The following is a 144179-nucleotide window of genomic DNA, read 5'->3' on the forward strand; positions in this document are numbered from 1 at the left end:
TTGATTTCCCTGTTTGGGGAGAAAGCCGGCCATTAAGAGAAGTGCACTTTTGGAGAGAAAGACTGATCAGCAAGATCCTTTTTTTTTTTACGAGCTGGCCGACTGGCTTCCCCTCCTAGGAAGGAAATGTTTTAAAGTTTTTTTTTTTTGGGTGGGAGGGGGTTGGTGACCACTGGAGGAGTATGGGGAGGTCATCCCCGATTCCTTCCGGTAGTCATCTGGTCAGTTTGGGCATCTTTTTGAGACTTGGTCGTGAAAATAAATAGACCAAGTAAAACTGGCCAAATGCTCATCATCGCCGGTTTTCTTTTTTCCATTATCAGCTGAAGCCGGCCATCTCGTAAGCACGCCCACATCCCGCCTTCACTACCCTGCCGACACACCCCCTTGAAGTTTAGCCGCCTCCGCGACGGAATTTCGGCGAGTGTGTCCAAAAATCGGCTTTCGATTATACCGATTTGGCCGGTTTTAGGAGATGGCCGGCCATCTCCCGATTTGTGTCGGAAGATCACCGGCGATCTCTTTCGAAAATAAGCCTGATACTGCACATTTTTGAATGAACTCCACTATTGGCATTATTTAAGTTGGACTGCGTATTGAGATATTTAATGCATTATCATATTTAGCCAATTCAAAATAATTTTGCAACTCAACTCAGCATTGATAAGGCCTTTATTAAAAATAGTTTGTCCAAGTTTAAGTATGGATAACTGAAATTAAAAGAAGACAGAGGAGATTTGATAGGTCTTCAGAAATACATAAGAGGGTTATGATATTTACGGTAATCAATTATTCTATCTATCCCCACTTGGAATAGAACAAGCACTAGTAAGCTTTTCATGATTTAGGACTAATAACAGACTGCCAAATAAAGGGATCCTTTTACTAAGGTGTGTTAACAGATTTAGTGCGTGCTAACGATTAATACGCTAAATGATAAGATGCCAATTCCTATCGGCGTCTTGTCATTTAGTGCGCACTAATTGTTAACACGCACTAAATCTGTTAGTGTGCCAGTGAAAAGGACCTAAAAGTTCTTAAAGAAGTAGTAAAATCTCTATCGCTGGATGTTTCTACAAGCAGGTTAGGCATGCATTCATCTGGGATACCTTCAGCTATTCCAGTCTTATCTTTCTATTTTAAATGTGTAATACTGTTAAATACAAGCAACAAAAGAGAGGGAATCTGAAGCACAGAAAACCAAGCCAGGCTAAAAAAAAAAAAAAAAGAGCACAGTGGGCCTCCTAGAGTGGCTAATTTATCACATATTTCCCAAAGTTTTTCAAGATGTCACTTTATTTTGTATACAATTCATGTGTTTTTAATTTTAATGTTATTTGATTACTATTTTTTAGGGCTGCATGTGAATTGTGACTAATGTCACAATTAACGCATTAATTATTCACCGCAATTAAAATTTTGTATCGCAATTAATAATTAACTGCTGTCCCTCCCCTGCCCGCCCACACACATGGTCGGTCCAATATCTCTCCCTCTCCTCCCAAACTGCCGGCAGCTCTCTCGCCCTCTTTACCTTTTCTTTTTCAGTAAATTTTTGTCTTCCAGCGGTAGCCATATTGAAACGCTGCCTCAGCCTGCACTGGGCCTTTCCTTCTGACCTGTCAACAGGAAGCTGCGTCAGAAGGGGGCGGGACAAGTCAGAGGGAAAGGCCCGATGCAGGCCGAGGCAGCGTTTTAATATGGCTGCCACTGCAGGGAGAAGATTTACTGAAAAAGAAAAGGTAAACCAGGAGGGGAGTGGAGAGAGAGCCTCTGGCAGTCCTTAGGGGAGGGAGAGATGCCGGACTAACTGTGCGGGCAGGCGGGAGAGGACATTGAGAGAGAACCATGGGAGGGGAGAAGAGGCAGGGCATGGCACATTTAAGAAAGGGAGAGAGAATGGTTGAATGCACAGAGGAGCACATATGAGAGAGGGAGAGAATGGGTGAAGGCACAGGGGAGCACACATATGAGAGAGGGACAGAATGGGTGGGGGCACATATGTGAGAGAGAGAGAGAGAGAGAATATAGGTGACGGCAGGGTATACATATAAGAGAGAGAATGGGCTCAAGCCTCCTCCAAAGCTGCAGTACCTGTTCAATGGCTGGTGGTGTAGCTCAAGCCCTGCCAGTCAAAGAAATCAGCTGCCTGAGTCACCCTGTTCCTCCTTTTACTGCCTGAGAAGCGAGGAAGTCAGTAGGGTGCCTCCAGCCTGGCACTTCCCAAGCATACTTAGTTTGTGCATGAACTAAGCATGTTCGGCTAGGGTGGCTCAATCCGTCCTCCTTTTTCTGGAGCCATATGGTAACCCTATGTTCGGCAAGTGCCAGCATCGGTGGTTGGAGGTACCCTGCTGACTTCCTCGCTCCTGAGGCAATACAAGGAGGAAGTAGGCCACTTTAGCAGTGGATTTCTTCGATTGGTGAGGCTTCGGCATTCCCTCCAGCAAACATATGATATCTAATGTGGAGGGGGAGGGAGAGGAAATACATCCCCCTCAATGGGCTGCTGGTTATGCTCCACCTTTAAGTATGCGATTAAAAAATGTAATCAAAATGCAGCCCTACTATTTTATTATCTTTATTTTAACTCTCAATATACTTTTTAAAGTTATATAAGCTTGTATATACATACATCTCTATATTTGTTTTGAATAGACCCCTGACGCAAGTGTTCTGCCCGTGTCAGATTTCTCAATAAAGTATTGGATGCCAATCCATTCTTGGAGGGTACTATGCTCTTATTTTTGCATAATACTGTTAAATATATATTATATAGGGCGTATCTGACGCAGTGAAATCTAAGTTTATTATTGCTATCTTCATCAGTCGTGTCTATGAAGATTTTTTTGATTGAGACATACATTTAATTAATGACTGTTATACACTGGATTCCAGCATAGCAGCTTGCTATATAGGGCTGTTTAGTCCTTTTGAATTTGAAATTGGACATATCACAGTGATGTTTGAGTGGATTGATGAGTGGGGGTTTGTGGGAGCTCTTTTGCTAATTTTACATTGTATGCTTTAGGGTTTGATGAATAATGATTTTTGCAATAAATACCTAAGACATTTTGCTTATATTGGATAATACTGTTAAACGCAAACTTAAGAAGTTATATTACCATTTAAAGAATAATTTTAAAGCAGGTCATTTAGGTTGGAAAGCCAAGTAGGTGCCTATTTGGGGGCGATATTGTATAGATACATAGGCATCTATGAACTTTATAAAATAGCATCACAAATGGAGCCAAAATTACAGCTAAGATGCAACCATGTAGATTTACAGCTGCCAGGGAGTGAATAGGTGAATAGCTTAGATCAATGGTTCCCAAACCTTGTCCTGGAGACATCCCTGCCAGTCGGGTTTTCAGGATATCCACAATGAATATTCATGAAAAGAATTGTGGATATCCTGAAAATCTGATTGGCTAGGGTGCCTTCAGTACCAGGTTTGGGAACCACTAGTTTAGAACCTACATATGCATTTCATAACTCTCCCATATTCCAAACTCTGCCCCTTAAAACACTCTCAACTCAAGTAAAAGCAGATTTCTTGTCACCACATGCACTTTTATGTGTGGGATAATTTTATAAGAAACCTTTTTTGCATTGTCCTACAGGGTCTGCACACAAAAAAATAAATGTGCAGCAATATGGAGCACACCCAAACATCAATATATAATGTGTCACATTGGAAGTAATAACAATTTCCAAAATCAATGAGACAGTTGACATTTTTCCCCCAGCGACACCATAAAATTTGACATTTATGCAAACTGTAGCCTTTCCATCTTTTCTACGAGATTTTATAGGCAGATGATCTTGGGGGTCTGACAGATAAAATACCAGAAGGAGGGCTGGCAGATCTCTGAGGCAGCACAGCAATGTTTCTCACAAACAAAGTCCCCACTCTCCATGCATCTGCATTTCTCTATGCATGCAGCATCCTTCCAAAAACGGTACCAAAGGTCACAAAATCAACTGCAGAAGAAAAGCAACAATGGTAATTTGATTCACCTAGTACTGTCTCTTGTGTTCATTAGCTGTAGGCATGTCTTTATTATATCTGTTTTATTATCTCTGCCTTATGCCTACCCTCCACTACCATCTCTAGCTTTTAGTTCTCAGGCAATATCTGTATAGCATTATAGAATGTTCATTTGCTGTGCTGAAAATCTAATCTTAAAGCTGATTTTAATTACTATTTTAAAGTTAGACGTACTTTGCCTTATTGAAACCAGGCTGAGTGATGCCGATTTATGCTATTTGCATCACGCCTGCCCTCTTCGATAGTATTATCTATTTTCCTGTAAATGGCTGTAATTTATTTGAGTACCTTTCTAGTATGTCTTACCATAACATAATTAACCTCAACCCTTGAGGGCTTGGTCTTTCAAACATCCTCAATCCTTATCAACCATCCCCAGTTACACTGACCAACCTACAAGATCTTTATGACTTTTTTGTCACCATTTTCAACCTTCTTAGATGATTTTGACTTAACTCAATTCATATCCAGTCCTACTCATGTGGCAGGGCATACGCTTTATCAAGCTAATACCCCTGTACACGAGAGAGAGATGATGGTGCAACATTCTGTGAAAGGGAGAGCCTATTTCAAAAGCATAGACTCCACCTTAACTGGGATAGCAGCTTTTAAACTAGAACAGGAGGTATCAAAGGCCCTTGAGAGAGAGTTTGGGTCACATCTAATGACAGGTTGTTAACCCAGACAAAGCCAACATGGAAAGGGAAATCTTGCCTCACCAATCTATTACATTTCTTTGAAGGCATGAACAAATATGTGGATAAAGGTGAGCCGGTTGATGTGGAGGGGCATAATTGAACGAAAACGTCTATCTCCATGGGCGTTTATCTCCGAGAACGGGTCCGTGAAGAGGCGGACCGAACCGTATTTTCGAAAAAAATAGACGTCCATGTTTTATTCGACAATTTGTGAGCTGGGCGTTTTTGTTTTTCAGTGATAATGGAAAATGAAAGCGCCCAGCTCAAAAACGAATAAATCCAAGGCATTTGTTCGTGGGAGGGGCCAGGATTCGTAGTGCACTGGTCCCCCTCACATGCCAGGACACCAACCGGGCACCCTAGGGGGCACTTTTACAAAAAAAAAAAAAAAAGGTAAAAGAGCTCCCAGGTGCATAGCACCCTTCCCTTGTGTGTTGAGCCCCCCAAATCCCCCTCAAAACCCACTGCCCACAAGTCTACACCATTACTATAGCCCTAAGGGGTGAAGGGGGGCACCTACATGTGGGTACAGTGGGTTTGGGGGGTTGGATGACTAAGCATTAAGCAGCACAATTGTAACAGGTGGGGGGGGGGGATGGGCCTGGGTCCACCTGCCTGAAGTCCACTGCACCCCCTAACAACTGCTCCAGGGACCTGCATACTGCTGCCAGGGAGGTGGGTATGACATTTGAGGGTGAAAATAAAAAGTTGTGAAACATCATTTTTTGTGGTGGGAGGGGGTTAGTGACCACTGGGGGAGTCAGGGGAGGTCATCCCCGATTCCCTCTGGGGGTAATCTGGTCATTTAGGGCACTTTTTGGGGCCTTATTCGTGAAAAAACAGGGTCCGGGAAAAGTGCCCTAAATTCTAGCTACAAACGCATACTTTTTTTCCATTATCGGCGAAAGGCGCCCATCTCTCCTCGGCCGATAACCACGCCCCAGTTCCACCTTCGCCACGCCTCCGACACGCCACCGTCAACTTTGTACGCTTCCGCAATGGAGTGCAGTTGAAAACGTCCAAAATCGGCTTTCCATTATACCGATTTATTCGTTTTTGAGAGATAAACGTCTATCTCCCGATTTGGGTCGAAATCTAGGCGTTTTTCTCTTTCAATTATAAGGTGGATTGTGTATCTGGATTTTCAAAAGGCATTTGACAAAGTACCTCATGAAAGAGTCCAGAAGAAATTGGAGAGTCAAGGGATAGGAGGTAGTGGATTAAAAACTGGTAGATAGATAGAAGATAGATAGATAAAACTGGTAGATAGATAGAAAACAGAGTAGGGTAAAATGGTCAGTATTCTCAATGGAGAAGGGTAGATAGTGAGATTGCACAGGGGTCTGTGCTGGGACCGCTGCTTCTTAACATATTTATAAATGATCTAGAGATGGGAGTAACTAGTGAGGTAATTAAATTTGATGACGACACAAAGTTATTCAAACTTGTTAAATCACAAGAGGAATGTGAAAAATTACCTTACGAGACTGGGTGTCTAAATGGCAGATGACGTTTAATGTGAGCAAGTGCAAAGTGATGCATGTTGGAAAGAGGAACCCGAACTATAGCTACGTAATGCAAGGTTCCACGTTAGGAGTCACCGACCAGGAAAGGGATCTCAGCATCGTCGATGATATGTTAAAACCCTCTGCTCAGTATGCGGCAGCTAAGAAAGCAAATAGAATGTTAGGTATTATTAGGAAAGGAATGGAAAACAAAAGTGAGGACATTATTATGTCTTTGTATCGGTCCATGGTGCGACCGCACCTCGAATATTGTGTTCAATTCTGGTCACTGCATCTCAAAGATATACAGTGGTGGAAATAAGTATTTGATCCCTTGCTGATTTTGTAAGTTTGCCCACTGACAAAGACATGAGCAGCCCATAATTGAAGGGTAGGTTATTGGTAACAGTGAGAGATAGCACATCACAAATTAAATCCGGAAAATCACATTGTGGAAAGTATATGAATTTATTTGCATTCTGCAGAGGGAAATAAGTATTTGATCCCCCACCAACCAGTAAGAGATCTGGCCCCTACAGACCAGGTAGATGCTCCAAATCAACTCGTTACCTGCATGACAGACAGCTGTCGGCAATGGTCACCTGTATGAAAGACACCTGTCCACAGACTCAGTGAATCAGTCAGACTCTAACCTCTACAAAATGGCCAAGAGCAAGGAGCTGTCTAAGGATGTCAGGGACAAGATCATACACCTGCACAAGGCTGGAATGGGCTACAAAACCATCAGTAAGACGCTGGGCGAGAAGGAGACAACTGTTGGTGCCATAGTAAGAAAATGGAAGAAGTACAAAATGACTGTCAATCGACAAAGATCTGGGGCTCCACGCAACATCTCACCTCGTGGGGTATCCTTGATCATGAGGAAGGTTAGAAATCAGCCTACAACTACAAGGGGGGAACTTGTCAATGATCTCAAGGCAGCTGGGACCACTGTCACCACGAAAACCATTGGTAACACATTACGACATAACGGATTGCAATCCTGCAGTGCCCGCAAGGTCCCCCTGCTCCGGAAGGCACATGTGACGGCCCGTCTGAAGTTTGCCAGTGAACACCTGGATGATGCCGAGAGTGATTGGGAGAAGGTGCTGTGGTCAGATGAGACAAAAATTGAGCTCTTTGGCATGAACTCAACTCGCCGTGTTTGGAGGAAGAGAAATGCTGCCTATGACCCAAAGAACACCGTCCCCACTGTCAAGCATGGAGGTGGAAATGTTATGTTTTGGGGGTGTTTCTGTGCTAAGGGCACAGGACTACTTCACCGCATCAATGGGAGAATGGATGGGGCCATGTACCGTACAATTCTGAGTGACAACCTCCTTCCCTCCGCCAGGGCCTTAAAAATGGGTCGTGGCTGGGTCTTCCAGCACGACAATGACCCAAAACATACAGCCAAGGCAACAAAGGAGTGGCTCAGGAAGAAGCACATTAGGGTCATGGAGTGGCCTAGCCAGTCACCAGACCTTAATCCCATTGAAAACTTATGGAGGGAGCTGAAGGTGCGAGTTGCCAAGCGACAGCCCAGAACTCTTAATGATTTAGAGATGATCTGCAAAGAGGAGTGGACCAAAATTCCTCCTGACATGTGTGCAAACCTCATCATCAACTACAGAAGACGTCTGACCGCTGTGCTTGCCAACAAGGGTTTTGCCACCAAGTATTAGGTCTTGTTTGCCAGAGGGATTAAATACTTATTTCCCTCTGCAGAATGCAAATAAATTCATATACTTTCCACAATGTGATTTTCCGGATTTAATTTGTGATGTGCTATCTCTCACTGTTACCAATAACCTACCCTTCAATTATGGGCTGCTCATGTCTTTGTCAGTGGGCAAACTTACAAAATCAGCAAGGGATCAAATACTTATTTCCACCACTGTAGTGGAATTAGAAAAGGTACAGAGAAGGGCGACGAAAATGATAAAGGGGGTGGGATGACTTCCCTATGAGGAAAGGCTAAAGCAGCTAGGGCTCTTCAGCTTGGAGAAAAGACGGCTGAGGGGAGATATGATAGAGGTCTATAAAATGAGTGGAGTGGAACAGGTAGACGTGAATCGTTTGTTTACTCTTTCCAAAAATACTAGGACTAGGGGGCATGTGATGAAGCTACAAAATAATAAATTTAATACGAATCTGAGAAAACGTTTCTTCACTCAACGTGTAATTAAACTCTGGAATTCATTGCCAGAGAATGTGGTAAAGGCGGTTAGCTTAGCGGAGTTTTAGAAAGGTCTGGACGGCTTCCTAAAGGAAAAGTCCATAGACCATTATTAAATTGACGGGGAAAATCCACTGCTTTTTTCTAGGATAAGCAGCAGAAAATGTATTGAACTTTTTCGGGATCTTGCCACGTATTTGTAACCAAGATTAGCTGCTGTTGGAAACAGGATGCTGGGCTTGATGGACCTTTGGGCTGTCCCAGTGTGGCAATACTTATTTACTTATGCAGCCTCTGTACCACCCTCAGATGTTATACTTAGGTCCATTAGAATAGCATGCAGGTCCCTGGAGTAGTCTAGTGGTGGGTGCAGTGCACTGCAGACAGGTGGACCCAGGCTCCTACCTCCCCCTACCTGTTACACTTGTGGAGGAAACTGTGAACCCTCCAAAACTCACTAGAAACCCACTGTACCCACATATAGGTGCCCCCTTCACCCATAAGGGCTATGGTAGTGGTGTACAGTTGGGGGTAGTGGGTTTTGGGAGGGCTTAGCAGACAAGGTAAGGGAGCAATGGTGAGAAATGTACCTGGGAGCATTTTACAAAGTCAACTCAGTGCCCCCTAGGGTGCCCTATTGCTTTCCTGGGATGTCACTTTTCCATTATTCTACCTGATGCCAAGCTTTCTATTTTTTATAACATCTGAACCTTGTGTCTATTGTTGATCAGTAGATTTGGGCTTTGAATTCAGATCTATAGGTAAAAAGGAGGTCTCATTACATATATCTAAATACCAGAGTGCTATTTTTCCACACTTCATAGCAAGATTGTACACTCCCCAATTACCTGTCCCAATGCAACCGAACCTTTTACCTCCTCAGTGCATGTAAATGGTTTCATCCTTGTGTGGATTCTCTGATGCCGTGTGAGGCTGTCTTTACAACCAAAGCTTTTACCACACTCAGAACATGTAAATGGTTTCACTCCTGTGTGCATTTTCTGGTGCGGAAGCTTCTACCACACTCAGCACATATATATGGTTTCATTCCTGTTTGGATTCTCTGGTGCACTGCAAGCAATGCCTTCTTTCTGAAGCTTTTATCACACTCAGAACATGTAAATGGTTTTACACCTGTGTGGATTCTCTGTGAACTATGAGGGATGTCTTGCCTGTGAATCTTTTACCACACTGAGGACACGTAAATAATTTTACTCCTGTGTGGCTAGCACCACAGTCAGAACAAGCACTAGTCTCTCATTTTTCTGAATGTTTTGATGTTTTGAAATTAGTCTTCCTACAAAATAATTTTTCAAATGTAATAGAACTGACTGATTCTACAGTAGTTTGAACGTTGTTATCCTCTATAAATGCTTTCTTGTGACTGAAACTTTTCTTATGGTCTGTATCCTAATGGATTGATTTTGTGCATTTTGCATTTGGACGTTTTTTTTTTTTAATGGACTGAAAAACAAAACATACAAATCACAAAACGTTTTTCAAAACAGTATTTTCAAAAGAAAAAGATGTACAGTTTTTTTTGTTGAAAATGACCTGTTCGGAATTTGGACATTTTGTGTAAAACGTCCAAATTCAGATTTAGACATCATATCGAAAATGCCCTCTATGTGACTCACACTGCAACTAAAATTATAAAAGCACTCTTCCATGACTATTTGTGGTGCCAATCAAATCTATCCAAACTTCTTTTGAATCACGCTTTCTTAGTCACCTTGCCACATCTTCTTGCAACAGATTCCAGAACTTAAAAATGCACTGTGAAATAACATTTCAAAAGATTTTATTTCAACTGCTGAATGTCTTATTCAGCTCCACATCTTCCTCTCACTCCATCTCTACACTCTTGAAATCATCACAAGCGAACCCATTTGAAATCATTCTCCTTTTCCACAAATGGCTTACCTTTGTAAGTGCAGCCACCAGGAGCCTTGAATATGTCCACCTGAAAGACCCAGCAGCCTGGCTCATTCACATTACTTGTAGACTTGAGGTTCAGAATCTCAGATGTGCGGGAACCAGGAATATTGAAATAATGTGTCTGATCTCCACTGTTAAAGCCAGCCTAGGGCAGAAGAGAAGAAACATGAATAATCCCAAGGGTTCACTCTTTGTTTATTTGGGGTGGTTTTCCCTCCAAGAACCATCTTAACTAGACAAAGGTGGATAGGGAGGTCTCTGCCCATTCATTGCTCATTCATTCTCTACTCATCCACTCTGCCCATCCACAATACCACAGACTCTCCTTGGGCTCTGAGTTTTTCCATTTCTACACTGCAAAGGTTCTTCTCTGCTTCTACTTTGCTTCCTTGAACTTCAATTCTGTTTTGTCCTTCTTAACTTGTAAGCAGTGGCGTACCAAGGGCGGGGGAATGGGGGTGGTCCGTCCAGGGTGTCAGAAGGTGGGGGGTGCTCCGCTGGCGCCGCAGTCTCCACCTGCCTACCACCAGCTCCATTGACAGATGACCTTCTTCTCCTGCCACCCGGCCAGCATCCAGCCTTAAAAAAAAATCTGTGAAGCGCCTCGTCACGTCTGCTCTGCTGTAAAAGAAGCAAATCGCCTCGTCGCATCGGCCCTTCCCTCACTGTGAGGGTGCTCTGATGTAACTTCCTATTTCCGCGAGGGCGGGACATAGTGAGGGAAGGGCCAACACGACAAGGCAATTTGCTTCTTTTACAGCAGAGCAGACGCGAGGTGCTTCACAGATTTGTTTTAAAGGCTGGGTGCTGGCGGGTGGCATGAGAAGAGGGTCGTCTGTCAACCGAGCTGGTAGGCAGGTGGGAACTGGGTTGGGGAGGGGGGAGGCTCAGAAGGAAGAAGGGGACTGGGTCTGGGGGGGCTCAGATGGGAGAAGGGGACTGGAGCTGGAACTAGGATCTGAGAAGGGGGCAGGAGGGAGAATAGGGCCATGCCTGGGGCAAGTGGGAGAATGGATCTGGGGCTGAAAAGGGGGGCCCTAATGCAAGGCATGTGGCTGAAGGGGACAGGAACTGGGGGCTGAAAAGGAGGGTAGGTGGGATAAGGGGGCTAGTACTGGAACTGGGGGCTGAAAAGGGGCAGGGGCTGAAACTGTAGGGACTGGGGGCTGAAAAGGGGACAGGGAGAAGTGGCTGGGGCTGAAGCTTAGGACTGATGGGAGAAAAGGGCTGGGGTTGAAACTGGGGGCTGAAAAGGGGACTGTAGGGGTATTTCCCTGTGATCTAGCCTGAGCTGGTCTTGGCCTATACAAGCCTATGACATCTTGGTACAATAAGATGGCTGCTGCAACCCTCTGACCTGCACATCTCTGTGTCAGCAAGATCCAGCTTCAGCTTGTGGAAAATCACTGACAGGCTTGCTGAAGCCAAGGACATTCTATGTTCCAACCATCCCCCTTCTATCTCTGAGACGCTGGGAAGGGAGTCATACTCATGGCACCAGATGTTACCATCTCCAACGTCACAAAACAAAGAACTCTTCTTGCCCATGCACTGGACTGTACAAGAGGCTAATTGGTCTGGGCTATCACCTGACCAGGAGGTCTGGAAGAAGCGGGAAGAGTGGGAGAAGTTAGTTAGTCGGAGACCCTCGGAGGAGGAGTACCTGGGAAGGACCTGAGAAATCCAGCAAGGCTCGGGGTGAGCTAGAGACTGTATGATACCAACCTTGTGACCTGCATAACTGGTGCAAATACCTGTGGCTGAGATTTTGGCTCTGATAACCAACGGAGAGACGGGAACCTGCTTGTTTGCTGAGAAAGACCTGCACTACATAAGACACAGACAGCTGAGATAGTGTCTGGGGAGATTCTGCTCCAGTCTCATCTGAAGCCGTCATCAGGACAGCGTGGTGAGTGAGATCACAGTGATATATTTCCTAGTCTGGGGTTAGGCAGTGGTTTTATCTAAATACGACTGGTTTATGTCAGCTCTTGGTCAGGGAAAGCTGCTAATGTGTATTTTGCATAAGATGTGATAAGTTTTCATAAGGATCATTAGGATATCATTTGTACTGTTCTAATCATTACAGTACATAGTCTCAGGATAATCAGAGTGTAGTTAGACAATATATCTATTTTATCTCCTTCGCTGTGACTGTTTGTTTAAGCCTTTCTTAAACATCTCAACAATGCATCTCAAAAAAGATATAGTGGAATTAGAAAAGGTACAGCAATGAAAATGATAAAGGGGATGGGACGACTTCCCTATGAGGAAAGGCTGAAATGGCTAGGGCTCTTCAGCTTGGAGAAAAGACAGCTGAGGGGAGATATGATAGAGATCTATAAAATAATGAGTGGAATGGAATGGGTAGACATGAATTGCTTGTTTACTCTTTCCAAAAATACTAGGACTAGGGGGCATGCAATGAAGCTACAAAGTAGCAAATTTAAAATGAATCAGAGAAAATATTTCTTCACTCAATGTATAATTAAACTTTGGAATTCATTGCCAGAGAATGTAGTAAAAGCAGTTAGCTTAGCGGGGTTTAAAAAAGGTTTGGATCGCTTCCTAAAACATAAGCCATTATTAAAATGAGCTTGGGGAAAATCCACTGCTTATTTCTAGGATAAGCAGCATAAAATGTATTGTACTTTTTGGGAATCTTGCCAGGTACTTGTGACCTGGATTAGCCATTGTTGGAAACAGGATACTGGGCTTGATGGGCCTTCGGTCTGTCCAGTTATCAAGCTGCACAAGGGATTTAAGTTGCTTTTTTGCCCTTTAACACAACTTAAAGGGCTTAACATAGTTTGACCAAATTTACCACAGAGGATTACAGAGTAATTTTTTGGTTACATTTGTACCCCGCACTTTCCCACTCATGGCAGGCTCAATGCGGCTTACATGGGGCAATGGAGGGTTAAGTGACTTGCCCAGAGTCACAAGGAGCTGCCTGTGCCTGAAGTGGGAATCGAATTCAGTTCCCCAGGACCAAAGTCCACCACCCTAACCACTAGGCCACTCCTCCACTCCTAGTAATGAGATGCAAACTAAGAAAATGTATGTTTTGCATCTGATTACTATGTAAATAGCCTAATGCAACTTACGGTAATACACTGCAAGTCACATTAGTGCCCATAAATCATGGTAAAATAACCCCAGCTTTTAGTGCTGCCTCCTAACCAAAAACTCCATTAAGGTGCAATTTATTGTGCGCTAATGGAGTTTTTATCACAAAAACAGGTTAACATGAACTTGAATTAGCTGCTACAGTGTGCTAAACTGCACATTAACAACTAACACAGTTTAGTAAAAGAGCACCATAGTCTTGCTGCTCCTATGTTTTTTCTGACGTCTCTAATTTTAGAAGTTTCTCTGTAGTTTCTACTGATTGTTTTTAATTCTTTTAAGCAGTTTTCATCATTTCTTCCACTTTTTCTTTATTTATGGCATTTGCCTGTTTGAGGTGCACATCTGTTGTGCTTTGATAGTGTTGCTTGAGTAATTTGAGAACTATTTTAAGCACTTTTCATGCACTCTTTTTTTTTTTTGGTTTCTGTATGAACAGGGGTACTATTTGCCAGAATTGTTTTGCCTTTTAGGCTTTATGATTAAGTTGCACTTTTGTTGTCTTTTAGTTTATAGTGTAACGGTAATTGGCAAGAACTGTTTTAAGCACTTATGATTTTATTTTAGTTACATTTGTACCCCACGCTTTCCCACTCATGGCAGGCTCAATGCAGCTTCCATGGGGCAATGGAGGGTTAAGTGACTTGCCCAGAGTCACAAGGAGCTGCTTGGGCCGGGAATTGAACTCAGTTCCTCAGTTCCCCAGGACCAAAGTCCACCACCCTGACCACTAGGTCACTCCTCCGCACCTTCTTCTGTCATTCTGTGTGCATGTGCTGTTTTGGGGTGTTTTTGTTTGTTTCTGTATGAACAGGGGTAACTTTTGCCAGAATTTGTTTTAATACATTTGTGGTTTTCCTGTGATTTTCCTTTTTAAATTCATAAGCTGATTATAATTCATTTTCATGTATCCTTTTCTAGAGATGTTCTGATCTAGTTCTATATTGCTCTTTGGACAGCTGCATGTGAAATGTTGTTAACATTGGTGGTAATGTACTTAAGTTTTGAAAGTTTCTTTTTTTTTTCCCTTCAATTTGGTTTTGTTTTAAATTTTTTATTCTGTATTTTTGTTTTGTTTCATCCATATTATCCCTAAAATTTCTCTGGCTTGCTTGTTGTATGGCTTCTGATTAAGGACTTCACTATCCCAGGAGCAGGCATCTTGCCAAAACATGTCAGGCTCTATCTACATGGCTCTATGATAAAACGTGATTTTCAACAAGCATTTGCCATACATATTGGCAACTACCTATAGACTCATAATGATCCATCGATTTAGATACATATTTGAAATTGTATTTTTAAATTGTTTATCTTATTAAAAGTATATGTTTTATGTTTTAAAATATATTTTTGTGGCTGTCTTAGTTTTGTTAGCAATTGCTCTGTTTACATAAAGTATTTTGCAAGAGGTCAGCCAAATGCTGACATTTTTTAAGGAATGCCCAAGTCAGAATTGGTGCATCCTGCTTATAATGTCCAAAACAAATGTCCATCTCATAGCAATTTTCAAACAGGAAAGACGTCCAGATTTCCTGTTTGAAAATATGTGAGAAGGATATACATCCTGAACCACCATTTTACAAGTTGAAAAGTTTAAATTATAATCAGGGGAAAACAAGGGATGTCTATGTGACAGCATTTTTATTAAAATGGCTACACAGATGACCTCGCAAAACAGAGTAGTAGCTTGGTGGTTAGTGCAATGGACTTTTTTTTTCCTGTAAATGTGATCCCTCCAGGAACAGAAAAATACCTACTATACCTGAATGTACATCACTTCAATAGCCTTCAGGCTTGCTGGTATCTCATATCTTTAAATACAGTATTTTTTTGTTCCTGGAGGGAGCCCCAGAAAAATGAACATACTTACCTGTAGAAGGTACTCTCCAAGGACAGCAGCTCTTATATTCTCACATGTGGGTAATGCGATCCATGTCACCCAGTACGGAGCTTGTGACAAGTTTTTACAAATCTCATGGAGCATGAGTCATGCTCCACCGTGCATGTGCAAGTGCCTTCCCGCCTGCCACGAGAGTGCAGGACCATCAGTACAATACTACAGCATAAAAGAAAAGAGGAGACAACTCCAAAGGAAGGTGGGAGGGTATGTGAGAATATAAAACCTGCTTTCCTCAGAAAATGCCTGCTACAAATAAAGTATCTTCGCTTTCTCCAGGAAGAAGCTAGCTACCAGGCTCCCTGAAAACAATAACCATCGGTCAATTGGATCACGCAATGGCAAGGTCACACACAGATTAACCTGAAATACAGCACAACAAAAAAACAATTTGTGTGCTACTGGGCAAAAACCATTAGTCCTATACTAAATTCAGTGTGCGTATTCCAAATCCGAAGTCAGAATTGTTGTAGCACCTCAGGTAATTTTGTTATGCATAAGTTTCCACAAATGAATTAAGCACTTGGAAAGCATTGAATAATTTTTTACAGAACGAGTTTTACTCCAACAATTACCTGATGTACATCAAAGTTTTTGTAGTAAACAGTATATGAAAATGTAATGGAATAACAAAATTTCAAAAACGTTTTGTATTCCAGTTTAAAAGTCTTACTTCAGCAAGGCCCAGTACTGTTAAAAGTGCTTCAGGCATCTGCTTTTGCATTTGTGACTGGTCATATTTTCCCGTTGCAAAAACCAGCAGTAGTCCCCCATCATGTTGGGATTCCAGCGGCCTTGATATCGGTTCTCCATTGTAGAAATGTCTTTATGGAACCTCTCTCCATGTTCATCACTTACGTGTCCCAAATTGGGTGGAAAAAAGTCAAGATGGGAATGTAAGAAATGCATTTTCAATGACATTCGGCAGCCAAGTGTAATATATGGTAACATATATTAAATGTTTTTTCCTGGGGCTCTGGGGGGGGGGGGGGGGGTCCAGGATTTTGGTGGATGCTGCTGGCTGGAAAAGGTTTAAAGTTAGTTTGGGACTTATTAATAGAGTTATGTGAAGAAAGTGTGAGATGTTTCTTAAATATGGTTTTATTTTTCAAGAAATAAACCATGATTAAGTGGAGATTGTACTATAAAATGTTCTTTGCTGTTTTGGGTACAGGTTCAGGTTGAAACTGACTTTGAAATTCTCTATGTAGTAAGTTTTACATTTACTTCTGTGGGGGTTGGCACAGCCCAGATTCTAAACAGTTCAGAGATAAGAAAAAAAAAACAGTTTTTAGCTGACAAGCTGATTGGTTGAGTGATGTCAGATCCTCTAGGGGGGGTGAGTTGCTAGGGAGACTAGTGAGCAGAGAGAGAAGAGCAAGGGAAGACTGGGAAAAGTAAAAACGTATAGAGTGTGTCTGTGTAAAAGTAAGAATAAAAGTATGGATTTTGTGAGTTTAAAGTGAAATGTGATATTGAAAAAGGGTACTTTAATATTGAAAGTGAGTGAAGGTGAGCTTTGGTGCTGAGAATGAGATGATTTGAGCTTAAAAGTGAGTACTTCAATAAATAGACTGCCTTTTTCATGATTGTGTTGCTGAATTCATGTGTGGAAAACTGATGTGTTTTGGGTGAGAGAGCTGTGCTAATAGAAAGTTGTGAGAAAGTTTAAACCAAATTTAGTTTGGTTTGGAGTGAAACAGAGTTGTGTTTCTGCATGCAGTGAATGGAATGGTTAAGTTCTAAGGGAATTTAAGGTCAAGGAAGGTGGAATGAGAGTCTGTATGCTCAGGTATTAAGTGGCCACATGGCTGCCTACTCTTTTTAGAATAGGGGAAAACAGTTGAGACTCAGGTTCTGAGAGGCTGTGATTTCTGCTGGTAGTTATACTAAGTGAAAGAAACTATAAGGGTGTCAGGAAAAAGTGTGTAAGGACTCTGACACAGGGGAAGGACTGAGAGGTGAATCTGTGATTTGAAGAAAGAAGCCATTAAGCTGTGTCTGTGGGAAAGGTGTGTTGTTGGTGAGAGTTCTGAGTTCAGTACAGGGTTTGGAATCAGACTGCAGATTAAAGAAAATCCAGCACTGTTTTTGTATGAGTATGCTATATTCTCCAGATTGATCTGATAGCTGTGCAGGGAAATGTTATGTTTATATGTGAAGACTAGGAAATGGAATTTGAATATGGAATGTGTTACTGTGTAAGATCCCTGAATGGAGTGTAAAAGCTTCCGGCCGCCTTATAGAATAGGGAATTACAGTGAGAAATAGGCTGTGAAGTGAGTCCTCCTTTATGTTTAAACGTTTTTTATTGATGACAACTTAAAACAAAACATTCCATTCCAGCCTGAACAAGTTAAGGCCAACAACAAAATCCACTGTCAAACTAAATGGTGAGATCTGTCATCAAACCTTTTACCACTTTCATCCCAAACCCTATCCCTTCTCTTCCCCCCTCCCTCTCCCCATCTCGTTCATAACTCGACAGTATTTGCATGTATGTACTCCGGAGTTACACACTCTTTAACTCCTATATATTACTTCGTCTTTTTATCATACCCTGATACAATCTTACAACCGCTAACATCAACCAAGTAAATCCTGTTTCCTTCCCTCCCCCCCCCCCATCCCCTTTCTTCTTTCCCATTCCCCCCTGCCCTTCCCTCCCTACTATCTCCCCCTCCCCCCCGCCACAGCAAGAACAGGCTCACTTAGAAAGCCGATCATCTGAAGACAAGTCACAGTTGGTTAAGCAATAAACTTTTTCCTCGTGGGCTCAGCCCTTGTATATATTGACCCCATATTTGCAAGAAAATTTTTTTCCTTTTTTGGGTTACTCCTCGCCTCTCTGGCCTCCCAAGTTGCCATTTCATGTATCTGGTTCCGCCAATGCCAATATGCTGGCGGGTCCATGGACACCCATTTTTGTAGTATGGTCTTTCTGGCCAACAGGCATACCTTCCGACACCACAGCCTAGGTCCTTTCGCCTGCGAGCCAAAGGCAGACTGTGTATCCAGCACATAATGGTCCCATGTCCCCCTTGTTTTTAACTGTACAGTTTTAAACAAGAAGTTCTGAATTTGTTTCCAGAATTTCTGAATTCTCGGGCAAGCCCAAAAGGCATGGAATAGCGTGGGAGCTACATTATCACATTTAATACATTTTACTTCTCTAATAGGGTTCATATGTCCCCACTGTTGTCCTGAGATGTAAGCACGCATTGTCACTCTGTATCCCTTCTCTCTAAGCCTCTCATCTATGGTGAGTTTCGGAATGCGTCTCAGCGTGGCCTCTACTTCCCAGTCCCCAAACACTCCCCTGAGTCCTGTTCCCACTTATTTTTGATATATCCAAAATCTTTGGTGGGAACCTTCTTCGCCAGAGCTCGAGTTATAGTTGATACTGACAGTCCTACCACCTCCAGGGCCTGAAAAAAACTTGTGATCTGTTCGCCCATTTTCAGTCTAAGTGCGTTTTGATTAAGACTCATAATGTAATGTTTAACTTGTACATACGCAAAATGATCCCCCCAAGCACTTCCTATTTTGTTTTGCAATTCCTCAAATTTGACTATGCCTCCTCCGTTGCTGAGCAGGTGTTCCACTCTTGTGATCCCCTGTACCTCCCATCTATGGAAGGCCGGGTTTGTTTGGCCAGGGTCAAAGCTCGGGTTCCCTCTAATCGTTAAAAGTTCTGAGGTCTCTGGCGTGCCCCCCATGGTCTTAATAAGTATCCTCCAGGCCTTACGCATCGGTTGCAGCAGGTGACAATGTTTGAACTGTGTCGGTGTTTGTCTCTGATCTAAATGCAACAGTGTAATGACATTGTATGGGGCAAAATATTCCCGCTCCAGCTCCAGTGGGGTAAATGTAGTTGATTGGCCTATCCAATCTCCTATGTGTCTAAGTAGACATGCTTGTTGTACATAGCTAGGTCTGGCATCCCCAGGCCCCCACTAGTCCATCCTCCCTTCATTATTTTAGCTTGTATTTGGGGTTTTTTTATTTGCCCAACAAAACCTGCTAAGAATTCTGTTTATATGTGTGAGGTCTTTATGTTTCAATCGCAGGGGCAAAGTCTGCATGAGATACAACCATTTTGGAAATATTACCATACGTATAAGTTTATCCTACCATTCAGGGGACAGTGGCAGGCCTTCCCAACTACCCAGCCGACATTTTGTACCCTCTAAAAGGACCTTGATATTTAAATCGTGTAGTTTTTCTAGATCCATAGTCAAATGAATTCCCAGATACTTAAATGATCCTTTTGCCCAACTTAAAGGGAAGTCCTGGTCCATAAATTTCTCACTTCCTCAGAAGAGGCTAGTGCTTCTGATTTATTCAGGTTCAGGCTCCAGCCCTGCATAGTCTCCATATTCTTTTAAAGTCTCTATTAACACCGAAAATGATTTTTGGGGTCTGTGAGCAAAACTAAAAGGTCATCTGCGAATGCTGCTACTTGAATTCGATCTGGCCCATGCGCATTCCTTGTATCGTGGACTTGTTACAATGTCCCGAATCAGTGGGTCTAAGGACAGGACAAACAACATTGGCGACAAAGGGCAGCCCTGTCGAGTTCCCCTGTATATGGAGAATTCCTCAGATTCCATCTCATTGACTCGTATTCGTGCTTTGGGTTCGTGATATAGGGCCTTCACTGCTGAGACAAATCTGCCATCAAATCCGTATTTTTCCAGTGTGGAGAACAGAAATGTCCAGTGGACTTTATCGAATGCTTTTTCAGCATCGAAGCTAATCAGCAGGGCTGGCCTGTCCTCATATTTCCTCCGCTCTAAGGCCCCTATGATTTTCCTTAGGTTTTTAGCTATTACTCTGCCTTCTACAAATCCGGTTTGGGATTCATGTATTAGCTTTGGCAAGACCTTTTTCATACGATTGGCCATTATTTTTGCAAGTATTTTAAGTTCCACATTCAAAAGGGAGATTGGACGGTATGACTCCACATTTTGTGGGTCTCTGCCTGGTTTTGGTAACACCACTATTCTTGCAAGAGACAAGCCTTCCGGGGGTTTTCCATGTCTATTATTTTGTTGTAAAATTTAGTTAGGGCCGGGGCAATATGGTTACCTAGTATCTTGTAAAATTCTATACGAAAACCGTCTGGGCCGGGTGCTTTTAACAGCTTCCCTGTTTTATGCCCAATGTCACCTCCTCCACCGTTATTGGTAAATTTAGTTGGTCTTTGTCTAGTTGGTTGAGGTTTGGTATTGCTAGATTATTCAAGTATAAATGTTCCGATAGTCCCTGGTCCCTTGGTTTCGCATAAAGGGTGCGATAATATTTAACAAAGGCCTCGCATATCTTTTCCGTTTTCTGTTCCATTCTCCCATATTCTCCCTTACTTGTAAGACCCGTCTCTTGCTCCCTTTCGGGGTGGCCAATCTTGCTAACAGGCGGCCCGCCTTATTCCCAAATTTGTGTAATTGGAATTTATAGTAGGTTTGGGATTTCGTGGCCCGCTGATGTAATAACATGTTTAGTGTGGCCTGTAATTCTAGAAGATTAGCCCGATGAATCTCAGCATGTGTTCTACCATATATCTGTCGAGCCTTACATATTAATTTGCTTAACCTTATTATCTCTTTATTGCGGGCTAACCTAAAGTGGTGGTGGTAACTGATTATTTCCCCACGTAACACTGCCTTCGCTGCTTCCCAGTACAAGACAGGATTCTCCAGATGGGTTTTGATTTAATACCGCGTAGTCCTCCCATTTTTCTTGTAGCTTAGCTTTAAATTCTCATCCCCCGCTAGATCTAAAGGAAATTGCCAAAAGTTACCTTGTGGTTTCCTGTCACCCCAATCCCATTCAAGAAGCACCCAGGCATGATCCGAAATCGTATAGGGCCCTATGCGTGCATCTGTAACCTTGTCGAGCATGTTTCCTGGTATAAGTATATAATCTATTCTTGCTTGAGAGGCATGTGCTCGTGCATGGTGAGTATAGTCTCTGTCACTGGGGTGTAATACCCTCCACACATCTATAAGCTCTAACACTGTCCTAATCTTTGCAGGCCTTTATGAGATGCCACTGAATCACTTCTCTTACCCTGCGTGCTATCCATCGAGGCATCCCAAACCGTATTGAAATCTCCCCCCACCAGTATTTGCTCCCCCTGGTATGTGAGCAGGCTTTGTATCAGGTGGTTGTAAAATTGCTTATCATATTGATTGGGGGCATACACATTACATAATAGTGTTTTCCGACCTTTTATCTCCAATTCCACCAATACGTAGCGGCCTTTGGCGTCCGCCTCAATGAGGCGCGGCACCGCTGGCAGACCCTTGCGGACTAACACCGCCACCCCTCCCTTCTTCCCTTGTGCTCCTGCCGAGATACACTCCTCCACCCACCATGTCTTAAGTTTTGCATGTTCCTCCTGGCTAAGATGTGTTTCTTGCAGTAAGGCAATATCTATTTTATTTCTGTGTAGTTGTTGTAGTATTTTTGTTCTCTTTATGGGCGAGTTAATCCCACCCACATTCCACGTGACAAGTCTAACCATAATCTACAGGTGTGTTTGTTAGCTGTTGCGGTTCTCTGGTGTTATCTATTTTTCTTAGGGTGGCGCCCCAGCCTGCACCCCCCTCCAAACCTCTATGAACATCCCTCCTGACTTTGTCCCGTGTGGCGGCTCCCTCCCTCCCATTCAAAATAATCTGGATCCCCTTTATCTCTCCCTCCCCCTTATCCCCTCCCGCCCTACCTATGTTCTGGCCCTTCCCTCCCACCCCATCCCTCCATTTGATGTTCCCCCACATGGGAACAGATCACTTTTCCCGCCTCCCGACCTCCCTCCCATACATGAAGTGCTTTGCGTCCTATGGTCCTCGCCCCCAACCCCTCCTTCCATTCACCCCTCCTGCCCGTCAGACAAACTCCAACAAACATTGTACCCATCAGATACATTCACTTAACCCGTATATCTTACTCCCTCCTTAAATATATTGCAACTTTAAACTTATATACATTTAACTTGTCTTCAGGTCTGGCGTGGTTTCGTGACCCTATATTCTGTATTGTCCGGTTTCTTCAGGTGTCCTGTCTGGGGTCCAGGTTTATTTAACCCTGCCGGGACCAAACCAAGTGGCTTGAGATCTGCCGTTATTCAGTCCTCCCTGGCTCCACAGTCCAAACAGGCTCTTTTTTAGTTGACAGCCTCCTGAGCCTCTTCTATGCTTACGGTGGGTTTCAACATTTCAGTCCATGAGTCCCCAACCTGGCCATTCCAATTTGTCACAATCTATGTCATTGTATCCATGAGGGCTCCTTCTGATCATGAGTCTATCATTGATTGGTCTCCTCAATTCGAGTTATCATTTTCGCCATTTCCCTGTCGTCTGTTGCAATCTTGGGCCACAAACTGCTGTGCCTCCTCTACCGCCTCAAACATGTGCGTTGTTCCTTTATGGGTGATTTTCAGTTGGGCTGGGTACAACAAATTGAATCTGATCTTCCGATTAAATAATTCAGTACATATCGGGGAGAAGGCTCTTCTCCTCCCCGCTACCCCGGCCGAGTAGTCCTGGAAACACAGGATTCTTTTTTGCTCGTACAACAGTACCTTATCTTTCCTTGAAGCTTGTAGGATATATTGCTTGTGGTTAAAATTTAAGATTTTCATGATAAGCACTCGAGGTCTGCTGTTGTTGTCTTTGCGGGGGCCGAGCCGGTGTGCTCTCTCCACTCTCAGTGGGCCTAAGTGTGCCGGGAAATCCACTCTTGCTGTGAGCCAGCGCTCTAGTTCTTCGATTAAATCCCTGCCCCCCCATAGCCTCTGGAAGCCCTACCAGACGCAGATTATTGCGTCTAGATCGATTTTCCAGCTCTTCCAGCTTTTGTTCTAGGGCTTCCAATTGTTTGCTTGCTCTTTTTTGCTCTGTGTCCATTTCCTGTAATTTATCTTCTACTATCCCGGTCCGGTTCTGGCAGGCCACACACTCTGTCATCAATCGTCCATACGTGCGTGCAACTTCTCCAAATTCGCATCGATGGGAGCTAATCGCCTTTCTAGCAGCTCCTCCATAACCGCGGACATTTCCGCCGTTATTTCTGCCACCCACGACGGATTAGCAGCGTTATCTGGAACGCCGGGCGGAGCCGCCATCTTAGCTTCTGTTTGTTTTTGTCGCAGCTTATCCTTCTGGGCAGATTTCGTGGCCATACCCCGTTTCTGTCTTCCGAGTGCCGCTTATTAAGATTCCGCCTGTGTTCCGGCGCTTTTTTAATGTGTTTATTGGGTCCGTTTTCGGCTCGTTATTCCTGGGAGGGAGGATCGAGGTCGGAGAGCTCTTTAGTTGCGTCTGCTCTCCGCCATGGCGTCACGTGATCACAAGTGAGTCCTCCTTTAACTTTTATTTCAATTAGAGAGTATGGCCACAGTATTGAGAACTGATTAATTGTCACCAGAGAGGAGTCAGCGCCTGAAAAAGCCAGGGAGTTGTAAGGTTTTTCTTCCCTGATTATTTTCTTTATAAGTGAGGTTTAGGAAGAAGAAATCTGGAGAAATTATCCTCTGAAGGGTTCCGGCTGAGCTCCAACGCAAGAAAGACCTCACCTAAATAAATTCAACCACAGCTAAGTGACATTTGCAAAGGGTGTTGAAGGAGATATGTTTTTTTTGGTTTACAACATTTTAAGGGAAAACTAAAGAACAGAACAACATCAAATATAAAAAATCCATGTTTTCCTGACTTGCTAAGTGTTCTGGGTTCAAGTGAGATCCTTGCACAAACATCCATAATACCCATAAAGACTTAAATTCTGACATCAATAGCAAGGAAAGAGTATTAAAACAAATATCTGATTTTGACAAAAAGACAATTTAAATATTTATCTGAAGTAGAGGAGTGTGGTAGCCGTGTTAGTCCACTCTTAAGGTTATCAATAGGAATCAAACAAAATAAAACATGGAAAAGAAAATAAGATGATACCTTTTTTATTGGACATAACTTAATACATTTCTTGATTAGCTTTGAAGGTTGCCCTTCTTCCTCAGATCGGAATAAGCAAATGTGCTAGCTGACAGTGTTTATAAGTGAAAACATTCAAGCATTACTGTGACAGTCTGACAGGGTGGAGGAGGGGGGTGGGTAGGCAGTATGCATGGGGACATCAAAGCATATCATTGATATTCTAACAGGTGGGTGTGGATAGGTGAGGGGAGGGTGATCAACAGAGACATACAGCTTTATGGTTTATAATGGGCTAGGAACCCCAGATCCTTGATAAGTCCTTTCTGTTGGGTGTTAAAATATTCAATCATTCGACTTCAAAGGTCTTACGTTCTTGTATGGTTTTAAAGTTACCTTTGAGGATTCTCACTGTGAAATCACTGTACAGTGTCCTGGCCACAGCATGTTGAAGGCATCTGTCACGCTTCACACATGGCAGCGGCAGGAGGAACACCCACCAGGACAAAGGCGGAACCCAGACAGACCAGTACCCTCCAGACTGGAGCGGCAGGACCGGAACAGAAGCACAGCAGAGAGCAGGAAGATAGTCCACAAAGCCAGCAGAACCATGAACAGGCAATAAAAGCAAGGTCCAGCTCCAGGCCAAGGTTCAAAGGCAGGCGGCAAGCAAAGTCAAAGTCCAGGTCCAGGCAAAGGTTCAAAGGCAGGCGGCAAGCAAGTCCAGGTCCAGGCAAAGGTTCAAAAGGCAGCAGCAAGCAAAGTCAAAGTACAGGTCCAGGCAAAGGTTCAAGGGCAGAGATAGGCAAAACTGAAAGTAGCAAGGAACACAGCAACAAACGATCGCAGAAGACACACCTCTGAAGAGCTCTGTTGCAGGCAAACCAGGGAAGCTTCCAGGTGGTTAATAAAGGCCACAGCCAGGAAGGTCACCAGTACGAAACAGCTTAATTCCAAAAAGTCTCAATAACCACTGGCAGGCTAGAAAATCTGGACCGGACCGCATGACTTCTGGAACGGGGAAAACCACAAACAGACAGTCCATTGGCAATCACCAGGTCTGACCACCAGGGACCGAGATGAATGACAGCATGACACCGGGGCAGAGTCATAACAGCATCAGAAACAGTTGCAGTGGAAAGGTTGAGGTTATGACAGATAAAACGGGTGATAGTAGGAGAGATGGTGTTAAGAAGGTGGGTAGAATGGGATCAGAGGACAAGTAGTTCGTTTTGAGGAGGAGAGAAGATGTGATGTTTCTTCATCAGTGACCTCAGAAAGGAGGAAAAGGACTGAGGGGTTGTGAGGTGAGGATAGTCCTGGGTATATTTATATGTCTGTGCCCTGAAAAAGACTACAAATCAAGGTAAGGTATACACAAAAAATGGCATATGTGAGTTTATTTTGTTGGGCAGACGGGATGGACCGTGCAGGTCTTTTCTGCCGTCATCTACTATGTTACTATGTTTTTTGAGGAAATAGGGGAACGGACAAGGGGAGGGAGAGGCGGGGGTGGATTGGTAGAGAATTCGAGGTTTATCGTCTGAACCTTGTCATGGAAGAACTCGGCTAGGGTCTGGGGAGATAGTGAGGGGGAGTTGGGGGTGGAGGCACTTTGAGGTAGAGAGTTAGCATGGCGAAGAGAAGTCGAGGGGTTGAGCCGAGAGAATTAGTCAGCTGGATGTAGTAGTCCTGTTTGGCAAGCAGAGAGAGGCAGATTGGAAGGAGGTCAACATGAATTGAAATGAGAGAAGTCAGCAAGGGCATGAGATTTCAGCCAGAGGTGTTCGGCAGAACAGGTACAGGAACATAGGTAGCGGATTTTAGGGTTTTGCCAGGGCTTGGGGTTTGGTACGTCTTATAGGACGGGGCATGAGAGGTGCAAGAGTGTCTAAGGCAGAAGATAGAATAGTATTGTAGGAGGAGACGGCATCATTGACAGATTTGGATGGTGTAATGGTAGAGAAGAGGTTCGAGACATTGGAGGATAGGGTAGTAGGGTTAATGGCTTGGAGATTCCTAGATAAATTGGTTAAGATTGGACGGGATTGAGCGGATGAGGAAGTTGAGTGTGAAGGTTATTAGATGATGGTCAGAAAGGGGAAGATTAGAGAGAGAGGAATTGGAGGGGGAGCAGTTATAGGAGAGATAAGATCAAGACAGTGACCATTTTGGTGGGTAGGGGAAGTGGAGCATAGTTGAAGATTGAAGGAGGATGTTAAGGTGAGGAACTGAGAGACGTAAGAGTTGGAGGGATCATTAACATGAAGTTAAAGTCGCCAAGGATGAGGGAGGGGGAGGAAGGATCATGAAAGAAGGAAAGCCAAGCATCAAGAAGTCGCTGAGAAAGGATGAAAGGGATTTATCAGTAGATCCAAGATGGCGACGGTATAGGAAAGCGTCAACAGACACGCTTCTAAGGCAGACCGACTATCGCTGGAACGACCACCTTACCCCTCTGTGTGATGGAGAAAAGGCGAGGAAAGGTTTGGGAGGCTCCCCTTGCCCCGAGCGGAACTCCTCAGCTCAAACAGACGACATTGGATAGCTTTGGTGCAGTGCTTGTTTCCATGTTGGCTTCTACTCCCCTGCTCGGTCAGTGCTTTCGTTGCTGAACATCAGTGGAGACAGGGCTTCCCTGAGCCCCGCTGAACGTGTGGCGCCCCCTCAACCCGGAAGGGAAAACCTCCTGCTGATCCCTGATACCTCGGACCGAAATGGTGAACAGAGTGACCAGGGAGGGAGCCTGCGGGAGAGAAGAGCTGGAGCAGACAGCCAAGAGACTCAGAAATAACATCAATTCAAGCAGTTTTGCCTAAAACTGTGAGTATTGGGAACAGGCTGTGAAGCCCCCCAACCGGTTGGTTTTATTGGGAGAGAGAGCAAAACCTGCCCGTAGTGACCTTAGAGTCACTTTGGGACTTGACTTTACCACTTGGAATGCTTTACAAACATAGGCGCCCGGTATAAGAGGCTTGGAAAGGCTAAGCCTCCCCTGCTGTGCTCTGAGGGTTTAAATTGTTGATGTACCTCCATCCTCACAGCAGGAGCTGCAGTGAAAGACCTCTAGCCTTGTGTAACCAGTTGTAGAAATTGGTTATGGTTTGTTTACCGTACTGCTGGGAGAGCAAGGGGGTTGGCTGGAGGTGTCCTGGGTTGCCAGGGAGATATTTAACGAGGATGACTTTCCTGACCTGCACTGAGGACAGATAGCAGCAGAATCCAATACTGGGCCAGCATGATCAGAAAAAGTCACAGAGAACAAGGTAGAAAAGATCATTTTATTTTCATTATTGTGTTTGGAATATGTCCACTTTGAGAATCAGGTGCTCAACATTAAAAGTTTATATTTATTTACTTATTTATGGTATTTTATCCCACATTAACATGAATTAGGGGTGTTTGTGGCTCTACATGAGAATTGTGATGATATGGTCCCTTGTTTTCATATTGTTGACGGTCTGCATTTTTCCATATGGGGTGGTATATTGGTGTATTAGGTTCTGCCCAGTGTAATATTTATGGTACAGTAAGGTTCTGAGCGTGTTTTTGCACAAAGTTGTGCATAGTGTTTTGCAGTGAGCGATTGTGCTTAGAATATGCTTTGAGCAACCACTTTATTCTTTGACATATGATTCATATCTATATCTAAATTTAATAACAGGTATTAATTGTGACTTTTATTTTTATTTATTTATTTTTTCTGTGTGTTAGTCAGACAATTATGGATTTAAGCTCCACCCCTGGCCCCACCCCTAACCCCACCCCCTTCAGCCTCCCCAACAGTTGGGCCACCGACCCGCCTATGTTTACAAACTTTAATTTCTCAAAATACAGAGACAATTAAAGCACTATCAGAGACTGCATTGAACCAACTACAAATTAATCTTTCTCAAACCTCCGAAGTAAAAAAAACTGACTGAAAAAATTGAAAAAATTGGAACTTTTCGAACAGGCTTCAAATAAGGAGAGAAATTTTTTCTTTAGGCGTTTGGAATATCTGGAAAATCAAGCCAAAAGACTGTCTCTTCGTTTTTTAAACTTTCCTAGATCACCTTTAATTTCACCAGTCCAAATGCTTAAAAAATATTTAGTAGAGATACTAGGAATGCAGGAGACATCTTTGCCGCCCATAACTAGAGCATTTTACCTTCAATTAGATGTTAAATCATCTGAAAATTTACCTTTACAGGGGGCAATGAATTTAACTGCATTCCTGGAAACATCTCTTGAAGTAATTACACAGAGAACTACATTGTTTGCAACGTTTGCGTTAGAAATGGATAGAGATGCAGTACTCAAACTATCTCTAAGGCATTTAGATTCTGAGTTTATGGGTTCAAAGATAAGGGTCTTTCCAGATCTTTCCAGGGAAACGCAGAGGAGGCGTAAGAGGTTCCTACTGCTGTGGGCTAGAACAGTAGCAGTGGGGGCGGATTTCCTTCTGTGGTTTCCCCGTGTTGTAGAGTTAAATTTCAGTTAAAATAATATCAATTCTTTGACCCAAAGCAGTTAGAAGAATTTCTAATTAGCAAAGAAGAGGTTAGTGTACAAGTCTAATCCCATATGTACCACTGTCTAGCAGGCTAGAGTTAACCACTTGGAACAACGCTTCTTTAGCTATTTTGTGATGTAACCGCTTAAAATAAACAGGATAATTTTATTTCCTTATCTTGGATCACTATTCAGTGTAATATTGTGGATGATAGTAAGAAGGAAATTTCAATATTAGATGTAATTTTACATGTGAATTACTTTTTCTTTTTGTGTATTGACACTCATAAAAATCAATTATGTTTGTTAAAAGCTATAAATAAAGAGTTAAAAAAAAAGAATTTATCAGGAGGACGATAAATAACTGCTATTCGAAGAGGCAAAGGAGTAAATAGGCGGACGGAGTGGACTTCAAAGGAAGAAAAACAGAGACTGAGGTGGTAGAAGAGATTGAAATTTGGAAGAGGGCAAGAGTAATAGACCACCACCACCACCACGGCCAATAGGGCGAGGAGTATGGGAGAAGAGATAACCACCATGGCAGAGGGCTGCGACTGAGGCAGAGTCATCAGGGCAGAGCCATGTTTCAGTTATTGCAAGCAGATGGAGGCTAAGAGTGATAAAAAGGTCATGGATATAGGGAAGTTTGTTGCAGATGGAGCGGGCATTCCATAGGGCGCATGAGAAGGGCAAAGAAGAGGAGAAGAATAGAGATGAAATTGGAGAGGTCACAGTGTGACCTGAACAAATAGGATGAGGGTTGGTGGGGGGGGGGGGGGGGGGGGGACCAGGATTAGGATTGATGTCTCCGGCAGAGAGAAGAAGGAGTAAGAGAGTACGGAGGAGAGTAGGAGAAGAGTGGCGATGAAGGCGAGATGAGTTCAGATAGAATGGGGAAGGTAAAATGGAAGGGATGAAGTGTTGAAGGTAGAAAGCAAGGAGGGAGGAAGAGGACAAGAGAGATGGAGAGGTAGTATAATGAATGAAGGGGCAGTGCACAGTGGTCTCAGGTGGCGGAGCAGACTGGGAAGGGACAGCACCAGGAGGAGAACGTGAAATGGAGCCATATGTATAGACTCAGGCAGCCCTAGGCGTTAGCTAACAGTCACAAACAAGGTGAGGCAGCTAGAGCTGAGGCTGAAGGCTGGAACAAAGGAGACGAGGTTGCAGGACTGCAGTTTAGGCAGGAGCAGGCTGGAGCAGATGATACAGGTAGGAGCAGAGGATGCAGGCAGGAACAGATGATGTAGGTTGGGGCAGAGGATGCAGGCAGGAACAGATGATGTAGACTGGACAGCAGTTAGGCTGGAGCAGACGATGCAGGTTAGGGCAGGGGACGCAGGCAGGAACAGACAATGCAGGCAGGGACAGATAATGCAGGCAGGGACAGATGATGCAGGCTGGATCAGAGGGTGCAGGTTGGAGCTCCAGAAGATCTGTTTCCTGGGCTGACCAAGCACCTTGAGTGTGAAGCCTGTCTACATGAGTTCCTCACTCCAGATGGGAGGAATCCGTCATCAGCACCTTCATGGGCTGTGGAATTTGGAATGGGAATCCCAGAGCCTAATTGGATCGAATCATCAACCAAAGCCTCTGAAACAGCTCTGGTGACACTTGGATAACATTCTTTAAGTTCCCTGTGTCCTGACACCATTAAGAAGCTAGGGTCCACTGGGCAGTTCTCATGTGAAGACGTGCCATGGGTATTACATGAACAATGGAGGCCATGTGCCCCAACAATCTCCACATCTGCTGAACTGTGACCTGAGCTGCTCAGACTCAAGCGTCAAGAGCGACAAGAGCGTCCACCCATGCCACATGGGGGAAAGCCTGAGCCCACTGAGTGTCTATCTGGGCTCCAATGAACTCCAATCACTGGAGAGGGAGCAGATGAGACTTGGGGTAGTTTAAAACGAATCCTAATAGCTCCTGAGCACCATACTTCAATGTGCTCTTCATTGAGATGGGGTAAACATGGACTCCCAGTCTGTGTAGCGACGCTGCAACTACAACTTGGTGAAAACCGGGGAACCGACATGAGGCTAAAAGGCAACATGCGGTACTGGAAGTGACATGACTCCAGCTGGAATCGAAGATACCTCCTCTGAGTTGAATGTATCTGGATATGAGGGTAAGCATCATCTAAGTCCAGAGAGCATAGGCAATCATTTTCCTGAATCATTGGAAGAAGGGTGCCCAGAGAAACCATCCTGAACTTTTCTTTGACCAGGGCCCTTAGATCTAGGATGGAACACATCCCCCCCTGTCATCTTTTGCACAAGGAAGTACCTGGAATAGAATCCCTTCCCTTCTTCCTCTAGTGGAAACGGGCTCAACCGCATGGGCCTTTAGAAGGGTGGAGAGTTCCTCTGCAAGTACGTGCTGAAGTGATTTGTTCTTGGTGAGCGATCTGGCTGTCTCTTTCACCAATACAAGGCTTAACCGAGATGGTAGGACCCATCGGTGAGAGGTTACAAGGAGCCAACTTTCTCAAAAAAAACTTCACCCACCCCTCATTCGGCAAGTCTTCCAGGATGGTCAATTTAACTGTGGCTATGCTCTGCTGGAGCCAGTCAGAAGCTTGCCCCCTGCTTTGACTGGGGAGCACACTGTTGAAGTGAATAAGCACACTGGGGTTGAGCCTGCTGAGGCTGGCGAGAAGAAGTGGTGCACCTATGTCTCTATGAGTAGTAAGTACTTCTCTTCAACTTGCAGAAAAAACTCCTAGATGAGATGGTAGTTGCAGAAGGCAAATAGTGGGAGAGAGTATCGATGGTATCAGTGTGCTTCTTGATGAGGTCAGTGACCTCCTCCACCTTCTCTCCAAAAAGATTACCTTCCAGCACGTAGCATCCACCATTCTCTGTTGGACCACCAGGTCCAAGTCAGAGATACACAGCCATGAGATTCTATGCCTCTGAGCAGAGATGCTGGATGCTACATCAAAAGTATCATAGGCACCCCTAGCCAAGAACTTACAACATGCCTTCTGCTGCTTGACCAGTTGGTGAACAGATTTAGCCTGCTCCAATGGGAGAGAGTCTGCCAGATCAGACATACTACGCACCAAGGACTGCAAGTACAGGTTTGTGTAGAGCTGGTACAATTGGATATGGGAGATGAGCATAGACGCCTGTTACATCTTCAGCCCAAAAGAATCAAGAGATCTAGCTTCTCTGCCAGGGGGTGCCAAAGCATAGTCCGTGGAACAACCCCCTATACATGCATAGAAGTAGCCTTTTAACATTGCTGCTCTGGCTCTCTATGTGCCACAGACCTATTACTGCATGTCTCCCTCATCAATGCCCCATTCCTCTCACAAGGCATTCACTTCCCTCTAACCTCATGCAACCCCCCAATCCCCATCCCTGGCTTTACTAAAGGTCCCTGGTGTCTAATGAGAGCAAAAATGACTAAATATTTCCTGATCTTACAATCTTGCATTCAAAAATGTCCACTATGACCCCTATTGGTAAGCAGCCTGTAGGGGGTAAGCTGGACCTCAGCAATGACACCTGCCCTTAAGGCAGGGACTTACATGTGCCTAGGGATAACTCCTCCAAAGCGGAAGAACACTGTAGTCCCACGGAGAGTGCAAACAAGTCAGAAAATGTGGGAATGAAGTTTATGAATGAAAATGTATTAATAAATGCAGACGGTAATGAATACAGTATGTCTATATAAATGGAACATGATGTTCTTGTGTGTATGTTTGTTCTATACCTAAACTATGAATATCATTACTATGAGTAAATAATCTTCTTTAAAAAAATTAAAAACTATAATCATATTGGAAAATAAATAGAATAAAATAGACAAAGGCACAGTATTCAAAGAGTAACACATAATCAAAAGGACAGCTTTATAAAAAGTATTAAATCAACTTTTGTTCTTCTTTCAATATCAAATTCTGCAAGTTACCTCTCCTCCAATTAGATTTAAAAACTCTAAATACCAGGAACTTGAGATCAGAAATAGTGTGACTAGCTGTCTTCCAGTGGGTAACAATAGGTGTGCTCTCTACATTCTTGTAGTTTTGCTGATATATAACAGAGGGCAAGAACATTGAATAATGTAGAGAACACAAGCCAGCTTATTTTCGAAAGGAGAAGGGCGCCCATCTTCGGGAGATGGGCGCCCATCTCCTGAGAGCGCCCAAATTGGTATAATCGAAAGCCGATTTTGGGCGCTTTCAACTGCACTCCGTCGCGGAGACGAACAAAGTTCACGGGGGCGTGTCGGCACAGTAGTGAAGGCGGGACAGGGGCGGGCATGGAAGTGGTTAACAGATGGGCAGCTTCAGGCCATAATGGAAAAAAGAAGGGTGCCCGTAGCAAGAATTTAGGTCGCTTTTTTTGGACCCTTTTTTTTTAAGGTACAAGTCCTAAAAAGGTGCCCGAACTGCCCAGATGACCACCAGAGGAAATCAGGGATGACCTCCCCTGACTCCCCCAGTGGTCACTAACCCCCTCCCACCAAAAAAAAAGTACTTTAAAAACTTTTTTTTCTAGCCTTTAAGCCAGCCTCAAATGTCATACCCAGCTCCATGACAGCAGTATGCAGGTCCCTGGAGCAGTTTTTAGTGGGTGCAGTGCACTTCAGGCAGGTGGACCCAGGCCCATCCCCCCCACCTGTTACACTTGTGGTGATAAATGTGAGCCCTCCAAACCCCCCCCCCCAAAACGCATTGTACCCATATGTAGGTGCGCCCCTTCACCCATAAGGGCTAAGGTAATGGTGTAGAGTTGTGGGTAGTGGGATTTGGGGGGCTCAGCACCCAAGGTAAGGGAGCTATGCACCTGAGAGGTATTTTAATGTTTTTTTTTATTTTTAAAAGTGCCCCCTAGGGTACCCGGTTGGTGTCCTGGCATGTCAGTGCACTACGAATCCTGGCCCCTCCCATGACCAAATGCCTTGGAGTTGTTCATTTTTGAGATGACCGCCTTCGATTTCCATTATCGCTGAACACTGATGCCGACCATCTCAAACCCGCCCATCTCTGACATTTGGCTGGGCCCAACCGTATTATTGAAAGAAAAGATGGCCACCCATCTTTTTTGATAATACGGTTAGGACCGCCCCTTCTCGTATCCGTCCCCAGAAATGGGCGCCCTTAGAGATGGGCGGCTCCTTTCGATTATGCCCCTCAAGGTTTACTGCAATCTGAAGTATGTCAGATTCAAACCTTTCCTGTGTTACTGGGTGCATAAAGACGGTGGTGTCCAAGGAGTGACAACATATGCTATATTTTCCACATTGATGGTGTCAATTATACATTTACTTATGTGACAGTAAACCTTATGTGACAGTAAACCTATAACTTTTGAATATTGACCCAATGATCTTTATTGTTTGAACATAAGGAGGAGGGGTTAGCAGTGGCGTACCTAGGGTAGTTGACACCCAGGGCTGGTCATTTTTTAACACCCCCTCCAAAATCCTGTACTAGGCATACCGAGAATACAAAACACTCAGGACCTATAGAGCAATTCTACCATACCATAAGCATCTTAAACACTACAGTGAGCACTAGAACATCAATTCACCTATTGTAAAACAAAACCAGACAGAATAGTACAGATCATTGATCCTGCACAGTCAATGCCAACTGAAAGCCATGTCTTTTTCACAAACACAAATAAACCCTAATCCACTATAGAAAGTAATCACAAACGTTCTATGTAGACAAAAATTAAACTGAACCCCCAAGATGTCAGACTCTGCATACAATGCAACACCACAGAAACAGAAAATGTCTCCTAGTACTGTGCAACATATAAAGACAGCAGATGTAAATTTGAAAAAACTAACAAGTACCAATCACCACTTTACAAATAGAAATAAAACAAATATAGAAAATAAAATGTTACCATTTTATTGGACTAATACATTTAGCTTTCAAAGGCCAAAACCTCCTTCCTCAGGTCAATACAGTATAGTGCTGTTACAGTATCCTATCCTGACCTGAGGAAGGGGATTTTGTTCTCAGAAAATTAGTCACACTAGCTGCACGGAGGAGTAGCCTAGTGGTTAGTGCAGTGGACTCTGATCCTGGGGAACTGAGCTTGATTCCCACTGTAGCTCCTTGTGACTCTGGGCAAGTCACTTAACCTTTCATTACCCCTGGTACAAAAACAAGTACCTGAATATATGTAAACCACTTTGAATGTAGTTGCAAAAAAACACCTCAGAAAGGCAGTATATCAAGTCCCATTTCCCTTAAAATTAGTCCAATAAAAATATCCATGTTCTATTATAAACATTTATTAACACAGCTACAATACTACTTTATCCTAAAGCAAAAAAAATAAAATATATATTTTATTTACAGTTTGTTGTCTCTGGTTTCTGCTTTCCTCATCTTCTTTTCACTGTCTTCCTTCCATCCAGCATCTGTCTTCGCTCTCTCTCTGCCATCCAGTATCTGCCCTCCCCTCCATCCAATGTCTGCCCTCTATCCCTGCCCCTTCCATCCACTGTCTGCCCTCTATCTCTGCCCCTTCCATCCACCATCTGCCCGTTTGCCCTCTCTCTCTCCCCCTCCCATCCACTGTCTGCCCTTTCTATCCCTTCAATCCACTGTCTGCCCTTTCTCTCTGCCCCATCTATTCACCATTTGCCCTCCCTCTCCCATCCATCAAGGGTCTGCCCTCCCTCTCGCTCCCCCTTCCATCCAGGATCTGACCCCTCTGTCTTACTCCCCATTCCTCTGTCCTCTCTTTCTATCTCTCTCTCACTGCTCCCTCTTTTCAGCCCCAGTTCCAGCCTCAGCCCTTTTCTCCCACCAGTCCCGAGCTTCAGCCCCCAGCCACTTCTCTCTGTCCCCTCTTCAGCCCCCAGTTCCAGTACTAGCCCCCTTATCCCACCTACCCTCCTTTTCAGCCCCTAGTTCCAGTCCCCTTCATCCACATGCCTTGCATTAGGGCCCTCCTTTTCAGCCCCAGGCATGGTCCCATTCTCCCTCCTGCCCCAGGCATGGCCCCATTCTCCCTCCTGCCCCAGTTCCAGCTCAAGGGCCCTTCTCCCATCTGAGCCCCCCCCAGACCCAGTCCCTTTCTCCCATCTGAGCCTCCCCCCTCCCCGACCCAGTTCCCACCTGCCTACCAGCTCCGTCTGCAGACGACCCTCTTCTCCTGCCACCCGGCCGGCACCTAGCCTTTAAAAGGAATCTGTGAAGCGCCTCACATCTGCTCTGCTGTAAAAGAAGCAAATCACCTCATCATGTTGGCCCTTCCCTCACTATGTCCCGCCCTCGCGGAAATAGGAAGTTACATCAGAGTGCGGGACACAGTGAGGGAAGGGCTGATGCGACGAGGCATTTGCTTCTTTTACAGCAGAGCAGACACGAGGCGCTTCACAGATTTCTTTTAAAGGCTGGGTGCCGGCCGGGTGGCAGGAGAAGAGGGTTATCCAAAGACAAGCAGGCCAATATTCTCACTGATGGGTGACGTCACGTCGGCCCGGAGGACTTTCCAGCAAAGTCCATGACAAAACTAAAAATGTCCCCCGTCGCGCGGGCGGATGCAGTGCGCATGCGCGCGTCCACTTTCCCGCCCGCCGCGCGGGCACATTCCTCAGTTTTTTCTTCTCCGCGTCTGAGGTGACACAGAGCTCGACCTTTGTCTTCGTGTTCCTCCTGTGCCCGGAGGTGAAGATTCAAAAAAGCGAAGTATCCTTTATAGTTATTTTAGAGTTTTTTCGTTTATTAAGTTTCCTTTCTTTTAGACTGCGATTTTATTTAAATCGCTCGGTCGGGTATTTTTCCCGTTTTTTTCTTTTTTGTTTTTTTGTGTCATTTTTTATAGACACAATCGCGTCTTTTGATTTGGCAGGGACTATTTTTCCCGAGATGTCAACGAAGACGCCCAGCGGCTTCAAGCCTTGTGCCCGCTGTCATCGGGCCATCTCTGGCACTGATACACACTCGTGGTGTATTCAGTGCCTTGGGCCGGATCATCGCTCGGAGAGTTGTAAATTGTGTCTCACCATGAAGAAGCGGACACTGCTCTCTCGAGACGCCCAGAGAGAAAAGATTTTTGGGCCCGGTGCTTCGGCGTCGGCGCCGTCGACGTCGTCGTCGTCTAAGTCGGCGCCCTCCAAATCGGCGCCGGGGAAGTCGGTGCCGGTGAAGTCAGTGCCGTCGAGGATGATGTCTTCGAGGCCGGCGTCGTTGAGGTCGACGTCGAAGGAGGCGTCAGCACCGGGAGACAGGGGACAGGCTGCCATTAGACCGATGCACGCTGGGAGCAGTGATGCATCGAGTGGGTCTCCACCCGCCTCGGCGCCTCCTGCTGTGCAGGCCCCCCGGGACCGTCCTGCGTCGGACCCGGCCCCGAGGAGACGTGTGGATTCCACGTCCTCCTCTCCGGTGCCAAGGAGTCTCGACGACATGCGTCGGGCGAAGGCCAAGAAGCATCGTCGTCGATCTCCTTCGAGACACGGCACCGGGAGCTCCGGGTCATCGATACACTCGATACCCGAGAAGCGTCGGTGCCGAGAGGATCGCTCTCCCTCTATCACTGAGGTTCCGACGCGTGGGGTCGCTGGCAGCCGAGTCCCCACTCCCCAACCTCAGCAGACTTTGCCTCCGACACCTCAACCGACCCCGCAGCCTCTTCCGACACCAGCTCTGGATGAGCGTATGCAGGCCATGTTCCCATTTTTCATGAACATGATGCAGCAGTGGCAGTCGGCATCGATGTTGTCAGTACCGACGGCGTCGACGGGGCCGGTGTCGATGCTTTCAGAGGCACCGGTGCCGACGGCGTCGGGGGTGTCAACATTACCGATGCCGGATGTTTCTGCATCAGGCCTTCAGCCTGTGGTGAGGTCTGTCTCACCGGTGCCGCCTCCGGTGCCGGTGTCTTTGGCTTCCCGAGTTGACTCTCCCGACACATCGGAGCAGGAAGCTTCTCCGGAGTCTCAGGGACCATCAACTTCTCGGCACCATCATAGAGGCCGTAAAGCCTCTTCGTCGAGACGGGCTCAGATCCGGGCGGCTCTGTCTGAGCTTTTAGCCCCATCTGAACATACCTCATCTGAGGATGATGAAGGAGTGTATGGGGAGTTCTCTGGCGAGGATTCTCAAGGCATTCCATCTGACTCCACTCCCTCGCCACAAAGGCAGCTGTCTCCTCCCGAGAGCTTGTCTTTTTCATCTTTTGTTCGGGAGATGTCTGAGGCCATCCCCTTCCCCGTGGAAATTGTGGACGAGCCCAGGGCCAAAATGCTTGAGGTTCTGGACTATCCATCTCCACCTTCATCTTCTGCCACAGTTCCTTTTCATGAGACTCTTAAGGAACTTATGCTGAGGAACTGGGAGAAGCCTTTTTCTAGTCCAACCGTCCCTAAAAAAGTTGAGTCCCAATATCGGATCCACGGGGAACCCAGTCTCATGCAGACCCAATTGCCTCATGATTCAGCGGTGGTGGATTCCGCCCTCAGAAGAGCCAAGAGTTCCAGGAATTTCTCCTCGGCGCCCCCGGGGCGGGAGTTTGCAACTCTGGACTCTTTTGGGAGGAAGGCGTATCAGGCTGGTCTGCTCGCTACCAAAATCCAGTCATACCAACTCTTCACGAGTGTGCATTTACGGAACTCTGTGAGGCAACTTGAGAGTTTAGTAGATACACTCCCTGAGGAGAAAGCTGAACCCTTTCGCCAAGTGATCAGGCAGCAGAAGGCGTGTCGCAAGTTCCTGTCCAGGGGCATTTTTGACACTTGTGATGTGACATCTCGCTTTTCCGCTCAAGGTATAGCGATGCGCAGGCTCTCATGGCTGCGTGCCTCTAACCTGGAGGAAAGAACTCAGCGGAAGATAGCAGATATCCCATGCCGGGGGGATCACCTTTTTGGAGAGAAGGTTGAAGAGATGATTGATCATCTCTACCAGCGTGATAACGCTATGGACTCTCTCTCCCGCCGGGCGCCTTCTGCAACCACTTCCACTGCTAGGAAGTTTTTTAAGGGAAAAAGAAGTGCTCCCTACGCTTCTAGAAATCGTAGGTACACTCCTTATTCCCGTCAGCCGGTTCAGGCTCGACCCCAGCCCGCTCGCTCTCGTCAGCAGCGGGCACCGAAGCAGCCCCCTGCAGCTCCCCAGCAAAAACCAGGGACGGGTTTTTGACTGGCTCCAGCAGAGCATAGCCGAAGTCAAAGTGCTTGTACCGGACGATCTGCCGGTCGGAGGGAGGTTAAAATTTTTTCACCAAAGGTGGCCTCTCTTAACCTCCGATCGGTGGGTTCTTCAAATAGTCCGGTGCGGGTACACCCTCAATTTGATTTCCAAACCTCCAAATTGCCCACCAAGAGCTCAGTCTTTCAGCTCCTACCAAAGGCAGGTACTTGCAGAGGAACTCTCCGCCCTTCTCAGCGCCAATGTGGTCGAGCCCGTACCACCAGGGCAAGAAGGGCTGGGATTCTATTCCAAGTACTTCCTTGTGGAAAAGAAAACAGGGGGGATGCGTCCCATCCTAGACCTAAGGGCCCTGAACAAATATCTGGTCAAAGAAAAGTTCAGGATGCTTTCCCTGGGCACTCTTCTTCCCATGATTCAGAAAAACGATTGGCTATGCTCTCTGGACTTGAAGGATGCTTACACTCACATATCGATACTTCCAGCCCACAGGAAGTATCTTCGATTTCAGCTGGGATCACAGCACTTTCAGTACTGTGTTTTGCCTTTTGGCTTGGCGTCTGCACCCAGGGTTTTTACAAAGTGCCTGGCAGTTGTGGCAGCGTCGCTACGCAGACTGGGAGTGCATGTGTTCCCTTATCTGGACGATTGGCTGGTGAAGAACACCTCCCCGCAAGAAACTTTGCAGTCCATGCGGATGACTATTCAGGTGCTAGAGATGCTGGGCTTTGTCATCAATTACCCCAAGTCCCATCTCGTCCCAGTTCAACAATTGGAATTTATAGGAGCTCTGTTGTGCACACAGACAGCTTGTGCTTATCTCCCAGGACCCAGAGCAGACAGACTTCTGTCTCTGGTTTCCAAAGTACAAGCATCTCAGCAGATCACAGCTCGGCAGATGTTGAGATTGCTTGGCCACATGGCCTCCACAGTTCATGTGACACCCATGGTACGTCTACACATGAGATCGGCTCAATGGACCCTAGCTTCTCAGTGGTTTCAGGCCACAGGGAATCTAGAGGATGTTGTCCGGCTGTCCACCAATTTTCGCAATTCCCTCACTTGGTGGACCATTCGATCCAATCTGGTCTTGGGGCGCCCATTCCAAATTCCTCAGCCTCAAAAAGTGCTGACGACGGATGCATCCCTCCTCGGGTGGGGAGCGCATGTAGATGGGCTTCACACTCAAGGAGCTTGGTCTCTTCAGGAGAAGCATCTCCAGATCAATCTCCTGGAATTGCGAGCGATCTGGAACGCTCTGAGGGCCTTCAGAGATCGGCTAGCCAACAAAATTGTTCTCATTCAGACAGACAATCAAGTGGCAATGTATTATACCAACAAGCAAGGTGGGACCGGATCTCGTCCTCTGTGCCAGGAGGCCGTGCAGATGTGGCTATGGGCCTATCAAAACGGAATGTTTCTCCAAGCCACTTATCTAGCCAGTGTAAACAACGGTCTGGCCGACAGGCTGAGCAGAGTTATGCGGCCTCACGAGTGGTCCTTGAACATGACTATTGCCAAAAAGATCTTTCGAGTTTGGGGAACTCCATCGATGGATCTTTTTGCTTCCCAGGACACTCACAAGGTTCCTCAATTCTGTTCCAGACTCCAGGCCCACGGCAGACTAGCGTCGGATGCCTTCCTCCTTTTTTGGGGGACAGGACTCCTGTATGCTTATCCTCCCATCCCTTTAGTGGGGAAGACTCTCCTGAAACTCAAGCAGGACCACGGAACCATGATTCTGATAGCGCCTTTTTGGCCCCGCCAGATATGGTTTCCCCTTCTTCTGGAACTTTCGTCAGAAGAGCCATGGAGATTGGACTGTTTTCCGACCCTCATTACTCAGAACGAGGGGGCGCTTCTACATCCCAACCTCCGGTCTCTAGCTCTCACGGCCTGGATGTTGCGAGCATAGAGGTTGCCTCCTTTGGTCTCTCTGAGGGTGTCTCCAGAGTTCTGTTTGCTTCCAGGAAAGATTCCACCCATAAGTGTTACTCTTTTAAATGGAGGAGGTTTGCCGTCTGGTGTGACAGCAACGGTCTAGATCCTTTCTCTTGTCCTGCACAGACCTTGCTTGAGTACCTTCTGCACTTATCCGAGTCTGGTCTTAAGACTAACTCGGTCAAGGTTCATCTTAGCGCAATCAGTGCTTATCATTCACATGTTGATGGCTTGCCGATTTCTGGACAGCCTTTAGTCATGCGTTTCATGAGAGGTTTGTTTTTGTCAAAGCCCCCTATCAAACCTCCTCCAGTGCCATGGGATCTCAATGTCGTTCTCACCCAGCTGATGACAACTCCTTTTGAGCCACTGGATTCCTGTCATCTGAAGTACTTGACCTTGAAGGTCATTTTCTTGGTGGCTGTTACTTCAGCTCGTAGGGTCAGTGAGCTTCAAGCCCTGGTAGTTCATGCACCATTCCTTGTCTTTCATCATGACAGAGTAGTCCTCCGCACGCACCCAAAGTTTCTACCAAAGGTGGTGTCGGAGTTCCATCTGAACCAGTCAATTGTCTTGCCAACATTTTTTCCCCCTCCTCACATGAGCCCGGGCGAAAGCAAGTTGCACACTTTGGACTGTAAAAGAGCACTGGCCTGTTACGTGGAGCGGACGCGCCCCTTCAGAAAGTCCGCCCATCTGTTTGTTTCTTTTAATCCCAACAAGAGGGGAGTTGCTGTCGGAAAACGCACCATCTCTAATTGGCTAGCAGATTGCATTTCCTTCTCTTACGCCCAAGCCGGGCTGACTTTGGACGGTCATGTCACGGCTCATAATGTTAGAGCCATGGCGGCATCACTGGCTCATCTAAAGTCAGCCACCATAGAAGAGATTTGCAAAGCTGCGACGTGGGCTTCGATCCACACATTCACATCACATTACTGCCTTCAGCAGCATAGCCGACGCGACAGTCGGTTTGGGCAGTTGGTGCTGCAGAGTCTGTTTGGGGTTTAGAATCCAACTCCACCCCCCTAGGCCCATTTTATTCTGTTCCAGGCTGCACTCTCAGTTAGTTGAATTTGGTTTCAGGTCAATTTTGTTTTTGTCCTCGCCGTTGCGGGACCCAATTGACCATTCTTTGTTGTGTTGAGTGAGCCTGGGGGCTAGGGATACCCCATCAGTGAGAATATTGGCCTGCTTGTCTTTGGAGAAAGAGTAGTTACTCACCTGTAACAGGTGTTCTCCGAAGACAGCAGGCAATATATTCTCACAACCCTCCCACCTCCCCTTTGGAGTTGTATTCCTCTAATTCTTGTAATTAACTGAGGAATGTGCCCGCGCGGCGGGCGGGAAAGTGGACGCGCGCATGCTCACTGCATCCGCCCGCGCGACGGGGGACATTTTTAGTTTTGTCATGGACTTTGCTGGAAAGTCCTCCGGGCCGACGTGACATCACCCATCAGTGAGAATATATTGCCTGCTGTCTTCGGAGAACACCTGTTACAGGTGAGTAACTACTCTTCATCTGTTGATGGAGCTGGTGGTAGGCAGGTGGGGACTGCGGCGCCAGCAAAGCCCCGCTCTTGTTACACCACTGGGGGTCAGGTTCTGTGATAAGTACATAAGTAATGCCACACTGGGAAAAGACCAAGGGTCCATCGAGCCCAGCATCCTGTCCATGACAGCGGCCAATCCAGGCCAAGGGCACCTGGCAAGCTTCCCAAACGTACAAACATTCTATACATGTTATTCCTGGAATTGTGGATTTTTCCCAAGTCCATTTAGTAGTGGAAACCGTCTAACCCCTTTTTAAACTCTGCCAAGCTTACCACCTTTACTACGTTCTCTGGCAACAAATTCCAGAGTTTAATTATGCATTGGGTGAAGAAAGATTTTCTCCGATTTGTTTTAAATTTACTACACTGTAGTTTCATCGCATGCCCCCTAGTCCTAGTATTTTTGGAAAGCGTGAACAGACACTTCACATCCACCTGTTCCACTCCACTCATTATTTTATATACCTCTATCATGTCTCCCCTCAGCCGTCTCTTCTCCAAGCTGAAAAGCCCTAGCCTCCTTAGTCTTTCTTCATAGGGAAGTCGTCCCATCCCCACTATCATTTTAGTCGCCCTTCGCTGTACCTTTTCCAATTCTACTATATCTTTCTTGAGATGCGGCGCCCAGAATTGAACAGAATACTTAAAGTGCAGTCGCACCATGGAGCGATACAACGGCATTATAACATCCTCACACCTGTTTTCCATACCTTTCCTAATAATACCCAACATTCTATTCGCTTTCCTAGCCGCAGCAGCACACTGAGCAGAAGGTTTCAGCGTATTATCGACAACGACACCCAGATCCCTTTCTTGGTCTGTAACTCCTAACATGGAACCTTGCATGATGTAGCTATAATTCGGGTTCTTTTTTCCCACGTGCATCACCTTGCACTTGCTCACATTAAATGTCATCTGCCATTTAGCCGCCCAGTCTCCCAGTCTGGTTATGACCTGAGACAGCTTGACAGGGACAGAATAGTACCTATGCTGGAGTGCCCCCAAGGCCTGTCTCTGCATCTCCTCCACTCGCTTTCCCTGTGGTCCACTGGATGGTACCATAGTTCAGGATAATGAATGCCCTCCTTTCATCAGTAGTCAATACAGCTTGGAATGTATTCAGCTGGAATAAACCAATAAAATAACAATAATCAGCTTATTAGTAAAAGTAATCAATTGTCCTCATAAATATATTCCTATACAAAAGTGGTTCAAAAACCAAAATCTGGAAGGGATCTTAAGAGACCATCTCAACCTGAGCTCAGGAAGTCTAGAACTGGTCAGTGATTCGACTAATCACTATATAAGTCCTTACATCTGAACGGACCTGTGTGGTCATCAAAAACTCATGTACTATAACATAGTTCTTAATTTCAGCTTGAAATGACTTAGCCAAATTCCTCTTCATTATTACATCACGACAAGGACAATTTTTAAACAAACTGTAGTGTTGTTCAAAGTACATGGTCAAAGTATTTAAGTAAAAGTAAAAATAAATGTATTTGTTAATACTTAAATACAGTGAAGAACACATTAAGAAATTTACTTAAGTGAAAGTAAAAAAGTTATTGCCTAATAGTTTTTGAGTAAAAAGTAAAAGTACTGTAGCTATTAATGTTTTTAAGCCAGCAACTTTATTGCTCGAGAATTCAATCTACTTTGCTTTTAGTAAAACTGAATTTTGAAAAAGACTATCATTCATGCAAATGTGCTTGTGAGTCATTATTAAACCAGCACAGCTAAAAAGATATTGAACAACTGCACTGATAAAAAGTTCCTTCAAATCTGACCAGGCTGCAGAGCTACTGATGTCTTCTGACTGGGTCTGCAGGTATTGATCAAGGGAATCTCTGACTGAAACACCTGACTTCCATATAGCTAAGAATACTTTATCATCATCATTGTCATTATCATCTGCATTAGAAGTAGTGCTGTCTAATTCATCACTTGCCTCTTCATCTTCATTATCACCATGCTGTCCAATTACAGAGAAGGTTTTCACAAAGTTGGAATCATTGTCTGTTATTCTAACAATGTATCATCTAATGCCAAACTTTATTTGAATACCTTTGAGAACTGATGTAAGAACATCAAATGTGTGGGAACCCTTCAGTCAAGGCCAGACATCAGACTCTAAAGACTATCAATCCAGTGGACAGTCACTTAAATAGACCAGCAGTCTGTTGTGGTAGAGACATAGCCATTCACCAAGAATTACAATCAGATTCAGCTTCATCTCCACTTCAAAGTTACCCAACTCATCACTTAGCATTTAAAGTCTCTATTACAGTTTCATAGGCTAGCAGTTAAGGGACTATTCTAGAGGTTACCATAGCATCAGTACAGCAGAGCTGATAGTCACCGGAAACCCCAGTATAGAATTTTAACTTTAGTTTTGCAGCACAGCTTAGCCAGTTCAGATAAGGAATACGGAGCTGATAGTCAAAGGAAACCCCAGTTTAGAGTTTTAACTTTTGTTTGCAACACAGCTTGGCCATTTAAAACAAAAAACAACAACAACAAAAGATACCTATCAGGAAACAAGGTAGAGTCATATTTGTGTGTCTCTATTTTAAAATTATTTGTTAAAAGAAAGTTCTCCGAGGACAAGCAGGCTGCTTGTTCTCACTGATGGGTGACGTCCACGGCAGCCCCTCCAATCGGAAACTTCACTAGCAAAGGCCTTTGCTAGTCCTCGCGCGCTCATGCGCACCGCGCATGCGCGGCCGTCTTCCCGCTCGAACCGGCTCGTGTTAGTCAGTCTTCTTTTGTCCGCGCTTGGTATGGTTGTGTTTGCGCCGTTCGCACCCCTTAAGTTGACCCTCGCGCGTCTTTTTGACTTTTCGCTAGTAAAAAAAAAAGGGAATTTCGGAGAAAGGCCTTTTCGGTCTTTTTCCCCTTCCCGTATTTCCAGTTTTTGCCCCGTTAAGTTTCCTTTCGTTTTCGGGGTAGGCCCTTTTGAGGCCTCGGGTCGAGTTTTTTCTCTCCCTCTTTTTGGTGCCTTACCGCAATTACGAGTTTTGATTTCGCTGGCGTGATTTTTCCGCCCATGTCATCGAAGTCTCCCAGTGGCTTCAAGAAGTGCACCCACCAGTGCGCCCGGGTAATCTCGCTCACTGATAGGCACGCGTCGTGTCTTCAGTGTCTGGGGGCTGGGCACCACCCACAGGCCTGTAGTCTTTGCGCCCTTTTACAAAAAAGGACTCAGGTAGCGAGATTGGCCCAGTGGAACGTGTTGTTCTCGGGCTCTTCGTCGACAACAGAACCGGGAGTATCGAGTGCATCGACGTCAGCGTCAAGACCTCCGACCTCGGCATCGACTGTATCGACTGCATCGATACATCGACCCTCTGCATCGTCGGTACCGAGACATCGGAAGGCTGCGTCGGCGTCGGTGGTACCGGGACCTCCACTAGTGCTGATGTCGTCGGACGGTGGTGCTTCGACTGGAGTGCAGGTGAGGGCTGTCCATTCCCCTGCTGGTGGCGGTGAGCCTTCGGGTGGGTCTCCCCCTACCCTGAGGGCTCCTGTGGTACAGCCCCCCCGAGACCGACCTTCTTCGGCCTCGGCCCCGAGGAAGCGACGGTTGGATTCTACGTCCTCCTCGTCGGTACCAGGAAGTTCCGGTGACATGCTTCGTTTGAAAAAGTCAAAGAAGCATCGACACCGGTCTCTTTCCCGCATCGGTACAGAGAGCTCTGGGTCGCCGAGGGAGTCGGCACCCAGTAGGCATCGGCACCGGGAGGACCGCTCACCCTCTGTTCAGGAGGTGTCGATGCGCTCCACCTTGGACAGCTCGGAACAGCCTCCACGCCCGGAACAGACTCTGACTTCGACGCCTGCATCGGCTTCCATGTCTTTCTCCACAGCCGCCCTGCACGAGAGTCTCCGGGCCGTTCTTCCAGAGATCCTGGGAGAGCTGTTGCGCCCTTCCCCTCCGGTACCGGGGGTGCTTGCGCCACCGGTACCGTCGAGTGAGGCGCCGGCTGGCCCCTTGCCCGGGGTGAGGTCTCCGACATCGGTGCCGCTTGCGGTACCGACTGCGGTCGCCTCCCAGGAAGGCTCCCCGACGACGTCGGCGGAGGGAGCTTCGCCGGTGCGGGCGAGGGAGTCTACCTCTCGACGCTCACTCTGTGTCCGTGTTTCCACGGAGTCGAGCCGGGCACGGCTTCAGACACAGGTTCATGAACTTGTGTCTGATACCGATGGTGAGGCCTCGTGGGAGGAGGAGGAGGACATCAGGTATTTCTCTGATGAGGAGTCTGATGGCCTTCCTTCTGATCCCACTCCCTCCCCTGAAAGGCAGCTTTCTCCTCCCGAGAGTCTGTCTTTTGCGGCCTTTGTCCAGGAGATGTCTACGGCCATCCCCTTCCCGGTGGTTGTGGAGGACGAGCCCAGGGCTGAAATGTTTGAGCTCCTGGACTATCCTTCTCCTCCTAAGGAAGCATCCACAGTACCCATGCATCATGTCCTAAAAAAGACATTGCTGGCGAACTGGACCAAGCCTCTAAGTAATCCCCACATTCCCAAGAAGATCGAGTCCCAGTACCGGATCCATGGGGACCCAGAGCTGATGTGCACTCAGTTGCCTCACGAATCTGGAGTTGTGGATCTGGCCCTAAAGAAGGCTAAGAGTTCTAGGGAGCATGCTTCGGCACCCCCGGGCAAAGACTCTAGAACCTTAGACTCCTTTGGGAGGAAGGCCTACCATTCCTCTATGCTCGTGGCCAAAATTCAGTCTTACCAGCTCTACACGAGCATACACATGCGGAACAATGTGCGGCAGTTGGCGGGCTTGGTGGACAAGCTCCCTCCTGAGCAAGCCAAGCCATTTCAGGAGGTGGTCAGGCAGCTGAAGGCGTGCAGAAAATTCCTGGCCAGAGGGGTATATGATACCTTTGATGTTGCGTCCAGGGCCGCTGCTCAAGGTGTGGTGATGCGCAGACTCTCATGGCTGCATGCCTCCGACCTGGAAAATAGGATCCAGCAGCGGATTGCGGACTCGCCTTGCCGTGCGGACAATATTTTTGGAGAGAAGGTCGAACAGGTGGTAGAGCAGCTCCACCAGCGGGATACCGCTTTCGAGAAGTTCTCCCGCCGGCAGCCTTCAGCTTCTACCTCCACAGGCAGACGTTTTTATGGGGGAAGGAAGACTGTTCCCTACTCTTCTGGTAAGCGTAGGTACAATCCTCCTTCTCGACAGCCTGCGGTCCAGGCTAAGCCCCAGCGCGCTCGCTCTCGTCAGCAGCGTGCGCCTCAGCAAGGCCCCTCGGCTCCCCAGCAAAAGCAAGGGGCGAGCTTTTGACTGGCTCCAGCAGAGCATAGCCGACATCAACGTGTCAGTGCCGGGGCGACCTGCCGGTCGGGGGGAGGTTGAAAGTTTTTCACCAAAGGTGGCCTCTCATAACCTCTGACCAGTGGGTTCTCCAAATAGTCCGGCAAGGATACACCCTCAATTTGACCTCCAAACCTCCAAATTGCCCACCGGGAGCTCAGTCTTACAGCTTCCAGCACAAGCAGGTACTTGCAGAGGAACTCTCCGCCCTTCTCAGCGCCAATGCGGTCGAGCCCGTGCCACCCGGGCAAGAAGGGCTGGGATTCTATTCCAGGTACTTCCTTGTGGAAAAGAAAACAGGGGAGATGCGTCCCATCCTAGACCTAAGGGCCCTGAACAAATATCTGGTCAAGGAAAAGTTCAGGATGCTTTCCCTGGGCACCCTTCTCCCCATGATTCAGGAAAACGATTGGCTATGCTCTCTGGACTTGAAGGACGCCTACACGCACATCCCGATACTGCCAGCTCACAGACAGTATCTGCGATTTCAGCTGGGCACACGTCACTTCCAGTACTGTGTGCTACCCTTTGGGCTCGCCTCTGCGCCCAGAGTGGTCACGAAGTGCTTGGCTGTAGTAGCAGCGGCGCTTCGCAGGCTGGGAGTACACGTGTTCCCCTATCTCGACGATTGGCTGGTGAAGAACACATCCGAGGCAGGAGCTCTACAGTCCATGCAGATGACTATTCGCCTCCTGGAACTACTGGGGTTTGTGATAAATTATCCAAAGTCCCATCTTCTCCCAGTTCAGAGACTCGAATTCATAGGAGCTCTGCTGGATTCTCGGATGGCTCGTGCCTATCTCCCAGAGGCGAGAGCCAACAACTTGTTGTCCCTCATCTCGCGGGTGCGAGCGTCCCAGCAGATCACAGCTCGGCAGATGTTGAGATTGTTGGGCCACATGGCCTCCACAGTTCATGTGACTCCCATGGCCCGCCTTCACATGCGATCTACTCAATGGACCCTAGCTTCCCAGTGGTTTCAGGCTGCTGGGGATCTAGAAGACGTGATCCACCTGTCCACGAGTTTTCTCAAATCCCTGTATTGGTGGACGATTTGGTCCAATTTGACTCTGGGACGTCCTTTCCAAATTCCTCAGCCACAAAAATTGCTGACTACGGATGCGTCTCTCCTGGGGTGGGGAGCTCATGTCGATGGGCTTCACACCCAGGGAAGCTGGTCCCTCCAGGAACGCGATCTGCAGATCAATCTTCTGGAGTTACGAGCGGTCTGGAATGCTCTCAAGGCTTTCAGAGATCGGCTGTCCCACCAAATTATCCAAATTCAGACAGACAACCAGGTTGCCATGTATTACATCAACAAGCAGGGGGGCACCGGATCTCGCCCCCTGTGTTAGGAAGCCGTCAGCATGTGGCTGTGGGCTCGCCGTCACGGCATGGTGCTCCAAGCCACATATCTGGCAGGCGTAAACAACAGTCTGGCCGACAGGTTGAGCAGGATTATGCAACCTCACGAGTGGTCGCTCAATTCCCGAGTAGTGCGCCAGATCTTCCAGGTGTGGGGCACCCCCTTGGTAGATCTCTTTGCATCTCGAGCCAACCACAAAGTCCCTCAGTTCTGTTCCAGGCTTCAGGCCCACGGCAGACTGGCATCGGATGCCTTCCTCCTGGACTGGGGGGAAGGTCTCCTGTATGCTTATCCTCCCATACCTCTGGTGGGGAGGACTTTGTTGAAACTCAAGCAAGACCGAGGCACCATGATCCTGATTGCTCCTTTTTGGCCGCGTCAGATCTGGTTCCCTCTTCTTCTGGAGTTGTCCTCTGAAGAACCGTGGAGATTGGAGTGTTTTCCGACCCTCATCACACAGGACGAAGGGGCGCTTCTGCATCCCAACCTCCAGTCTCTGGCTCTCACGGCCTGGATGTTGAGAGCGTAGACTTTGCCTCTTTGGGTCTGTCAGAGGGTGTCTCCCGCATCTTGCTTGCTTCCAGGAAAGATTCCACTAAGAGGAGTTACTTCTTTCTATGGAGGAGGTTTGCCATCTGGTGTGACAGCAAGGCCCTAGATCCTCACTCTTGTCCTACACAGACCCTGCTTGAACACCTTCTGCACTTGTCTGAGTCTGGTCTCAAGACCAACTCTGTAAGGGTTCAGGGTATGCGCAATCAGTGCATACCATTACCGTGTGGAAGGTAAGCCGATCTCAGGACAGCCTTTAGTTGTTCGCTTCATGAGAGGTTTGCTTTTGTCAAAGCCCCCCGTCAAACTTCCTACAGTGTCATGGGATCTCAATGTCGTTCTCACCCAGCTGATGAAACCTCCTTTTGAGCCACTGAACTCCTGCCATCTGAAGTACTTGACCTGGAAGGTCATTTTCTTGATGGCAGTTACTTCAGCTCAGGCCCCTTACACCAAATTTCATCATAACAGAGTAGTCCTCCGTATTCACCCTAAGTTCTTGCCAAAGGTTGTGTCGGAGTTCCATCTGAACCAGTCAATTGTCTTACCAACATTCTTTCCCCGTCCTCATTCCTGCCCTGCTGAACGTCAGATGCACACATTGGACTGCAAAAGAGCATTGGCCTTCTATCTGGAGCGGACACAGCCCAACAGACAGTCCGCCCAATTGTTTGTTTCTTTTGATCCCAACAGGAGGGAAGTGGCTGTGGGGAAACGCACCATATCCAATTGGCTAGCAGATTGCATTTCCTTCACTTACGCCCAGGCTGGGCTGGCTCTTGAGGGTCATGTCACGGCTCATAATGTTAGAGCCATGGCAGCGTCGGTAGCCCACTTGAAGTCAACCACTATTGAAGAGATTTGCAAAGCTGCGACGTGGTCATCTGTCCACACATTCACATCTCATTACTGCCTGCAGCAGGATACCCGACGCGACAGTCGGTTCGGGCAGTCAGTGCTTCAGAATCTGTTCGGGTTTAGAATCCAACTCCACCCCCCCTAGGCCCATGTTTATTCTGTTCCAGGCTACACTCTCAGTTAGTTGGATAAGTTGTTAGGTCAATCTCAGTTATGTCCTCGCGAGGCCCAATTGACCATGGTTGTTGTTTTGAGTGAGCCTGGGGGCTAGGGATACCCCATCAGTGAGAACAAGCAGCCTGCTTGTCCTCGGAGAAAGCGAATGCTACATACCTGTAGAAGGTATTCTCCGAGGACAGCAGGCTGATTGTTCTCACAAACCCGCCCGCCTCCCCTTTGGAGTTGTGTCTTCCCTTGTTTTGTCTTGCTACATATGGGACTGACGAACACGAGCCGGTTCGGGCGGGAAGACGGCCACGCATGGGCGCGCGAGGACTAGCAAAGGCCTTTGCTAGTGAAGTTTCCAATTGGAGGGGCTGCCGTGGACGTCACCCATCAGTGAGAACAATCAGCCTGCTGTCCTCGGAGAATACCTTCTACAGGTATGTAGCATTTGCTTTACCTTCACAGAGAATCTTTTACAAAGGGTCTTCCTGTTAGGAACTAAGAAACACTGTGACAGTATTCAAGTATCTGTCAATCACTGTTCTGTTTGGCTAGAGATCAGTAACCAGTTCAACAAACACTGGCAGCTCCACCGTTCTAAAAGGCTATATTCACTGAACAGCACATTTAAAATGAGATGATCCACTGTTTGCGTGGGGTTTTGCTGTTTCTTTTGGTTTACTGAGGAATTCTCATTTATGTCTCACTTCTGCTTTTACTTTTAACTGAAAGCATCAGATGTTACTGAGTTAGGGCCCTGTTTACTAAGCCGTGCTGTAAGCATGCTAATGTTTTTAGTGTATGCTAAAAATTAGCGCATGCTAACATTAGAGACGCCCACAGGAATATATGGGTATCTCTAGCATTAACGCACGCTAATTTTTAGCACATGCTAAAAACAATAGTGTGCCTTAGTAAACAGGGCCATAAAAGTAGTAAAAATTGGTGAAACCATTACTTTGGTAAAAGTAACAAATGTTTCCTGTACTTTACAAAGGGGGTAAGGGGTAAAAGGGCCATGGATTTGATATACTGCTTTTCTGTGGGTACAACCAAAGTGGTTTACATATGTACTATTTGCAGGTACTTCTTCTGTTCCTAGTTACATTTACTTAGTCACTATACAACACTGACAACCCGCCTAGGTGTTTTTAACCTAATTTCAAAAAGAAACTATGCCTCTAGTTATGAAGGAGTTGTGCACTTATCTACATTTTCTGTAAAAAAAAAATTGCATATAGATTTGAAAATACAATTTATGCATATTGCTTTCCAATCTTGCCCTAAACATGCAACCAGAAATACCTCACCTCACTATAGGTTCCTTTTACTAAGCTGCAGTAAGCACTAACGTGCTTACTGCAGCTTAAAAGGGCTTACTATGGGATGCACTGAGGTGTCCCACAGTAATTTTGTAATGTGTGTACAAAACCATGCACTAAAAAATATTTTTTTTCCCGCAGAGTGGCCATGTCTGGGGGGCAGAGAGTGGTTACTTTGCACAAACTGGTTAATGCAGGATTAGTGTATGAACCTTACCGCCTACCAAATAGGTGTCATTAAGTGCTCACATGCTAATTTTTGTTAATGGCCACATGCTAATAGCAAAAGTAGACCTCCTTTTACTACGGCGCACTTACATTTTTAGCGCACGCCCAATTTTAGCATGCGCTAAACGTTAGAGACGCCAATGCATTCCTATGGGTGTCTCTAATGTTTAGCACACGCCCAATTTTGAGCTTGCCTTAGTAAAAGACCCCCTTAGTGCATGGCCATTAATTTAGAAAATGGCCTTAGCACACTTTTTCCTGCAGGTTAGTAAAAGGAGCCCTATGAGTAAGTAAGCTGATCGATTTAGTCAGGTACATGTATTGATATATTTTAAAACCATTTATAAGCTGCCTATCCAGATAATGCCACTGAAAAACTCTGGACTCCATGGGGCAGGAAAAGATGGCTCAAACTACCATTTGAAGTCTCTGTAGCACCAGAGGTATCAGCAGAAGCAGCATGAACTTTTGGCTGGGCTTGGTGGTATTAGGTCAATAGTTAATGACATCCTCATTGTTTCACTGTGGAGACTCAGACAAGGAAACAGAACATGACCTAGATCATATTGCTCCTAGTCCATATGGGTGAAATTTGGAAGTTACAGTTGAGACATGCGGACTGAATTTGGAGGAAATCTAGGAATTCTGATTCATATAGAGTATGGCTCATAGAGTATTTATCAGCTTGGGAGCAAACAAGGAATCACTGTTTTAGAGCTAAAATCTCTGCTGCCATTAAAGGACCCAAAGAGATATTTAATACCGTGGCTTTTTTTTTAATTTATCAAGATTTCAAATTTAATCAAGCACAAAGAAAATACTTGTACAGAAAAGTATATCCCGACACAACATTATGCAATTATGCTAAAAAGAAAGAAGAATTTTTTAAAAAAGGAAACCTTTTCTGTCAGTCATTACTCAAGTCCACTATTGGGCTTATTTTCGAAAGAGAAGGACGTCCATCTTTCGACATAAATCGGAAGATGGATGTCCTTCTCCCAGGGACGTCCAAATCGGTATAATCAAAACCCAATTTTGGACGTCCCCAACTGCACTCCGTCGCAAGGACGGCCAAAGTTCAAAGGGGCATGTTGGAGGCGTAGTGAAGGCGGGACTTGGGCGTGCCTAACACTTGGATGTCCTTGACCCATAATGGAAAAAAAGGACGTCCCTGACGAATACTTGGATGTTTTCAACTGGACCTGTTTTTATTACGACCAAGCCTCAAAAAGGTGCCCAAACTGACCAGATGACCACCGGAGGGAATCGGGGATGACCTCCCCTTACTCCCCCAGTGGTCTCTAACCCCCTCCCACCCTCAAAAAACATCTTTAAAAATATGTCGTGCCAGCCTCTATGCCAGCCTCAGATGTCATACTCAGGTCCGTGACAGCAGTATGCAGGTCTCTGGCGCAGTTTTAGTAGGTGAGTGCACTTCAAACAGGCGGACCCAGCACCACCACCCCCCACACACACCTGTTACATTTGTGGAGGAAACAGCGAGCCCTCCAAAACCCACCAGAAACCAACCGTACCCACATCTAGGTGCCCCCTTCACCCGTAAGGGCTATGGTAGTGGTGTACAGTTGTGGGGAGTGGGTTTTCGGGGGGGGGGGGGGTTGGGGGGCTCAGCACACAAGGTAAGGGAGGTATGTACCTGGGAGCAATTTATGAAGTCCACTGCAGGGTCCCCTAGAGTGCCCGTTTGGTGTCTTGGCATGTCAGGGGGACCAGTGCACTAGAAATGCTGGCTCCTCCCACGACCAAATGGCTTGCATTTGGTCGTTTCTGACATGGACATCTTTGGTTTCAAAAATCGCTGAAAATCAGAAACGTCCATGTCTAGGGACGTCCATCTCTAAGGATGACCAAATTTAAGGATTTGGACGTCCCTGACGGTATTTTCGAAACGAAAGATGGATGTCCATCTTGTTTCAAAAATACCCCGCACCTGGATCGGGATGTTTTGCAAGGACGTCCAAATCGAAACGTGGACGTCCCTTTCGAAAATGCCCTTCTACTTTGGATCCAAGATGTTAAACAATGGAAATTCAATTATAGGAAAAATTGAAGGAATTTTCTTCATCTGACAAACCTAAAGATTCAAGTTTAATTAAATATAAAGAGAGCTATTATTGGGATACCCCAATAATTCTTTTAGTTGACAAAAAAAACTGTAAGTTGGGAGGGGTCAAAAAAGACATATTTTACCGATTGGTATTTAATGACACATTTGCAAGGATATCTCAAAAAGAAAGTGGCCCCCAACTGAAGAACCTCTGGCTTCATCAACAAAAATTGTTGACATCTCTTCTGGGTATCCCTGGAGACGTCTGGGAAAATTTGAATTCTCAATTCCAGGAAAGTTTTGTCTCTATTCTTAAAAAACATTTTCAACAACCAGTTTTTATCAGGTGCCAACACTACAGTGGCAATCAAAGTTGACACCACAATCAGTTCAGTATCTGAGGACTCCAATAATGCAGAAACATCCAACTCTTATCTTGATCTTGCTGATTCGCCATTAACTTAGTAGATAAATAATATACTTCACAATGGCGGAATACTTTCTTCAACCACTCCTAATATTTCTTTAATATACTTTCTCAACATATCTCGAGGGGAAACTGTAAATTGTTTAGGAAGGTTAAGAAATCAGAGATTGTTACTCCTTGAAGAGTTCTCAAGAAATTCAGTTTTCCTCAAGTATGTCAAATCTTTAACAATAATGTTTTGGTGAGACCGTATCTGCTGCAGTTTTTCTTCATAGGCCTTATTTTGTTGAGTTAAAGTTTCTAATCTAGATTCAGTTCCTTTAAATTTCTTTTCCAAATTAGACAAATCTTGTGTCAGTTTTTGAACTTGAGGGCATAATGCTTTGCCCAAGTCCACAATTAAAGTCCATAAACTGTCAAGGGTTACTTCAGTGAGTTTAGCAACAGATAAAGGAAATAGTCATTGTTAACTTGGATTCCTTATTGTTAGAAAAGTCCTTCTCCAGTCTTCCAGTTTCTGCCTCCCGCACTACATCAGATGAAGCAGATGTTACCTTTCTCGACGAGGCAAAAAGCTCCCTGTCACTCTGGGTTCCCTTGGGCAGATGAACTGCCTTCCGTCTCTCCTCTCCCACCCCATCTTTGGGAAGTGGAATTTGAGACGCCGCTAACGGGGAACTGCTGCCTCATGGTTGTGGGGGAGGAAATCTCACGTCGGGGCTGAGCGAAAGCTCTAGTCCAAGGAGCGCCCCAGGGTCTCCATCCACCGCAGCTCGCTCCAGCAGGCTGCTCTCCGATGCCACTGGAATCCCAGCTCTCTGGAAATATGAATCTAGAACGCCGACACTGGAAGGTAGGCTTTGCCACTGAGAGGCTGCGGAGGCAGGTCAGCCCCTTCTCTTCGGCATCACGGTCTAACCGAAAGGATCTCGGAGAGCTGGTGGAAGTGTCAGATGCCGACAGTGGCCATCTTGGATCCTCTCATTAAAAAATCAATACCGTGGCTTTTTTAACAGCAAGCAAATTGTCTTCTGTAGGTTCTGATACTTTGACAGAAAAGGATTTGTGGAATTATCTCGGGTTTTTTTTTTCCTTTTACTGTGAGCCCTACAGAAACAGAAAAATACCTACTGTACCTAAATTTATAGTCTTCCCTCTCCTCCATCCAGCATTTCTCCTCTCCCCCTCCATATGTGTGCATCTCCTTCCTCTGTCTTTCCTTCCCTCCAACATTTCTCTTCCCTGCCCTCCACTCCATCCATGTCCAGCATTTCTCCTCTCTCCCCTCCAACCATGTGCATCTCCTTCCTGTCTTCCCTCTCCTCCATCCAACATTTCTCCTGCCCTCCCCTCCATCCATCCATGTCCAGCAACTCTCCTCTCTCCCCTGCCCTCCCATCCCATCCATGTCCAGGATTCTCCTCTGCCATCCCCTCCCATCCATGTCCAGCGATTCTCCTTTGCCCCTATCCTTCCCTCCCATCCATGTTTACCGATTCTCTGCCCTCCCCTCCATTTCCAGCGATTCTCCCTTCACTCCATCCTCCCCCTCCCTTCCATGTCCTGTGACTCGCCCCAGCCTCCACCTGACCCCGAGATCGTTCCAACCCCATCCACACCTTCCAGCCCTCAGCTCACCAACTTTCCGTTCTGCCCCCTGCAAATCTAATATTTACTGAAGTCGCAGCGTGAACCAGCGGTAGTGAAGACAGCAAGGAGGCAGGCTCATCTCATCACTTCCCTGCCCTCTCAGCACAGCTCAGGCTCAGCGTCCCACCTTTGTCGCTTTCCTGCCCGCACAGCTCAGGCTCAGCGTCCCGCCTTCGTCGTTTCCCTGCCTTCTCTGCGTCCTGCCCTCGCGGTAAGGAAATTACATCAGAGGACGGCTTTGCTTCTGTTGTTCCTGTTGGACCCAGCTCTGTTTTTAATGTTGTTTTCTAAGCCTCAGTTCCAGCCTTGGTTCTAAGATCCAGTCCAGTTTTCCACCCAAGTCCTGCTTTGTTCCTAGTTCCTGCTCCAGCCAAGTCTGCTCTGTTCCTGGTTCTTCTCGATCCTTCTCGATCTATCTGCTGCTTTTGACACTGTTGATCACAGCCTACTCCTTGATATGCTGTCCTCACTGTCAGGTGTTCCTCAGGGATTTTTCTTGTACCCCACATTATTTAATATCTTCCTTGCTCCATTGCTCACCTTGGCACAATCTTTAGATCTTACTCTGTACATCTATACAGATGATATACAGCTTCTTTGTCCTATCGACCATAAAAATCATCAAGAAATATCAAACTTAAACAATAAATTGTCTCTAAGTCTAAGCTAGAGACAAAGCAGGAACAAGCTGAGGCAAGGCAAGAGACAAAACAGGAACACCATGCAGGAACAGGCTAGAAGTGCAATACATGCACACTGGCAAGAAAACACAAGGTACAGGCTAGAAATGCTACACATGCATACCAGCTAGGCTGCATAGAGAGGGGTATAACCAGCAGAAAGGAAGTATTGCTGCCCCTCTACAAGTCGTTGGTGTTCAGTTTTGGAGGCCATATCTTGCTAAAGATGTAAAAAGTCTGAAAGCGGTGCAAAGAAAAGCTACAAAAATAGTTTGGGATTTGCGTTGCAAACTGTATGAGAGACTTGCCAACCTGAACATGTATACCTTGGAGGAAAGAAGAAACAGGGGTGACGTGATACAGACGTTCAAATATTTGAAAGGTATTAATCTGCAAACGAACCTTTTCCAGAGACGGGAAAGTGGTAGAACTAGAGGACATGAATTGAGGTTGAAGTGGGCAGACTCAGGAGTAATATCAGGAAGTATTTTTTCACGGAAAGGGTGGTAGATACGTGGAATGCCTTCCTGCAGGAGGTAGTGGAGATAAAAACGGTAATGGAATTCAAACGTGCGTGGGATAAACACAAAGGAATCCTGTTTAGAAGGAATGGATCTACGGAATCTTAATGGAGATTGAGTGGCGATGCTGGTAATTGGGAAGCAAAACCAGTGCTGGGCAGACTTCTACGGTCTGCGCCCTGATCGTGCCTGAATAGATATGGATGGCCTGGAGTGTAAATTTTAAGGGGCTTCGACATTAGCTTCAGAACATTTAGTATAGGAACAGTGCTGGGCAGACTTTTACGGTCTGTGCCCTGAGAAAGGCAAATCAAACTCGGTTTTACATTTAAAGTAGCACATACCATGTAAAATGAGTTTATCTTGTTGGGCAGACTGGATGGACCGTTCAGGTCTTTATCTGCCGTCTGTTACTATGTTACTATGTTATAGCAAGAAATCACAAGGAGACCTTTTGTTGCAAAAGCCCCTGAATTTGTGACAGATTGCAAAGGCAAAGTTTGTCCCATCATTCCTTAAGAAAGCCCTCACTGATGATGTCATGGCTTCAGGGAAGAGGCTTAGAGGACACTGAATACCAGAGTGAGGCTTGGAACATAGAGGAAGTGATAGCAGAGGCAACTGTGCAGGAAGGAGGCAGCCCAGAGAGGCGGCGGAGCCTGACCACTGGAAGGGAAAGACACAGGTGCACGACCACAGCCATAACAGTACCTTTCCCTCAAGGCTCCCGTGGTCCCCATGGATGGTCCAAGTTTCCAAGGGTAACTGTGGTGGAATCTACTGATAGGCTTCAGAACATGAACATGGATTGGTGGACTGAGGGCTGAGAAGAAATCTGGAACTTGAAGATGAGACTGGATCTTGTAGACAGGACTGGAGCTTGAGAACAGGGCTGGAGTAAGACCACAGCCAACGGATTTCCAGAGGCTGTCCTTTAGCCCATCAGCCCCCCACCCCCCCCTGGAATCGGGGATATCCTGAACCCCATATCTAGGGTCTGGTTCTTCAGGCATGGTGCAAAACAATGGAGTTTAAAGAGACTTGTCAGGACAACCGCTAGACAGGGTCTGAATCTTGGATGCAGCAAGAGAAGAGGTCTTACTCAGAAGAAACCCTCCTCCCAACCATCTGGACCTCCTGATGTGGAGATCTTGTCACCACTTGCAGCTCAGGGCAGGCCCTGGCCAATAACCCAGTAGTCCAGGGTGCATCATCAAGAGCACTAGCGGTGGCTGAGATGACAGCAGATGACTCAGAATCCAAGTAACCTTTTTCATAAGTGTCAAAGGAAGCAGGATGATGTGCTGGAGCAGCCGCTGTACTGGAATCATGAGTTGTGCTGGAACTATAATCAGGAGCTGTGCCAAAACTGGAATCAGAAGCTGTGAGGGAACTGGCACCTGGACTGGAATCAAGAGCTGTGCTGCAACCGGCACCCAAACTGGAATCAAGAGCTGTGCTGGAGCCGGAATCCAAACTGGAATGAAGAGTTTTGGTGGAGCTGGAGCCCGGACTGCTCCATCCAAGCCTGCTGTGTTCCTGGTTCTTCCTCCAGCCAAGTTCCAGAATTCCAGCCTTGCTTACAAGCTCCAGTCCAGTTTTCAAGTTCCAGTCCAGCTTTCCAGTTCCATCCTTGTCTATCTCTAGTCAGAGGCTGCATTGCCTAGTATCAGTCCTAGCCTGGGTGATTTGCCTGCTGCAAGCTGTACTCCAGCAGCGGCCCAAGGGCTCACTTTCTCCTTGAATTCATGACAGACTGCATGTGCTCCCTTAATTCATGACAAGGGGCAGTGGTGGTGTGAAGAGCTCTTATAATCTTATCTAATCAGCCTATGTTGGAGGAGTAAATTTGTAAAGAGTGCTACATGGGAGACTGCTGTAAGCATATTGTGTAATGGGGTTGTTGTCAACAATGTTAAAAAGACTTTGTAGTGTTCCAATCTTGATGTGAAAATGGTTGACTAGGGATTGTGGGTTTGGGGAAGGGGTTATTGTGGGTTTGGGGAAGGGGTTGTTACGGTGAGAGAGGTATGGTAAGTGGTAAGGGTCTTTAAAGTTCTATATAACAAAGCACTGAACAATTCTGGCCATTCCCTCGTTCAAGACTTTGTAACTAATTTCCTGATGAATAAAAGCAGCAGGCAGCATGAGCTGCAATTTTTTCCTGAGCATCAAGGATTTCCCCCCTCTCCTTCCTCCATCTCGCCTGACAATAAAAAAAGCACAATCGGTAACCTAAACGATTCTGTTTTTAACCTCTGCACACACAAAATATAACTTCACTTTGCAAGGAAAAAAATAAATTTTACATTTTAATGGAATGCTCAAAGACTGGCAGATTTCCTGATAAAGCAAACAATACACCATAAGACAAACCAAAAGACTATACTACAAAACTGAAATTGGACCAAATTACAAGGACACACAAACTTTTCCAACTCGTGAATAAACTACTAGACACCACACCAGTCACGAACAACAGCAAAGACACACCAGGGGCTGAAAACCTCGCAAAATACTTCAAAGAGAAAATAGTACAACTGCGACTCAAAATACCTGCCAGCCCCATCGAATACGCTGCACTCCTAGACTGCCTAGACCCAGACCCTGGAGTATACCCAGCAGATAGGATTTGGAATGAATTTGAGATATTATCAGAAGATCTCATCTCCCAAACGCTTAAAAGATTCACCAAATCTCATTGCAAACTAGATATATGCCCAAATAACCTTATGAAATCGGCCCACCAACACTTCATAACAGATCTAACGAAACACGTGAATTTTATGCTACAAAATGGACTCTTCCCAAAGGAGAAAGGAAACATTCTTCTCACCCCCATACCCAAAGATGCAAAGAAAAATGCGTGTGAATTAACCAACCATAGACCAGTTGCATTAATTCCCTTAATACCCAAAATAACAGAAGGAATGGTAACCAAACAACTCACAGACTATCTAAACAAATTCTCAATACTACACGACTCCCAATCAGGATTTCGTTCTAATCACAGTACTGAAACAGTATTAGTTACGCTCATGACGAAATTCAAACAAATGATTGCAACCGGCAAGAATATATTACTTCTACAATTCGACATGTCAAGCGCCTTCGACATGGTTGATCATGGAATCCTACTACACATCCTCGAATACTTCGGCATCTGAGGCAATGTTCTTAATTGGTTTAAAGGATTCCTAACCACGCACTCATATCAAGTGATTTCAAATTTGATTACATCAGCCGCATGGACTCCTGAATGTGGAGTTCCACAAGGATCGCCCCTTTCACCGACTATATTCAACCTAATGATGACACCTCTAGCCAAACTACTATCTAACCAAAACCTCAACCCATACATTTACGCCGATGATGTAACGATCTACATCCCATTCAATCAAGACCTAAAAGAAATTTCCAACGACATCAACCAAAGTCTACACATCATGCACTCCTGGGCAGATGCCTTTCAGTTAAAACTCAACGCAGAAAAAACCCAATGCCTAGTACTTACCTCTCAACATAACACGAGCAAATTCACCACCATCAACACACCAAAATTAAACCTACCCATCTCGGAGACCTTAAAAATTCTTGGAGTTGAGGAGGAAATGACGTCACCGCTATCGATGGCAGCCTAGTTTTCTAGCTCCTGATCCCCGATATACAAAAAAGCTTTAAAAAGCAGTCACCAGCCACTTTAACATCGTCAGAAGCGTCCCTAACTGCTCCTCTTTGGCTGTAGAATGAGCAAATCATCTTCGATGCGACTTAAGGACTTGGGGAAGTCAGCTGGCGGCGGGACGAGTAAAACCACTAAGCGCCACGAGGTAATGGCGCGGGCATCCCAGTCCGACTCTGATTCTGCTTTGTCAATGGCGGAGTCGCGGAGGCCGCATGCAAAACCTAAAGGAGTCTCGGGTGAACTTCGCCAGCTGCTATCAGGGATACAAGATGACATAAAAAGCTCAAAAGAGGAGATCCTGGAACGAATGGAGACCCTTAGTGCTGATCTGCGTGAGTTGGGGAACAGAGTAGAAGATGCAGAAGCAAAGTTGGAAGAACACTATGAATCCCTGCTCTCGCACGAAGCCCAGCTTCAAGCACTTGATCAAAAGAATGCTGAGCTTGTGTATAAGCTAGATGACCTCGAAAATAGGGGAAGAAGAAATAACCTTAGATTTCGTGGAGTCCCAGAGGGCGGTGAGACCGAGGATGTACCGCAAATTGTACGGACACTATGCGACTCTCTACTGGGGGCTGAGGCTGGAGCGGTGCAGATAGAGATAGACAGAGCGCACAGAGCTCTAGGCCAGCGGCAGGAGAACAGAGCTCGGGACATCATTACTCGGTTCCACCGATATGAAGTTAAGGAACAACTGCTTAACTGCGCAAGGAAAAAGCCTGATTTGGAATTTGGAGGGGCCAAAATAACTGTGTTTCAGGATCTCTCGCAGTATACCTTACAGCAGAGACGTCTTATGAAACCGGCTCTGGACATTTTATCTAAGGAACAGATCGCCTACCATTGGGGCTTTCCTTTCTCTTTGAATTTCACGCTGCAAGGAGCGAAAAATAGAGTCATATCGCTGGTTGAAGCCTGGTCATCACTACATGAAGCGGGCCTGGTGAAAACAAGTAAGCCTCCAGGTGACCTAGTGTCCGCCATGAAGGCGAAGTTTCAAAAATGGAAGCGGATCCCTACAACTTCTAAGCAGAACAACTCTAAACAGAAGGCGACGGTGGAAGCAACCTGACCTGCTGAGGTAGTCAGGTTGGTAAGCTTTATCTGAAGCCTCTTTTATGCAGGGAGGCAAGAGGGACAAATGACTATTTCAGTGCTAATGGTTGGTAAAGAAGTTGGGAGTACCAGCTGATTCCAACTTCTCAGATTCTGTGTTTTTTTTTCTCTGCATCAGGGAACTTAGGACCCTTATATAATAGAAGTTAATGAGGAGTTGCATATGTGGGGGGAAATGTTATGCATGTTGTTGTAAAGCTGTATGGGTCATAGGGTGGGAGTGGGACAAGGGATCGGTTGATTTGTGGGGTTAAAAATACGGATGAATGAATCCGTAAGGGAATGAAGGTCATAAGCCCTGGTGGAAAAGCGGGGCAATTCGGGGGGGGGGGGGGGGCTGGGCTGTGCGTGGGTAAGTGGGTCGCTTTCTCTTTTCCCACTGCAGGGACATGTGCCTTGTAGTTGGTGTAAGAATGGGGAGGAAGGTGGGGATTAGGGAGGGTAGGGGGAAATGGATGGGGGGAAGGGTGGGAAGGGAGGGTAAGGGGCACCACTGGTATCAGGGAGCATATGTATATGACAGAGATGGACTTGGTATGCTGGATAAAAATGTTTTAATATCCCAGTAATGAGCGCAGGTCTTAAGATTTTATCATACAATGTGAAGGGTATGAACATACCACAGAAAAGGCAAAAACTGTTTAAGGAATTGCAGCAGCTAAAACCTCATATTGTCCTGCTGCAGGAGACTCATCTCCGCAGAGTGCATGAGCGGCTTCTCTCCCACCCGGACTACCCCAGTGCCTTTTTTGCCTCTTCTGCTGATGGTTCCAAAAAGCGGGGTGTGGCGGTGCTGTTTCACAAATCCCTAACGGTCCAAATCTTGAATATCAAACGTGACCCAGGGGGGCGTTTTTTGTTTTTGCATATAGTCATAGACCAGGTGGTCCTTACTCTTGCTTCCATATATGCACCAAATGAAAGTCAGGAATCCTTTTATACTAAAGTAAAGAATACTCTAGCCACATTCACTCAGGGCTCTCTGATTTTGGGCGGGGATTTTAATGAAGTCATGGACTGGGCACTAGACAGGTCTGAGAGTTCACAACGGTTGGCCTCTAGGGACTCCATGGCCTTGGGCTCTTTGGTCTATTCGCTGGGAGCTTTAGATATCTGGAGACTAAGTCATGCAATAACGAGGGACTACACATTCTTTTCTCCCGTGCATAAGTCATATTCACGTATTGATTACATCTTTCTTGATGTTACTCTTGCTGAGAGAGGCCCGACAGCAGGAATTGGCAATGCGACCATCTCTGATCATGCCCCAGTATGGGTTACCTTGCCCACCATTAGAGCTGAGGCCAAGGAGAAAAGGTGGACACTCAATACAGATTTATTGCAGGAGGGGGAAGTGGTGGAGGGCTGTAGGAAGGTCTTGAAGGAGTACATGGAGCTCAATATGGAGTCGGGTCCCCCTCTTAGTGTTGTATGGGACGCTATGAAGGCTGTTTCGAGAGGTTACTTTATACAGATTGCCAGTAAGCGAGCGAGAGTCCGTAGGGCCCAGCTGGCGCAATGCCTCGAAAGGATACGGATCCTTGAGGCCCAGCATAAGTCGAGCGGTTCCCCGGTTGTTTTAGAAGAGCTGCGCGGGCAGAGGCTTCAACTGGACTCTATTTACTCTGAGCAATTAAGTTGGATACAAACCAGAAATAAAGTCCGATCATATGAATTTACCAACAAAGCAGGTCGTCTCCTGGCCATAAAGTTGCGTAGGCGAAAGGTGGACCGAGCGGTCACTCATATTAGGGACAAGAAGGGTGAATTGTTGAACACAGTTGCAGCTATAAGGAGGCGCTTTAGCGAATTTATCAGGAGTTATATGCACGGGATTCCAACTCCTCTGTAGACTCCATTTTAGAATATCTAGCTGAGAGTGATCTAGCTTCTTTGACAAATCAGCAGAGGATCACACTTGATGCACCGGTCACCCCAGTTGAGATACAAAGGGCCATTCAACACCTGCCTTCTTGTAAATCACCGGGGCTGGATGGGCTTCCTAGTGAATTCTATAAGAAATACGCCCCTGAGTTGGCCCCGCTACTAGCTGACCTGTTTAACTTAAGAGGAGGATTTACCCGCCTCCATGTTGGAAGCATGGATTGCGGTATTGCCCAAACCGAATAAAGATCCTACTGAGTGCGGGTCTTATCGCCCTATCTCCGTTTTGAATGCAGATGTCAAAATTTTAGCTAAGGTTTTGGCTAACCGACTAGGACCTCTGCTTCCAGCTATTATTCACCCTGATCAGGTGGGCTTTGTCCCATATAGGAAAGCAGCAGATAAAACCAGGCGAGTGGTCGATTTAATGTATCTAGCAAAAAAAATGAAGAAGCCCCTGTGTCTTCTTAGCTTAGACGCTGAAAAGGCCTTTGATAGGGTGCATTGGCCATTCATGTACAAAGTGATGGAGGCCTTCGGGATAGGACCGCAGTTCTGTGGGTGGATTCAAGCATTCTATAGTTCCCCTAAAGCTTGTATTCGAGTCAATGGGGGCAACTCTGCAATGATCCCTTTACATAGGGGTAATAGACAGGGTTGTCCCCTGTCTCCCCTGCTGTTTGCAATGGTTATGGAACCATTTGCAACTAGGCTTAGAACTAATCCAAATATCTCGGGAGATAGGTGGGAGAGAGCATAAACTATCACTTTTCGCGGAAGATGTGTTGTTGTTTGTTACTCGCCCTTTGTCCGCTTTCCCTGAGCTTCTCCGGGAGATAGGGGATTATTCGACTGTGTCGGGCTTTAAAGTTAATATGTCCAAGTCGGAAGTATTGAATGTGACTCTCCCGGGGGAGCTTGTGGGAACGTTGCAATCCTCTTTTGAATTTAGGTGGGCCTCTAAGAGTATTCATTACTTAGGGGTCAATTTGACAGCCTGCCTTGCGGACCTTTTCACTGTAAACTACAAGGGCCTGGGGGGAGCTATCACTGACGATTTGGTAAATGGGCTGATCTTGACCTCTCCTGGTTTGGTCAAATAGCAACAGTAAAGATGAATGTCTTGCCGCGCCTGCTCTATCTCTTTCAGGCTCTCCCACTCAAAATGCCCCGAAAATTCTTAACTAATTTACAGGACCGAATTATGCGCTTTATTTGGGCGGGAAAACGCCCGCGAATGGCGCGCTTGGTACTATATCAAGATAGGAAGAGAGGTGGGTTGGGGGTGCCCAATTTGGCCTGGTATTATAGAGCAGTCCAGGCGCGCGCGGCAGTGGAATGGTTTCAAGACTACCCAGATAGGCAATGGGTACAGATAGAACAATACACTCTGGGTGCAAGACCACTGGGGGCTCTTATGTGGCTCCCAAGTTCGTTCAGGTCTCTGGAAGAGGGTTTGTGTCCTTCTATTTATGTCACCCTCTCAAATTGGGATAGCATGTTTCCACATCGACGTACTACACTCTCTCGTCTTTCCCCCATAGCCTATAATGTACTGTTTTTTCCGGGCATGACAAAAGGAATATTCACAAGTTGGTATGCAGGAGGCTTACGCATGTGGGGTCAACTGTATGAGGGAGAGAAGCTACTGCCCTACTCAGAGGCTCTAGAGAAATTTCCAATAGTGGGGGCTAACCAATATGCCTATTGTCAACTAACCTCTTTCCTTCAGACACAGGCAGTTCGGGAGGTAGTGTCCAGAGAACAATCAACACTAGAGGCTATCTGTGAGGGCCCACCTAAGACCAGTGGCCTGATATCGCGCCTATATCACATTGTTAATAGGCAGTTACCGAGCCACACACTCCATAGGAAGAGTTGGCAGAGAGAGCTTGGCATGGAACTGGAGGAGGCGATGTGGGAGAGAATGGAGCGGGCTGCGGTGGGAGTGTCGCCCCATGTACCGTTTAAGGAGAATGCGGTTAAGGTGCTAGATCGGTGGTACTTGACTCCTGAGCGTCTTCAGTGCATTTATCCCACAACGACGGGGCTGTGTTGGAGAGGCTGTGGGGTAAAGGGTACAGCGGGACACTTGTGGTGGACTTGCAGGAAGGTTGGTGCTTATTGGAGATCGATACGTAGCAGACTGCAGACATGGATGGGTTGCCAGATACCCTGGAGCCCGACTGTTTTCTTGTTCTCTGCAGGTGTTGCGGGTCTACCATGCGCCCAGCAAACCTTCCTGAAACAGGCCATAAGCGCTGCCAGAGTTGTAATTGCTGCTCACTGGAAGCAGTCTAAAACCCCACCGCTAACTTGGTGGATACAAAAGCTGAGACATGTTTGCGAGATGGAAAGGTTATTAGCGGAAAGACGCAATCAATTATATAGATGGCATAAGATCTGGGATCCTTTCACTCTTCATGTATAAATTCATAGATGTCTCTGGTCAAGGTGGTGTCAGATGGGGGGGGGGGGGAGAGAAGAGTAGGAAGGGGGGTGGTATAAGGTTCTTTGGGGTAGGGGAAGGGGGGGAGTTGGGGAATATTAAAAAACCATAAAGTCTGAAGTTTTAGTATGGTTATTCTGATTAGTTCTATAATCGCACTAATGCAGTCAGTTGTGTTCCTTAGGTTCACAGTGGGAATATTACCATGTTTAGTACAATCTGTTCGCAGCATTCCCAGAGATTGGTATTCTGCCTAAATGGACTGTAATGTGATCTGCATGATATGTTATGTTTCTGATGTTGTATAATATTTATCAATAAAGACTTCATGAAAATTAAAAAAAAAAATTCTTGGAGTTACCATTGATCGGCACCTAACACTTTGAGAATCACGCGAAAAACACAACCAAAAAGATGTTCCAATCAATGTGGAAATGAAAAAGAGTAAGACCATTCTTCCCGAGGACCGTCTTCCGTAATCTGGTACAGTCATTAGTACTCAGTCATCTAGATTACTGCAACTCACTCTACGCTGGCTGCAAACAGCAAATACTCAAAAAACTCCAAACAGCCCAGAACACGGTAGCCAGACTCATATTTGGAAAATCAAAATACGAGAGCGCAAAACCCCTACGAGAGAAGCTACACTGGCTCCCACTCAAAGAACGTATCACGTTCAAAGTATGTACCCTAGTACATAAGATCATCCATGACGATGCTCCAGCCTGTATGTCAGACCTGATAGACCTACCATCCAGGAATGCCAAAAAATCTTCTCGCACATTCCTTAATCTTCATTTCCCCAACTGTAAAGGTCTGAAGTACAAATTAATGCACGCATCAACCTTTTCCTATATGAGCGCACAGTTCTGGAATGCACTGCCACGTAACCTGAAAGCGGTCTATGAATTGACCAACTTCCGGAAACTACTAAAGACCCATCTGTTCGACAAGATTTATCACAAAGACCAAGTCATGTGAAACTCCCACATATACCCTGAATGTAAATTAATGCCTTCTGTTTTTTTACTATCATGTATTCCATTACCATGCAACCCAAAATCCTGTAACACCAAATGTCTACTCCCTTCTCATTTCCACTATCCATGATATATTGTAAGCCACATTGAGCCTGCAAAGAGGTGGGAAAATGTGGGATACAAATGCAATAAATAAATTTTTAAAAAGTAACAGGCAGCCCTCCTCTCCTCCAGGCACACCCCTCCCTTTTTTGCAGCTCAGCCCTCTGTTAACATCAGCATACTAGTGTTGGAGTGTTTATTTATTTTAAGTAAAGAAGACTATCCATTCCCTCTCCCCCTCGCCTCCCATTCATTCTTTGGGCACGGTAAAAAAGAAAGTTTTAGAGAGTGATTTCATACTGCTTTCTCTGTAGAAAGACAGACAAACTTGTAGCTGAATAACTATGAGTATAGAGATGCAGCAGAGTCACCGGCACTCAATGCCACCTGTATCTGCTGTTTGTGCTGCTGTCAATACGTAGTCGGGAATGCACTTTGCAAATGGGCCTCTAAGCCAGAGGATGTCCAAGACATGAGATGGAGGCACAGTATTGGTCTTATTAAAAAACCAAGGATCTTTACAGAAAAAGCATCTTCAATTTGCTTGTACAATTAACAAATTGGTAAATTAGACCAAGAATGCTATAATGCTTCTGTATAGCTTCTTAGTGCAAACTCAGCCTCTGTATAGCTCCATAGTGCAAACTCACCTTGAGTATTGCATTCAGATATGATTGAGGTCTACAAAATCCTGAGTGGTGTAGAACGAGTAGAACTGAATCGATTTTTTACTCTTTCAAAAAGTACAAAGACTAGGGACACTCAATAAAGTTACATGGAAATACTTTTAAAACAATTAGGAGGAAATATTTTTTCACTCCATGAATAGTTAAGCTCTTGAACTCGTTGCTAGAAGATGTGGTAACAGTGGTTAGCATATCTGGGTTTTAAAAAGGTTTGGACAAGTTTCCGGAGGAAAAGTCCATAGTCTGCTATTGAGACAGACATGGGGAAGCCACTGCTTGCCCTGAAATTGGTAGCATGGAATGTTGCTAAAATTTGGGTTTCTGCCAGGTATTTTTGACCTGGATTGGCCACTGTTGAAAACAGGATACTGGACTGGATGAACCATTAGTCTGACCCAATATGGCTATTCTTATGTTCTTAGCAGTTCACTGCATTATACAACCCTGCTGGTCCCTGTCTGTGGTTAATGGCTGTCATGGATGTGCATTGAATACATGGGGGCTAAGTCAGCATGCATTCCTGAAATGGCACCCCGGTGTAAAAATGAAGAAACTATGGGTGCTCTGCAAGAGGCTGTGTTTGGAGCACATTCTAGGCATCATAGCAGTCGCAGGGTATAAATGGAAATACTGATGATTTTTAATGAAACTATTAATACCATCATTGATATTATTGAATGTGTAAAAACAGCATCTAGTCCTTTTGAAAAGCTAGATAGTATGGTGAACTGCTTGAAGGACCATGATCATATCAATTATATACACTGTATTGTCCTTGAAAGAAAAATCAATTCATTTTACAAAAGCCTTTGATGTATTTTTTCAACATGCTTGTATCTGTTTCAGAATTTGGAACACATAGAACAGTGGTGATGCCAATGTAGGCTTGGGCCAATGTAGGCTAGGGCCCTATGATCTATATACTATAGATAGGGATTATGCCTGAAGACTGCTGAAGGAATATAAGGTTTGTGTGATCTTTTTAGTTGTAAACTAAAAAAACATCATCTATGAAGAGCTAGGGAACTACAAGGTCCAGAATGCACTGCAGCAGCAAGGGAATCAGAGTCAGGGGAAGGACTCTAGGCAGGAGAGTGGGAAGCCAGCAGTTGATTGGGAAATTGAACCAGGTGTGAGAAGGTTGCAGGTAGCTTTATTAAGAGAGTGGTGGAAAGCTGTAGGGGGGAGATGGAAACACTGGGGAAGCTTTCTCTGGAAAAGGTGACAGCTGGAGAAGGAAAGTAAATGCTTTTGCTTGACTGTTTGAGTTTGAGGAACTGTCTTAAGTTTGAGAAGGGTTTAAGTTGCAGGCTCTGAGTAAAGTGCCTTTTTGTTTTGTCAGTGGCGTACCAGGGGGTGGGGGCGGTCTGCCCCAGATGCACGCCGCCGGGGGGGGTGCCGCGCGCCTGTCGGCTCTTCGTTTTCATGCTCCCTCTGCCCTGGAAACAGGTTACTTCCTGTTCCGGGGCAGAGGGAGCATGGAAACGAAGAGCCGACAGGCGCACGGCACCCCCCCCCCCCCCAGTGGCGTGCACCCGGGGGGGGGGGTCACGCTGCACCCGGGGGGTTATTTCGCTGGGGGGGGGTCGTGCTGTTCCGGGGGGGGGGGGGCGTGGCGCATCGGCAATCCGCCCTGGGTGTTAGCGCCCCTAGGAACGCCACTGTGTTATGTTTGACTTGAAGAAATGTTTATGTTAAAGAAGAAGAAATAAGCCATGAGGCGTATGTTAAATGGCCATTAATAAAACCCTTAATTACAAGAAGCCTGGTGTTGAGCGTTTTGTGAAAGGAGAAGAGGAGGCAGAAAGCTCCCCAGTGTTTGAGACAGAATCCTGTGAGTTACCGAGAAGGCGAGAGCCCAGCAGAGAGAGAGAGAGAGAATGTGTGTGTGTGTGTGTGTGTGTGTGTGTGTGTGTGTGTGTGTGTGGTGATATGGTAAGTGTTTCTTTAAAACTAACATTGTTTCTTCACGCCAACTAAATTCAAAAAACCCACTGAAAAACCTCTGCGCACATGCAGTTTGAGCATGCTTACAACAGAAGAGAAGATTCTGCTGTCACAAAACAACTGTGTAAGTGTTTGCAGGTTCGCAAGCTAATGCATTAAATAAACCATAACAGTTAGGTACAGATAATTAACATGTTTGTTTACCGTGTATTTTGCAGAATATGAACCATGTGGCTGTAGCTGATCACCGCTACTGATCAAAGACACATCCCACACTGCATAGTGAGTCGCAACAACAACATTATGTTTTGAAAAAACTGCTTTTGTAGAATGTTGGTTCTAATTTGAGGTTACTTACCTGTAGATACAGAAAGTTTTTTTTCTCAGTGCCTGATAACCTTATCAAATGGCATCTGTAACTCTGGCCATGCGGCGCCCATAGATGCAGCACCAGGGCTTGTTAGCATCCATCTTGACAGCATCAAGTGACAGGAACCTGTGACTAAAAGGGCGCATGCTTGTTAGTTTTATGATTTTGTACTTTTTATCCACAGATCAAGAGAGAGAAAGAAATCTATTGTAGCTGCATTGAACAAAGAAATAAGTGCTCTGCCTGGAGTGGCATCTCTTATAAGCATTTTTTATATGAGGTACGGGTTCTATGTTGATGAAGTGCTGGTGGCTGCTCAGGCCCACGGATGCACGGACGATGTTCTGCTCCTTCTGCTTTGTTACAATAATACTGGCTCTTTCTCTAGCTTGCAAGGGCTCTTATTGGCTCTCTGTAGAGTTGCAGTTCTGAGTCTCCATCTGCTGGAAGGTGTGCACAATCCATCAGTCACATTCTGAGCCGGTCCGGAGGGACTAAAGGAAAGCAAATTAGCAGGTATGGCCTAATTTCTCCTGGGGCTGCTTGATAACAGTGATCATAAAATGATCAGACTTGATACTCCAAGAACTCCTTTGTTCTAAACGGCAGTTATTTTCTTTTCCTTGGCTGCTGGAGAGTTAGCTCATTCAGTGACCTCAATTAAGTGATAATTAAGGTGTGGGGGAAGTAGAATACTTGCATAGGTTGCTGAATCAGCTAAAAGAGCCTGTTCAAAAGAGGCCCCTTAGATTCAAAAGTATATAAAGAAGAAAGGTCCCACTGAACTTTCTTTCTGAGAAGTTCTGAGAGAAAAGGACATTTCTTTGGTAAGTGAACGCTACTTTGCTTGTGCTTTGGGAACTTAAAGATTGGGGTTTAAAGGAGGAATTGTAGGTTAGTGTTAGGCAAAATTAAAAAGCAAATTTTAACAGCTAATCTCCGTAGTCGTCTCCACTTAGTTTTAAAAGCTTTGGACCACAGCATTAACCGATAGAATCTAACAGCCACTGCAGGATCTAATTTAGTATTCCCCACCACCACCCCTAGGACAACTCCTCATTTATAGTCAGTTATTGTAATTAGGGTAACAAGCAAGGAGTGCTCTTACAGAGTTTTAAATACATTTCATTACCATCTAAGAAGGAAATACTAAATAAATCATACAATATACTATATAAAGTAAAATAACTTTTATAGTAGGCTAATATCCTTAATACTGTAGCAAGTTTTAAATTATTGAAAAACTCAAAAAACACTAAGATGGAGTCAGCAGTCCAGCAGCGAGAGGGGTGCTATCCAGTCTTTTGCATTGAGTGTCACATGTATGATTATCTCCCAGTTGGTGAGATGTCATATGTTTGCGCCCGATGCAAAGAGCTCCTAGCTCTTAGAGAACGTGTCCATTCTCTTGAGGCTAGAGTAGCAGACTTGGTGGAGCTGAGGGAGACAGAGAGGTACATAGAGGAGACCTACAGGGATGTTGTAGAGAAGTCCCACCTCTAGTCTAGTAGCCCTTGTGCTACCTTGGAGGAGGGAGGTCTCCTAGAAGGAGAGCATCACCCTGGTGAAGTAGGAAGTACTCCTGTAGCCAGGACCTGCCCACCAGGGGATGTACTATCCTCTCGCACCGAGGATATGTCTCCAAGTGCTGCCCGGGAGGGAAAGGTTAGGACAGCTGTTGTAGTTGGTGATTTGATCATTAGACATATAGATAGCTGGGTGGCTGGTGGATGTGAGGATCACCTGGTGACTTGCCTGCCTGGTGCGAAGGTGGCGGACCTCACGCGTCACCTAGATAGGATTCTAGATAGTGCTGGGGAGGAGTCCGCTGTCTTGGTACATGTGGGTACCAATGACATAGGAAAATGTGGGAGAGAGGTTCTGGAAGCCAAATTTAGGCTCTTACGTAGAAAGATCAAATCCAGATCCTCTAGGGTAGCATTTTCTGAAATGCTACCTGTTCCACGCGCAGGGCCCAAGAGACAGGCAGAGCTCCGGAGTCTCAATGCATGGATGAGACGATGGTGCAGGGAGGAGGGTTTTAGATTGTTAGGAACTGGGCAACATTCTGGTCAAGGGGGAGCCTATTCCGAAAGGATGGGCTCCACCTGAACCAGGATGGGACCAGGCTGCTGGCGTCGGCATTTAAAAAGGAGATAGAGCAGCTTTTAAACTAGAAATGGGGGGAAGGCCGACAGTCGCTCAAAGTGCATGGTTCAGGAAAAGGTTTCTTGCAAAGATACCTCACAAACAGGGAAGGATAGGGTTCTGGATCTGAGGTTGCACAACAGACCGTGGTAGGCCAGGTGCCCTTAAATACACTAAAGATCAGACAAAGATGGCAAATCAATAGTGTCAGGTACTAAGATCATGCAAATAGAACAACAACATACTCTGAATGTCTCTATGCAAATGCTAGGAGTCTAAGAAATAAGATGGGAGAGTTGGAATATATTGCACTAAATGAAAATTTGGATATAATAGGCATACTGAGACCTGATAGAAGGAGATAACCAATGGACACTGTCCATACCGGGGTACAAAGTATATCGTTAGTGATAGGGTGGACCGGATTGGTGGAGGGTAGCATCAGGGGTGTGCTGGTAAATTTTTAACAGGCTCTTTCGCCGGACGTAGCCAGTTCTGCAGTTGGAAGGCAGGGTGGCCCGGGGGGGGGGGGGGGGTGGGGGGGGGGGGATGGGGGAGCAACACTTGCGTCTCTCTCATCCCTCCCTTCATGTGGGCATGCTAGGCATACCTTTGCTGGCAGCCAATAAATGGACTGCCACCACTCCCAACGTCTTGCTCTGAGCAGCATGCTGAAACTTCTCACACATGCTGGAGAAGTCCCAGCCTGCTGCTCAGAGCTAGAATCAAGGAGTGGGGAGCAGCAGCAGTCTATTTACTTGGCTGGCAGGGCTCAGCATCCCCACCAGCAAAGTAAAAGAGAATTCAGCAGGGGGCCCAAGCCCACATTTTGGGAGCCAGTTGTTAAAGTAGCCATGGAGGGCCCTACTTTAACAACCGGCTCCCAAAATTTGTAAAACTTAACAACCGGCTCTTGCGAGCCTGTGAGAGCCTGATCCAGCACACCACTGGGTAGCATTGTATATTAACGAGAGCCTTGACTCAGATAGAGTACAAATTCCAGCAGGACACCAAATCACACCTTTGAATCATTGTGGGTTGAAATTCCATGTATAAAAGGGAAAAAAACGGTGATAGGAGTGTCCTACCATCCGCCTCGCCAGGATGAGCAGGTAGACGCAGAAATGATAAAAGAAATCAGAGACACGAACAAAATGGGCAGTGTGATAATAATGGGTGACTTCAATTATCCAAATATAGACTGGGTAAATGTAACATCGGGACACGCTACAGAGGTACAATTCCTTGATGAAATCAAGGACAGCTTTATGGAGCAGCTGGTGCAGGAGCCGACGAGAGAAGGAAAAATTCTAGACTTGGTCCTTAGTGGAGCGCATGATCTGATGAGGAACGTTATGGTACTGGGGCCGCTTGATAACAGTGATCATAATATGATCAGTTTTGATATCGACCTTGAAGTAACTGTACACAGAAAGTCAAATACGTTAGCGTTTAACTTTAAAAAAGGAGACTATGATAAAATGAGAAGAACGGTAAAACAAAACTTAGGGGGGCAACTGAGAGAGTAAAAACTGTACAACAGGCGTGGACGCTGTTCAAAATACCATCCTGGAGGCCCAGGCCATACATATTCCGTGAATTAGAAAAGAAGACAGAAGTCCAAAGACAGCCGGCCTGGTTGAAAAGTGAGGTGAAGGAAGCTATTAGGGCTAAAAGAAACACCTTCAGAAAATGGAAGAAGGAACCGTCTGAAAATAACAAGAAGCAGCATAAGGAGTGTCAAAGCAAATGCAAGGCGCAGATAAAGAAGGCCAAGAGGGATACGAAAAAGATAGCATTAGAGGCAAAAAAACATAGTAAAAAATTTTTGCGGTATATTAAAAGCAGGAAGCCGGCTAAAGAATCGGTTGGGCCGCTGGATGACCGAGGGGTATAAAAGGGGCGATCAAGGAAGACAAGACATAGCGGACAGACGAATGAATTCTTTGCTTCGGTCTTCACCGAGGAAGATTTGGGTGGGATACCGATGTCTGAAATGGTATTCAAGCGGACGCGTTGGAGAAACTTACTGACTTCACGGTAAACCTGGAGGGACATAATGGGGCAGTTCAGCAACTGAAGAGTAGCAAATCTCCTGGACCGGATGGTATTCATCCTAGAGTACTGATAGAACTGAAAAATGAGCTTGCGGAGCTACTGCTAATGATATGCAACTTATCCTTAAAATCGAGCGTGGTACCGGAAGATTGGAGGGTGGCCAATGTAACGCCGATTTTAAAAAAGGCTCCAGGGGAGATCCGGGAAATTATAGGCCGGTGAGTCTGACGTCAGTGCCGGGGAAAATGGTAGAGGCTCTTATTAAAAACAAATTACAGAGCACATCCGAGGACATGGATTACTGAGACCGAGGTCAGCACGGCTTTTGTGTGGGGAAATCTTGCCGACCAATTTACTTCATTCTTTGAAGGAGTAAACAAACATGTGGACAAAGGGGAACTGGTTGATATGTGTATATGGATTTTCAAAAGGCGTGTTGACAAGGTACCTCATGAAAGGCTACAGAGGAAATTGGAGGGTCATGGTATAGGAGGAAATGTCCTATTGTGGATTTAAAAACTGGTTGAAGGATAGGAAACAGAGAGTGGGGTTAAATGGGCAGTATTCACAATGGTGAAGGGTAGTTAGTGGGGTTCCTCAGGGGTCTGTGCTAGGACTGCTGCTTTTTAATATATTTATAATGATTTAGAGATGGGAGTAACTAGCGAGGTAATTAAATTTGCTGATGACACAAAGTTATTCAAAGTTGTTAAATCGCGACAGGATTGTGAAAAATTACAAGAGGACCTTATGAGACTGGGAGACTGGGCGGCTAAATGGCAGATGATGTTTATGTGAGCAAGTGCAAGGTGATGCATGTGGGAAAAAAGAACCCGAATTATAGGTACGTCATGCAAGGTTCCACGTTAGGAGTTACGGACCAAGAAAGGGATTGGGTGTCGTCGTCGTAATACGCTGAAACCTTCTGCTCAGTGTGCTGCTGCGACTAGGAAAGCGAATAGACATGTTGGGTATTATTAGGAAAGGTATGGAAAACAGGTGTGAGGATGTTATAATGCCGTTGTATCGCTCCATGGTGCGACCGCACCTTGAGTAGTGTGTTCAATTCTGGTCGCCGCATCTCAAGAAAGATATAGTAGAATTGGAAAGGTGCAGCGAAGGGCGACTAAAATGATAGCGGGGATGGGACGACTTCCCTATGAAGAAAGACTAAGGAGGCTAGGGCTATTCAGCTTGGAGAAGAGACGGTTGAGGGGAGACATGATAGAGGTATATATAATAATGAGTGGAGTGGAACAGGTGGATGTGAAGCGTCTGTTCACGCTTTCCAAAAATACTAGGACTAGGGGGCATGCGATGAAACTACAGTGTAGTAAATTTAAAACAAATCGGAGAAACTTTTTTTCACTCAACATATAATTAAACTCTGGAATTCGTTGCCGGAGAAAGTGGTGAAGGCGGTTAGCTTAGCAGAGTTTAAAAAGGGGTTGGACGGTTTCCTAAAGGACAAGTCCATAAACCGCTAATAAATGGACTGGGGAAAAATCCACAATTCCAAGAATAACATGTATAGAATGTTTGTACGTTTGGGAAGCTTGCCAGGTGCCCTTGGCCTGGATTGGCCGCTGTCGTGGACAGGATGCTGGGCTCGATGGACCCTTGGTCTTTTCCCAGTGTGGCATTACTTATGTACTTATTGGCTTTGGAGTAAGTACACACAGGAAATCCAATAGGTTAGCATTTAACTTTCAACAAGGAGTCTATAATAAAAAAAATTCAAAGGAGCAGCTGTGAAGGTCAAACATTTACATCCGGCATGTACGCTGTTCAACAATACCATCCTAAAAGCCCAGGCCAGTTATATTCCATATATTAAAGGAGGAACAAAGGCTAAATGACAGCTGGCATGGTTAAAAAGTGAGGTGAAGGAAGTTATTAGAGCTAAAAGAAAATCCATCAGAAAATGGAAGAAGGATCTGACTGAAAATAATAAGAAGGCTTAAGGAATGGCAAGTCACATGCAAAGCACTGATAAGGAAGGCAAAGAGGGACTTTGGAAAAAAAAGATTGCGTTCGAGGCAAGAACACATAGTACAAACTTTTTAAGGTATATTAAAAGCAAGAAACGAGCAAAAGATTCAGTTGGACCACTGGATGATCGAGGGGTAAAAGGGGCACGCGGGCCATAGCGGAGAGATTAAATGAATTCTTTGCTTCTGTCTTCACTGAGGAAGATTTGGGAGAGATACCAGTGCCAGAAATGGTATTCAAAGCTGAGGAGTCAGAAAAACTGAATGAAATTTCTATAAACCTGGAAGATGTAGTGCAATTTGACAAATTGAAGAGTAGCAAATCTCCTGGACCGGATGGTATTCATCCAAGAGTAGTGATAGAATTGAAAAATGAACTTGCAAAACTATCTTTAAAATTAAAGATTGGAGGGGGGGCTAATGTAACACCAATTTTGTTTTTTTAAACAGTTTGAGGTGATCTGGGAAATATAGACCGGTGAGCCTGACGCCGGGCAAAATGGTAGGGACTGTTATAAAGAACAGAATTATTCAGAGCATATTTAAAAGCATAGATGAATAAGACAAAGCCAATACAGATTTAGTCAAGGGAAATCTTGCCTCACCAATTTATTACATTTCTTTAACGGGGTGAACAAACATGTAAATAAAGGTGAGCTGCTTGATACTGTGTGTCTGGATTTTCAAAAGGCAATTGACAAAGTACCTCATGAAAGACTCCAAAGGAAATTGCAGAGTCTTGGGATAGGAGGTAGTGGATTAAAAACTGGTTAAAAGATAGAAAACAGAGAGTAGGGTTAAATGGTCAGTATTCTCAATGGAAAAGGTAGTTAGCGGCATTTCTTTTAGCCTTAATAGCTTCCTTCACCTCATTTTTTAACCATGCCAGCTGTCTTTTGGACTTCTGTCTGTCTTTTCTAATTCGCGGAATATGTTTGGCCTGGGCCTCCAGGATGGTATTTTTGAATAGCATCCACGCCTGTTGTACAGTTTTTACCCTCTCAGTTGCCCCTCTAAGTTTTTTCTTAACCGTTCTTCTCATTTTATCATAGTCTCCTTTTTTAAAGTTAAACGCTATTTCTGTGGATAACACTCTCATCCTTCCTGTCTCATCAGCTCGTAACCTTGGGGTCATCTTCGACTCCTCTCTCTCCTTCTCTGCACATACTCAACAGACTGCTAAAACCTGTCGTTTCTTTCTCTATAATATCAGCAAAATTCGCCCTTTCCTTTCTGAGCACACTACTAAAACCCTCATCACCTCTCGCTTAGACTATTGCAACTTGCTTCTCACAGGTCTCCCACTTAGCCATCTCTCTTCTCTTCAATCTGTTCAAAATTCTGCTGCACGAATAATATTCCGCCAGGGTCGTTATGCTCATATTAGCCCTCTCCTCAAGTCACTTCACTGGCTTCCTATCCGTTTCCGCATACAGTTCAAACTCCTCTTATTGACCTATAAGTGCATTCACTCTGCAGCTCCTCAGTACCTCTCCACTCTCATCTCTCCCTACATTCCTCCCCGGGAACTCCGTTCACTGGGTAAATCTCTCTTATCTGCACCCTTCTCCTCCACCGCTAACTCCAGACTCCGTTCCTTTTATCTTGCTGCACCATATGCCTGGAATAGACTTCCTGAGCCGGTACATCAAGCTCCATCTCTGGCCGTCTTCAAATCTAAGCTAAAAGCCCACCTTTTTGATGCTGCTGTTCACTCCTAACCCTTATTCACTTGTTCAGAACCCTTATTTTATCATCCTCACCTTAATATTCCCTTATCTCTTGTTTGTCCTGTTTGTCTGTCCTAATTAGAATGTAAGCTCTGTCGAGCAGGGACTGTCTCTTTATGTTCAAGTGTACAGCGCTACGTACGTCTAGTAGCGCTATAGAAATGATAAGTAGTAGTAGTAGTACTAACATATTTGACTTCCTATGTATAGTTACTTCAAGGTCGATATCAAAACTGATCATATTATGATCACTGTTATCAAGCGGCCCCAGTACCATAACGTTCCTCACCAGATCATGCGCTCCACTAAGGACCAAGTCTAAAATTTTTTCTTCTCTCGTTGGCTCCTGCACCAGCTGCTCCATAAAGCTGTCCTTGATTTCATCAAGGAATTGTACCTCTCTAGCATGTCCCGATGTCACATTTGCCCAGCCTATATTTGGATAATTGAAGTCACCCATTATTATCGCATTGCCCATTTTGTTTGCGTCTCTGATTCCTTTTATCATTTCTGCGTCCTCCTGCTCATCCTAGCGAGGCGGACGGTAGTACACTCCTATCACCGTCCTTTTCCCTTTTCTACATGGAATTTCAACCCACAATGATTCAAAGGTGTGATTTGTGTCCTGCTGAATTTGTAATCTATCTGAGTCAAGGCTCTCGTTAATATACAATGCTACCCCTCCACCAGTCTGGTCCACCCTATCACTACAATATACTTTGTACCCCGGTATGACAGTGTCCCACTGGTTATCCTCCTTCCACCAGGTCTCGGTAATGCCTACTATATACAATTTTTCATTTAGTGCAATATATTCCAACTCTTCCATCTTATTTCTTAGACTCCTAGCATTTGCATGTAGACATTTCAGAGTATGTTTGTTGTTCCTATTTGCATGATGCTTAGTGCTTGACACTATTGATTACCCATCTTTTGTCTGATCTTTAGTTGTATTTAAAGGCACCTGGCCTACCACGGTCTCTTGTGCAACTTCACTATCCAGAAACCCTACCTTCCCTGTTTGTGAGGTATCCTTGCAAGATACCTTACCCCGAACCATGCGCTGTTGTGCGACTGTCGGCCTTTCCCCCATATCTAGTTTAAAAGCTGCTCTATCTCTTTTTTGAATGCCGACGCCAGCAGCCTGGTCCCACCCTGGTTAAGATGGAGCCCATCGTTTCGGAATAGGCTCCCCCTTCCCCAGAATGTTGCCCATAAGATGTATTGTACCGTTTTGGGATCTTACCAGGTTACTTGTAACCTGGATTGGTCACTTTTGGAAACAGGATGCTGGGCTTGATGGACCTTCGGTCTGTCCCAGTATGGCAATACTGGGACAACTACTAACACTTATGTAAAAATATTAGTAGTTGTGGCAACCATCCTTCAAAAATAATTTCCTGTTCACCCTTATCTGGACAACCGTTTAAGAACGTCATCTTACCAAAAGAGCCTTTAAGTTACTTCCAGAGTAATCAGTTTGCTTCAATCCTTAGGTGATATGGAGGGGCATAATTGAACGGGGCTGGCCATCTATAAGGGTGGCCATCTTCAAGGCCGGCCCCATAAAGCGGCGTCCCGACCATATTATCGAAACAAGATGGCCGGCCATCTTTCGTTTCGATAATACGGTTGGAGCCGGCCAAATCTCTACATTTGGGCCGGCTTCAGTGATAATGGAAACTAATGGCGGCCATCTCAAACCCGGCCAAATCCAAGGCATTATGTCGTGGGAGGAGCCAGCATTTGTAGTGCACTGATCCCCCTCACATGCCAGGACACCAACTGGGCACCCTAGGGGGCACTGCAGTGGACTTCAAAAATAGCTCCCAGGTGCATACCTCCCTTACCTTGTTGCTGAGCCCCCCAAATCCCCCTCAAAACCCACTCCCCACAACTGTACACCACTACCATAGCCCTTAGGGATGAAGGGGGGGCACCTACATGTGGGTACAGTGGGTTTGGGGGGGGGGGGTTGGAGGACTCACATTTACCACCACAAGTGTAACAGGTAGGGGGATGGGCCTGGGTCCACTTGCCTTAAGTGCACTGCACCCACTAAAAACTGCTCCAGGGACCTTCATACTGCTGTCATGGAGCTGGGTATGACATTTGAGGCTGGCATAGAGGCTGGCAAAAAAATGTTTTTAAAATTTTTTTAGGGTGGGAGGTGGTTGGTGACCACTGGGGGAGTAAGGGGAGTTCATCCCCGATTCCCTCCGGTGGTCATCTGGTCAGTTTGGGCACCTTTTTGAAGCTTGGTCGTGAACAAAAAGGGACCAAGTAAAGTCGGCCAAATTCTCATCAGGGCCGGCTTTCTTTTTTCCATTATCGGGCGAAGCCGGCCATCTCGTAACCACGCCCCCGTCCCACCTTCTGTACCCTGCCAACACACCCCCTTGAAGTTTGACCCGCTCCGCAATGGAAAGCAGTTGAAGCTGGCCAAAATCGGCTTTCGATTATACCGATTTGGCCGGGTTTAGGAGATGGCCGGCCATCTCCCGATTTGTGTCGGAAGATGGCTGTCCTCATTCAAAAATAAGCAGGATGGTCAACCTTGCATAGTCGCTGAACTCTCGCTCAGTCTCTCAAATAGTAGGGCATCTTGTTCAATACCTTGGACAGGAAAGTTTTCCTTCCAATACCACTCAAAAAGTCAGGCGCAAATAAGCCGCCACCTCCTCCCAGTGCATGGGATTACGTTCAAGTCCTAAGAACCATGGTATTCACATAGGATATGCTCCCTTGGGGTGAAATATCATGTGACTGCTTCAAGTGTCTTTGCTGAATCAATGGTCCCCCACTACTCTGGACTACAACTTTCATCTTCCTGAGATCATTCCAGCGAAGTGCCGCTCTTCTGGTAGCTTTAGACATCCAGCCTTCAAAAGGGGTTCCTCTTGCTCCTCCAAACTGGTTAGTAGTGACAGTGGATGCCAGCCTTACTGGCTTGGGTTTCTTTAGACTTCACACAACCCAGGGTCATTAGAGCAGGAGGCATCGGCTGGAACACCATTAGTCGTCTGGAGCTGAGAACAGTTGGAAAAGCATTACAGGCTTTCAAACATTTGCTTCAGGGTAGTGCAGTGAGAATTCTGATTAACGTAACAGCAGTCTTTAATGTCAACGGACAAAGGAAGAGTGAGGAGCACTTGCTTAGCAAAGGAAGCCCACTTGCTCTTGCAAAGGGTGAAGCATGCTTCTCTAATTTCAGCAGCTCATATATCGGGCACTTTGAACACTCAAGTGGACTTCCCCAGCAGAAACTCCTGGATCTGGGAGAGTAGCAACTTTCTAGAGAGGCATTCACATTAATAACTTTGCTGTGGGGTGTCCCAGTGATGGACCTAATGGGTACCAGAAACAGTGCCAAAGTCAGCAGGTTCTTGAGCTGTTGGAAGGAGTTTAGAGAAGGGCATTGAAGTCCTCTATTCAGTTTATGACCAGTCAATGAATTTGTTTGCTGCTTGTTATCAGGGACCAGTAAGTCTTGTAGCTCCACACTGGTCAAGAAAGCCTTAATATGCAGATCTCGCCTTAATATGCAGATCTCGTATGTCTTCAAATAGACTCCCCCTATCTGGCTGCCAAGTCACCTATTGTGATGGAAGATCTGTCCCCCTTGGTCTTACAGCCTAACTCTTGAAAGGTCAAAGTTGAGAGAAAAGGAATTTTCCTTAGCTATCCAAACTGGTCAAGATGCTTGCGTCATGCACGCCTACTAACAGATATACAATGCTCAGACACTGCTCTGTATTTCTAAGAAACCTGTGCAGTAGCCAGCCAGTATTTCTCAGACTACCAGGAGATGCTTGGACGTGCAGTCTTTGCTGGTCTTGTAGGCCCAGGGAGGTGTCCTTGGAGGAGGAATTTGTTGGTTTAACCTTTGATAAGGATAGCTTTCTTCTGAATTAAAACAAAGAAAAAAGGCGATCCAAGATGGCGGCGTAGCAAGACGCACGGAACAGTAGCTCTGAGCCCGATCTGGTAGTAAAATACTTCCAAGCAGAATGCCACATACAAAAAGAAAGGGGGTAACGCGGGTAGTTCCCCCACCTACCTCGACTCCCACGGTGCCTCAATCGGGTATCAAACACTTTTTTGTGCCAGTCTCCCATATAACAGGAGATACGGAGCCTTTAGCGGGGTTCTCTGGGGAAGCGGAGGCCCTACAAGGCGAAGAAATATCTCTCTCTCCACCTGCAATTGTGAAACCTCCATGCCCGGCGTCTATGACGGAGCCTGATGAACAGGGACGCCCCACCGGAAGTGTTGTGGGCGAAACTGCTAGTGAGGGGCAGGAAACGTCGGGGCAATCGCCGAAAGCAGAAGAAAGATCACTAGGAACATTGAAGGAGGTAAACCTGGCAATGATATGGACAATGCTGAATAAAATGGACGCGACATTACAACGAACATCAGGAGAAGTGAGTACTTTTGGAAAAAAATTTCAAGAATTGAATTCTAAAGCTGACCAGTTAAAAACAGATATTGCTGAAAAAGTAACTGATCTTCAGAATAAAGTAGACTCTTTTCAAGAATTTAAATTTGGTGTGGTTAAAGATAATGCAGATATTCAAAGAAAGCTGGAACAAATTGAGAACTTCAACAGAAGATTAAATTTGCGTTTATTGCATTTTCCCAAACTCCTGGGGATTAATCCTTATGATTTGTTCAAAAGATACCCAAATGAAGTCTTAAAAATGCCCCTGGAAGCGGTGCCGCCTGTAAACAAGATTTATTATATCCCAAGTCCCAAAGGAGAGAAAGGGAAAAAACAAGATGAATTACACGCCAATTTAGACCTTGAGAAGATCTCAGCAATATTAGAGTCTTCAGTGGATGAAAAAGCAGAGCGGTCAACTCAGGGGCGTAGCCAGACACCCAATTTTGGGTGGGCCTGGGTCCAAGATAGGTGGGCAGAATTCCACCCTGTCCAACGAGTGATTTCATCTCTCCCTCTCTCTCCTGCATGTGATATGGTCTCTCAAACATCCCCCCTTCCCTGCATACCTTTTAAATAGCAGATTTTCACCGGCAGCTAACAGCAACTAATACACACTGCTCATGTTGGCTCCACAGCCTTCTCTCTGATGCAACTTCCTGTTTCCATATAGGCAGGAATACATCAAAGGGAAGGCTGTGGGGCTGGTGTGAACAGTATGTGTCAGTCGCTGCTCGCTGCAGGCCAAGATCTTCTGTTTACAAGATATGCAGGAGGGACAGTTGTTGGGAGTTTTCGGCTGGTGGAGCTTGGGGATCCCTGCCAGCCACATCATAGGTGTGTTGCTACTGAGTAGGCCTGAGCTCAAAGTGGGTGGGCCTGGGCCCACCCAGGCTCACCCTTGGCTATGCCACTGGGTCAACTTTGATAGTTTCTTTCATTTTTGAACAGGACTTGAACAACATTATGAGACTCTATTTTAAAAACTTACAAACTCGTTTTGGTGGGGTGAAAGTACACATCTTCCCTGATGTTACAAAATCGACCCAACAGAGAAGGAAAGCTTTTTTAGCACTGAAAGTAAGAACGTTAGAGATAGGCGGGTTGTTTTTCCTCGCCTACCCGTGCAAATGTTTCATTTCTAGATTCTAAGCAATTGTAAATAGCTAAAGCAAATGGGAGTATTTACGCCTCCTAGTTTCTTTTGTGTATAGATATGAAAAATTCTTCCCTAACTCTGATCGCCGCATGATTTTAAATGGGGTCTAAGGAAGCATGAAGATTCTGTTTGATAAGATTTTGAAAAGTATGTTAATACTTTCTCTTGCTTTATTGTTTATATGAAGAGTTATTAATTTCTGATTAACCAACTATTGCTGTATTTCAAAACAAATGTATTCTTGTTAAAAGTGAAAATTAATAAACAAACAAAAAAAAAAAAACAAAGAAAAAAAAAACCCCTAGTACTTTGGCCTCTGCCTTTTTTGCTGTTGGGGGTGCTGGCCCATGGGGGTAGATGAGGGGGAGTGTTACTCTCCAGGCGCTTCGGACGGTGTCCTCAGTGAGCTTGGGGAGGATGGCCCTTTGGACTCTGCTGCAGAGCAGGACAACGCGGTTCCAGGGGAGGATCCTTCAGTGGTCCGCATCTTTCATAGGGAGGAGCTCTCGGAGCTTATTGATCAAGTGGTCTCTACTCTCAAATTTGAGCCGGCCGAAGCTCCCGCGGGGGAGGTAAAGCAGGTTAACTAAAGGTTAAGGACATTAGGAAGTATTTTTTCATGGAGAGAGTGGATATGTGGAATGCCCTCCCGTGGGAGGTGGTGGAGATGAAAATGGTAATGGAATTCAAACATGCGTGGAATAAACACAAAGGAATCCTGTTTAGAAGGAATGGTTCCGTGGAATCTTAGCGGAGATTGGGTGGCGACGCCAATAATTGGAAACAAAACGGGAGCTGGGCAGACTTCTACGGTCTACGCCCTGATCGTGACTGAATAGATAGGGATGGGCTGGAGTGTAAATTTTAAGGTGCTTCGATGTTAGCTTCAGAACTTAGTACAAGAACAGTACTGGGCAGACTTCTACGGTCTGTGCCCTGAGAAAGGCAAGGACAAATCAAACTCGGGTATACATATAAAGTATCACATACCATGTAAAATGAGTTTATCTTGTTGGGCAGACTGGATGGACCGTACAGGTCTTTATCTGCCGTCATTTACTATGTTTACTATGATAAGCTCCCTGGAGAACAAAATTGCAAAATTTTTCTTATAACTTGCTGATTTTGTACTTTGTTATCTTACTGTATATCTGTTTTCAAGCCAGTTCTATAACTGTGAAACTCATCAAAATAAAAGGAAATAAACTGAGAGCTGTCATTTGCTAGGTTTATCTTACCTTGTTTGACACAGAGCCAAAATATGCCACTTTGTTCCAGGTAGCTATGAATATCCATGTGGCTGAGAATGGCAGATTGGGGAAGTACTTATTGATGTCCTGGGTGACTCTCTGCAGCATCTGAGGGTCATTGCTTTCTCTATAGTAAACAGTCCCGGTGATCTCATTGTTCACATCAGCCCAGTATGGAGCAACAAAAGCTCTCCCATCTGCTAGGGGAAATGCATCTGGGGTGTAAGTGGAAACAGGAGCTCCAAAGGACACAACTCCATTGTTGTTCACCTGTCAAGCACCAAAACAAAAAAATATCAAATTCCCTCAAATCCACTTATGATAACATTACATTATAAGGTTAACACTGAGCTGCTGGAATACTGCTGGTTGGGGATCATTTCACTTAGTCGCAGAAATGCTGCATCATGGATAAGGATGTACAAACTTATAAGACACTTCTGAAACAATGTAATAAACCCATACAAAATTCATTAGTTCATTTAATTAGTTTGCACATCTTTTTTAAAGATCTATACACAATTCTGACAAAAACCTTTTGCAGATTTATATAAAAACTATACAGATCTATGAAATATTTGCATCAGATTTTGATTTATTTAGAGCTTTTTCCCTAAAAATGGTTTTCCAAAAACAGACTTTACTTGTGTAAAAGGTCTTTATAAAATGCCTGTGTATGTATGCTGAAAAGAATGCACGTATTTATATGTGCACTATCTTGTGGGCGCAATTTGGGTGGAGAAGGCATGAAGTTGCAATGTGCGCATGTACTGTATAAAATTTGTACACATCTGCATAGAGAACATATTCATATTTACACTTGCCTTGGAGCAGGTGTAAATTTGTGTGCTATTAGGGCTAGTTCTCAGTACTTATTTTATAAAGGCACAAAGACGCCTTTTATGCTTTTATTTATGTATTTATTTTATTTCGGCATTTATATCTCATATTTTCCAATACAGCATTGTTTCAATGTGGCTTACAATAGAACAAAATTGTTACAGCTTGTGTTACTAACTTAAATTGCCTGGGCTAACGCAAGGCTCTATGCATAGTGGACTGAGGTGACAATTGGAGTGTTGCAAGTGTAGCTTAGTCATTACAGTTTATTTTCTTAGAAGAAGTTCTTAAAGAAGGCTTTAAGGTGTTTGTGGAAGATCAAATAGTTATTTGTCTTATATCCTTGGGAAGCATATTCCAGTTCTTCATGCAAATAAATTAGAAAGCCGACGCATAGACTGATTTGTATCTTGAGTTCTGACATTTGGTGTAGTAGAGGGTGAGGTAGTTTCTCTTTTCCGGGCTTATGTTTCGTAGTGGTAGGCTAATGAGGTCAGTCATGTATTCGGGGGCCAGGCCATAGATTAGCCTATAGGTTAGGAGCGTATCTTAAAGATTAGATGTGCCTTAATTGGGAGCCAGTGTAGACTCACTCTTTCAAACCTCTTTTTACTGTAGATCAATCTAGCAGCAGTGTTTTGTGATATTTGTAGTTTTTTTAGGATTTGATCGTTGTAGCCCATATATACTCCATTGCAGTAATCCACATGACCCTACGAGCTGAAGTAACAGCCACCAAGAAAATGATCTTCCAGATGGCAGGAATCCATCAAAAGGAGCTTTCATCAGTTGGATGAGAAAGACGTTGTGGTCCCATGACACTGGTGGAGGTTTTACAGGGGGCTTTAACCTATCATGAATTGAACAACTAGAGGCTGTCCAGAGATGGGTTTACCTTCTACATGATGATGATGATAAGCACTAATTGCATTGAGATGAACCCTTACGGAGTTGGTCTTGACCAGACTCAGATAGGTTTAGAAGGTATTCAAGCAGGATCTGTGTAGAGCAAGCAAGGAGATCTAGGACCTTGCTCTCACACCAGATGGCAAACCTCTTCCATTTGAAAGAATAGCACCTCTTAGTGCAGTCTTTCCTAGAAGCCAGCAAGACCTGGGATACACCCTCCGAAAGTCCCAAGGAAGCAAATTCTAGGCTCTCAACATTCAAGCTGTGAGAGCCAGAGACTGGAGGTTGGAATATAAAAGTGACACCTTGTTCTGCGTGATGAGAGTCGGAAAACATTCCAATCTCCACAGTTCTTCAGAGGATAACTCCAGGAGTAAATTGGACCAGATCTGCCTAGGCCAGTACAGCATGATCAGAGTCATGGTTCCTCAGTCTTGCTTGAGTTTCAGCAAAGTCTTCTTCACAAGAGGTATGAGAGGATATGCATACAGCAGAGCTGTCCTCCCAATGGAGAAGGCAGGCATCCGATGCTAGTCTGTTGTGGGCCTGAAGCCTGGAACAGAATTGAGGGACTTTGTGATTGATTTGAGTGGCAAAGAGATCCACTGAGGGGATTCCCCATGCTTGGAAGATTTTGTGGCTAACAGTAATGCTGAGAGAACACTCGTGCGGTTGCATAACCCTGATCAGTCTGTAGGCCAGACTGTTGTTTTTGCCCGCCAGATAAGTGGCTCACAGGTACATGCCATGTTTGCGACCCCAATGACACATCTGGACAACCTCCTGATCCGGTGTCTCCCTGCTTGTCGGTGTAATACATAGTAACATAGTAACATAGTAGATGACGGCAGAAAAAGACCTGCATGGTCCATCCAGTCTGCCCAAGACAAACTCATATGTGTATACCCTACCTTGAATCTGTACCTGTCCCCCCCAGGGCACAGACCACACAAGTCTGCCCAGCAGTATTACCCGCCTCCCAACCACCAGTCCCGCCTCCCATCACCGGCTCTGGTACAGACTGTATAAGTCTGCCCTCCCCTATCCTCGCCTCCCAACCACCCCCCTCTTCCCCCCAACTGCTCCACCACCCAATTTCAGCTAAGCTTCTGAGGATCCATTCCTTCTGCACAGGATTCCTCTATGCATATCCCACGCATGTTTGAACTCCGTTACCGTTTTCATCTCCACCACCTCCCGTGGGAGGGCATTCCAAGCGTCCACCACCCTCTCCGTGAAAAAATACTTCCTGACATCTTTCCTGAGTCTGCCCCCCTTCAATCTCATTTCATGTCCTCTCGTTCTACCGCCTTCCCATCTCCGGAAAAGATTCGTTTGCGGATTAATACCTTTCAAATATTTGAATGTCTGTATCATATCACCCCTGTTCCTCCTTTCCTCCAGGGTGTACATGTTCAGGTCGGCAAGCCTCTCTTCATAAGTCTTGGAACGTAAATCCCATACCATCCTCGTAGCTTTCCTTTGCACCGCTTCCATTTTTTTAACATCCTTCGCAAGATACGGCCTCCAAAACTGAACACAATACTCCAGGTGGGGCCTCACCAACGTCTTATACAGGGGCATTAAAACCTCCTTTCTTCTGCTGATCACTCCTCTCTCTATACAGCCTAGCAATCTTCTAGCTACCGCCACCGCCTTGTCGCACTGTTTCATCGCCTTCAGGTCCTCAGATACTATCACCCCAAGATCCCTCTCCCCGTCCGTGTATAGCAACCTGGTTGTCTGTCTGAATGAGCACAATTAGATAAGACAGCTGATCTCAGAAAGCCTTTAGAGCGTTCCAGATTTTCCAGAGCTCCAGGAGATTGATCTTAAGATTCATTTCCTGGGCAGACCAAACACCTTGAGTGTGGAGCCCATCCACAAGAGCTCCCCAAACCAGGAGGAATGCATCTCTCATCAGTACCTTTTGTGGCTGAAGTATTTGGAGTGGAAGTCCCAGAGTCGAATTGGATCAAATGGTCCACCAGTGAAGTGAGCAAATAAGCTCTGAGGACACTTGGATGACATTTTCCAGATTCCCTGTGGCTTGATACTACTGAGAAGCCAGGGTCCATTGGGCTAATCTCATGTGAAGACGTGTCATGGGTGTTACGTACACTGTGGACGCCATGTGGCACAAGAGCCTCAACATCTGCTGAGCCGTGACCTGCTGAGAAGCTTGAACTTAGGAAGCCAGTGAAAGTAAAATGTCTGTTCTTGGCTCTGATCAGCAAGTCATCCGAGATGGGCACTTTGACAATGGCTATGCTCTACTGGAGCCATTCAAAAGCTCATCCCTTGACCTTGGGCGCATGCTGTTGACGAGAACTTGCACACTGGGGCTGAGCCTGAACAGGCTGGTGAGAAGACAGTAGCGTACCTATGCCTCTGTGAGTAATAAGGACCCCTACTCGACTTGCCAAAAGACTTCCTAGCTGTGGAGGCAGATGCAGAAGGCATCTGGTGGGAGAGAAAAGAATTGGTATGCTTTTTGATTTTGTCAGCGACCTCTTCAACCTTCTCTCCAAAAAGGTTATCCCCCCCGGCATGGGGCATCCACCAACCTCTGCTGAACTGACTGTTCCAAGTCAGAAACATGCAGCCATGAGAGTCTGCACATTGCTATCTTTGGGCAGAGATTCTGGATACCAAATCAAAAGTGTCATAAGCACCCCTGGCCAAGAACTGCTGCTTGGCCAACTGACGACGTGACTCAGCTTGCTGTGGTGGGAGCATGTCAGCTAAGTCCAGCATCTTGCACACCGAGTCTTGCAAATACACATTCGTGAAGAGCTGATAAGACTGGACATGTGACACAAGCATAGAGGCCTGGAACATCTTCCTCTCTGCCTGGGGGAGCTGAGGCAGTTCCTAGAACTTCTGGCTCTTTTGAGGGTGGATTCCACTACCATGGAATTGTGAGGCAACTGAGGCCTCTCAAATCCAAGTGTGTTGTGGATCTGGTACATGCTATCGACCCTCTTGGGCAGTACTGGGACCAACAGAGGGGACTCCCAATTCCGGACGAGGACTTCCTGGAGTACTTCATGGAGAGGGACAGTCACAGCCTTCCTAGGAGGAGACATGTAGTCCAGGACCTTGAGCATCTTGGCCCTGGGCTCGTCCTCCACTTCCTATGGAAATGGAATGGCATCAGCCATTTTCTTGACAAAAGAAAGAAATTAAATGCTCTCTGGGGGAGACTTTTTTCTTTCAAGTGGAGGGGAGGGTTTAGAGGGAATTCCATAGGACTCATCTGAGGAAAAGTACCTTGGATCCTCCTCTGAATCCCAAGAGTGTTCCTCTTCGGTGTCAGACCATACCTCCAGGTGGGATTGTCGAGACCGAACCTGCCTCGATATGGAGGAGCCGGTTCCTGCCTTGGCTCCAGTGAAGCTTCCTCCACTGACATCGAGGGAGTGCTGGTTTGGGTGGCAGTCAACACCGGGGCCACACACAGTGTCAGTGTTGGAGGCTTCACCGCAGGCTGAGGGTCAAACGGAGCTGCAACAGGAAGGGTTAGCACAAGCACCCCGGATGCCAATCCACACCGTTGCAATAGGCCATCCAGCAGCTCGGGGAGCAAGACCTGGATACGCTTATTGAGAGCTGACATTGGGAAAGGCTGGGGTGCCAGCTCAGGAGTATATTGAAGAACCTCTGGAATAGATACAGGAGCTGGGTCTCGACTGCTGAGAAACTGAAGCATCGGCATCTCCTGTACGGAGGGGGAATGTTCCTCCAGGCGCTGACACTTCTCAGGTACCAATTCCCTCAATGCCCCAGAGCTCCCGGCACCATGTGTTGAGGGCAATCAATGACAATGCTTCTTGGCCTTAGCCCAAAGCTTGTCATCGAGGCTCCTTGGTGCTGATGAGGACAACGTCAAATCCTCACATTGCCTAAGGGTCAGATCTGACTGTGGACATTCCCAGGGGCTCTGCACAGCAGGAGGCCTTGAGGCAGGTGGAGACCCACTTGATGCATCACAGCTCTCAGTGTCTAAGGGTCTAGCAGCAGCCATGCTTACTCCCAATGCCAGAGCGATGCTCGACATAGATGCCAACATCAAGGAACCAAACTTGGCTCTGAAAATCTTCTCGCATTGAGCCTCTCTGGAAACCTGGGTTCTCTTCTTCATACGAAGAGAGTACACAACTGGGCTGTGGTTGGGCACAAGACACTGAAGACACCAAGAATGGGTGTCTTTCCTAGAGATTGTCTGTCTGATTTCACCGGGTACAGTGCTTGAAGCCACTGGGAATCTTTGAGTACATGAACAGAAAAACTTCCAAGGCTAAATTAAATAAAGCGATGGTGCCTGAAAAAGGAACAAGGTAACAGAAAAATAAAGAGAGAGAACCCAGCCGGTCAAGATCTAAAATTGGCTGTGTGATGACAGAAAAACAAGGAAACTTAAAATCATGGAAAAAAATAAATTAAGAGAATAAAGGAACAAAATAAGAGGAGGTTCCACAAACAGGAACATAATAAGGGTCGAAAAAATGCCGGAAGGCACAAAAAGAAGCTCTTTGGACCAAGCAATGTGAGGAGACAGTAAAAAAAAACAAAACCACCCTGTCCTCATTATGGTAGAAAAAGAACTGAGCTCACCTGGTCAACCACTTGTGAGAATAGATAGACTTGCTTGTTCTCGGAGAAACTCTAGCACAATAGCTCAGTCATATATGCATATAATGCATTTTTTTGAGGGGGTAAGCAAACATGTGGACAATGGGGAGCCGGTTGATATTGTATATCTGGATTTTCAGAAGGCGTTTGACAAAGTGCCGCACGAAAGACTCCTGAAGAAATTGCAGAGTCATGGAATCGGAGGTAGGGTATTATTATGGATTAAGAACTGGTTGAAAGATAGGAAGCAGAGAGTAGGATTGCGTGGCCAGTATTCTCAGTGGAGGAGGGTAGTTAGTGGGGTCCCGCAGGGGTCTGTGCTGGGTCCGTTGCTTTTTAATGTATTTATAAATGACCTAGAGATGGGAATAACTAGTGAGGTAATTAAATTCGCCGATGACACAAAATTATTCAGGGTCGTCAAGTCGCAGGAGGAATGTGAACGATTACAGGAGGACCTTGCGAGACTGGGAGATTGGGCGTGCAAGTGGCAGATGAAGTTCAATGTTGACAAGTGCAAAGTGATGCATGTGGGTAAGAGGAACCCGAATTATAGCTACGTCTTGCAAGGTTCCACGTTAGGAGTTACGGATCAAGAAAGGGATCTGGGTGTCGTCGTCGATGATACGCTGAAACCTTCTGCTCAGTGTGCTGCTGCGGCTAGGAAAGCGAATAGAATGTTGGGTGTTATTAGGAAGGGTATGGAGTCCAGGTGTGCGGATGTTATAATGCCGTTGTATCGCTCCATGGTGCGACCGCACCTGGAGTATTGTGTTCAGTACTGGTCTCCGTATCTCAAAAAAGATATAGTAGAATTGGAAAAGGTACAGCGAAGGGCGACGAAAATGATAGTGGGGATGGGACGACTTTCCTATGAAGAGAGGCTGAGAAGGCTAGGGCTTTTTAGCTTGGAGAAGAGACGGCTGAGGGGAGATATGATAGAAGTGTATAAAATAATGAGTGGAATGGATCGGGTGGATGTGAAGCGACTGTTCACGCTATCCAAAAATACTAGGACTAGAGGGCATGAGTTGAAGCTACAGTGTGGTAAATTTAAAACGAATCGGAGAAAATTTTCTTCACCCAACGTGTAATTAGACTCTGGAATTTGTTGCCGGAGAACGTGGTACGGGCGGTTAGCTTGACGGAGTTTAAAAAGGGGTTAGATAGATTCCTAAAGGACAAGTCCATAGACCGCTATTAAATGGACTTGGAAAAATTCCGCATTTTTAGGTATAACTTGTCTGGAATGTTTTTACGTTTGGGGAGCGTGCCAGGTGCCCTTGACCTGGATTGGCCACTGTCGGTGACAGGATGCTGGGCTAGATGGACCTTTGGTCTTTCCCAGTATGGCACTACTTATGTGCTTATGTACTTATGACAAACTTTAACCAAACACAGAATAAGGAATCACAAGAGAAATGATAGGCATCTTAGCAGCCTCCAACCAACATCCCCCACCCCCCAACAAAAAACAGCAACAGGGAACCCGGACTGGATCAATGTGTCCTCCTTTTTCTGGAGCCATATGGTAACCCTAACTGTATATAATATGTAAACAACTTTGGTTGTACCAAAGAAAGGCACACTCTCCTATGCACTTTTCCTGAACAGGATGGGGGAGGGGATTCAAGAAGTAAGAAGACTGATGCTGGGCAGATGATGAAAGAGTAAGGTCGGGGAAGAACTTCGCCCCATAATCCTTCTCTTTCTGACAGGAACCTTTCTCTGCCCCAACAAACCCTCTCACTCAGTCTTTCCTCAACTGTGCAACATAGTTTGCATGCTTGTCCAGTCTTTGCCCTGTCCCAACTTCACTAGGGCTCATGATGGTGGTGGTACTGGTGGTGGCACTGGCTGATTCTCCTGCCTCACTGCCTGTGCACCACACAACTCCCACTCTTCAGATGCCTTTCAGTGCCTGTATGGAACTGCATTTTCAAAGCTGTGCACTCCTACCTCTGCCTGTGCCTACAATATCTTTCAATTTGTCCATGCTGCTTCATGAATTTTTGTGCAGGAGGAGGGATGCAAAAGAGATTGATAACGTGGTGTCCCCGGGCCCTTCTCACCTCCTACAGACCAGTGGCCAGGGGCCTTAGTCCAGTGCCACTACTCCAAGGGAAGCAGGCCTCATTCAACATTAAGGTGACTCTGGAACAAGGGCTTATGGGATGTGGGTGGAAAGGGAGTCAGGACTAAACTTGGGAATATTTCTTTCAAGAAAGGATGGCAGATGCATGAAGCAACTGCCAAGCGAAGTGATGGAGATAAAGACACCATCAGAATTTAAGGCATGTACAGAGGATTTCTGAGGGAGAGGAAAAAAATCTTTAAAACTGAGCTAGTTGCACTGATGAGCAGACTAGATGGGCACAATGGTCTTTATCTGCTGTTATGTTCTCTGTATCTCTAAGAATTAGGCTCCGTAGGAAACAGCCCTGATTTAAAGACAGGAGCATTTCTGGGTCTTTTATCTGATAAAACTGCAGAAGTGGTCTGAGGATATATTAGTGCTATCAACTTAGGTGTAACAAAAAAAATAATACACCTACACTATATTGTGAAACTAATACTCACAAAAACAGACTTGTATTTATTGTTAAAGAAAGTAAACTCCGCTGAGATGGAATTCATCTGATGCTCCATCATCTTTAACAGGAGTCAATTTGTCCCCCGATTCATTGTCCATAGGGGTTACAGGAGAGGATCTAAGGGATAAACAGAATGCTCTGATGTGACTGGAAGGAGAAAACAAACTGAAATTACACTGATATATTTCAGCCTCGATAACCCATTCAGCCCAAGCATTGTCCAACCTGTGTTGAAATAATTTTGTGCAGGTAATAGTAAACCAACCTCTCCTCTTCCCCCATTCTTATTCTGTGGATACACTCTCATCCTTCCTGTCTCATCAGCTCGTAGCCTTGGGTCATCTTTGACGCCTCCCTCTCCGCATACAGTTCAAACTCCTCTTATTGACCTATAATGTGCATTCCACTCTGCAGCTCCTCAGTACCTCTCCACTTCTCATCTCTCCCTTCATTCCTCCCCAGGAACCTGTTCACTGGGTAAAATCTCTCTCATCTGCCACCCTTCTCCTCCACTGCTAACTCCAGACTCTGTTCCTTTTATCTTGCTGCACCATATGCCTGGAATAGACTTCCTGAGCCGGTACGTCAAAGCTCCATCTCTGGCCGTCTTCAAATCTAAGCTAAAAGCCCCCTTTTTGATGCTGCTTTATTTATTTATTTGTACATTTGTATCCCACATTTCCCACCTATTTGTAGGCTCAATGTGGCTTGCATAGTACCGTATAGGCATTCGCCATGCCGGTAAAAGAAACAAATACCAGTGGTATTATGATTGAGTAAGGAACATATGTTTCAGTTACATGGGAATCAAGGAGAGGAAAGATTATTTAGTGTCCGGTACAAGCTTTTGGTTAGGATGGTTGCAAAGTGCAGGCATTTCTGTTGGGTCGACAGGGTATGCCTTTTGAACAGGTAAGTCTTTAATGATTTCCTAAAGTTTAGGTTGTCTTCACCACTTTAGGCAGGTGCGTTCCATAATTGTAGGAGAAGCTGGACGCATAGGTTGTTTGTATTTATTTTTTTACAGTTTGGATAGTGGAGGTTTAGGTATGTTCGAGATGATCTGTTTAGGTCTATAAGATCTTGTCATATATCCTGGGGACTTGGCCATAGATAATCCTAACCCTTATTCACTTGTTCAGAACCCTTATTTTATCACCCTGACTTTAATATTCCCTTATCCTCTTATTTGTCCTGTTTGTCTGTCCTAATTAGATTGTAAGCTCTGTCGAGCAGGGACTCTCTTCATTTTCAAGTGTACAGTGCTGCGTACGTTTAGTAGCGCTATAGAAATGATTAGTAGTATGTAGTAAAGTACAGTGGAGGCAAACCTGATAAATACTAACTGATGCCCAAAAAAGAGAAGAAAGGTAGTGAAATGTTACCTGAACCCACACATGGTGCAGAGCTGAAAAACAGAGAAATATCTATTAATGATTTAATTACAAGGAGGCATGAGTACTACAAATCCCTAAACTAGACCAAAGGCCTCAGCAGAATTATCTGAAACCATGTCTAGGACAATATGAATACTGTAGTAACATAGCTACATATAAGCACTTTGAACCAAAACTTGTTTTTGGAAATAGTGGATACAAGAACAAATAAATAAATAGGAACATATTAGAAGATGGCACATAAAGACCAACTGACCTTTTAAGAGGAATGCAGAGGAGAGTGTTGAAATCCCAGGTTGGGATGGGTACTATATGGTATTATAGCCACTAAGTGGTCAAAAGTGCAGGGTTATGTGAGGAGTTGTGTTGTAATCAATGTGCAAACAGTAACACCAGTGGCGTTCCAGGGGGCAGACACCCGAGGCGGATCGGCCGATGCACCCCGCCCCCTGGGTGCAGCGCCCCCCCCCCCCCCGATGCAGCGCGACCCTCCCCGGCGAAAGGACACCCCCCGCGAAAGAACCCCCCCCCCCCGGGTGCACGCCGGTGGGGGGGGGGGTGCCTGTCCTCCGTTCCATGCTTCTTCTCTGCCCCGGAACAGGAAGTAACCTGTTCCGGGGCAGAGAAGAAGCAGGGAACGAACGGAGGACAGGCGCGCGCGGCCCCCCCCCAGCGGCGTGCACCCGGGGCGGACCGCACCCCCCGCCCCCCCCCCCTAGGAATGCCACTGAGTAACACCTGCTCCTGAGCAGGTATAAATGTACAAAGCTGCTTTACAGCTTAAGATGTTCATTTTCAAAGCACATATATATATCTCAAAATGTCCATCTGCCAAAAATGTCCAAGTAGCAATTTTGGAAAGGCAGACAAAAAAGCCCAACACGCAGTTCATCCAACTAGCAAGGGGACATGTTGGGGGCGAGTAGGAGGCATGATTTAGGTGGGATTACAAAGGGCCCAAAAACATGATGTCCAACAGCGATAATTGAACAGGAAGAAATGTCCAAGTCTTAGATTTTGGACTTCCTGTTTCAATCATTGTCCAGGGTAAAAAAAGAGTGCTCTGACTGAGCAGTTGACCACTGCAAGGATTAAGGCTGACCCCTCTATAATTCCCCGTGGCTACTGTCCCCCTCCCTAAGTGAAACTGGAATGAAAGCCAGGCATTATGACAACATCGGTGTATTATAGGCATTTTGACCAAAGCAGGGAGCAAGTATGAAGAGTAGCCTAGTGGTTAGTGCAGAAGACTTTAAATCAAAGGACTCCAGTTCAAGTCTCACTTTAACTCATTATTTTTAAATTGTGAGCTGCGAAGGTCAAACATTACATCAGGCATAGATGCTGTTCAAAAATACAATCTTGAAAGCCCAGGGCCAAATATTTTCCATGTATTAAAAAATGGAAGCAGGATCTGATTGAAAAATATAAGAACACGCACAAGGAATGGCAAGTCAAATGCCAAAGCGCTGATAACGAATGCAATAGAGGGACTTTGAAAAAAGATTGCATTGGAGGCAAAAATATGTGTAGTAAAACATTTTTTTAGGTATATTAAAGCAAGAAGACGGCAACAAGAATCAGTTGGACCGCTAGATGGGGTAAAAGAGGCAATCAGGGAAAACAAAGCCATAGCGGAGAGATAAAATGAATTTTTTTGCTTCTGTCTTCACTGAGGAAGATTTGGGAGAGATACCAGTACCAGAATTGGTTATTCAAAGCTGACGAGTCACAGAACTGGAATGAAATCTCTATAACCGGAGGATGTAATGGCACAATTTGATAAATGAAGAGTAGCAAATTGCCTGGACTGGATGGTATTCAACCCCAGAGTACTAATAGAATTGAGAAATGAACTTGCAGAGCTATTGTTAGCAATATGTAATTTATCTTTAAAATCACGCATGGTACCGGAAGATTGGAGGGTGGCCAATGTAACACTGATTTTTAAAAAGGTTCCAGAAGTGATCCGGGAAATTATAGACAGGTGAGCATGGATTAATGAGACAAAGCCAACATGGATTTAGTGAAGGGAAATCTTGCCTCACCAATATATTACATTTCCTTTGAAGGGGGTTAACAAGCGTGGATAAAGGTGAGTTGGTTGATATTGTGTATATGGATTTTCAAAAGGCATTTGACAAAGTACCTCATGAAAAACTCCAGAGAATTTGGAGAGTCATGGGATAGGAGGAAGTGTTGTATTGGATTAAAAACTAGTTAAAAGATAGAAAACAGAGTAGGGTTTAAATGGTCAGTATTCTCTCTAGAGAAGGGTAGATAGTGAGGTTCCCCAGGGGTCTGTGCTTGGACCGCTGCATATTAACATATTTATAAATGATCTAGAGATGGGATTAACTAATGAGGTAATTACATTTGCTGACGATACAAAGTTATTCAAAGTCGTTTAAATTGCGGGAGGATTGTGAAAAATTACAAGAGGACCTTATGAGGCTGGGGTACTGGAATGACTAAATGGCAGATGACGTTTAATGTCAGCAAGTGCAAAGTGATGCATGTGGGAAAGAGGAACCCGAATTATAGCTACGTCATGCAAGGTTCCACGTTAGGAGTCACCGACCAGGAAAGGGATCTCGGTGTCATCGTTGATGATACATTGAAAGCAGATAATGACACAGGGATGGGGACAGAGCCCGCCAGAACAGGGCAGGGACAGATCCCACAATGATGGGGTAGGGATGGGGACAGAGCTCGTGAGGACAGGGACAAACTTTGTCCCCGTGTCACTTTCTACGTTGAAGCCTGTAAATGAACTGGACTGTTATTTATGTTTGATTGATGCAGATGACGATATTTTTATTTTTTGGAAAACAAGCAAACATGCTGGCCACAGCTAGCAAAATTTGCATAGGGGATCCTGTACATCCTGCTACCAGCACATCTTCTAAGAATGCATCTTCTATTCCATGAGGGACTGTGGAAGACAGGAGAGCTAGACTGAATTCTGAGATTGTTGATGGCTTCTTATTCATCCACAGATTAAAAAATCATAACAGTTCTTTATAGGGCATATTTTCTCCCCTCTAGACATACAGAACAGGTTGTATTTTGTACCCCTGGGGTAGTAGAAGTCAGCTATTGTTGGGGTTGGAAGGGTAGAGGGTGGTGCTGGTGGGAGGGTTTATTATAGTTGTTCATTGTTATTATTGTTTTCTATTTGTAATTTATACACAACAGTTGCACAGTATATTGTTCCTTTTTATACTTTAATAAAAAGATTTAAATATAAAATTATAAGTGTTCGAGGCTTCTGCAGATGAGAACAGAGTCCACAGGGAGGGGACAGGGTCAGAACCTGCAGGGATGGGATGGGGACAGAGGCAGGGCCTGTGGGGACGGGACAGGGATGGAGATGTGTTCAATTCTGGTTACCGCATCTCAAAAAAGCTATAGTGGAATTAGAAAAGGTACAGAGAGGGATGACGAAAATGATAAAGGGGATGGGACAACGTCCCAATGAGGAAAGGCTAAAGTGGCTAGGGCTCTTCAGCTTGGAGAAACGATAGTTGAAGGGAGATATGATAGAGGTCTATAAAATAATGAGTGGAGTGGAACAGGTAGACATGAATCGCTTGTTTACGCTTTTAAAAAATACTAGGACTAGGGTCACGCAATGAAGCTTACAAATTAGTAAATTTAAAGCAAAACAGAGAAAATATTTCCTCACTCAACGTGCAATTAAACTCTGGAATTCGATGCCAGAGAATGTAGTAAAAGCAGTTAGCTTAGTGGTGTTTAAGAAAGGTTTGGATTAGAGAATGACATGGGGATAAAATTTGTTCCCATCCCCATTCCATCCCTGTGGGTTCTGTTCTCATGTGCAGAAGCTTCAAACACTTATGCTTTTATATTTAAATTTTTTTATTAAAGTATAAAAAGGAACAATATACTGTGTAATTGTTGTGTATAAATTACAAATAGAAAACAATAATAACAATGAGCAACTATAATAAACCCTCCCACCACCCTCCCCCAACAATAGCTGACTTCTACTACGTCAAGGAATCCTAATCCACCCTGTTAAAATGTCCAGGGGTACAAAATGCAACCTGTTCTGTATGTCCCAGAGGGGAGAAATATGCCCTATAAAGCACTGCTATGATTTTTTAAATCTGTGGATGAATAAGAAGTCATCAACAATCTCAGAATTCAGTCTAGCTCTCCTGTCTTCCACAGTCTCTTCTGCAATAGAAGATGTATTCTTAGAAGATGTGCTGGTAGCAGGATGTACAAGATCCCCTATGCAAATTTTGCTAGCTGTGGCCAGCATGTTTGCTTGTTTTTCCAAAAAATAAAAATATCGTCATCTGCATCAATCAAACATAAATAACAGTCCAGTTCATTAACAGGTTTGGATAACTTCTTAAAAGAAAATTCCAGAGGCCATACCAGGTAGCTGAGTTGCCCTAGCAACAAGAGACCCCATCAGAGTTTGTGACCAGCCAGAAATTCCTTCATGAGGCTGATAGTAAAGAAAGATGGGGGATGGGAAATAGTACAGCATACCTGAAGTAGAACATTATAACTAAACCTTATAGACAGACGGAACCCCAAACTATGACTTTTCAGCCTGTTTCACCATAGGTATCATGCATTTTGTACTTTAACACTTGTTTGATGGTATTCTCACAAGTCTGCTGTAAGAATAAAACCGAGTAAGGTGGACTTTAAATTATTGTTTTCAGAGGCTTAATCTAAAGTGCCAATGATCAGAAGTTACGTGGGCACTAGATGCCATTAGTGCCAGACATGTCCAGGCACAATCCTCTGGCAGAAGTCCCCCTATGATCAGCGCTAATAAAGTGCATAAATTTGCATGTTATTAGCATTTGGGGAGTTAATTCCCTGCACTGTTCCAGTGGTATTTTTTCCTGTGCTATTTGGAACAGCACGGGGAACCGATCATCAGCACCTAAGTCCGGGGACCCATGCTGAAGTCATACTGTTTTGCAACAGATGGGGCTGCCTATCGTGATATTGAAAAGAAGTTCAAATTTTCAGCATCTGCTATATACAGTGCACTTTTTCTAGTGAAAAAGGTGCCGGTACTCAAATGCTAGGCCATCCTTCAGGGGTGGGGGTAATCACTGAGGGACCCTCCCCACAATAGAACCTATGACAAGGCAGAATTGGTGTGTAGAGCCTGAGCTCTTTCATTAAAACTTGGGGTCCACGGGTCAATTTTAGCAGCCAATGAAAAAGGTGCCGGTACTCAGTACCCCCAAGTACCCCCTCAAAAAAAGCCCTGGCTATATACAAATGATAAAGAGAGCTGAAGAGCTAAAGTCATTTGCAGTGTGTAAGAGAAAAGGATATCCCAGGTTGACATCAGTATGAGATGACCAACTTATTGAAAGAATTGTCAAGAGCTCACCTAACACTTCAACCTCTGTCAAACTAAGGCTGCCAGAGGTGCTGGAGAATGTAGGTACATGCACCATAAGGCACAGACAGTTTGAATTTGGTCTTAACTCATATAAACTTGCAAAGAAACCAACACTTTCTTATAAAAACATCAAGGATAAGATTCAGTTTTATAAAAACTGGACCAAAGAGGACTGGGAGAAATTAATGTTCAGTGACGAGTCCACTTTTACTCAGTCTATCACTGGCCAACTATATCTGGGAGATCTAGATTGCTGTTCATTCATATTCATATAAGTTCTCTCCATGCTGCTGGCTCCCTTCAGAAAGAGGAAAGAATAACAATTGACATTCCTGGACTGAAGTTGATTTCAAAATTCTAGAAATAATCCTCATTATGTGTAAATTTGCCATCTGAAGACACCGATGACAATGCATCTAAATAATGTACTGGAGCCAAACCTTAGTAAGGCTAATTTAGGAAGCATTAATGTGTCTTCCAAGAATTAGTCTAAGCTGAAGATAGGTGTCTTCCTTCTCACTGAGGTACGATGCCATCTATCCCTTCCACTGCACTTCAAAGTTTAGCAGGGGGACAGAAGGGCAAATGCTCCACATCATCCCCTTAGATTCACCTCCTTTGACACCACATTGAAAATATAAGCATGTCAACAGAATCTCCACTGGCATTTACCCTTTCTCTGCCAGTGTGGATCCTTGTAGCATCCTGCATATCTGCATCCATGGTGATGATGAGATGCAGCAAACAATATAGATCTCAATCAGGCAAGTACTGTGTCACTGATGCCAGTCATGGTAGCATGATATTGTGGTCCACATTGTCAAAAGCAGCAGAAAAAAAACAGCAGTCCTAATACTGAGGCAAATCTCTTCTCTCAGTTTCTGTGAAGATCATCTAGCAAGACACGAGGACCATCTCCATTCCATAACCAGATCTAAATCTGGATTGACAAGGATCTAACCAGTTTCTCTCTTCAAGCCATTTGTTGAGCTTACTTCAGACTGTTTGTTCTATATTCCCCCTCTCCCCCCCTTTTCTTTCAAATTATGCATATTTAGAACTTCAAGGGCCCCTTTTACTAAATTCAATTCGAGTGGGCTTTGTCACATTTGCCATGCTTTTATGCTTTTATTTATTACTTTAATTTATAATCTGCATATCCTGCAAAAGCTAATCTATGCTGTTACCGCCCCCCCAAAAAATAACATACACAATAAAACACGTTTGCATTATGTACCCAATCCCAGCGAACCACTGTTCAAAGAGGTAGATTTGTGGAGCTACAGAACAATTATTTACATTATTTATTTATTTATTTGTTTGTTGCATTTGTATCCCACATTTTCCCACCTCTTTGCAGGCTCAATGTGGCTTACAATACATCATGATTAATGAGAATACATGAGAAAGTACACATTTAGTAATAGCAGAAGGATTTTGGGTAACATGATAATGAAAAAACATGGTAGTATTTTAACAAGCAAGCATAGTAAGAGATATTTAAGAAATATATATGAATTTTAAAGAAAATGTACATTTAGTAATAGTAAAAGATCTTGGGTAACATAATAATGAAAAAACATGAAAGTAGCTTGGCAAGCAAATATTGTAGGGGCAATTCTGGATGTGTGTACAGGAATTCATATTTGTTGATCATTGTTGTATGCCTTGTTGAAGACATGGGTCTTCAGTAGACTTCGGAAGTTGGCTTGTTCATAGGTCGTTTTTAGGTTTCGCGGTAGCGCATTCCAGAATTGTGTGCTCAGGTACGAAAAGGTTGATGCATGCGTTAGTTTGTATTTAATACCTTTACAATTTGGGAAGTGAAGATTAAGGAATGTACGGGATGATTTTTTAGCATTCCTGGGTGGTAAGTCTATCAGGTCTGACATGTAGGCTGGTGCGTCTCCGTGAATAATTTTGTGAACTAGGGTACAAATTTTGAACATGATACGTTCTTTTGAGTGGGAGCCAGTGCAGTTTTTCTCGTAGGGGTTTGGCGCTTTCGTATTTTGTTTTACTGAATATGAGTCTAGCTGCAGTGTTCTGAGCTATGTTTCTTGATTATTTGCTTTTTGCAGCCAGCGTAGAGTGCATTGCAGTAATCTAGATGACTGAGTACCATTGATTGTACCAGGTTGCGGAAGACGGTTCTTGGGAAGAAAGGTCTTACTCTTTTTAGTTTCCACATTGAATAATAACATAAGAATAGTCATACTGGGCCAGTATCCTGTTTCCAACTGTGGCCAATCCATGGTCACAAGTACGTGGCAGTATTGCATTCATGCCGTATCTCAAAAAAGATATAGCAGAATTAGAAAAGGTTCAAAGAAGAGCAACCAAAATGATAAAGGGGATGGAACTTCTCTTGTATGAGGAAAGGCTAAAGAGGTTAGGGCTCTTCAGCTTGGAAAAGAGATGGATGAGGGAAGATATGATTGAGGTCTACAAAATCGCGAGTGGTGTAGAACTGATGCAGGAATTACCACTATTGTTAGCAGAATCTATGGTACTTCAGGAGTCAAATACCACACACCAGAATGAGAGAGAAATCTTCTTTATTTGCCAGCAAACAAAGTAGGACATCAGCGCTAGCCCTCTCCTTCTCTTTGCTCTCTGTGTCTCGTCTCTCTGTGTCTTGGCTCTCTCTCTAACATAAGCTGCTTCTGTTCTCATTTATATATTGTTCTAAACCCCTCTAGCCCCCCTTTCTCACCAGATGGTAAGGAATAGATTGATTACCCTGTCTTGAACTAATTATCTCTACACATTACTTAAAATATCAGTTACATAGGTTTCAGATATTTCCTAAACTGACCTACGACCTGGGGCCTCTCAAACTAGACAATGCGGCACCTATCTCCTGCATTTTATTATTATTATTAAATTCTCAGATTCCCAGTTAACTTCATAACTTAAAATGCTAACTGGGTTCATTAAGGGGCCAGTCTTACACTTAGCTATAATCAATCAAGGAAAAGAGTTGACTTTTCCTGACCTCTTTCACCAGATGATGACCTCTTTCACCAGATGATGACCTCTTAAACTGTAGAAAATCTCACTTGAAAGTCAGACAGACTGAATTGAAAAGATATTTTTCAGGGAGAAATAGAACTTATTAATTAAAAGAAAGTATTAAAAATTAAACAGAATAAAACATTTTAAAATAAACAGAGATCAGAATTCCTTATAAGACAAAATCTAAATTATCAAGAAATTATTTAAATCTAAACTATCTCCTTCTCTCTAAACAGCATTCAGCCTAATCTTTTAAAACTGCCTGCTTGCTGATCTCCTCGAGACTGTCCAGTATGCCTTGCTTAGAATGGCATCCAGATGTGGTTTATTATTATGCCTATGAACTAGCCTTAACAATCCGTCACTCAAAAAAAGGACAAAGAAAGTTTTATTTCTCACTGACCTTTCTAACCTCTAGTCTAGCAAAAGCTAGACATTTGAGTAATTAAAACCAGATGGCATTCTACCACTTACAGGACTGAACCAAAGTTAAACAGAATTAGCAAATTAATATGATTTCTCTGTCCAGGCTGCCTCAGAACGAGTAGAAGTACATTGATTTTTTACTTGTTTGAAGAGTACAAAGGCTAGGGAACACTCAAGGATGTTACATGAAAATATTTTTTTCACTCAACAAATAGTTTTTTTTATCCTCAGAAATTTTATTGAATTTCATATACGAACAAACTTATAAAGTTCAAATACATAAAACAAACATATTGTGCAGAGGAAAGGAAAAATTGTGAGTCCATCACTGCAGGATGTTGATATCGTCTTTGAGAGGTGACCATATTAGATTCTTCTTGTTGATGGCTCCTGTTAGATGTGCGGGCAAGCCAGTAGCAAAACAGATTGCCACCAGAAGTGTTTGTTCAGATGAGTTGAATTTTTCCAGTTTGCTAATATTTTTGCTGGCCAATTGTGATTAATGTGTCCAACAGTACACTATTATGATCATGTTAAACAATATCAGATGAACATGACTTGAATATAATCAATGAAATATTGGATTTATGTTGAGTTTGAAAATCTGACAGATAATTTCCAAATTGATGGGCAGAAAGGTTTGACTTTTACACATTCTATAACAAGTGCACTAATGTGCCAACGTTATCTTGACAATGCCAACATAGGTTAGTTGTTGATAATTTTGCATTATACCCCTTTTACGTGGGGTCCATACAGCTCTATGATAATAAGAAATACATTGATTGCATACATATCGCCTGAGCTAATGCCTAGTCAAAGATAGCCAGAGTTTAGGTTGTGTAGAGTTAGAGAATTTGTGTTTGGAGTCTATTTCCCATGTCTCTCTTAGTTTAGAGTTGGCTTTAAGGTATGCTGTAAGGAGCTTCTTATATATGGTAGAAGCCATGTGGCCTTTGTTCATTAACCTTTCTATGAATTGGTAGATGAAGGTTTTTGAGTGTGGATCAATTGTCAGTAGGCCAGATTTTTGATACAGTGAGACACTGTATCCAATGGTAATAGTGAGTGCTGGGAAGGTGAAATTGTTTTGGAGATCTTGAAAGGATAATAGATTATTTTGAACCTTTTTGACATAAGTCTTTGATAGTCCATATATTACAATTAGTCCATAATTTCCAGTAGCATTGTGCTTTGGTTTATTGAAGTTTGGGGTTGTTCAGATAATTGTTTGTGACGATAGAGGGGATAGGTAAGTCAAGTGATTTATCTAGATATTGTAGACAAACTTTGGTAAAGTTAATTATAGGATTGTCAACTTTGAAAGGGGTAGAGGTCATATAGATGAGTTGTTGCAAATGAAGGGAATGAAATAAAGTTTGCTTCTAGTCGTAGCCATAGAGGCTTATATTCTTTTTCTATTGGGAACCAGTGACAACCTTGCTGAGCAATAAATGCTTTATGATATAAGGTGAAGTCAGGGAAGAAAACTTCAAGTTCTTCTTTTGGAGCTTATTAGTTTTTTTAAAGAAATTCTGGGAGTTTTGGATTTCCCAAAGGAAAGTGGTCAGAAATAACCAGAATCACTTGGTCAAAATAAACAGTTCAAAATATCTGCATACGCAGATGATATTCTATACATTCCAATCCTGAGACTTCCCTCCCTCCTCTCTTTTCTCTAATACAATCCTTTTTCGAGCTTTTCTGGATATAAAGTTAATCAATCCAAAACAGAAGTTTTGCCACTTAATATTCACGCAGTACCTGATTTAATCCAACCATTCAACCTAACATGGTCCTCTAAAGGACTCAGATACCTCGGTATTGATTTGCACTGCACAATACAAGATACTATTAAATACAATAGTGAAAAAATAATAAAACTTCTCAAAGATCTTATTCTTAAATGGCACCCATTACATATTTCCTGGTGGGGCAGAATAGAAACCATCAAAATGATGATTTCTCCCAAAATTAACTTTATATTAAGCATGATCCCGATTCTTTTCCAGGCCTCGTTCTATAAACAAGTAGAAAGATTACTCAACAAATAGTTAAGCTCTGGAAATCTTTGCCAGAGGATGTAGTAACAGCAGTTAGTGTATCTGGGTTTAAAAAAGGTTTTGATAAATTCCTGGAAGAAAAGTCCATAGTCTGCTATTGAGACAGACATGGGGAAGCAACTGCTTGCCCCGGGATTGGTAGCATGGAATGTTACTGCTAATTTGATTTCTGCCAGATACTTGTGACCTGGCATGGCCACTGTTTGAAAAACAGGATACTGGGCTAAATGGACCATTGGTCTGACCCAGTATGGCTACTCTTATGTTCTTAGTAGCAACATTCCATGCTACCAATCCCAGTTCAAGCAGTGACAAACACCAGCTATAGAGCTAGTGTAAATGCTCACACCTAGACTGCCAAAAACACGTAAATGATAGTATTCTATGATTACGGCTATAACTGTTGGCCCCACCCACACTCCACCCAGACTGCGCTCATGTATGTATGTATCTTCAAAGTATGTGCCATCACATCTAAGTGGCATGTTATAAAATAGTACATAATCTGAACACTGGCAATTACATGCAAATGTACCAAATACATGTACAATGTACCAAATACAATGTAATGTGCCAGTACTTTGGTCATTTATACATAATCTTGACATCTAAATGTTGATTCCATCCTTACAGAATTGCCCTCATAGTCTCCATTCTTTCAAGTGCTCCCCTCCTCAGTGACAGAGTGGTTAAAAAATAACCAATGTATAACTGAAATTCCAACATTACTGTTTAACTTTAGGGCAATTTAATTTGCTACTGTAGCTGCTTGGAAGACCTTTTGACACTATTTACAGTTTTCTTCAAGGCAGTACAGCTTTTCTTCATATCTCCTACTCCATTTCCCATTCACTTTAAACATGTCTTCTCTCTCTTATTTCCTATTCACTTTAAACATATCTTCCCTCTCTTATTCCCAAGCTGGACATCCTATTTAGCTACCTTGAAGGAGCTCACTTTTCCCATCCCACAGTTGTCAGCTGCACTTACGGTTCACCCTCCAGTTTGGCCCCAGTTCTGTACCACCGGGCTCCTCACTCAATACTAGGTGGAAGAATTCTCATCCTGGGTAAAGCCTCCAATTTCTTCAAATCCCCTAGATCCAGGCTAATAGTAGCAATCTGCATCAGGTTGGGTTACTTTAAGTATTTATAGGCCTGTTTTGTGAAGTCAGGGCCAGGACCACCAAGCTGGGAGGCTGAAAGGCACTAAAAATCCACTCACTGAGCATTGTCCTCTTTCTCAGTAAAGTTGTCCAGGTTGGCATGCAAGTTCTGAATCAAACTTTTACTGGAACTTGGATGTCCTAGGAAAACTGGGGATAAAGTTCAATAGCAGCTACATACAGGTAAAGCTTTATATAAAGTAGGTGTAACACTTACAGTATGCAATCAAATTCAGTATAGGGTTTTTCTGGGATAGAGGCTCCTTATGCAATCGTTATATTGCTGAACTTCATCTGGGTTCCACTTTTCAGATGGTCAACTGGCTGTTATATGGTAGTAGGGCTTGTTTGGCTTTCTAGTACAAAGTCCTTTTATTATAGGATCTTTCCTAGATCCCATATGTTTGTCCTTGGAGATGAAGCTGGGGCCTTTTTCAATCTCTTCCAGCTCTTATAAGGAGGTCATCAAAACTTAGGAACCAAAAAAACACATGGAGGGATATTTTCGATATGATGTCCAAGTGCAAAAGCAAATGCCTATCTCAAAACAACTAGAAAAGGACTTGTATAATGGATTGTCAAGAAAGATGTTTTTCAACAAATAGAATGTTAGATATTATTAGGAAAGGAATGGAAAACAAAAATGAGGATGTTATGATGCCTTTATATCGCTCCATGGTGCGACCGCACCTCAAATACTGTGTGCAGTTCTGGTCACTACATCTCGAAAAAGATATAGATGAATTAGAAAAGGTACAGAGAAGGGCGACGAAAATGATAAAGGGGATCTGACAACTTCCCTATGAGGAAAGGCTAAAGCGGCTAGGGCTCTTCAACTTGGAGAAAAGACAGCTGAGGGGATATGATAGAAGTCTATAAAATAATGAGTGGAGTGGAACGGGTAGATGTGAATTGCTTACATAAGTACATAAGTATTGCCATATTGGGAAAGACCAAAGGTCCATCAAACCCAGCATCCTGTTTCCAACAGTGGCCAATCCAGATCACAAATACCTGGCAAGATCCCAAAAAAGTACAAAACATTTTATACTGCTTATCCCAGAAATAGTGCATTTTTCGTAAGTCCATTTAATAACAGTCTATGGACTTTTCCTTTAGGAAGCCATCCAAACCTTTTTTAAACTCCGCTAAACTAACCGCCTTTACCACATTCTCTGGCAACGAATTCCAGAGTTTAATTACACGTTGAGTGAAGAAACATTTTCTCCAATTCGTTACATACGCCTTGTAGTGCTATAGAAATGCTAAATAGTAGTAGTAGTAGTAAATTTATTACATTGTAGCTTCATCGCATGCTCCCTAGTCCTAGTATTTTTGGAAAGCGTGAACAGACGCTTCACATCTACCCGTTCAACTCCACTCATTATTTTATAGACCTCTATCATATCTCCCCTTAGCCGCCTTTTCTCCAAGCTGAAGAGCCCTAGCCGCTTTAGCCTTTCCTCATAGGGAAGTTGTCCCATCCTCTTTATCATTTTCGTCGCCCTTCTCTGCACCTTTTCTAATTCCACTATATCTTTTTTGAGATATGGCAACCAGAATTGAACACAATATTCGAGGTGCAGTGCTTGTTTACTCTAATCAAAAACACTAGGACTAGGGGGCACGCAATGAAGCTACTAAGTAATAAATTTAAGACAAATCGGAGAAAATATTTCTTCACTCAACGTGTAATTAAACTCTGGAATTCGTTGCCAGAGGATGTGGTAAAAGTAGTTAGCTTAGATGGGTTTTAAAAAAGGTTTAGATAGCTTCCTAAAAGAAAAGTCCATAAGCCATTATTAAAATAGGCTTGGGGAAAATCTACTGCTTAATAAGCATAAAATGTATTGTACTGTTTTGGAATCTTGCCAGGTACTTGTAATCTGGATTAGTCACTGTTGGAAACAGGATGCTGGGCTTGATGGACCTTTGGCCCAATATAGCAACACAAGTTCTTATGAAAATACCCCTCAAAACTGGCCACAATAAAGATGCACTGCAGACTGACACAGACATCATCAGATAGTTGTGTCCGCCAATGGAAAATAACCCTCGGAAAACGTCTACATTAGGAAGTGGTCCCATACTGAAAAAATGTTGTTTGCCAATGTGAGGACATGTCTATGTATGGTACTGCATGTGGAAAGGTATTTTCCCATTTTGGTTCAACATGTCCCTCAGGAGACAGCCAAACTTTTCTGCTGAGGAGTCTCATCTCCTTGTCCTTCTGTAACTGAGGCACAGGAGGGAAATTATGAGGCACCATCACCACCTGCCACCACATAATGTCTCCATGATGATCTGGAGGCTCATTAGGAGGACTTTAGCCTTGTGAGTTTTCTGCAGTACTGCTAGAAACTCAGCCTCAGCCATGTGCAAGCACCACACCTTGCTAGGATCACATGTACTGAGCTGATGGGAAGGCTATTATTTATTTATTTATTTGTAGCATTTGTATCCCACATTTTCCCACCAGATTGCAGGCTCAATGTGGCTTATATTTGCCGTAATGGCGGTTGCCATTTCCGGGTAACAGAATTACAAATGGTATTGTGTTAAGGTGTATACATACATGGTAACATACATGTAACATAATATATATGGAACAGATCATGGTGTGTGTGTATATCATGTGCATACATACATGGTAAAGAGGAATACATTATGGTATTGCATGAAGGTTCCTGAGTAGTAAATTGGATTGTAGCGTACATTAGGTCATCGACTATAGAGAGACTCTATTCGACATAAGGTTTAAAGTGGTAGTGCTTGATCATTAATAGCAAAGAGGTTAAGCAGTCATGCGATAAAAGTTTGGTTTTGAATAGATCGTGTATATTGTTATTATTTGGTACATAGGAGCCAACTTTTCAAAATTATTGGGGGTGCTAAGACCAATGGAAATAACCCCTCCCTGGACACATACAAGGAATTTTCTCAATATTGGGGGTGCTGAAGCACCCACAGAGTCGGCTCCAATGATTTGGTATTTAGGATGGATGTTTATGGTATGCCTTCTTGAAAAGATTTGTTTTCAGTAGCCTTCGGAAAATGGTTAGGTCTTGCGTTGTTTTTATGGCTTTCGGTAATGCGTTCCATAGCTGCGTGCAGATGTATGAGAAACTGGTCGCGTATGTGGATTTATATTTTAGCCCTTTACAGTTAGGATAGTGGAGATTGAGGAATGTGCGTGATGATCTTTTTGCGTTCCTAATAAGCAAGTCTATAAGGTCTGACATGTAGGTCGGGGCTTCCTCTTAAATGATTTTGTGGACCAGGGTGCAATTCGTTCTTTTAGTGGGAGCCAGTGTAGTTTTTCTCTTAGGCCACCTCCTCTGTCCTCACAGCTCAAAAATGCTGACAATGCCAGAACATGCCTCCCATGCCCAGAGGCCTCCCCCCTCCCCCCCCCCCCCCCCCCCCATCCAAGGCTGCAGTAAGGGCCTGTTCACTCCCCCAGCAATGCTGAAGGCTACTGCTCTATGTCTATATACATATATGAATGGTAGGCAGCAGCTCACCAGTGCAGACCCTGCAACCCCACCTGCCCTAGCTGACTGTCCATCACTACCTCTCTGCCCAAGTGAAGAAAGTGTCCCCAAACCATCCACTATTTGCTTGCCACCGAATGCCGGCGTACCTTTAGCTGTGCAGGGATTGCACACCCACTACTAAGTTCCCAATTTGGCTCCCCTCAACTCTCACAGGCTGACTGAGGAGGCAAAACAAAACATGTGCAGCTCCAAAGGACCACCACCTATTGCCATACTGGGACAGACCGAAGGTTCATCAAGCCCAGCACCATGTTTCCAACAGTGGACAATCCAGGTCACAAGTACCTGGCAAGATCCCAAAAAAGTACAATACATTTTATGCCGCTTATCCTAGAAATAAACAGTGGATTTCTCCCAAGTCCATTTTAATAACGGTCTATGGACTTTTCCTTTAGGAAATCATCCAAACCTTTTTAAAACATTGCTAACCTAACTGCTTTTACCACATTCTCCGGCAACGAATTCCTGAGCATAATTACACGTAGAGTGAAGAAAACTTTTCTCTGATTCATTTTAAATTTACTATATTGTAACTTCAATTCATGCTCCCCAGTCCTAGTATTTTAGAAAAGAGTAAACAAGCAATTCATGTCTAGCCACTGTAGCCTTTCCTCATACAGTGGCGTAGCCAGAAGGCAATTTTTGGGTGGGCCAACAGGTCAGATGGGTGTTCACCAGGGTTGCCAACTTTTTGAAATTGAAAAACTTGCCTCTCGATGCCCCACCCCATGCTCCACCTCTACCCCACTCCCAATACTTCAGTGAGGGTAGCAGTGCAGGCTTCAGTGACTGCAGGCCACATTGAGAGCTAGGGGGAAGTACAAGAGATTGCACTCTTCAGCCTCGGTCCCCTAACACACATACTTAGCAAGACCAAACACTTTTCAACACATGTCTCTAGGTACACGCTATAGAAACAATCCCAGAAAGTATAGTGTAGTATTAAAGGCAAATAAATTCTGCATCCACAGAACCCCCTGACACCCCCCCCCCCCCACTCGTCCCAATGGGTGCAGAGCAGAATTAGGACATTTCCCAATAAAACTCACCATAATCTCAACAGCCACCATATAGTAAATAAAACAATCTTTAAAACAAAATGTCACTCATAACTAGAGCAAATCTACGATGCCAGCACTAACTTCCAAAACAAGGATCCTACCTATGAAAAGGCATTGCCCTACATATTACAGTGGGGTCATAAAATAGCAATATGTCTATTGGGAAAACTGAACAAACCAAAATTACTACAGAAGGCTACATAGAAAATTCATACTAACAGAATACCTCAATCACACACATGGACCAAAAATGCCAAAATATAGAATAATCGACTACAAATTATAAACATAAATTTAATCAAAACCCCAAGAAGCCAGACCTTGCATGTAATACAATACCAGAGAAACAGAAAGAAATGCATTTCCTCCTGTGCAAAATGTAAAGATAGTACGTGCCAGAGATGGTGTTAGAAGAATGCAACTGGAGCAATTGCTCTTGGTCCCCTGGCCAGAGAGAGCCACAAGCATGATGGAAGCTAAAGGCAGTGCAGTCTCGTGATGGGCTTTGGGGTTCCCTCCCAAATTTATGGCCTGGGCTCCAGCCATGTCTAACACCAGATGTACATTCCAAACTGACATATTCTAATCACAAAATATTTTTCTACCTTTTGTTGTCTGGCTATTTTATTTTTTCAAATCAGCTTGGTCCTAGTCTCTGGTTTCTGCTTTCCTCAGTCTTAATTCACTCACCAGGTCTCCCTGTCTATTTGTCATGCCTTCTCTCTCCATGTCCACGATCCATCTCCCATCTCTGTGTCCCCAAAGTTCCTTATCCAGTATCTCCACTGTGTTCAAATCTTGCATCCATCACCCTTTTGTCCCCTGCCCCTGTGTCCAACATCACCCCTTGTGTCCCTATGCCCTCCCATATCCAGTACCTCCCTTCTGAGTTCCTATTCTTCCCTATATCTAGAATCTCTCCCCTGTGTCCATATACCCCTCCCTCCCAGTGTCCAGCATAGCCTCTCTTTTCCCAAATCCCCCCCCCCCCTCTGTCAGGCATTGCCCCTCTGTGTTCATATGCCATCCCCATACAGCATCTCAGATCTGTTTCTGTATCTCCCCTTTATCCCTCACCCACACCAATGTCTCTTCCTCTGCGATCCCACCTATCCAGCTTCTCTCCTTCCTTCCAGCTTTTGGCTCTTTCTCCTACTGTGAGTTAAAAATTTGTCTCCCTCTTCCCTTCATCCCCCTTGACCAGTCATCTCTCTCTCTTCCCTCCTAATCTCTACCCCCTGCTACAGCACCTCTGTCCTTCCCTGAGCCTCCCCTGCAAGCCTACCCTCTAGCCCCCCCCCCCCATAGGTCCAGCACCTCCCTTCCTTCTAGCCTGCCCCTCCTTGCAGGTCCAGCAACTTCCTTCCTTTCCTCCAGCCCCCAGCCTCTCCCCCTTAGGTCCAGCACCTCTCTTCCTTCACTCCAGAGTCCGCCCCTCCCCCCCCCCAATAAATCCAGCACCTCTCTCCTTGCCTCAGCCAGCCACTTCCCCCCTTGCAGGTCCAGAACCTCTCTGCCTTCCTTTCCAGCCAACCCCTCCCTTTTGTAGGTCTAGAACCTCTTTCCTTTCCCTTCCCTTCTCTTTCGGCCTCCAGTCCCCCACCCTGCAAGTACAGCCACTCACTCCCAGTCCGCCCGCAGGTCAGCAGATGGCCACGAGCAGAGCAGAGCGGAGCGAGTGAGGTCGAGGCTGTACACGCTGCCACGTCATACCGCACGTAGGATGGACCAAGCTACGCGACGTGACCTGCATTTCAGTGGGCTGGACGGAGCAGTGGAGATCAGCTGAGCGGGTGCCATCTGCGGTCTTATGCTACGCGATTGCGATCGCGAACGCAAATGACTCAGTAGAAAACGTTGAAAAAAAGGCTGCACTGCAGTGTGTGCGCTTGGGCGGGCCTGAGGTGAAATTGGATGGGCCTGGGCCCACCCAGGCCCACCCGTAGCTACGCCCCTGGTCCCATCCCCTTTATCATTTTCATCACCCTTCTCTGCACCTTTTCTAATTCCACTATCCAGCTCATTTTCGAAAGTGATCGCCAGCATTTTCCGACATAAATCGGGAGATGGCCGGCGATCTCGGAAAAGCGGCCAAATTGGTATAATCGAAAGCCGCTTTTTTGCCAACATCGCCACTTTTCCCGTCACGTCGCCGGCCAAAGTTCAAGGGGCGTGTCAGTGGTGAAGCGAAGGCGGGACATGGGCAGGCATGGGCGTGGCTACCAGATGGACGGCTTTCGGCGATAATGGGAAAAAAAACCCGGTGATAGCAGTATATCGCCGGGTTTACTTGGTCCTTTTATGTTCACGACCAAGCCTCAAAAGGTGCCCCAAAGTGACCAGATGACCACTGGAGGGAATGGGGGATGACCTCCCCATACTCATGGTCACCAACCCCCTCCCATACTAAAAAATAAATTAAAAACCTTTTTTGCCAGCCTATATGCCAGCCTCAAATGCCGTACCCACCTCCATGACAGCAGAATGTGTTGTATCCTCCGACCGCCCTTCCTGGATGCGATGTGGCTCTCGGGTGAGTGTGACACCTTTTCTGTTAGGTGCCCTGCAGAGTCCATCAGCAATGCATTGTGGTGGGTGTAGGGTACTGGGCTGTACTCCCATGGGTGCTTTTCCCCCTGCTATCTGGGTTCAGAGTGTGCCCTGTTTTGTTTCCGGTAGTCCATGAGGTAGTGACCATTTTTGTAAGCCAGTTTTAGATCCCTTTCATGTGTCACCCACGTTAGAGAACGTTATTACCTTGAATGTGGCTGAAAGAGGGGATTGTACACCATTGTGCCAGCTCTGACCTACTGCTAATCTCCATACCAGGAGACTCTTTGCCAGTGGGGCACAACCTCTGATCTGCAGTTAATTGTGAGTAACGTGCTTATTCAAATAAAGGACTTTTTCAAAGAGACTAGTCTTCAGGTGTCAACTGGTGTGCCAAGGTTATACAGCAGCAACAAGTCCTAGAGGCCTGCGGGTATGCAGGTCCCTGGAGCACTTTTAGTGAGTACCACAGTGCACTTAAGGCAGGCGGACCCAGGCCCATCCCCCCCTACCTGTAACACTTGTGCTGGTAATGGAAGCCCTCCAAAACCCACTGTACCCATATGTAGTTGCCCCCTTCACCCCTAAGAGCTTTGGTAGTGTTGTACATTGTGGGTAGTGGGTTTTGGGGGGGGGGTTGGGGGGGCTCAGTACCCAAAGTAAGGGAGCTATGCATGTGGGAGCTTTTTCTGAAGGCCACCGCACTGACCCCTAGGGGGTCAAACGCTACAAATGCTGGCTCCTCCCACGACCAAATGCCTTGGATTTCGCCGGGGTTGGAGATGGCCAGCATTTTTTTCCATTATCGCTGAAAAACAAACCCAGCCATCTCAAACGAACTCCAAGGCATTTTGCCAGGCTAAACCGTATTATCGAAAAAAAAGATGGCCAGCCATCTTTTTCGATAATACGGTTCCGGCCAGCTGTAGTGCGCCGCCAACATAGATCGCCAGCGATCTGTTTGGCCGGCGACGTTCGATTATGCCCCTCCACATTCTTTTTTGAGATGCGGGCAACCAGAATTGAATACAATATTCGAGTCCGGTCGCAACATGGAGCGATACACAGGCATTATAATGTCCCTCATTTTTGTTTTCCATTTCTTTCCTATTAATAACTAACATTCTATTTGCTTTCTTAGTCGCCGCCGCACACTAAGCAGAAGGTTTCAATGTATCATCAACAATGACGCCTAGATCTCTTTCCTGGTCGGTGACTCCTAATGTGGAACCTTGCATTACATAATTCAGGTTCCTCTTTCCCACATGCATCACTTTGCACTTGCTCACATTAAACGTCATCTGCCATTTAGATGCTCATCTCTCGGTCTCGTAAGGTAATTTTCACAATCCTCTTGCGATTAACAACTTTGAATAACTTTGTGTTGTCAGCAATTTAATTACCTCACTAGTTACTCCCATCTCTAGATCATATATAAATATATTAAAAAGCAGCAGTTCTAGCACACACCCCTGGGGAACCCCACTAACTACCCTTCTCCATTGAGAATACTGACCATTTAACCCTTCTCTCTGTTTTCTATATTTTAACCAGTTTTAATCCACAATATTACACTACTTCCTATCCCATGACTCTCCAATTTCCTCTGGAGTCTTTCATGAGGTACTTTGTGAAACGCCTTTTGAAAATACAGATACACAATATCTACCGGCTCACCTTTATCCACATGTTTGTTCACCCCTTCCCAGAAATGTAATAGATTGGTGAGGCAAGAGTTCCCTTCACTAAATCCATGTTGGCTTTGTCTCATTAATCTATACTTTTGAATATGTCAGTAATTTTTGTTCTTTATAATAGTCTTCTACCATTTTGCCTTGCACCAATGTCAGGCTACCAGTTCATAATTCCCGGATCTCCTCTGGAACCTTTTTTAAAAATCAGCGTTATATTGGCCAATCTCCGGAACCATGCTTGATTTTAAAGATAAATTACATATTACTAACAATGGTTCCACAAATTCATTTTTCAATTCTATCAGTACTTGGGATGAATACCATCTGGTCCAGGAGATTTGCTATTCTTCAATTTGTCAAATTGCGCTATTACATCCTCCAGGTTTATAGAGATTTCATTCCGTTTCTGTGACTCGTCACCTTTGAATACCATTTCTGGCACAGGTATCTCTCCAAATCTTCCTTGGTGAAGACCAAAGCAAAGAATTCATTTAATCTCTCCGATATGGCTTTTGTCTTCCCTGATTGCCCCTTTACCCCTTGGTCATTTAACGGTCCAACCGATTCTTCTGCCGGCTTCTTTGCTTTTAATATACCTCCAACACAATCTTTTTTTCAGGGTCCCTCTTTGCCTTCCTTTTCAGCGCTTTGCATGTGACTTGCCATTCCTTATGCTGTGTCTTATTATTTTCAGTTGGTTCCTTCTTCCATTTTCTGAAGAATTTTGTTTTAGCTCTAATAGCTTCCTTCACCCTCACTTTTTAACCATGACGGATGTTGTTTGGTCTTCCTTCCTCCTTTTTTAATACATGGAATATATTGGAATCCAAGATGGCTGCTAGCACTTATGTTTAGCTGTTACGCTCTGATTCCTCTCTGCCATTATGCCTAAACGAAGAGGGAAGAGTAGTGCCCGATTTACCCCACTACCTCCTTCGATTACCGGGCCGATGGATCGGTTTGTGAGCCAGCAGGGAACTGCAATGCAGATCAGGAGAGGGCCCTTGTTGGACGCCGCTGTTTTGGAGGACTCGATGGCGTCCTCCGGGCTGGAGACAACTTTAAGCCCCGATCATAGAGCTCCGCCCCCGCAACCGCCGATCACAAGTTCGCTGCTTCAGGGAGAGCAAGGCCTGGCGCAAGAACGCACGGTATCTGTACTGGGTAATCAGTTCAAACTAGATGAGGCGGGACGAACAAGATCGAGTGAAGAAGCAGGGGAAAGAGACGAAAGCGGAGAGCCGGTGGAAGACTGGGAGAGCATATTTCCGGCGGAGCTGTCTAACAAGCCAGTGGAGGTAACTTTAGATTCCCTTTGGGAATTAATGTCCCAATTGGGGAAATTATTTCTTGCTCAAGCAGTTAAAGGATCTCAGAAATTAAAAATCCTTAGAACAAAGGGTGAACAGAATGAAAAAACTCAACAAGTTTTGGTAAATCGCATGGATAAGTTAGAACAAGAAACAAAAAAAATTGAAAATCTTCAAATGACTATGGTAAAAGATATTACAAATTTAAGACTGAAAGCTGAAATTACGAGAACCATATGAGAACCTTAACTTGAGATTTGTAAATTTCCCCAAGAATTCAGATGATTCAACCGGCTGAAATGCTGAAAAGATACTTGCGGGAAAATTTGGGAATTCCTCAGGAGAATACTCCACCCTTTACTAAAAGTGATTATCTTCCTAACAAAAATACTATCCAACAAATCAACACGAACAAAGACCTGAAAATTTATCACAATTTCTAGAGACTTCAGACACTGAAATTAGCCACAGGGCGGCCACTTTGGTGGCAACTGTGGCGTTGCCACATGATAAACGTGGTTGTTCTCAATGTTTTCCAACATAGGGAATACACTGTTTTTGGGTTTAAAAATTCCTTGTTTCCTGATCTCTCTAGAGAAACTCAACGTAAACGAAAACAGTTCCTTATTATGAAACCAGCAATTCAACAGTTAGGAGGGGGTAGTTTTTTCTGAGGTATCCATGTAAATGGATTGTTAGTGCTTGACTCTGTTAATATGTTTTCTGGAACCCCCCAGCTATCGCTTTTATTGCGTCCTAAAAGATCTTCTAGATAGCTTTAGAAATGTAGCACTCCCTTCAAATAAGTGCTCTTTCTTATAATTATTTCCTTGTTTTTCCTCTTAGTTTAAAATCTTGGATTCCATTGCTAGGACTTGAGTGTTGTGTTAGAATATTTCCATTTGGAACTATGGTAATATTTGAATTTTGCCTGTTGATTTATAATTGTAGATGTACACTATCCTTCAAGTTGTATCTTGAATAATAGTCTGTAAAAATATAAATAATAATAAAAAAAAAAAGGAATATATTTGACTTGGGCTTCCAGGATGCTATTTTTGAACAGCATCCATGCCTGATGTAAATTTTGACCTTTGCAGCTGCTCCTCTAAGAATTTTTTTCACCGTTCTACTCATTTTATCGTAGAGGGGCATAATCGAACGCGAACGCCATCTCCATGGGCGTCTATGTCTGAGAACAGGTACAATGAAGGGGTGGGCCAGACCGTATTTTCAAAAAAAATGGCGCCCATCTTTTTTTCGATAATACGGTTTTGCCTGGCAAATGCATCGGATTTGTGCGGATTTGAGCTGGGCGGTTTCGTTTTTCAGCGATAATGGAAACCGAAGGCGCCCAGCTCAAAAACGAACAAAGTCCAAGGCATTGGGTCATGGGAAGGGGCCAGGATTCATAGTGCACTGGTCCCCCTCAAATGCCAGGACACCAACCTACACCCTAGGGGCACTTGTAACAATTAAAAAAAACAAATTAAATACCTCCCAAGTCCATAACTCCCATCCCTTGGGTGCTGAGCCCCTCAAATCCCCCCCAAAACCCACTGCCCACAACTCTACCCATTACCATAGCACTATGGCTGAAGGGAGGCACTACATGTGGGTACAGTAGGTTTTGGGGGCGGTTTGGAGGGCTCCCATATACCACCACAAGTGTAGGGGGATGGGCCTGGGTAACACCTGGGTGAAGTCCACTGCACCCACTAACAACTATTCCGGGACCTGCATATTGCTGTGGATGGAGCTGGGTATGGCATTTGAGGCTGACATAGAGGCTGGCAAAAAATGTTGTTAAAGTTGTTTTTTTATGCTGGGAGGGGGTTAATGACCACTGGAGGAGTCAGGGGTGATCATCCCCGATTCCCTCCGTGGTCATTTAGGGCACTTTTTGGGACTTGTTTGTGAAAAAAAAGGGTCCAAATTCACACTAAAAACGCCTTTCTTTTTCGATTATCAGCCGAAGGCGCCCCATCTCACCTCGGCCCGATAAACATGCCCCAGTCCCGCCTTCACCAAGCCCTCCGACACACCCCTGTCAACTTTGGCCCGTTTCCACAACAGATGCAGTTGAAGATGCCCAAAACGACTTTCGATTATACTGATTGGGCGCCTTTGCGAGATGGGCCACCTATCTCCCAATTTGGGTCGAAATCTGGGTGCCCATCACTTCAAAAATATGGCTGATAGTCTCCTTTTTAAAAAGTTAAACACTAATGTATTGGATTTCCTGTGTATACTTACTCCAAAGCCGATATCAAATATGATCATATTAGCAATTACTGTTATCAAGTGGCCCCAGCAACCATTACATTCTGCACCATTACATCCTGCACCAGATCAGGCACTCCACTATCGACTAGGTCTAGAATTTTCCTTCTCTTGTTGGCTCCTATACTAGCTGCTCCATAATGCAGTCCTTGATTTCGTCAAGGAATTTACCTCCCTAGCATACCCTGATGTTACATTTACCCAGTCAATATCAGGGTAATTGAAATCACTTAGTGTTGCCCAGTTGTTAGCCTCCTTAATTTCTGAACCCTGTCTCCACCAGCTGTGTTTTGCAGACATCCATCATGACTTTGGAGGCGTTCCAGTGTTGCTACCACTGCATCTGAGGGAGGACCCAGCACTGATCCAGTGCATGAGGGAGCATCTCAGAGCCTGTCATGAGTACCAACAACATAAACACCCCTCATAGCAGCCATTCTCTGCAGCAAAGCCAAGTATCCACTAACCCTAAATACAGTTTGCCCTTAAACCGACCCATATTCCCAACAAGTGAGTGCAGGCAACCTCAAAAAAGGACATTATATATCAAGAGAGGGGGTGGAAGTTGGTGGCACTGCACCCCACTGTGAGCATGAACAGGTGGACAGCAGGTCATATACAGCTACCTATCACATTGCACCAGCTAAGTCACAAAAGAGAGACAGCAATCAGAGGGAAGTGCAGTGGGAAGCAAGACCTCATCCACTGTATACAGCCTACAGCCTTACATAGAGGGGCATAATCGACCAGAAAACGCCTATCTCCATGGGCGTTAAGCTCCGAGAAACGGGTCCGTGAAGGGGCGGAGTGAACCGTATTTTTAAAAAAAAATAGACGCCCATGCTTTATTCGCCAAGGTGTGAGCTGGGCGTTTTTGCTTTTCACCGATAATGGAACATGAATCGCCCATCTCAAAAACGAATGAAATGCAGGCATTTGTTCGTGGAGGGGCCAGGATTCATAGTGCACTGGTCCCCCTCACATGCCAGGACACCAACCGGCACCCTAGGGGGCACTTTTACAAAAACAAAAAAAAGGTAAAGAGCTCCAAGGTGCATAGCACCCTTCCCTTGGTGTTGAGCCCCCCAAAATCCCCTCCAAAACCCACTGCCCACAAGTCTACACCATACTATAGCCCTAGAGCGGTGAGGGGGGCACCTACATGTGGTAGAGGGGGATTTGGGGGGGGGTTGGACGACTAGTAGCATTAAGCAGCACAATTGTAACAGGTAGGGGGGGGATGGGCCTGGGTCCACCTGCCTGACGTCCACTGCACCCCCCTAACAACTGTTCCAGGGACCTGCATACTGCTGCTTGGAGGAGGGTATGACATTGAGGGTGAAAGTAAAAAGTTGTGAAACATCATTTGTTGTGGTTGGAGTGGGTTAGTGGACCACTGGGGGATCAGGGGAGGTCACCCCGACTCCCTCTGGGGGTCATCTGGTCATTTAGGGGCACTTTTGGGGCCGTATTCGTCAAAAAACAGGGTCCGGAAAAGTGCCCTAAATTCTAGCTACAAACGCATCCAGTATCGGCGAAGGGCGCCCATCTCTGTTCGGGTGATAACCACGCCCCAGTTCCGCCTTCACCACGCCTCCGACACTCCCCCCGTCAACTTTGTCCGCATCCGCGACGGAGTGCAGTTGAAAGCGTCCAAAGTTCGGCTTTCGATTATGCCGCTTATTTGTTTTTGTGAGAAGAACGCCCATCTCCCGATTTAGGTCGGAACTTGGGCGTTATTCTCGTTCGATTATAAGCAGGATAGTAATCTATACTTCACAAACACAAATGTTCAGGGAGTACAGCCCTGTAGCCACACAAGGCACACACACAGCCCAAGGTGCCACCTGCAATGCACAGTCCATATAGAATGTGCATGATACTGTGAAGCCCAAAGTGAAGGCTCGCTCACAGTGAAACATACAGCTACGCCACAGCTGGACCATGGAACATCCACCCAGACAGATTGGACCCTCCCCCTCAGGTTTCTTTGCCATCTCTAAATGCATGCACATGAATCAAGTAAGTGGTAGCATGCTGGTACTGGCAGCTGTGAGGCTCCACATAACTGCTATGGTTATACCACAGGAGAACCCATCCACCAATATGTCTCCCACCTCCAAGACAGCACAGTGACTGTATCATGGAGGGTCCTGCAGAGGTGGTTAGAAGACAGGAAAGACCAAACAGGGTCTCCCATCACCTCCCAGTTAGCTGTAGACCTCAAAGCCATAGGAACCAACTACATCCAGATCCCTGGCTGCACCTGTAACCCTGTCACCATCCTTGGAAATACACATTAGCATCCAACATCACAGCCAGTGACTAGTCACCCCAGGACCTCCAGTAGCCACAAGTCTCCTCCTGCATGCCTGTATAGATGCCAACCGCTCATGGGACAAACATGCATCACATCAATGGCTCCCCGCCTCCTTGCCATGTCATCCTATATAGGTCATACAAATCAATGATGTCCTCCATCCACCTACATATAGGCCCTCAACTCCCCCTGTACTTGCCTATCGCTGCCCAGCTGAAACTATGTAGGCTGTGTATATGTGCACTATGTTCACACACAGGTCACCCTCCAGCAACATCTCACCAGCAGAGGAGGAGGAGGGAGAAAGGGACGAAGAAAGGGAGGAAGAGGAGCTGTCCTAGCCCCCAGCTGCCCAGACCCCTTCCCCATCAGCCAGCCAAGGCTCAGGCCAGCAGCTGACCATCCAGCCACCCATCCAGCCACACACGAGGAGGAGATACAGCAGGAGCTAGTGGTTGAGGACCCTGGCCTGTGGAGGTCCACATGCCTCACCCTAGGGGCCTAGGCCGCAGAAGGCAGAGGAGGAAGACAAAGTGGATATTACATGGGACATGCCTCTGCTGGAGGGGAATGAGGGGGCAGAGGAAGTTGCTGCCTTTGACACGGTCATTCATATGCTATTTGCTATGTTATCATATGTTATCAGAATTAGGTTTCATTGCTACTGTACTTCAATGGTTCAGCTTTTTTTAAAAAAATAGACATTACATAAGTAAGGCCACACTGGGAAAAGACCAAAGGTCCATCGAGCCCAGCATCCTGTCCACGACAGTGGCCAATCCAGGCCAAGGGCACGTACAAACATTCTACACGTTATTCCTGGAATTGTGGATTTTTCCCAAGTCCATTTAGTAGCGGTTTATGGACTTGTCCTTTAGGAAACCGTCTAACTCCTTTTAAAACTTTGCTAAGCTAACCGCCTTCACCACGTTCTCCGGCAACGAATTCCAGAGTTTAATTATGCGTTGGGTGAAGAAAAATTTTCTCCGATTTGTTTTAAATTTACTACACTGTAGTTTCATCGCATGCCTCCTAGTCCTAGTATTTTTGGAAAGCGTGATCAGACACTTCACATCCACCTGTTCCACTTCACTCAATATATATATTTTTTATTATCATTTTACTTAACTACATTCACATTTATCACATAAATGTAAGGAAATACAGAAATTAATATAAAAAGAAAAACATTTTCTCTCAACAATATATATTTACATAATTGTCCACAATTGGAAGATCCAAGATCAGGAAAACAATCTTAAAGAAAATAAGAAAAACTCAAAATGGTTAATCTTACACTTCACATTTTCTGAGGGAGGAAGGTTAATCAGTTATTGCAGCCGGTACAGTGGTAACTGAAGGAAGTTGCTGCAGAGGATTCTTCATCTGTTTCCACAAACTCTTACAATTTCTTAGGTTCAAACAAATAAGTAATCAAACATATAAAAGGCAAGTGACCGTACTCACTCGCAAATGCGCAGTAAAGACTTCCCTCTCTGTCCCACCCCCCGCGTCAATACGTGATGACGAGGGGTGGGACAGAGAGGGAAACTGCGCGAAGGGGAGGGAACCACCGAGGTCGCCACTGCTCCCCCTCCCCCCCGAGGTCGCCGCCACTGGTCGTCCCCCTGGAGTCGCCGCTGCCGCCACCCCCTCCACCCGTCCGTCTCTTTGCTATTCAACTTACATCTCTGCAGCAGGCAGATCAGCTGAGCTGCCGTTGGCCTTCCTTCCCTGCCTGTGTCCCGCCCTCGCCAACGTTACGTCACATGAGGGCGGGACACAGGCAGAGAAGGAAGGCCGACAGGAGCTCAGCTGCTCTGCCTGCTGCGGAGATGTAAGTTGAATAGCGAAGAGACGGCCGGGTGGAGGGGTGGCGGCAGCGGCGCGGCTCGGGGGGGGGGTACCGGCAGCGGCGACCCACTAGCCCGTTTTAAACGGGCTCAACGGCTAGTAAGGAATAAAACACAAGGGGAATCGTGCTAGGAAGGTCCCACCTAGGGCAATGATTCCTGGCTTAAAAGCCAAGACCTCACACCTCCCAGTCTGGCGATTCCCTTGATGTGTCAGGAAATATATGCATCTGGAACCCAAAAAACTATCACCATGTATCGGAAATACAATTTCAAAACATTGTTCCTATCTAAATCAAAGACGAAAGTCACTCTATCTATAACTTCTGAATTTCCAAAATGTCAGTTAAACTTACATCTCTTTCTTTGATAAAGAGGATTTTAAAGGAAATATAAAGGAAATGTAATTTATTCACCAAAAGGTGGCTATCAGAAGGTATTAGCAAAGTATCAGAAAAATATTTCTCAAGAATTCAGTAGCTGATATATAGGATATTATAGGTAAATTTATCATTCTCAAGTTATTTTCCCTTAATTGGTTCTCCAGAAGTTCCAATTTTTACAAGAAAGATAACTATTCTTCATTACCAAATTATCTGATTTCATAGAGAAGCCAATTCCGTAATCAAAGTCTCTATTTTTATATCTTGACTTCCACTTTGTTAGATAAGTATTAATATAAAATTCTTTAACTCACATAGAGGGGCATAATCGAACGCGAATGCCCATGTGAAAAAACGTCCATCTCCGGAGACGAACCGTAAATCGAAACGAGATGGCCGTCCATCTTCGTTTCGATTATACGGTTTGGCCCGCTGAAATCCCATCATTTGTGTCCGACCTCTAGAGCTAGACGACACAAATGGTGAGATCGCTGGACCTAGAGATGGCCATCCGCGGTTTTCAGCGATAATCGAAACCGCTGCCGGCCATCTCAAAAACGGACCTACTCCAAGCCATTTGGTCGTGGGAGGGCCAGCATTCGTAGTGCACTGGTCCCCCTGAGATGCCTCTATGCCAGCCTCAAATATCATACCTAGCTCCATGACAGGTCCCCGGAGCAATTTTAGCTTAGTTGGTGCTGCGCGGGACCCATGCAGAGAGCAAAAATCGGAAGAAAAAAAAAACATGCAAGTGCAGTCAGGGACGTCCAAAAAAAAAACATGCAAGTGCAGTCATGGACATCCAAATTAAAACAATAGTAACAGGGGGATTCAAACCAGCCACCTTCTGATTACAAGACTTGTGCTCTAACCACTGCACTACTTATTCAGTTAGACAGTCCTTCCTTTTCCATTAAGTCCCTCCAAGTTTCTGTCAGCCAATCATAGCTCATTTACCTGACATCAGTGTCAGCTAAACGAGCGACATCAGTGTCAGCTAAACGAGCTGTGATTGGCTGACAGAAACTTGGAATGGAAAAGGAAGAAGGTCCTAGGCAGCTGAGTAAGTGGTGCAGTGGTTAGGGGACAGGTCTTGTAACCAGAAGTGGCTGGTTCAAATCCCCCTATTACTATTGTTTTAATTTGGACATCCCTGACTGCACTTGCATATTTTTTTATCTTCCGATTTTTGCTCTCTGCATGGGTCGTGCACAGCACCAGCTAAACTAAAATTGCTTGGGGGACCTGCATACTGCTGTCATGGAGCTAGGTATGGTATTTGAGGCTGACATAGAGGCTGGAAAAAATATTTAAACAGTTTGTTCTTTAGGGTGGGAGGGGGTTAGTGACCACTGGGGAGACAGGGGAGATCATCCCCGATTCCCTCCGGTGGTCATCTGGTCAGTTTGGGCACTTTTGGAAGCTTGGTCGTGAAAAAAACAGGACCAACTTTGTGTGGACTAAATGCTTGTCGGGGACGTCTTGCTTCTTTCCATTATCAGGCGCGGAGGTCCATCTGTTAACACGCCCCGGAACGCCCCTGTCCCGCCTTCGCTACCATTCGGCCACGCCCCCGAGAATGTTCGGCCCATCCCCGTGAGGGAAAGCAGTTGGGGCCATCCAAATTCAGCTTTCGATTATACCTGTTTTGAGACGGACGTCCATCTCCCGATTTGTGTTGGAAGATGGGCGTCCGTCTCTTTCGAAAATAAGCTGGATAGTGAAAAATTTTAACATCTGAAGAAGAGAGTTATTCACATTCTGCTGCAGTTCCTATAGTATGTCCATTATGACATTATTGCTTCACCAAGTCCAATTTCTCCACAGAAACCGCTCCAGATATCTTCGGGGGGAAGAGCTCACTCTCCCATCCCCCAGTTGGTTTATTATCTGAGTCGATGCTGCGCCAGGACCTCCTCGGGTCACATGAAATCCTAACCCACTTGGGCGTTTCCATTATTGACCTCCATAGCGAAGCACTACTATTTCCGGGTCTTGGAGGGGTCGTGCCAACAGGGGGACTCAAAGTCACTCCCTCCACTGAGATTCGGCAATAAAGCCTTGCTGTTCCCTGAAGCAAGAACCGATATCCCGATGTTATGACCCCGAATCTCTCCAAAATAGACTGAGAAGTGGTGGGAAAACCCAGCCGTGTTCAAGGAGGACAACACCACGACTTTGCCTTTTCTCTTCCCCATTCTCTGGGGAGCGCGCCCTCTTCTTCAGGCATTCTGGTGTAAACGGGAACTCAACTAGCGTACGTCCTCCCTCAACGCCATCTTGGATCCTCCAGGTTGGGACACTCTTTGTCTGGTTTCTCCTCAGAGGCCTGCCTGAAATGGGTAACCCTACAGCATAGCCCTCTGAGTCATTGAAAACACGGAAGCCCCTCCACCACTTACAAGGTGGTGTCCCTTCGGAGGGGTCCACTCAATATTTTATATACCTCTATCATGTCTCCCCCTCAGCCATCTCTTCTCCAAGCTGAAAAGCCCTAGCCTCCTTAATCTTTCTTCATAGGGAAGTTGTCCCATCCCCGCTATCATTTTAGTCGCCCTTCTCTGCACCTTTTCCAATTCTACTATATCTTTCTTGAGATGCGGCGACCAGAATTGAACACAGTACTCAAGGTGCAGTCACACCATGGAGCAATACAATGGCATTATAACATCCTCACACCTGTTTTTTGCATACCTTTCCTAATAATACCCAACATTCTATTCGCTTTCCTAGCCGCAGCAGCACACTGAGCAGAAGGTTTCAGTGTATTATGGACGACGACACCCAGATCCCTTTCTTGGTCTGTAACTCCTAACATGGAACCTTGCATGACGTAACTATAATTTTTGCTCACATTAAACGTCATCTGCCATTTAGCCGCCCAGTCTCCCAGTCTCGTAAGGTCCTTCTGTAATTTTTCACAATCCTGTCGCGAGTTAACAACTTTGAATAACTTTGTGTCATCAGCAAATTTAATTACCTCGCTAGTTACTCTCATCTCTAAATCATTTATAAATATGTTAAAAAGCAGCGGTCCTAGCACCTCATGAAAGGCTACAGAGGAAATTGGAGGGTCATGGGTTAGGAGGGAATGTCCTATTGTGGATTAAAAACTGGTTGAAGAATAGGACACAGAGAGTGGGGTTAAATGGGCAGTATTCACAATGGAGAAGGGTAGTTAGTGGGGTTCCTCAGGGGTCTGTGCTAGGACCGCTGCTTTTTAATATATTTATAAATGATTTAGAGATGGGAGTAATGTTATAATGCCGTTGTATCGCTCCATGGAATTTCAACCCACAATGATTCAAAGGTGTGATTTGTGTCCTGCTGAATTTGTAATCTGAGTCAAGGCTCTCGTTAATATACAATACTCAGTTATTAAGGATGGTGTATCTTCTTTTCTCCGAGGACAAGCAGGCTGCTTGTTCTCACGACTGGGTGACGTCCGCGGCAGCCCCCACCAACCGGAAAAAAGCTTCGCGGGACGGTCGGCACGCAGGACACGCCCACCGCGCATGCGCGGGCCGTCTTCCCGCCCGTGCGCGACCGCTCCCGCAGTTCCTTTTTTTCCGCGCCTGGAGAGAGTCGTGCCTGTGCCACTCTCTCTGTTTCAGCCCCGGAAAAACCGTCGCGTTTACGCGATCTTCTCTTTTTTCTTTTATATTTATTTAATTGCCGCGCGCTCCACTTTTCTTTTCAAAAAAAAAAAAAAAAAGGAGCACGCGCTCCCATTTTCCCTCGCTTCCAGCGGGGACGTTGCGTTGCGGCCTGGTGGCCGCACGGTCGTTTTCCTTTTTCGAGGTGTGATTTCCGCCACCATCGACGACTTTAATTTCGCCGACGCGATTTTTCCGTCGATGTCCTCGAAGGTCCGAGTGGATTTAAAAAGTGTGGTCGGTGCGGCCGGCCCATCTCGCAGACCGACACCCACGCTTGGTGCCTCCAGTGCCTCGGGCCGGAGCACAATTTCAAGTCGTGTCCCCTGTGTCTCGGTCTCCGGAAACGGACTCAGGTTGCGAGGCAAGTTCAACGGGACCGTATTTTTGGAACTTGCGCCGGCCCCTCGACGTCGACCTCGACGGCATCGGTATCGACGCCCGGTCCTTCGGTACCGGTATCGATGCCCGAGACATCGGCACCGATGGGCATCGACCCCAGGAGAACAGTCCCGTCGGCCCGCCGGTCCTCCGGTGAGGGTAGAGGTGAGAGGCCGCGTGGGCAGTCGGCCCCGGTCACTCCCTCAGCCCATGGCCCACGGGACCGAACCCCTGTCTGACCCGGTTCCTCGAGACCGAGGGGATCCTCATCCTCCTCCTCCATGCCTCCCGGCGCCGTGACGGGCATCGGAAGAAGGATAAGAAGCGCCGTCAACCGGTCGCCCTCGATGCACATCGGAGAGGAGTCGACGCCGAAGCGTCTCCATCGAGAGGAGAGGTCCCCGTCGGTGATAGAGTTGCCGACGCAACAGGGTCCCGGCACCTCGGTGCCGTCTCCTGGCTCCCACCAGATTCGGGCACCGACACCCCTACCGGCCCCATCGCCTTTCCCGGCAGCGGGCCTGGACGAGTGCCTCAGAGCCATCCTTCCGGGGATCCTGGAAGGGCTGATGCGCCAGGCTGTGCCGGCGCCGGGGGTGCTTGCGCCCTCGGCGCCGATGGACTGTGGCGCGGCGAGCTCTAGCCCGGCGCCGGGGCCGTCGACACCGTCGCCGCTTGCGGTGCCGGTCTCGACCGCCACGCAGGTGGAGTCCCCGTTGACGTCGATGGAGGGAGCTTCCGTCCCGCCGGCGCGGGAGTCCGCCGCTCGACGACACCGAGACCCTGGTGCCTCGACGTCGAGGCCGGGCCCGGTTCAGGACTCAGCTACATGAGCTTATGTCCGACACCGAGGATGAGGACCTCGTGGGGGGAAGAGGAGGACCCTAGATATTTCTCCTCAGAGGAGTCTACGGGCCTTCCCTCGGACCCCACGCCTTCACCGGAGAGGAAACTCTCGCCCCCCGAGAGTCTCTCCTTTGCCTCCTTTGTGCGGGATATGTCTATTAGCATTCCCTTTCCCGTGGTCTCTGTGGAAGAGCCGAGGGCCGAGATGCTCGAGGTCCTCGACTATCCATCACCACCTAGAGAGTCCTCCACGGTGCCGCTGCACAATGTCCTCAAGGAGACGCTGCTTCGGAACTGGGTGCGACCTTTAACTAACCCCACCATTCCCAAGAAAGCAGAGTCCCAGTACAGGATCCACTCTGACCCAGAGCTAATGCGGGCCACAATTGCCCCATGACTCGGCGGTCGTGGATTCTGCTCTCAAGAGGGCACGGAGTTCGAGGGCTACCGCCTCGGCGCCCCCGGGGTGGGAGTCTCGCACTCTGGACTCGTTTGGGAGGAAGGCCTACCAATCCTCCATGCTCGTGACCCGCATCCAGTCATACCTGCTCTATATGAGCATCCACATGCGGACCTATGTGCAACAACTGGCGGACCTGGTCGAGAAGCTCCCGCCGGAGCAGTCCAGGCCTTATCAGGAGGTGGTCAGGCAGCTGAAGGCGTGCAGAAAGTTCCTGTCCAGGGGTATCTATGACACCTGTGACGTGGCATCTCGTGCTGCGGCCCAAGGTATAGTGATGCGCAGGCTCTCATGGCTGCGTGCCTCTGACCTGGACAACCGCACCCAGCAGAGACTGGCCGACGTCCCTTGCCGGAGGGATAACATTTTCGGTGAGAAGGTCGAGCAGATGGTGGACCAACTGCATCAGCGGGAAACCGCTCTCGACAAGCTCTCCCACCGGGCGCCTTCAGCATCCACCTCCACAGGTGGACGTTTTTCCCGGGCCCGGCAGGCTGCACCCTATTCTTTTGCAAAGCGTAGGTACAACCAGCCGGCCCGAAGGCCCTCGTCAGGCACAGGGACAGCCCCAGCGCGCTTGTTCTCGTCAACAGCGTGCGCCTAAGCAGCCCCCTGCGCCTCCACAGCAAAAGCCGGGGACGGGCTTTTGACTGGACCACGGGAACATAGCCGCCCTACAAGTGTCCGTACCGGACGATCTGCCGGTCGGAGGGAGGTTAAAATTTTTTCACCAAAGGTGGCCTCTCATAACCTCCGACCAGTGGGTTCTCCAAATAGTGCGGTGCGGATACGCCCTGAATTTGGCCTCCCTGCCACCAAATGTCCTCCGGGAGCTCAGTCTTTCAGCTCCCATCACAAGCAGGTACTTGCAGAGGAACTCTCCGCCCTTCTCAGCGCCAATGCGGTCGAGCCCGTACCACCCGGGCAGGAAGGGCAGGGATTCTATTCCAGGTACTTCCTTGTGGAAAAGAAAACAGGGGGGATGCGTCCCATCCTAGACCTGAGAGGCCTGAACAAATTCCTGGTCAAAGAAAAGTTCAGGATGCTTTCCTTGGGCACCCTTCTGCCAATGATTCAGAAAAACGATTGGCTATGTTCCCTGGATTTAAAGGACGCATATACTCACATACCGATACTGCCAGCTCACAGACAGTATCTCCGATTCCGCCTGGGCGCACGGCACTTTCAGTATTGTGTGCTGCCCTTTGGGCTCGCCTCTGCCCCACGAGTGTTTACCAAGTGCCTCGTGGTGGTAGCGGCCTACCTACGCAAGCTGGGAGTGCACGTGTTCCCATATCTCGACGATTGGCTGGTCAAGAGGTCGGAGGCAGGAGCCCTCCGGTCCATGCAGTGCACTATTCAACTTCTGGAGCTGCTGGGGTTTGTGATAAATTACCCAAAGTCTCATCTCCAGCCAGCCCAGTCTCTGGAATTCATAGGAGCTCTGCTGAATACCCAGACGGCTCAGGCCTACCTTCCCGAAGCGAGGGCCACCAATCTCCTGGCCCTGGCTTCGCAGACCAGAGCGTCTCAGCAGATCACAGCTCGGCAGATGTTGAGACTTCTGGGTCATATGGCCTCCACAGTTCATGTGACTCCCATGGCTTCGTCTTCACATGAGATCTGCTCAATGGACCCTAGCTTCCCAGTGGTTCCAAGCCACCGGGAATCTAGAAGATGTCATCCGCCTCTCCACCAGTTGCCGCACTTCACTGCTCTGGTGGACCATCCGGACCAATTTGACACTGGGACGTCCATTTCAAATTCCGCAGCCCACGAAAGTGCTGACGACGGATGCCTCTCGCCTGGGGTGGGAGCTCATGTAGATGGGCTTCACACCCAGGGTCTGTGGTCCCTCCAGGAAAAGGATCTGCAGATCAACCTCCTGGAGCTCCGAGCGATCTGGAACGCACTGAAGGCTTTCAGAGATCGGCTGTCCTGCCAAATTATCCAAATTCGGACAGACAATCAGGTTGCAATGTATTACGTCAACAAGCAGGGGGCACCAGATCTCGCCCCCTGTGTCAGGAGGCCGTCGGGATGTGGCGTTGGGCGTGTCAGTTCGGCATGCTCCTCCAAGCCACGTACCTGGCAGGCGTAAACAACAGTCTGGCCGACAGACTGAGCAGAGTCATGCAACCTCACGAGTGGTCGATCCATGCCAGAGTGGTACGCAAGATCTTCCGAGAGTGGGGCACCCCCTCGGTGGACCTTTCGCCTCTCAGACCAACCACAAGCTGCCTCTGTTCTGTTCCAGACTTCAGCACACGGCAGGCTAGCGTCGGACGCCTTTCTCCTCCATTGGGGGACCGGCCTCCTGTATGCTTATCCTCCCCTACCTTTGGTGGGGAAGACCTTACTGAAGCTCAAGCAGACCGCGGCACCATGATTCTGATAGCGCCTTTTGGCCCCGTCAGATCTGGTTCCCTCTTCTTCTGGAGTTGTCCTCCGAGGAACCGTGGAGATTGGAGTGTTTTTCCGACTCTCATCTCGCAGAACGACGGAGTGTTGCTGCACCCCAACCTTCAGTCACTGGCTCTCACGGCCTGGATGTTGAGGGCGTAGACTTCACTGCGTTGGGTCTGTCTGAGGGTGTCTCCCGGGTCTTGCTTGCCTCTAGGAAGGATTCCACTAAAAAGAGTTACTTTTTCAAGTGGAGGAGGTTGTCGTGTGGTGTGAGAGCAAGGCCCTAGAACCTCGTTCTTGCCCTGCACAGAACCTGCTTGAATACCTTCTGCACTTATCAGAGTCTGGCCTCAAGACCAACTCAGTAAGGAATCACCTTAGTGCGATTAGTGCTTACCACTATCGTGTGGAAGGTAAAGCCATCTCTGGAGAGCCTTTAGTCGTTCGATTCATGAGAGGCTTGCTTTTGTCAAAGCCCCCTATCAAGCCTCCTACTGTGTCATGGGATCTCAACGTCGTCCTCACCCAGCTGATGAAACCTCCTTTTGAGCCACTGAATACCTGCCATCTGAAGTACTTGACCTGGAAGGTCATTTTCTTGGTGGCAAGTTACTTCAGCTCGTAGGGTCAGTGAGCTTCAAGCCCTAGTAGCTCATGCTCCATATACCAAAATTTCATCACAACAGAGTAGTGCTCCGCACCCACCCAAAGTTCCTGCCAAAGGTGGTGTCGGAGTTCCATCTTAACCAGTCAATTGTCTTGCCAACATTCTTCCCCAGGCCGCATACCCGCCCTGCTGAACGTCAGTTGCACACATTGGACTGCAAGAGAGCATTGGCCTTCTACTTGGAGCGGACACAGCCCCACAGACAGTCCGCCCAATTGTTTGTTTCTTTCGACCCTAACAGGCTAGGGGTCGCTGTCGGGAAACGCACCATCTCCAATTGGCTAGCAGATTGCATTTCCTTCACTTACGCCCAGGCTGGGCTGGCTCTTGAGGGTCATGTCACGGCTCATAGTGTTAGAGCCATGGCAGCGTCAGTGGCCCACTTGAAGTCAGCCACTATTGAAGAGATTTGCAAGGCTGCGACGTGGTCATCTGTCCACACATTCACATCACATTACTGCCTCCAGCAGGATACCCGACGCGACAGTCGGTTCGGGCAGTCGGTGCTGCAGAATCTGTTTGGGGTGTAAATCCAACTCCACCCTCCAGGACCCGAATTTATTCTGGTCAGGCTGCACTCTCAGTTAGTTGTTCTTCGTAGGTCAATTTCTGTTGTACCCTCGCCGTTGCGAGGTTCAATTGACCTGGGTTCTTGTTTTGAGTGAGCCTGAAAGCTAGGGATACCCCAGTCGTGAGAACAAGCAGCCTGCTTGTCCTCGGAGAAAGTGAATGATACATACCTGAAGCAGGTGTTCTCCGAGGACAGCAGGCTGATTGTTCTCACCTACCCTCCCTCCTCCCCTTTGGAGTTGTGTGTTTCATCTTTTGCTAGTCATTCAACTGGCGGGAGCGGTCGCGCACGGGCGGGAAGACGGCCGCGCATGCGCGGTGGGCGTGTCCTGCGTGCCGACCGTCCCGCGAAGCTTTTTTCCGGTTGGTGGGGGCTGCCGCGGACGTCACCCAGTCCGTGAGAACAATCAGCCTGCTGTCCTCGGAGAACACCTGCTACAGGTATGTATCATTCACTTTCTCCGAGGACAAGCAGGCTGCTTGTTCTCACTGATGGGTGACGTCCACGGCAGCCCCTCCAATCGGAATCTTCACTAGCAAAGTCCTTGCTAGCCCTCGCGCGCCCGTGCACACCGCGCATGCGCGGCCATCTTCCCGCCCGAAACCGGCTTGAGCCGGCCAGTCTTCTTTTGTCCGCACTCGGTACGGTCGTGTTTTCGCCGTGTCGAGCCCCGGAAAGTCGACCTCGCGCGTCCTTTTTCGACGTGTTTTTTCTTCGGAAAATCATAAAATTGTTCGGGAAGTGCTCCGGAAGCCCTTCGGGTTTCATTTTGCCCCTTCCCGTATTTTCAGCTTTTGCCCCGGTAAGTTTTCTTTCGTCGTCGGGTAGGTCTTACTTAGGCCTCGGTCAAATTTCTCCTTAAATTTTTTCTGGTGCCACTTTCGTCATTTCGACTTTTGATTTCGCCGGCGTGATTTTTCCGCCCAGTGACATCGAAGCCTTCCAGCGGCTTCAAGAAGTGCACCCAGTGCGCCCGGGTAATCTCGCTCACTGACAGGCACGCGTCGTGTCTTCAGTGTCTGGGGGCCGAGCACCGCCCTCAGGCCTGTAGTCTGTGTTCCCTTTTGCAAAGGCGGACTCAGGTAGCGAGATTGGCCCCAACCCTGAGGGCTCCTGCGGTACAGCCCCCCGAGACCGACCTCCTTCGGCCTCGGCCCCGAGGAAGCGACGGCTGGATTCTACGTCATCCATCGTCCGGGGTACCGGGAAGCTCCGGTGCCATGCTTGTTTCCAAGAAGTCCGAAGAAGCATCGTCACGGTCCCCTTACCCGTGCGGTACCGAGAGCTCCTGGGTCGCCGAGGGAGTCGGCACCAGCAGGCATCGGCACCGAGAGGACCGCTCACCCTCTGTTCAGGAGGTGTCGATGCGCTCCACTCTGGACAGCCCGGAACAGCCTCCACGCCGAACAGGTTTCTGACGTCGACGCCTGCATCGACTTCCATGCCTTCTCTGCAGCCGCTCTGAACGAGAGCCTCCGGGCCGTTCTCCCGGAGATTCTGGGAGAGCTGTTTGCGCCCTACCCCTCCGGTACCGGCGGTGCTTGCGCCTCCGGTACCGTCGAGCGTGGCGCCGGCTGCCCCATCGCCCGAGGTGAGGTCTCCGTGTTGTCGGTACCGCGTGCGGTGCGGCTGCCGTCGCCTCCCAGGAAGGCTCCCCGACTACGTCGGCGGAGGGAGCTTCGCCAATGCGGGCGAGGGAGTCTACCTCTCGACGCCCCCATCGTGGACATGGCTCCACGGAGTCGAGTCGGGCACGGTTGCAGACACAGGTCCGTGAACTTGTGTCTGACACGAGGGTGAGGCCTCGTGGGAAGAGGAAGAAGACCCCAGATATTTCTCTGACGAGGAGTCTGAGGGTCTTCCTTCCGATCCCACTCCCTCTCCTGAAAGACAGCTTTCCCCTCCTGAGAGTCTGTCTTTCGCTTACTTTGTCCGGGAGATGTCTACGGCCATCCCCTTCCCGGTGGGTTGTGGAGGACGAGCCCAGGGCTGAAATGTTTGAGCTCCTGGACTATCCTTCTCCACCAAAGGAAGCGTCCACTGTTCCACTGCACCATGTCCTCAAAAAGACATTGCTGGCGAACTGGACCAGCCTTTAACTAATCCCCACATCCCCAAGAAGATCGAGTCCCAGTACCGGATCCATGGGGACCCAGATCTGATGCGCACTCAGTTGCCTCATGATTCTGGAGTTGTGGATCTGGCCCTAAAGAAGGCTAAGAGTTCTAGGGAGCATGCTTCGGCGCCCCCCGGCAAGGACTCTAGAACCTTAGACTCCTTTGGGAGGAAGGCCTACCATTCTTCTATGCTCGTGGCCAAAATTTCAGTCTTACCAGCTCTACACGAGCATACACATGCGGAACAATGTGCGGCAGTTGGCGGGCTTGGTTGATGCTCTCCCCCCGAGCAAGCCAAGCCTTTTCAGGAGGTGGTCAGGCAGCTGAAGGCGTGCAGAAATTCCTGGCCAGAGGGGGTAAGACACCTTTGATGTTGCGTCCAGGGCCGCTGCTCAAGGTGTGGTGATGCGCAGGCTGTCATGGCTGCGTGCCTCCGACCTGGAGGATAGAATCCAGCAGCGGATTGCGGACTCGCCTTGCCGTGCGGATAATATGTTTGGAGAGAAAGTCGAACAGGTGGTAGAGCAGCTCCACCAGCGGGACACCGCATTCGACAAGTTCTCCCGCCGGCAGCCTTCAGCTTCTACCTCTACAGGTAGACGATTTTTTCGGGGGAAGGAAGACTGTTCCCTACTCTTCTGGCAAGCGTAGGTACAATCCTCCTTCTCGACAGCCTGCGGCCCCAGGCTAAGCCCCAGCGCGCTCGCTCTCGTCAGCAGCGTGCGACTCAGCAAGGCCCCTCGGCTCCCCAGCTCCCCAGCAAAAGCAAGGGACGAGCTTTTGACTGGCTCCAGCAGAGCATAGCCGACATCCAAGTGTCAGGGCCGGGCGACCTACCAGTCGGAGGGAGGTTGAAAGCTTTTCACCAAAGGTGGCCTCTCATAACCTCCGATCAGTGGGTTCTCCAATAGTCCGGCAAGGATACACCCTCAATTTGGCCTCAAAACCTCCAAATTGTCCACCGGGAGCTCAGTCTTACAGCTTCCAGCACAAGCAGGTACTTGCAGAGGAAACTCTCCACCCTTCTCAGCGCCAATGCGGTCGAGCCCGTGCCATCCGGGCAAGAAGGGCTGGGATTCTATTCCAGGTACTTCCTTGTGGAAAGAAAAAGGGGGGATGCGTCCCATCCTAGACCTAAGGGTCCTGAACAAATATCTGGTCAAGAAAAGTTCAGGATGCTTTCCCTGGGCACCCTACTTCCCATGATTCAGGAAAACGATTGGCTATGCTCTCTGGACTTGAAGGATGCCTACACACACATCCCGATACTGCCAGCTCACAGACAGTATCTGCGATTTCAGCTGGGCACACGTCACTTCCAGTACTGTGTGCTACCCTTTGGGCTCGCCTCTGCGCCCAGGGTGTTCACAAAGTGCTTGGCTGTAGTAGCAGCAGCACTTCGCAGGCTGGGGGTGCACGTGTTCCCATATCTCGACGATTTGCTGGTGAAGAACACGTCCGAGGCAGGAGCCCTGCAGTCCATGCAGATGACTATTCGCCTCCTGGAGCTACTGGGGTTTGTGATAAATTACCCAAAGTCCCATCTTCTCCCGGCGCAGAGACTCGAATTCATAGGAGCTCTGCTGGATTCTCGGACGGCTCGCGCCTATCTCCCAGAGGCGAGAGCCAACAACTTGTTGTCCCTCGTCTCACGGGTGCGAGCGTCCCAGCAGATCACAGCTCGGCAGATGTTGAGATTGCTGGGCCACATGGCCTCCACAGTTCATGTGACTCCCATGGCCCGCCTTCACATGAGATCTGCTCAATGGACCCTAGCTTCCCAGTGGTTTCAGGCTGCTGGGGATCTAGAAGACGTGATCCACCTGTCCACGAGTTTCTCGAATCCCTGTATTGGTGGACGATTTGGTCCAATTTGACTCTGGGACGTCCTTTCCAAATTCCTCAGCCACAAAAAGTGCTGACCACGGATGCGTCTCTCCTGGGATGGGGAGCTCATGTCGATGGGCTTCACACCCAAGGAAGCTGGTCCCTCCAGGAATGCGATCTACAGATCAATCTTCTGGAGTTGCGAGCGATCTGGAACGCTCTGAAGGCTTTCAGAGATCGGCTGTCCCACCAAATTGCACACAGTTGCACACATTGGACTGCAAGAGAGCATTGGCCTTCTACTTGGAGCGGACACAGCCCCACAGACAGTCCGCCCAATTGTTTGTTTCTTTCGACCCTAACAGGCTAGGGGTCGCTGTCGGGAAACGCACCATCTCCAATTGGCTAGCAGATTGCATTTCCTTCACTTACGCCCAGGCTGGGCTGGCTCTTGAGGGTCATGTCACGGCTCATAGTGTTAGAGCCATGGCAGCGTCAGTGGCCCACTTGAAGTCAGCCACTATTGAAGAGATTTGCAAGGCTGCGACGTGGTCATCTGTCCACACATTCACATCTCATTACTGCCTGCAGCAGGATACCCGACGCGACAGTCGGTTCGGGCAGTCAGTTCTTCAGAACCTGTTTGGGCTTTAGGATCCAACTCCACCCCCCGAGGGCCCTGTTTGTTCTGTTCCAGGCTACACTCTCAGTTAGTTGGTAAATTTTTTAGGACAATCTCAGTTATGTCCTCGCCGTTGCGAGGCCCAATTGACCATGGTTGTTGTTTTGAGTGAGCCTGGGGGCTAGGGATACCCCATCAGTGAGAACAAGCAGCCTGCTTGTCCTCGGAGAAAGCGAATGCTACATACCTGTAGAAGGTATTCTCCGAGGACAGCAGGCTGATTGTTCTCACAAACCCGCCCGCCTCCCCTTTGGAGTTGTGTCTTCCCTTGTCTTTCTTTTGCTACATATCAGACTGGCCGGCTCAAGCCGGTTTCGGGCGGGAAGATGGCCGCGCATGCGCGGTGCGCACGGGCGCGCGAGGGCTAGCAAAGGACTTTGCTAGTGAAGATTCCGATTGGAGGGGCTGCCGTGGACGTCACCCATCAGTGAGAACAATCAGCCTGCTGTCCTCGGAGAATACCTTCTACAGGTATGTAGCATTAGCTTTCTTTGGCGATCTCCCTGTGGAGTCCCACAGGGGTCTCCTATTTCTCCACTCACCTGGAAATGTTAAATTGGAGACTGGTGTGAAACTCTTGTTGTATGCAGATATTTTTTTTATATATATTTTATTTATCGTTTTTATACATAGTAAACAAGTATAAACTTGTAAAGAAAAATCCATTATTACAATTAAATCTAAAGATATTATTCATAACACAAATTAAATATTATCGCTTCATTTAAAGTCCACAACAGGAGTCCAAGATTCCTAAATAGGAGAAAACAGGTAATAACGTTATAAATCAAATTTTGAGATACAGACGAGTTTCTATTCAACTTTACTTAACTAGGAGCTCTCTTAGATGTTAAAAAGATGACAATTGGTCAGGATCAAAATAAACATATTTCACAGCTTGATAGGAGATTAAACATTTGCAAGGATATTTAAGGTAAAAAGTTGTGCCAAGTTGAAGTGTCTCCTGTCTCATCTGTAAAAACTTTTGTTGTCGCCTTTGTGTTTCCCTCGCTAGATCTGGAAAAACACGAGTTTGCAAACCACAAAAGGTTTTTTCTTTATTCTGAAAAAACATCTTTAAATCCAGATCTTGTCCGAAGGTAAAGCTACTGTGGCCAGCATAGTAGTTGGTGTTATCTGTTCTGAATCCGACATTTCAAGAAGGGCAGAAACATCCAATGGTTGCGCATTCTGAATATTATTCCTTTGTAAAGGATCCAAACCCTTCACAGGTATATAAAAACCTGTGAAAAGGGTGGCATATCTTTATCTTCTATCTCTAGAATTTCTCTGAGGTAATTTTTTAGCATCTCCCAAGGGGAGATAAGTGGTTGTTGCGGAAAATTTATAAAACGCAGATTATTAGATTTTGAAGTATTTTCCAGCATTTCTGATTTTTTCCTTAAATTAACCAAGTCTTTAAGCATTCTTGTTTGCTGTGATTTCAACTCTAAAACATCCTTTTCCTGTTTAGCCAAATCTGCTTTAACTATTTTCACCTCATTCTCAATTTCTGTTACCTTCCCATCTAATATCACAACTTCATTCTTATTTTCCTCATCTGGGGGCACAAAAACTTCCCATTTCTGCAATCAGCTGCCTTAGATTGTCCAAAGTCACTTCATCTGGTTTCTGAAAAAGTTTAGCAAATGCAATGCTCTCACTCTCTTCCTGTGAAACATGTTTCTCACCTTCCAATGTCCCTCGCAACTCCTCCTGTGTTTTTCCGGCAGTGTGAGATAACAGGGAAGAAGCTGACAAATCTCCCACGTTCTTCGTTAAGGCTAACACTGCCTCCCGTCCTGTTCCACCCTGTAACACTTCGGTATTCAGGGCTAAGGACCCCCCACCAGAGAACTACTTCTCACAGGCTGGGGAGGAGGGGCCCTTGCGTGGGGGCTCAAAGAAACTTCCAGTTCAAGGTTCAGCTCCTGGTCTCCATTCCTGGGCTGTTCCAGCAAACTGCTCACCCACGCTGCTGTTGAAACCTGAGCTCGTTGCAGATAAGATTCAATCAAGCCAGAAGATATCAAAGGTCTTTGCTGCTGGGCTGCAGTAGCAGCAGCTCTGCCCCTTCTCTTCGGCATTACAAGGTAATTAGAGAGTAACAGTAAAATCTGGAGGAGCTCAGTCAGCGGCCATCTTGGAACTCCTGCAGATATTTTTTTGTTGAATCTGGTGGACTTATCTCAAAATATTACCTTTTCTAGAATTAACTACTGTATTGAGAAAATTAGACATTGGTCCTTCTCTGTTATGCTCAAGTTAAATATGGATAAGACAAAAGTTCTTTGCTTCATTGTAAATTATTATTATTATTTGTTACATTTGTATCCCACATTTCTCCACCTTTTGCAGGCTCAATGTGGCTTACAGATAACCGTTAACAGTGTTAGCCGATTACGGTCTGAACAAATACATGGTATGAATGAATACAAAGTGATATTGTAGTAGAATGAGGTAGATTTAAGGTGGTTACTGTCAGGTCTCAAAGCAGCAACTAGGTTTGTGAGCCCTTGGGCCGCTGCCAAGGAGTGGCAGTGGCAGGCAAAACCACCCCAACCAGCACTGGGCTAACACACACACAAAGCAGGGACTGCAGACGGGGATAAGCAAACAGGAACACACTGGACAAGAACACTTGGACTGGAACACAGGACTGGAGCAAGGCTTCACCTGCACTTGATCACCCTTCCCCAGGAGTTGAGCCCCTGGGTGCAGGTGGCCGGCAGGACTTACCGGACTGGGCAGGAACTGGATACCAGCAGGAAACACACAACAGAGTCAAGACTACAAGCTGCCAGGCAGCCACTAAGACAGAATCACAGACAGGAGGGAGTCAGGACTATAAGCTGCCAAGCAGCCACTAATAAGGAACATAGACACAAGACAAGGAAATGAAGACCAGAAACAAGACTATGAACTAAACAATAAAACCAAAGCTAACTACACACAAACAAACAAGAACCAGGCAAGAACTCAGAATAAAACTGGACTAGGCAGAAGTGCACTGAGCACACCCACATACCTTACGCTCCTACCTGTAACCTCCGCTCACAGGACAAATCCCTCCTCTCAGTACCCTTCTCCACCACCGCCAACTCCAGGCTCCGCCCTTTCTGCCTCGCCTCACCCTATGCTTGGAATAAACTCCCCGAGCCCATACGCCAAGCCCCCTCCCTGCCCATCTTCAAATCCTTACTCAAAGCCCACCTCTTCAATGTCGCCTTCGGCACCTAACCATTATACCCCATTCAGGAAATCTAGACTGCCCCAACTTGACATTTCGTCCTTTAGATTGTAAGCTCCTTTGAGCAGGGACTGTCCTTCTTTGTAAATTGTACAGCGCTGCGTAACCCTAGTAGCGCTTTAGAAATGTTAAGTAGTAGTAGTAGTATACCAGGGACCTTAGACGATGCAAAGGCAAACAAAAAAGTTTCTAGGTGATTAATAAAGCCCATCAGCTGCTAAAGCTCAGCTCAGCTGCAGCAATCACAAGGCAACTATAGGTGCTGTTCAGGTACAAACAAGGAAAGCAATTCTGGCAGCCTGGAAGATCTGGACTGAACTGGGCTGAAGTCTGGAATGGGTGACAGTAAATAGACAGTCCATTGCAGCCACCAGGTCTGGCCACCAGAGGGTGAGGTGAGTACAGACAAGGAAACGGTCACAAATGTGACAGTTACATGTGTGGTCGGTGTGTTGAGGGAAGTTAGAGAGGGAAAGGGGGAAGAAGAGTCAGATAATGTCCGTTATGGTCTTTGGTTACATTGTGTCGCATGTGACCAGGTGGGGTATGCTCTTCTGAACAGGACAGTCTTTAGTGCTTTCCGAAAATTTAGGTGGTCGAGTGTAGTTTTTACTGCTTTTGGTAATTCGTTCCATAGTTGTGCCTTAGGTAGAAAAAGCTGGTTGCATAGGTAGATTTGTATTTGAGTCTTTTGCTGCTTGGGTAGTGGAGGTTTAGGTATGATCGTGTAGATTTTGTGGTGTTTCTGGTTGGCAGGTCGATGAGGTCTGTCATGTATCCTGGAGCCTCGCCATAAATAATTTTATGAACAGTCGTGCAGATTTTGAAAGTGATACGTTCTTTGATTGGTAGCCAGTGCAATTTTTCTCTGAGTGGTTTGGCATTGTCAAAATGAATTTTTCCAAATATAAGTCTGGCTGCTGTATTTTGGGTGGTCTGAAGTTTCTTTATGATTTGAGCCTTGCATCCCACATAGATTCCATTACAGTAATCTGTGTGGTTTAGTACCATGGACTGTACCAGATTACGATATATTTCTCTCGGGAAGAATGGTTTTATGCGTTTGAGTTTCCACATTGAGAAAAACATTTTCTTTATGGTGGATTTTGCTTCGGTCTCTAGTGATAGATTACGATCGATTGTTACTCCGAGAATTTTCAGGTTGTCTGAGACAGGGAGTGTGTACCTGGGGTGATTATGTTTGTGGGTTTGTTTGTATGTATTGTATTGGGGTGAGATGATGAGACAGTGTGTTTTTTCTGTATTGAGTTTTAGTTGGAATGCATTTGCCCATGAGTTCATGATGTTTAAGCTTAGTTTGATTTCGTTGGTAATTTCCACCAGATCATGTTTGTATGGGATGTAGAGTGTAACATCATCAACGTAGATGAATGGGTTAAGGCCTTGGGTGGATAGGGTCTTAGCTAGTGGAGTCATCATGAGGTTGAAAAGAATTGGTGATAATGGTGATCCTTGCGGTACTCCGCAGCCTGGTTTCCACGGTGACGATATGTTTGTTTTTTATTTCACTTGATATGTCCTTGTGGTTAGAAAACCCCTAATCCAGTTGAGTGTCACCACTGATTCCGAAGTAGTCAAGGAGTCTTAGCAGTATGTTGTGGTTAACCATGTCAAATGCACGTGACATGTCAAATTGGAGGAGGAGTATACTCTTGCCTATTGCTATTTCTTGTTTGAATTTGGTTAGGAGAGTGAGTAGTACTGTTTCGGTGCTATTTAGGGGTCGAAATCCTGATTGTGATTCATGTAGTATAGTGAATTTGTTTATGAGTTGCTTGGTCACCAGTCCTTCCATTAGTTTGGCTACTAATGGGATAGATGCTACTGGGCGGTAGTTGGTAATATCGTTTTTTTTTTTCTTGGTGTCCTTTGGTATTGGGGTGAGCAGGATGTTGCCTTTTTCTTGAGGGTAGGTGCCTTGTTGAAGCATGAAGTTTAGGTGGGATGTGAGATCTTTTATGAAACGGTGAGGGGGCAGATTGTATTAGGTAGCTGGAGCAAGTGTCACTACGGCCTCGCTTGCTGTATGCATTTCTGTTACTACTCTGAAAGAGAAGGAACTGCATGTTCTTCAAAATTGTTTTTCTTGGAGTATTAAACACTCAAGTACTCGATATACTGTTGGAAAACTCCTGAAGAAGGCGCTACGTCGCCAAAACACAGCTGTGTCGAGTCGACCTGTTATAATAAACATTATACTTTT

At 45.9% G+C, this 144179-nt stretch overlaps 1 pseudogene; it reads right to left on the reverse strand.

The window, feature by feature from the left end:
- Positions 1-3677: 3677 nt before the first annotated feature.
- LOC115476812 lies at positions 3678-102132 on the reverse strand (annotated as a pseudogene).
- Positions 102133-144179: the final 42047 nt, after the last annotated feature.

This window comes from Microcaecilia unicolor, chromosome 8 (genome assembly GCF_901765095.1).
Source record: "Microcaecilia unicolor chromosome 8, aMicUni1.1, whole genome shotgun sequence".
Classification (NCBI taxonomy): Eukaryota; Metazoa; Chordata; class Amphibia; order Gymnophiona; family Siphonopidae; genus Microcaecilia; species Microcaecilia unicolor.